Genomic DNA, 144,179 nt, shown 5'->3' with positions numbered 1-144,179 from the left:
GAATGTGAGAGTAGCTGTATGGGTGAGTGTGTGCTCATGCCAGTATCTGTTTAGGTGAGTGAGTACATGTTAGTATCTGTATGAGTAAGTGTGTGTGTGTAGCTCTATGGGAGAGTAAGTGGCTGTCCGATTATATTGGTGAGTGAGTGCGTGTGTGGGTTGCTTCATGGGTGACTGACTCAGTGTGTGAATAGCTGTTTGGGTGTATGAGTAGATATATATAAGTGACGGCATTCATGAGTGGGTGTATGAGTGGCTGCATGGGTGAGTGAGTGGATGTGTGTGTGTAGATCTATGAATCAGTGAGTTGGTGTGTAAGTACTGGTTTGGGTCTGTGGATGTGTTTGTGAAAGGTTGTGTGGGAGTGGGAGTGGGTGTATGAAAGGTTCTATGGGGTTTGAGTGTGTACATTATTGATTTTGTATATGATGTCATTAGTGATGTCATCAGTGAGGTCACTGACCAAGTTATGATTGATGTAATATGTGAGGTCTTAAGCAGTGCATTGTGGGGGGGTGCGAGTGATAGCTCAGCTAACTATAACTGCTAAATTTCACTGGTTTCATACGAGTAAAACCTGACCCTAACTATACTGTCCCTGTAACATTTGTTTTTTGAGTGAAATTCTATGTTTTTTTAAAAATTCTTTTTGCTAATTATAACATCCCAGTAACCTTTGGTTTTTCCAATGAAATTTCAAGGTTTTTCAAATGCTAATCACTAGCTATACAATCCCTGTAACCTTTGTTTTTTTTAATGAATTTGTTTGGGTTTTTTTCAATAGTAATGCTGTTAACAGAGTGGTGGAGAGAGGGGTGGGAGCTCTGACCAGCTCTCAGGAAACCCACTGTGTAGGACTTACAGGAGGTACCACGAGCACTTCTTGGCCCTAAAGGTTCCTCAGGAGTAAAGTGGACTTCATTCCCCAACCAGTAGTGAGACAGGAGGTACGTTTGCAGACTGGTGGAGAAAAGGGGCATGGCCTCCAAAGACCTCTTAGCAATCCTGCTGTGTGGGACTTACTAGAGGTAACAGGAGGGGTAGTTGGCCCCTAAGGACCCTGAACATGCATCTCCCTCTGTCCAAAAGCAATTCTTCTCTGCTTCAAGTAAGTGAGAGGATTTTACATGCTCCTTCTTACTCGAAGCAGAGCAGAGTTTGCTATGGCAGACGTGGTTCTCACTCCAAGCCATACCGAACTGCTATGTCCGAGTGGTCAGCACTCTGGGACATTGCTGGAGCCGGCCCACAGGAATGGCAGTCCCCAGGTCTAACTAGGGCTCCAGATGGGAGTTGTGCGGCTCTCTTCCATTTCAGGATACAGCCCTAGGGAGGTAGTGGACCCCAGGGCTGTGGCGGAGCCTGTGGCCCGACTTAAATGTTTACCATTTGCCACAGGGAGGCAGCGGTCTCTGGGGTTTCAGTGTTTGACATATCCTCCCCTGCATTAAAAGGTAAATTTAGCCCCAGAGAGGTGGTGGTCCTTGGGGCAGCTGGGGGGCCGCACAGCTTCCCTGCATTAATGTCATGTTTTACCCCGGGAAGGTGGCGGTCCCTGGGGTTACAGGTGGCGGTGCGGTCCCCCTGTATTATCAAAACATTTGTCCTGGGGATGTGGTGGTGCGCAGGGCACAAGGGTTGCCGTAAACGGAATCCCGACATCAATTGTGAAAAAGGTGGTCCCCATGCACCCGCTCTTACTTATGTGGACATGCCCCCAGGGTCTGACTCACCTGGGAGCTGATTAGAAACAAAGCCCTGATGACTGGCCTTCATTTAAAAAAAAAAATTGGTAGGACTCCCGCCCAAACTTAAAAACAAATACATGATTTTCTGGCCTTGCGGGGTCCCCGTGGAACCCCTCAAAAGGCCTAGGGGCAGGGTAGAACACCCTGTCCCCTTTTAATTTTTTTTTTTTTCTGTGACTCGGCTCAGCTAAGTCACAAGATGGCTGCCAATGCTTCCTGGTTTGAAGTGTTGGCAGCTAATCAGAACTCAAAACGAGATCGGGAGGGGTCGCATATCCACTGCATCCTTATATGTACAACTGGAAATTTCTTTGAATAACTCAACAACTACTGAACAGCTTATCTTTCTGCCAAATTTGATGTCATTATGTTCAAGGCCACAGTTCGGGCTGTAGCCACAATTGTCCAGATAAACACAAGTCAGGAGCTTGTCTAAGAACAAAAGAGGTGTCTGTGTTGGATACTTTGATTTGCTGGCAAATGTCACATTTAACGACATAGTCTTTGGCTTGTTTGTAAAGGAATGGCCACCAATAGCGTTGCTGCAATAGTGAAATTGTAGCCACCACCCCTGCATGAGGTGATGCTAGACCCTCATGTGGTGCTAGGATCAAACTTAACCTGTGATCTGAATCAGGTATTATTTTATCCTCCACTCCAGAGATATGTAATAATGACAGCCATCATGATGTCTCTATATATCCTCATACAGGAACCAGTTATTGATGCAACTGCAGCACTTTGTATTGTTTCTTTTTTACTGCTTTGTCATCCATTGAATCCCTGCAATGTGTATAATGTGTATTCCTACTCATTGGTGGCTCAGTATTGTATATCATGATCCCATATCAAACTAATTTTAAATGTTGACACCTGTTTCCAAAGCATTTTATGCTTCATCGTGTGCCCTTTGGAGATTTTGAATCCACACTTGCTCCAGTAGTGTAAATACTAATTGTAAGACTGGACACAGTAATACAAATCACACACTATAAGTGTGGGGAATATAGGATCTAAGTGTCAGAATTAGAGCTTTCAGTTCAGCCAGCTGTGCAGCGCAATTACCAAGTGACAGCGTGTATGTTTTATGAGAATTGACTGCTCCACCCATCATCTTACCCAACAAATGCCACGCAATCGTAAGAGTATTTGTGTTGTGTCCCTCTTGCAGGCTGGGCAGAACAATCAGTGTAGATAATAAAACCATACTGATTGAGAGGAATGTTTTCATTGGGCAGAGGATATTCGTGTTTATATTGAAGTTATGCTTGTGTTTGTAGTGTCGAGTCAAATATGTAATCTACACCTGTTGCTGTGAGTTGGCCCATTGCATCCACTTTGGATGTAAAGCTTTTGTTTTGGGAAATCTGGGCTTTCTTTAGGAATGGAATTGGAGTCATGACAATTATTTGTTTTCCCTGAGCCTTTGATCTTTCTTTCACTACAGCTGTCTATACCGCTATCAGGATCTTTTCTGTTGGTGCAAAATGCTTTTCCGCATTGGAATGTAAATGCGATTTATATACAATTGGTACAGTGCCTACTTCGCTGAATGTAAAGAGTGTATCCTTATGTACCTGCAATTATACCGATCACTAGAGTTGTCATGTTTAGAAGTGTGTATGCATGTTTGGAAGCTAAGATGTCAGCTTGTACTGAACATAAAATCTGTGTGTGTTCAGATATCCAATGTGTGCTCCAAAAGTCTGTATGAATAAAGTCACAAATCGATTTTACCCGTTTTGCATAATATGATATGTAGGTTCTGCCAAAATTTAGAAAACCCAGTATTGATTAGAGTTTTATCAACGTGCTTGAAGCTGGTAGAAGTGAATAATACTTTAAGAAATGTATTGCCAGGCTTTTGCCTTCACTTGACTGCTCTTATCTCAAGAACAGGACACTAAGATAGGTAATCTTAGAATTTTTTTAATTCAATTTGCAGTCTATTGGTCAAATCACACAACTATGCAATCTACCCTGGTCAAGTGTGTTGTTAAGTCATCATCCACTAAGTATTTGTCATCAACATAACAAAATTTGATTGTAATATTCTTGCAAAAGTTCAATCATCTGGGCTGAAAACGGCCTGGGACAATGCTCATACTCCTGGGGCAATTGACAGAATTGTCTCTGAGAACCGAGTTCGCTAAATGCAGTCAAGTTCCTGCTTTCCGGCACTATGTTTTGGCAAAAAACCTATTTGAAATGTCTAATGTGGTTTTGTATCTTTACGGACTGTATGGTTCTTTAGTGCCGTGCTAGGCACATTTCGTACTGCAAATGTCAGTGTAGCAACGTTCAAGTGTCTGTAATCTAGACTAAATGATATGAATGGTCTGGTTTCATTACTATAAACAAGGGATTATTCATTGGTGAGGTGCAACTTTTTATTTCACCTTATTATTCAGATTGTGTATCTCTTTAACATGTCTTTTAGCCCTATGTTTAATGAAGATTTGTCTTGTGGCTGTGGGTTGGACCTTACTGGGATGTTGTGGTAAGAAGATCCTTCATCTCAACCCACATGGTTGTTGTTTAATTCCTGAACGGTTGATATTCTCGGCTCCATGGTTTATGTGTATTTAACAGATTCTGGAATGAGGTTAGAAAAAGCTGGAAAAAGTACTGTTTCACCTTGTGGGCAATCCCTAACAAAGACTGGTGGCCAAGAGAACCTTGTAGCCAAATGACAAGTTCTCTCAAAAGAGAACATTGATAGCATGTGTGTATTCTCCTCCATCTGGAGTTGCAATTCATAAAATTGGGACACTAAGGGCATCATTAGGATGGCGGGCAGACTTCTGTCTGCCCACCAGCCCGGCCGCCAGTGGTGCAGCGGTCTCGCACCGGTGATTAGGAGGCGACCGTGGTGGTGGCATCCTCCATTCTCCAATAACACCACTGGGTTTGGGCTCCAAACAGTAAGGCCAAGCCTCTGGACAATATTTAACTAAACAACTGCCAGTACTGCTTTTCTTCTTCTGTCTTAATTTGTACTACCAAATTGAACATCCAAAAACATGTGTACTAGACGCCTGATTCAACAATCAGTTGATAAATATATTTAGAAGGACATCCTTGAGGAGAGGAGCACCATCCCAAGACGCGCCTTTGGCAGCTAGAATGTTGTCATCAATTTTAGTCATAGAACGTGTAATTGGGGCTTCTCTAGTTGTGGCAACTGCAGATTTGGCTGCTTCATTAGCCGTTAAATTCCCAACAGTGTGCGCTCCCACACGTTTATTGGCCAATGTATGTACAACATGTATAAGCAGAAGGCGTTCTTTAAGATTAGCCACCTAAACCCAAAGTGATTTAAGCTTTAATTTTCTACTTTTAGATTCCTGGAAGTCATTTTGTTTCTAAAGATGTAAATTGTCATTAAAGGGTTGTACACAATAAAAAGAATAACACACCATGAGGGTGAGTGACTCAGGATAAGATTGCTTGAGAGCCCAAAGCAAAGCTCTAAACTGGGCCAACTGGGCCATACAGTCACCAAGGGACTGAGTATGAATCAAAGTGCAGTGGAAAAGTTCATTGTTCATAGTGTTTACAATAGTGCAAGCAGAAGAATATATCTGCTTAGAACCGAAGGTCAGTTTTGCCAAACCATCAGTGTAAATGATAGTTTTATAGTTTATTGAGGGTAGAAGAGGGCTGGCATTGTGCACATTTATAAAAAAAATGGGCAGCAAAGCCCCTACCCTCATTGGTTAATGCATGACCAAGAAAAATTACATCAAGAAACACAATGTGTAACTTAGCAAAATTAAACTTGTAACCAAGTTTAGCGAATCGCGTAGTAATGAGATCCACTCTTGCTAAATGAGGATTTACTTCATCATTGGTAAGGTATATGCCATTGACGTAGGACAATGCATCAGGATCAATGTCATGTAGAATGGACAAAATATGTGCAGCAAAAACACCAGGGCCATTCTCATACCCTATGGGTAAACAGGAATTTTGCCTCTGGGAACCAAGGGCAGTAAACGCACACCAATCATGGCTCTCAGGAGCCAGGTATTGACAGAAAAAATCATTAGAAATACCAAGTGTAGTTTTAACATTTTTACGGATTAAATTAATAATCAGCGCCGTACTATGCATGTTCTGTACCGCAAAAGTGCGTGCATGACTATTCAAATGTTTGTAATCCAACACGATATGATAAGAACTGTCAGGTTTCAAAATTCGGAAAAGAGGATTATTCATAAGAGAGACTCAGGGCTCAATTACACCCTGATATTCTAGCTGCATAAGGATGCCTTTAATGAAGTCTTTATATTTACAACAAGGGGTGGTGAGGGACAGAGTCTCTGAATTAAGCAGAAAGCTCTCACCCAGTCAAGTGATCAGGGCTAGATCCAACACCGTTTTTTAGCTCACTGCATCATCCCAGCTCAGAAACTGGCTATATGCTTAATTCAGACACTCTGTTCATCACCACCCCCTTTTGTGAATCGTTTAATGAAGTCTTTAGCATCACATTTATTCGGATATTGAGTTTGCAGCTGCAGGGTGGCATGTATTGAAATAACATGATGTGGAGGATCCTTATACCAACTAGCTTGGTTGCGGTATAAGGCAGGGGCCAAAGCAAGGGCCCATTCAGAAGAATATGCATGCTTCGTTTCATCAGGGATGAGATGCAAAAAAGAAGAGAGGATTACATCTTTGCCATGAGGAGAAGCAAGAACAAAGACTGGAGGACAATCAACCTGCGCCAGTAAAATGTCATAAGAGGTCAAATTTTCTCAGAAAATAGCATATATGGTGCATTTAATATCACCATAAATCTGAATGTCTAAATGATAAAGTCAATCAGGGGGTGCAACACGGGTATCTGCGGTCACAACTGGTATAAAGCAGTCAGTATGGTGACTTTCGCTGCACTGTCAAGGAGAGTCACTGCCCAACTACTGTCCGGGTGAATGGTTCTCACCGCCTGGGGCATATTTCACTGTTAAATCAGCTACTTCCTTCTTATGGAAGGTGACTCTATTTGGAGGTAGTTCCTCCCTCTTCACTTTGACATCAAAAGAGTATTGCATGTCCCATTCGGGCTGCACGGACTCGCCTTGTCTGAGATCTTGTCGCCCGCCTCTTATGTACTGTCAATCAGATGACTCCTGAAAGGAATGAGGATCAGGAACCTTAAAACGCTCCTGAGTTTTAATTTTTGTGTGATCGCGCCTTGAGACCTAGGCTTCTGTGGTTGTTATGTAGACTTATCCCATGACCTTTTAGGAAAGACTGGACGCTCATTTTTTTTCAGGAGGAGGTTTGCCCAGAGATTACGCAGATGGTCTAGTGCCAAAATTATTACAACCTAATAAAGTATAGACTTCAGAAATAATAACAGGCAACTCAAGCTTGCGGTCATCAGCGGCCATGGCAGAAAGTCACTGGTGTAAAATTAAGGATGCTGCCTCACCTTTAACATTAGAAAGAATCATTTTGGAGACTACAGGAAAATTACCTACTAGCTTTATCTCCAAATCTAGGGCAGGACCTGGCCCATGTTCTTACTGTATATGTTTGAGAATGTTCGAAGAACGCTCATCAAGCGGGTGCCATGAAAAAGTGTATACACTGTAGCAAACACTGTCCCCCAAGTGTTGCAGTTGGCCAAAGGGGGAAGCAAACCGCTAGGAAAACTCATGGTAAGGATCCGATGCTTTTCTAGAGGGCCCGTATGGGGGAAAAAACAGCATCAAGCTGATCAATTGTTTTAGCTATCAGAAAGGAAAATTCTTCATGGTTGAGTGAACGTTTTGCAAAAACCACAGTTGATGGACAGAATGCAGAACAATGTCATACATTCACCCCAGTACAGAGATCTGGGCCTAAATCCATCGTTTTTTTGCACTCCACACCACCCCAGTTCAGACATGGCCATATGCAAATCAGTCTGACCCTGTGCCTCATGGGAACAGTCCAGCCCGTACTGCCAAGCCATGCCTTCCCTGGACCGGAAACAAGCTTCCGAGGACCGGTTTCTGGCATTCCAGCCATCTTTAGCCTGGCTTGCTTGAATCCAGTGGTGTGGAGTGCATGGGACTCACGTCTTTTCCTTTTGTTGATATATTTATTTTTATTTCAAGGACAGGGCGAGCAGCCCTACTCCAGGGTCAGATTTGGCCCCATCCCCTGGGGTCCAGCCTGTAGTGTGGTACCCTGGTCCCACACAGGGCACCCACTTTTTCAATGCTGGGGACCGTGGAGTAACCGTGAAAGCCCTGCAGTTCTTGACGGCTCCCTGCCTCTAGCTACATGTGTGTAAAAGCAACACTGCTCCACTTTTAGTTTACTAGAAGCGTAGCAGTGTTTGTTATGGCTTGGTGGGAGCATTGCTCCTGCCAAGCCATAGCAACAGCAATGTCCTGGTGTGGGCACCCTGGGATATTGCAGGAGCTGGCCCTGGGGGTGTCAGTACCCAGGGCTATCTTAGGTTCCAGGAGGGGATACTGTGGTCATGTTCAAAAATGAAAAATACCCATAGACATAACATGGCGAAAGCACATTTCGGGACCTCCTTTTTTCTCGGGCCATGCTTGGCGGATCATCCCAAAACCTTCAAAACAGCAGCTAAACCAAAGAGGGGAAGCTATGTGAAAAGTTTGTGATGATTTGTCAAGCAGCACCAAATTTATTGGCAAAACAAAAAGCACTTTTCCTATGGAAATTTTGGTCATAACTATAACTGGTGACTACCATTAGGTGTTATAGATATATATATATCCAAGCTCACCTGTAAAAAACACACTGCAATCTCGGGGTTTTCAGTCCATCGGTTTTATTTTCACGAGGACGCGTTTCGGCGTGTCTGCCTTTCCAGCTCGATTGATAATGCAGACAAGCCAGCGAAGAGGTGCTTTAACTACGGGGAAGCATTCCCATTGGTTAGCGCAATCGCAGGGAAAAGTTAATGTCTTGATTGTTACCAATGGTACAGGAAATCCCCACACTCTCGGGCGGTTCATTTCTGCAATTGTTTGGTCTGGATGATAATGACTGCCTTGCTAGAGACCCTCTGATTTTCCCTTCATTGCACAATTGTTCACAAAAGCACCTTTCAATCCGTTGGCTTGCCTGCCGGACACCCCATCGTCATACCATGCAGCATCACGGTTCATGGAGCAGGGTACGGCACATATCCGCTGTCCCTTCAATCTGGATACATATATATTTATACCATTAAAATCGGCAACTATACAAGTTTTGTGTGCGGCTCAAACTTCTTTCCAGCAGGGGAGAAATGAGAATTTATATATCTCGGCTGGGTTCTTCCGAAGAGCAATGCACCACCACAAGAGCGCCATCACTCTCCGACCCTGAACCCATTGTGTAGATCGTGAAAATGGACAAGGAGAATGCGGTGCCGCCGAGGACCGGCCTCGGTATTGGACCCCAGCCAGCTTTAATAGTGAGCTGACACGGGGAAAATTTTGCCTGCAAAAGTAAAAAACATCAATAGAACTGAGCCAGATTCAGGGCAGTATGCAAATTACAACGCCCACTGGAGGGAAAGAAATGTGACTGCCGTTTAAACCACAGGCTCCATAATGCAATCCATCATTAAAGGAAGTGAATTCCAAATGAGAACGTCATCAGAGGAAATGGATTTAAATTGTGAAACATCGGACTTTGGAGACAAACGGCGTGTTCAGGTGTAAGGCTTACCTTTGAAAAACTTCCACGGAGAACGAAACGCGTCAGGACAATGCCACATGCTGTTCTGAATCACCATTAAAATCGGCAAATATACAAGTTTCGTGTGCGGCTCAAACTTCTTTCCAGCAGGGGAGAAATGAGAATTTTCTATATATCGGCTGGGTTCTGCTGAAGAGCAACGCACCACCACAAGAGCGCCATCACTCTCCGACCCTGAACCCACTGTGTAGATCGTGAAAACGGACAAGGAGTATGCGGTGCCGCCGAGGACTGGCCTCGGTATTGGACCCAAGTCAGCTTTAAAAGTGAGCTGACACAGGAAAACTTTTGCTTGCAAACGTAAAAAACATCAATGGAAGTGAGCCAGATTCAGGACAGTATGCAAATTACTCCGCCCACTGGAGGGAAAGAAACGTGATTGCCGTTTAAACCACAGGCTCCATAATGCTATCCATCATTAAAGGAAGTGAATTCCAAATGAGAACGTCATCAGAAGAAATAGATTTAAATTGTGAAACATCAGACTGAGGAGACAAACGGCGTGTTCAGGTGTAAGGCTTACCTCTGAAAAAGTTTCACGGAGAACGAAACGCGTCAGTACAATGCCACATGCTGTTCTAATTCACCATTAAAAGCTGCAAATATACAAGTTTCGTGTGCGGCTCAAACTTCTTTCCAGCAGGGAAGAAATGAGAATTTATATATATTGGCTTGGTTCTGCCGAAGAGCAACGCACCACCACAAGAGCGCCATCACTCTCCGATCCTGAACCCACTGTGTAGATCGTGAAAACAGACAAAGAGAATGCAGTGCCGCCGAGGACTGGCCTCCGTATTGGACCCGAGTCAGCTTTAAAAGTGAGCTGGCACGGGGAAACATTTGCCTGCAAACGTAAAAAACATCAATGGAAGGGAGCCAGATTCAGGACAGTATGCAAATTACAATGCCCACTGGAGGGAAAGAAACGTGTCTGCCGTTTAAACCACAGCCTCCATAATGCTATCCATCATTAAAGGAAGTGAATTCCAAATGAGAACGTCATCAGAGGAAATGGATTTAAATTGTGAAACATCGGACTGAGGAGACAAACGGCGTGTTCAGGTGTAAGGCTTACCTCTGAAAAAGTTCCACAGAGAACGAAATACGTCAGTACAATGCCACATGCTGTTCTAATTCACCATTAAAATCAGCAAATATACAAGTTTCGTGTGCGGCTCAAACTTCTTTCCAGCAGGGGAGAAATGAGAATTTATATATATCGTCTGGGTTCTGCCGAAGAGCAACGCACCACCACAAGAGAACCATCACTCTCCGACCCTGAACCCACTGTGTAGATCGTGAAAACGGACAAGGAGAATGCGGTGCCGCCGAGGACTGGCCTCGGTATTGGACCCGAGTCATCTTTAAAAGTGAGCTGACACGGGGAAACTTTTACCTGCATATGTAAAAAACATCAATGGAAGTGAGCCAGATTCAGGACAGTATGCAAATTACACCGCCCACTGGAGGGAAAAAAACGTGACTACCGTTTAAACCACAGGCTCCATAATGCTATCCATCATCAAAGGAAGTGAATTCCAAATGAGAAAGTCATCAGAGGAAATGGATTTAAATTGTGAAACATCGGACTGTGGAGACAAACGGCATGTTCAGCTGTAAGTCATATGTTTGAAAAAGTTCCACTGAGAACGAAACGCATCAGGACAATGCCACATGCTGTTCTAATTCACCATTAAAATCGGCAAATATATATATTACCTACTGGCGGTCGCCAGTAGGTAGCTATAGTTAGGGCCAAGTTTCAATAGGAAATCCGCAACATTCTATTGGGAATAACTTTGGCTCCGGTTGATGAATCTTCGTGAATTTCTCAAAGAAGTTGGCCCGCTCTGCTTCGCTCCTTCCCTGAAAGTTTTGGGGGTATTTATCAAGTGGGGGCCAAGAAAAAAGTGGGGGTCCCAAAACATGTTTTCCCCATGTTATTTTCCATAGGACGATGAGACACGGCTACAGCCCGAACTACTAAACGAATTTAAAAGAAATTTGGCAAAATGGTAGAGTCTGATGTGCAGATCACGCTTTTGCTTAAATGGTGTAAATCCCTTCAGCAGTTCCTGATAAAATCAAAAGAAAACAAATATATATATCTAGGCGCGCGCACGGTGCGCTCACGTGTGCGCGCACTGTGCGCGTATCGGGTGTGCGCAAGCAGAATTCTGATTTGCTGTTAGACATTTGTCAACATTCCAATCGGTGGAAACCAGGAAGTGTTGGCCGCCATTTTGTCATTCCGAGGCAGAAGAGAGTCAAAAACAGAAGTGGAGAACAAGAAAGGGGGGCAGGGTAGAGACGTCCTAACCCCCTAGGCCTTCTCAGGGGGTCCCTGAAGGACCCCAAAAGCCCCCCCCAAATTTTTTGGGGGGGAAAAATCACAGGGTGCGCGCATGGTGCAAGCACCCATTGGCCACCTTTTTGTCACTCCGAGGCAGAAGAGAGCCAAAAACAAATGTGGAGAACGTGAAAAGGGGGCAGGGTAGAGACTCCCTGACCCCCTAGGCCTTCTCAGGGGTCCCTGGAGGACCCCGAAGGCCAAAAAAAACATGTTTGTTTTTTCAAATTTTGGGGTGCGCGCAAGTTGCACGCACCCATTGGCCGCCATTTTGTCACTCCGAGGCAGAAGAGAGCCATGAGAGCCAAAAACAAAAGTGGAGAAAGTGAAAAGGAGGCAGGGTAGAGACTCCCAAGGGTTTTTGCCAGTTCGCAAGGGTTTTTTACAAGTTCTGGAATGCAAACTTACTTGTGTGGTCGCAATGGTCGCGACCATGTTGTTTCTACGTGTCCAGCATGTTTGCGACCCTGTGGTTCATCGCGCCCACCCTCCGGTTCATCACTGCCACCCTCTGGTTCACCAGTGCCACCTTCTGGTTCATCACTATCACCCTCTGGTTCATCACTGACACCATCTGGTTCATCACAGCACCTTCTGGTTCACCACTGCCACTCTCTGGTTCACCACTACCACCCTCTGGTTCACCACTGACACCCTCTGGTTCATCACAGCACCCTCTGGTTCACCACTGCCACCCTCTGGTTCAAGACTGCCACCCTCTGATTCATCACTGCTATCCTCTGGTTTATCACCCTCCGGTTAACCACTGCCACCCTCTGGTTCATCACTGCCACCCTCTGGTTCATTACTGCCACCCTCTGGTTTGCCACTGCCACCCGCTGGATCATCACTGCCACCCTCTGGTTCATCACTGCCACTCTCTGGTGTGCCACTGCCACCCTCTGGATCGTCACTGTCCCCCTCTGGTTCATCACAGCACCCTCTGGTTCACCAGGTCCACCTTCTGGTTCATCACTGCCACCCTCTGGTTCACCACTGCCACCCTCTGGTTCATCACTGCCACCCTCTGGTTCATCACAGCCCCCTCTGGATCACCACTGCCACCCTCTGGTTCAAGACTGCCACCCTCTGGTTCATCACTGCTATCCTCTGGTTCATCACCCTCTGGTTCACCACTACCACCCTCTGGTTCATCACTGCCACCCTTTGGTTCATTACTGCTACCCTTTGGTTTGCCACTGCCACCCTCTTGATCATCACTTCCACCCTCTGGTTCATCACTGCCACCCTCTGGTTTGCCACTGCCACCCTCTGGATCATCACTGCTACCCTCTGGTTCACCACTGCCACCCTCTGGTTCATCACAGCACCCTCTGGTTCACCAGTGCCACCCTCTGGTTCATCACTGCCACCCTCTGGTTGATCAGTGCCACCCTCTGGTTCAAGACTGCCACCCTCTGGTTGATCACTGCCATCCTCTGGTTCATCACAGCACCCTCTGGTTCACCACTGCCACCCTCTGGCTCATCCCTGCCACCCTCTGGTTCATCACTGCCACCCTCTGGTTCAGCACTGCCACCCTCTGGTTCAGCACTGCCACCCTCTGGTTCATCGCAGCACCCTTTGGTTCACCACTGTAGATTATGGGGGGAAAGCACACCTGCCCAGCCTCAACTGAGATGAATTCATTTGGGGCTGGTTAATGTGTCACTGAATTTGAGCTTCAAGTTTGGCACCTGCTTCCTGTTGCAGTTTAAATTTTTTTACATGAGCATTGGGCCATACTTGTAACTATTCTCTGACTCTGCTTTGAGGGTCAGAGCAGGGTCAGAGAATTGTTGCAAGTAGGCAACTGAACTTTGGAGGGGCCCCTCAGGAAGCACTACAGGGAATGGTTACAAATTAGCTTGAACTTTTGCACCTGCTAAGTGCTTTCAGTTTTGCAAAATTCTTTTTTTTGCAAATTCGCGAGATTCGCGGGGCGCAAATTTGTGCTAAATCGAACTGGCAATCCGCGCATTCGTGCAAATTAGCGGATTTTTTTGCGTGTTCGCAGGGTTTTTTGCATCTTCGCAAGCCGCTTGCAGCGCACCGACCGCGAAGTTACCCATGCGGTCGTACATGGGCGTGGCCATCGTGTGCGCGTTGCGTATTTCCAGTTCCGGGCGCTATTGGCAATCTTGCGTTGTGTGCGGCGCGCTATTACGAGTTCGCCTGTGTTTTTGCGTGCTCGCGGTGAAAATATTGCGTGCACTTACCCACGCGGTCCTCTATGGGCACGGCCATCTTGTTTTTCATTCATTGCTATGGTTTTTGGGCATGCTACCTTTCTATCCACCTTACATCTTTGTAATCCTATGTTTTTCTGAACTTTTTTTTCTTTTTTTTGCTTATTATCTATCTCTACAATTTCCTACATCTATATTTTGTGTTTTTTTTTACTCTTTGTTACTTTATTACCTACTTTATTTCTTTTGCTCTCTCTCCTATTTTTTTTCACACCTATTCTTCTTTCCTTTTTCTTGTGCCCAGGACCATGGTAAAGGGAGCCGACAAGGGCCAGGGAGATCTTCTCTGTTGTGGAGGTGGCCGCCTTGATGGTTTTTGCCCAAGTCCACCTCCCTTGACCGTGGCAGCAGTTGGGTGGATTGCTTCCAGTTACGGCCTCCGGGAACATCGCCAGCTGTGGGAGAAGGTGGGCCGGCGCATGTGGAAGGAGTCTGGGGTCCGGCGCACCTACCAGCAAGCGACACACCTGTGGACTGTCATCCTGGACCGGGAGCATGACATGCTCGACCTGCTAGGATTGGAGATCCCTGGCCTTGGTAAGTAGTTATTTAATAACTACTTTTTTTTCTTTTGCTCTGTTATATTGCTAATCTATTTTTTTCCTGAAGAGTACGAATGCTGCTGATTCAATTACATTGCAGGTAAATTAATGTTTAAATAGCTTCTGTCATTGCAGGTGCTCGCCTGGTTATTGGCGTTCCTACTATGCTTACTTTTTTGCAACTTTTTACTCATTTGAAAGCATTACTGCATAATGGTAGAGACAGTAGACTCAAGTCTAGTCCTTCTTTGTACTCCTGCTGCTGCCACTTTGAAGAGATAGTGGTGGATTGATACGTTGAGTATATTATTTATTACTTGTTATAGGACATTTGTTAGTGGTCTGCAATCATGATGACGGACTGCGTCTGTCACGCAACGTCTCGTGCTGCTGAGTGATGGCAGTCGTAGTAGAACCTTTTTGTTGTTGGTGTAGTTAGTGAATTACATAACTTTCCTATTAGACGGTCTGCGAATCCTGCAATACTGTACTACTATCCTCCTAGTTGACCAGATCAGATGCAACTGTTGTTAATTTGTTTCCCCAACATAATTTTAAATTGTGTTCAAAGAAATCAAAATTTTCCCAAAAAACAATCATCCATGTTGTGTTTCTTTATTTCATGTTCACCAGAACCTCCCAGGGGCAAGGCGGCGGCAGCGACTGAGACTCCGGTGGAAGAAGGTGGACAGGATCAGTCCCTTGCATGCTTTTCTGCTGGCCCCAGGAAGTTGTTCTATTGTTATATTAATTCTTATACTTCCCTAACTTTTACAGCTCCTATTCATTACAAACTGTTTCCTAATAATTCTATGTTTTACAAAATAGTCTTTGATCTTCTTCTAATGTAGACTACTTTCTACATTCTTATCCTGCCTCTACCATCACTCTCTGTGCTACTACTATTTACGATTATGAGTCGGTCTGTGTAGGTAGCTAAGCTTGCCCAGTCGGCAAACGGTGTGAAACAAAACTCCAATCCAGCAATAGTTCTAGGCACTGAGTGCAGTTCTCTGGGTTGCCCTTGCTGTCTATTCCAGTCTTCTTAATGTAAGTGCTTTGACAATTTCCAACAACAAAATGTCATTGTTTACACCAAGTAAAAGGTAGCAGTTGCCTTTTTGATTTGAGAGGAGCACATCCCATACCGCTAGTGTTTCAGGGACTATTCTGCACACAAAGAAGTAAGGACAAGAGAAATAGTTGATGATAGGTGCAGTTCGAATTTCGACATAGCTCAGTCCGAACAGAAGTTGAACCCCCAATCCCCTGACCGACTATCTAGTGTGTCTGACCAATGATTTTACAACCCAGAAGAACAGAAGAAGACTACCACCGAGTCCCGGCCTATCGGAGTCACTGAAACATGACTGCCAAGTGCAGTAGTTCAAACCCTTCCGCTCACTCACTCGTGAACAAAAACCACACAGTGTTTGTTAGTTTTAAAGTTTTATTTTCAATTAAGAAATGAAAACATTATTTCTTTATTTTTAATAGTGTAGTATTCGGAGCGAGCAATGGTGATGGATGAAGATGACGTTAAAGTTTAAACAACATTCCCATGAATGAAATTAGTATGACTCCAACTTAATATTAGTTAACAGACACATGGAATTTTAGAATAACTGTGCAGGAGCCCCCACCTTCTTTAAAATACTTAAAGTACTGCTGGTGATGACTTACTAGTAGTTGGTGAATCGTCTGGCAGAAGGGCAATGGAATCTTCTTTCTGTAATGAGAAAAATGGTGCACGTATCCATCAGTTGTCATAAGAAGAAGTGTAGCATTTAATGGAATAAGCATATAAAAGGTTAACACTTCCTCCCCAAAAACGTTACTTTTTTTCAATCCCAGTAATAAAAAATGTGTTATGTAACATTTTCTTCCATTACTAGACAAAATAGGGGGTTGTGTATGGCATCTGAAAATATGACATGTTTTTCCTAGACGTCACAACATCTGATGCGGGACAGATGACCACCAGTGCCGGGGCCAGCAGTGCAGAGTGGTCCACTCTGGATGTGGAGGTGCCAACAGGAGGAGCTGGGGGGGACGACTCAGCGGCGGTGGATGGTGGTAAGTTATTATACTCCTTACTCATTGAAATGTTTTTGAGTAGGCTCGCAAAGGAGTGTATGATGTACTGTACAGTAGTACACAGTACACTAGTATAAGTAGACTGTACTGTTAAGAACAGTTACTAATTTGGAACTACTTTTTGGGCAACTATCATGGAGAAGACAGTCAACCTTGACTTGTAAAAGCATTAGCTGCTGTACTTCTCGGGTAACCAATGGCCCCCTCTATTTTACTTCAACTCAGCTGGCAAATTTTTATTGTGAAGCCAAGTCATATCAGATGTAGTTTTGGGATGTGAAGAACGAAAAGTTAAAGAAGGGTGAAACGAAGGACGAGCGAGTCTTAATATTTATGACTGTAAAGAATGGTTTTGGTGAATGCAATTCAAGATAAGAAGACGGCTGTTTCCAAAATATAATGAAACGGGTGTTAGTTGGTTGTTGCCAAAAAGAAATTTTGGTACATTTGAGACATTAAGAAGAATCATAGATGTACTTTGGAAGCCTGGATGTTATCTTCTTTATCCTCATCGATAGCAGAGGTGTATGATGTAGTAGAGCAGACGCTGAGTGGATGAAGTATGGCCAGTGGCAGTGCCACCCCTATAGAAAAGTAAGACATTCCTATCCCCACCTGCATGTACTGCTTAAAGTACTGCGAGTCTGCATCATCATGGCCTGTGTCTGTATTTCTTGGGTGAAAGCTGAGTGAGCTGCTATTATGGCGGCTACCACAAGTTCACATACCAGTAATTTCTTTTGCAACACAAGGGAAAAAAAGTAAAATAGGCCTTTTTTTAGTACTCTCTGACTATGTATGTAGTAGTGAGTCCACCCATAGTGCTGCTAGTGGAATTCCTGAAACTCCCAGTAATGTCACAGGCTTACAAAGACGGCGGAAAGATACATGCCAAAATGTTATACTGTGTTTGCTACTTGCTGGTGTTACTGAGTGTCAACTTTCTGTTGAATTATTTTGACTTTATGTTAAAGACTATTGCTACAGTATTTTTCTATCTTTCTTCATAGATGCTACTCCAAAAAAGCTCACCCGCAAGGAGATGGCTGTCCGGGCCAGGGCCCGTAAGCTGGAGGCTATTTGTGCCGAGTATCGGCGGTTGTGGGCTCGGGAGCTTGAGGACACATCAACCAGTACATCCTCCTCCACTGCCCCAGGGTCCACCAGCCACAAGCCTCCAGCCAAATGGAGCCGTGGCCCGACAGCCTCCCGCCGCTGCCACACAGTAGCAAAAACAACAGGTGCCCCCCCCCAGAGCCTGGATGGCACGTGTGCGCCACCTCTGAAAGCGAGTGGACTAACTGGAGCGGTTGGGCGAAAAACATCAGCGCAAGCTCCGGGACCTCCACAAAGAGTTGTGGGAAGTGCAGCACCAGCTGTCCATACTATGCCACCGTAGGAAGTGACTGTCCCTTGCCACTTTTTTAAAGACTGTTGGGGGGGTGGGAATTGGGTTTTTGGGAAAGGGGACTTTTTGATTTTTGGACATTGGTTTGGTTAGTGAGGGGGGGTGAGTTGGGGTACTGTATGTTATTTTTGTGACAACAACATCAATAATGTATATTTCTTAATAATTATATTTTTCATACCAAAACACAGTATACGCGCTCATATTATTTTGTGTGGGGGTTGGCGGTGGGTACTGGACGTTTGGTTTTTCAAACTTACCAGCATGAATGAAACATCTATTCCTGAAATGTACCAAAATGCAAGTAACCGAGTTAGTCAATTCAGTAGCCCTACTACTGTACTCTACTAGTAGTACTCTCAGTCTCTGCTCTCCTCCCAACTTAGTCCTAGCCCATTATTCTACTACCTCTCTAATATGCTTATCTTACCTGTGATTTGTGAATCACGGTTGGTGAATAAGGTTGGTTGTGTTGACTTGAAACCTCGACGGATGCAATATCATTGTTGTGCTGGTAGCAGTAGTGGTACACACTGGCAGTATCACCATATGAAAAAAAAGGAAATGAAACATTGAGTGGGCTGAGCGTAGCATTAGAAACAGTACATTAGATAGTACGGTAGAGAACAGTGCCCTAAATTGTAGCCTAAGCAGTGCTAAATTAATGTAAATATAAGTAGTAGTTGCGTGGAGTTTGACTGCTATAAGAAATTAAGGCAAAGGACACGTCATCAACGTAACGTAAGCATTAAGCATTTGGTTGTTCATGTCGTGTAGGAGGAGGATGTTCTTATCAATCCACGATGGCGCACATGAACTTCTGATTGTAATGATTTTGGTTGCTTTGACCTTATCCTCCCCAGCAAGTGTGTGGAATTTATTGTTGTTGTCAGTCACAACACAATAAAATACCAAACAGCCAGGGGGAAGAGGGTTAGGGTTTGAAAATTGGATGGGAATGTTTTTTTTTGGGAAAGTTTAGTAGAGAGGAAAAAAACACAGCATGGACAGTCAAACAACAAATGAAGAGAAACACATCTTTGGATTTGAAGATATTGATAAATCTTTAAAGGGACATAAAGGATGTGCACTACTGCATGACAGAAGTTGTTTACTAAATGGATGTTTAGGTTACTGCAAAGTAGCACTACTACTTACTGCAACTTACTAGTAACTACGAAGAAACAAGTTGAGAGAACAGGGCTGCAGTCATTACGCAATTTCACTTGCCTCTCTGCCCTCAGAGAGAATAAACACTTAGAACATTAAATTACTGTTAAACATAGCAAAAACATAGCAAATTTAGAAGCAGAGAGCAAAGAAATGCAGAGTCACACTCATAGAAGTTCACAGCAATAACATTACTTAAAAGAGAAGTAGAAAGAAATGGATACTGTTACTGTATGTTGTTGTACTTGTCCTGTTGAATTTGGGAAGTTGCATGCATCCAGCCATTCCTCTTATTTGCGGTACTCCTCCGTCCCATCTGACGATCGGTCGATCAATGTTGGATTACCAGAAGACACCCTGTCCACTGCCTGCCTGGCGGATGCTGAATTGCGGCTCGCTAATGTGAAGCCTGACTTCATCCTTTTTTCCATTGCGCAGGGTGAAAGCCGCCCTGTAAATGTTGATGGAAAAAACCGGAAGTGATATTAAAACACCACTGAGAAAAAAATATAAGGTACGTACGCTGTGTAGTGCAAAAAGTCACACTTTCAGTTTCAGAATAGACAGTACAATAGTTTTGAAAGGGCGTACTTTGAGCGTCCTTTTGAAGGATAAATAAGTATGGGCGAATTTTGCTGATCTTTCCTCTCAAGCTAGGTGTACTGTAAACTACAATTTTAGAACAAAATGAAACCTTCCCAGCAGTGCTCCCAGACCCTTAAACCCAGACGCTAAAATGTAGAATACCTAAGCATGGGCGAATTTTGCGAATCTCGCGTTCGCGAATTTTGCGGATTTGCGAACTCGCAATCCGCAAAATCCGCGAATTCTCGCGAATTTGCGGATTTTTTTTTTTTTGTGTTTGCGCGGGTTTCTGCCAGTTCGCGAGGGTTTTGTACACTTTCGCAAATTGCGAACTTACCTGTCGGGTCGCAAGTTTCGCGAACTTGTTGTTTCTACGTGTCCAGCCTGTTTGGGACACTCTTCTTCATCACTGCCACTCTCTGTCACCACTGCCACTCTCTGACTACTCATGCCACCCTCTGGCCCACCCATGCCACCCTCTGTTTCATCACAGCACCCTCTGGTTGTCCAGTCAGTGTACATTATTGTGGCAACGCAAGCACACCTTCCCTGCCTCAAGTGACCTGAATTAATTTGGGGCTGATTAATGTGTCACAGAATATTTTTTTAGCTGGCACCTGCTTCCTTAGTGCTTCCTGATTAGTGATCTTTTGTACTTGCTAAGTGCTTTCATTGTTGCAAAATTAGTTACAACACCTGCCCTGCCCCAACTGACAATAATGAATTAGGGGCTGATTAATGGATTTGAACTTCCAGCCTGGCTCCTGCTTGTCTCCCTTAGCTGTAATTCAGGACCTTTGTGGCATATGTGTAACTATTCTGAGGTTCAGAGCAGGGTTACATAATAGTTGCAACTGGCAACTGAACTCTGGAGGGGCCCCTCAGGAAGCACTACAGGAAATGGCTACTAATGATGAGCCTGAACTTTTGAACCTGGTAAGTAGTTTCAGTTTTGCTAAGATCGTATTTCTGCAATTTTGCACTTATTCGCGGGGCGCGAAGTTGTACTGGGAAGCCGCGAACTCACGCGAACAGTGCGAGCAGTGCGAGCAAAATCCGCTGCTCGCGGATTTGCGGATTTTGCGGGAGATTCGCGAATCTCGCGGATTGCGAATTTACCGAAAATCCGCAAAATCCGCGAGCGAAACGGATTTTCCGCCCATGCTTAAGAATACCCCCAATCAGACCCCTAAAAATGTGCGATACTGCTACCTATCTGAGGCCTAGTGGAAAATGGTGAAAAAACGTACTTTGAAAGTAAAGTAGGCCCAAATCCCCCCTTTCCCACCATGGATTTTCTTCAAACCACTTGCAACCAAAATTAGACATTTCTCGACAAGTGCTCCAAGAGTAGACCCCAGAACCCAGTTGCCAAAATCTCAAACACCCCCAAACACATGCAATACTGCTAACCCTAACGAGCCCTAAGTTAAAAATAGTGTCAAACGCTTTCTTCAACTAGGCCCTAACTCCCCTTTGCCACCATGGATTTTCTCCAAACCACTTGCAATCAAAAGTATCCATACCCAGCTTTGCTCCACGTCTACAAAACCCCCCACAAACACCAGGAACTCCCCCAAGCAGGCCCCCGAAAACACAAAAGTGAGCGAAAACTCAGAAAAGTTAAAAAAAATTTCACCATGGATTTTATCCAAAATACTTTTATCCAGTATTAGACCTTCCTAGCAATGCCCCCAAACCCGTCAACCCAGGCGAAAACAAGTTTACACCCCCCCCAAACAGCCAAAGAGCAAAAATGGAAAAATGGGGACTTTGACACATTTCTGCATAGTTCCCAGATCACTCTGTGCGCGCTCTGCAGCTAGGCCCTAACTCCCCTTTGCCACCAAGGATTTTCTTCAAACCTCTTGCAATCAAAAGTATCCATACCCAGCGTTGCTCCAAGACCCCAACCCCCCCCCCCACAAACACCAGGAACCCCCCAAACAGCCCCCCAAAAATGCTAAAGTGAGCAAAATGCCTGAAAATGGAAAAACGTTTTCACCTCCGATTTTCTCCAAACCACTTTTATCCGGTATTAGACCTTCCTAGCAATTCCCAAAGACCCGTCAACCCAGGTGAAAACAAGTTTAACCCCCCCAAACAGCCAGAAAGTAAAAATGGAAAAATGGGGACTTTGACAAATTTCTGCATAGTTCCCAGATCACTTTGTGCGCCCTCTGCAGCTAGGCCCTAACTCCCCTTTGCCACCATGGATTTTCTTCAAACCTCTTGCAATCAAAAGTATCCATACCCAGCGTTGCTCCAAAACACTTCAAAACCCACCCACAAATACCAGGAAGCCCCCAAACAGCCCCCGGAAAACGCTCAAGTGAGCGAAATGCCTGAAAATGGAAAAACTTTTTCACCTCCTATTTTCTCCAAACCACTTTTATCCGGTATTAGACCTTCACAGCAATGCCCCCAGACCCGTCAACTCAGGCGGAAACAAGTTTAACTCCCCCAAACAGCCAAAAAGCAAAACCTCAAAAAGTGAGACTTAGCAAATTTCGGGCCTACCTGGAATGCAGTCCAAATGCACTGTGCAGCTGGGCCCTAACTCCCCCTTTCCACCATGGATTTCCTGAAAAACAAATGCAATCAACATTAGACTGTGCCAGCAGTGCTCCCAGACCCCAAAACCCACCCACAAAAACCTAGAAGCCCCCCAAACAGCACCCCAAAGACAGGCAAGTGAGCAAAAAAGCAAACACTTTTTCGCCATGGATTTGGTCCAAAACACTTGGTTCCGATATTAGACCTTCCGAGCCATGCTCCCAGACCCCTGCAGCCACCCGCTAAAAAGCAGAACACCCCCAAACAGGCAAAAAGGCAAAAAGCAAAAGTGGGCCTACCTTCAATTCAGTCCAAATACTCTCTGCAGCTCGGCCCTAACTCCCCTTTTCCACCATGGATTTTCTGAAAAAAACCTGCAATCAAAATTAGACTGTGCTAGCAGTGCTCCCAGACCCCAAAACCCACCCCCAATAACCTAGAAGCCCCCCAAACAGCACCCCAAAAACAGGCAAGTGAGCAAAAACGGAAAAACTTTTTCACCATGGATTTGGTCAAAAACACTTGATTCCAATATTAGACCTTCCGAGCTATGCCCCCAGACCCCTACAGCCACCCACAAAAAAGCAGAACACCCCTAAACAGGCATAAAGCAAAAATGCAAAAACTCATACTTAGAAAATTTTCAGTCAACCAGTCAACATCGGTCCAAACGCGCTCTGCAGCTAGGCCCTAACTCCTCTTTCCCACCATGGATTTTCTTCAAATCACTTCCTATAAAAATTATGCTATCCCAGACCCCCACACCCTCCCCCACAAACCTAGAACACCCCCGAACTGCCCCCTAAAAACATGCAATACTTTTATATTCAAAACATGGCAAATTGCGCTGTTCACAAAACATTGCTGTTTTCAGCACTTCCACTACTTCGATCCTCTTGAAACTCACCTGGACAGTCACTTGTTCCAGCGATTCACAAGAATCTCAGCAAGGCAGAACAAAATCGAACCACTGCGCTCTTTGAAGAAGAAGAAGAAGAAGAAGAAGGTCTATGACTAGTTTTCACTTAGTTTTCACCCAAACACACGCGCCTGCAAAACACCCAAAAAGGCCAACATTCTGCCAATTCTGGACCAAAGAGCACCAAACCCCCCTAAAACATTGCCAACATCATTATGAACGAGCCTGCATCGGGCCCGAGCCCTAGAATCAGCATGAACCATGCCAACTTAAACCCAAAAACCCTAGTAAATCGCACTGAACCCTAAACCGTAGATATGCTTTGTCTGTCTGTGTCAAAGAGCCTAGGTATGCTACATCAGGAGGATGCTTCACTCAGTGGTGCCTGCCTTGACCATCTGCATGGCCCTGCTGCAAGCATGGGCCAAAAATCCGATCCGCTCAAGAATTTGCGATTTTTCGGTATTTTTGCGAGATTTGCGAAATACCGAAAAACAGCAAATTTTGCAAACCTAACGGATGTTTGGCCCAAGCTTGAGGCAGTGCCATGCAGAGGGTCAAGGCAGGCACCACTGAGTCAAGCAACCTGATGTAGCATACCTAGGCTCTTTGTCAGACAGACAAAGCATATCTAATTGTATGCAGCAAGCCACATAACCCCAATTTTACATGAACTGTTGTCTGGAGTGGACTCTGCCTGGCATAACAACAACAGTACACTGCCTCGCCCTCGACCAATACATACCACGAATAGACAGACATGTAGTACTGCTGTACTAGTTGTTATAGACTGGTTTACCTGTTTGCCACTCACGAATTGGCCATAGTTCTTCTGTAAACCGACGCTGATGATCCATCCATCCCAGTGAGTGACTGTAAAGAAAAAAGATATATTATTTAATCAATCATCATGGTATATTGGCAAGTGAGTCCACTCCAAGGACATTTTGCATATTTTGTGAAATGCAATATAGTGGCCCCTGAATTTGAAGTACAATTTTAATTAAACAAGGTTAAAAAAACAGAGTTGTTGACATGAGTTACAATTACTGTATGAAAGATTAAATAATAACTAAGACAAGACATATGAATCATCATTTCATGCACAAAAAACAAACAGCAATTGGTTTCATCAGAGCCAGACAGCCATTGCTGTCCACTGCATGCCATCTTCTCAATTATTTTTACCTGTTCTACTTTTTGTCTGCATCTTCTTCGGAAAGTGAGGGCCCACAGGGCAGCCTCTCCTGTCAATATCAGAAGTAACTCTGTCAGCAATCAGCAAGCATGTAGTCAGTCAGTAATTTCAGTCCCACTTGAGGGGACTCATCGTAATCCATCCATCTGCCTTGAGGGAAATTGATAGGGGGAGTCTGGAGGAGGAGTATAAAAGAGCATGATTGAGTTGTGAACTTGTGAACCTCAGGAATGCAGACTGCGGCACCTTTAAATAAGGAATATAAGATGAAGACAGTGCTGCTGATGGACCTGTTGTGATTAGGTGATTAGAGTTTTGTTGTGGTAAAAGTTGCAAAACAAAGAAAGACACACAGGAATAAAAGTGAATAAGGACGAAAAAAAGGAAGTCATTTTCAGGGCTCGATGTCAGGGAAGTAGAGCTGGTCCTCAAACTCCAAATAATTTATAGCCAGGTTGGTGATCAGTGGCCATAGAGCCATTTTCCTGTACCAATACAGCAATGGGTTTGACAAAGACCTGTGTTGGGTCATCCAGATAGGCCTGCACCATCAACTCAAGGTTCTCCACAGTTGCTCCACTTTGCGTACCCTCTGTGGCCTTCTCAGCACTGGAACGAGCAAACCCTTGATGAGTTAGCCAATCCGCTTCCGACAATATTATGGCTGGGCCTGCTGCAGGTGCGGATGATGATACGGTTGCTGCTGGTGTCATTAACGGCTGTGAGGGAAAGTGACTCCCTTCGCCCACAGATTCAGAAGTGGAACTTGACGCTGGATCGCCTGCTGATTCAGTTGGATTTCTGATGGCTCCTTGAATTTTCTGCCGATCTTTTTCGAACCGACTGGCTGATACAGCTAGCCAATGTTTGTACTTTGAAACATCTGCTTCATCAAAAGGAATGAATGCTTTGCTAGCCACTGCCTTTTTGTACCGTGGATCCAGAATAGTGGCACAAATCTAATGTTGTTCTGTATGTATCTTTTGACGCCTTTTATTGGCAACTAGGCGGCTTAATAAGTTCTCCACCAACCGATATGCATCTTGCTTTCCAACATCATCTCTGAATGGTCAAGACACCGCCTTCAGTTGGTACTCTAGCATGACCAACAATGGGATAGCTTTGCTCAAAGAACAGCTCCCTGCTGACTTCACGCGTGAAGACCTCAAAAGGATGAAGCATGTCTGTTCGGCTTTTAACTAGCTGCCATTCCTCCAACTCTAGCCTCATGTCTTTCATAGCAGAACCTAGTGAAAAGATATAGTCATTGATTACCATGTATTTTAAACTCACCAGCCTCTCTGCTGCTCAGATAGGGACTGAGTCTGTCACGCTGGTACACCGCGCTGCGGATCTTATCGCAGCCACGGCCCTCCTGCAAAGCCCTTCAGCTGCCGAATCACCGGCGTGCACACAGGCCACGCCCCCCTCGAGGCCACACCCCCTTCACCTCACCTCCTTCAATAAATCATGTGTATGTGGAGGAAGCGCAGCGGACGAGCGCAGCGGGCGTGACGATTGCGTGCCGAAGGCGTGCTTAAGGCAAGCTCGTCTGCGCTCGTCCACGCCGAGACCGGGCCTAGGGCCACCCCCCCCTACACCCCAAGCCGCAAAACCCAGGCAGTACAGTGCCACAACTCTCCGGGAACTAAGGCCCCATCAAAAGAAATGCAGCCAGCATCTGCTTCACGTAGAAAAACTCCCACAAACTTGCCCTATCTGCAAATCAAGCCTCAAACCCAAGCTGGCCTTAGACCAGTCCCACGAGTACCGCATGTTCATGCTAAATTGTAGATCCCTACCTAAACATAGGGAGGAATTTGCACTCCTGATGGAAGAACGTATGCCTGACATTGTCTTCCTGACGGAAACTTGGCTTACCTCAGACTCGGACCCGGCCCTGGTCACAGCCCTTCCACCCGGCTTCCAAATCACTCGTCAGGACCTGCCTGAGGGTAGAGGAAGAGGCTTAGTCTAGAGGAGGTAAAGAGCTGGATGTCCTCCTCATTACTCAAAATGAATGGGGACAAGACAGAGCTGATGCTTCTGGGCCCTGCTGACCCTAGCTCATTCAATGGTCTATGGCCACCCTGTCTGGGCACCCCCCCGGCACCCAAGGACAACATCAAGAGCCTCGGGGTATGGCTGGACAGATCCCTTTCTTTTGGCATTCAAGCCACCAAACTCGCGGCTACCTGTTTTGGCCTCCTTAGGATGCTAAAGAAAGTTCTCCATCTTTTACCCATGGAAGCCAAACAGGTAGCCATCCAGGGTCTGATCCAGTCCTGCCTGGACTTCAACAATGCCCTCTAATTTGCTGCCCCGGATTATACACTGCGGAGACTTCAAACTGTGCAGAATTGTGCGGCCCGCACACTACTTCAGCTCCCTCGTCGACAATCTGTCAGAGCCGGTTTCATCAAACTACACTGGTTGCCAGTTCGCCAAAGAATCCACTTCAAAGCCATGTGTATCGCGCACCAGGCCTTCTGGAACACAGGTCCCCTAATCACCCGTGACCTAGTCTCCCATTGCCAACCAAGCATAAACCTTCAATCAAACCAAGCCTTCATGGCCACAGCACCCAGAATAAAAAAAGCCAGATCTGGCGGTAGGACCTTCACCCATAATGCCTCCAAGACGTGGAACACCCTACCCCTTCATCTGGGAGCCAACCCCAACCTCTCCTCATTCCGGAAACAGCTCAAAACATTCCTCTTCAACTCCCCACAGTAATGCTTTGCCAGTCCCCCTGCTCCATCTCTCCCCTCTGTTGGTTCCTAGCGCTTGGACGCCCCCGGGCAGCAATCGTGCTCTATAAATCCACATACAAATACAAATACAAATACAAATGCACTGCTCAAACAGACGCTCAAGCATGTAAAAGGTTGAGTTCCAATGTGTTGCCACCTCCTGGATGAGTCCTTTGACTGGCACTTTACGTTCATGTTAAATGCTCCTCAGCTACTTTCGGGCCTTAAAAGAATGGCTGAAATGTGTGCAGATTCTTTGGCAGGTGGTCAGTAACTTCTTGACTGGGTTTTCATTTTTCAAGAAATCTTGAACAACCAGGTTTATACAGTGCGCAAACACCGCACTCTGAAATATTCACCTTCCTGCATGGCCTTAACTATATTACTGCCATTATCCGTGGAAACATAACCAACTATGCAATTTCTTGGTTGCAGCCATTCAGAGACCTTACTGTTAAACTCCTCCAAAATGTTTTTTGCAGTATGAGTTTTCTCCATGGCAAACATGGCTAATTTTGCATGTTTCTAAGTAGCTTGAAAAACTGTGTCCAGGTCAACAACTGCACATGACTTGTCTCTAACCCCTGCAAAAGACCCTGCAAAAGAGACCCAGTGTGCAGTGATGCACATGTAATCAAGGGCTTGGCAACTGGTCCACATGTCTGTTGTAAAGTGGATAGTGTGAACAGCACTCTTCTGGAAAGCTGCCCCGATCACCTCCAGCACATCTTGATGTAGTGCTGGACCGGTAACTCTGGCAAAATAGGACGGGCTAGGAACCTTCCATTTAGGGCAGACTGTTGCCACTAATTCTAGAAACCCCACCCCTTCCACGAAAGAAAAAGGGAGAAGGTCCAGCGCTAGCATTTTAGCCAGCTTTGCGTTATACAGACGTACCGTTGGGTGGTTGCGTTCAAATGGCGCCTCCGACCACAACATTCCGCGAATGGTGGGCTGGATCATTTTACGTGATGATGATGATGATGACGTCTTCAAACCAGTTAGGCCCAGTGATGTAGTTTTTCGCATTGGTGTCTCTTTAACACTCTTAGTGTGCCTCATAGATGTTGCAGGGGTAGAGGGTGTGGGCGATACCACTGTAGTGCCACTGCCAGCAGAACTGGGTGTACCAGAAAAAATGTCTGTCGCTTCTTCACTTCCCCCCTGCACGATCAGCCCCTCGTCATCATCAGATGCAATATCAATGGATACATTTGGATTTGTTTTTCTTTTGCCTTCCTCGATCTTCCTCATGTGTGCTTCCCAAATGATAGTGTGGTGTTGCTTGAGATGACCTCTCTGGCCTCCGGTACCATAGTTGTTACCAAGCTTACCCCGACTAACGCATGCTTTACAAATAGAACAAACGACCATGTTTTCTGCCTTTGCGCTAACAGTAAAGAAGTCCCAAACCGGGGACTGGTGATGTCTGCTGAAGGTGGAGGTGCTACTTTGACTTTCAATGCCAGATGAAGTGGAGGATGGGCGTGGCTGAATTCGTTTCTGTTGTTCACTTACAGCACCACTACTTGAGGTCAAGCTGGATGGAGGTCCATGTCGGCCCTTCTGACTAAAAAAGATGGAAGCTGTAGGTCGTGTTGGTGTTGTAGTTAACGGTGGTGGTACCAGTGCCACGCCGCCCATATCCCGCTCAGCAGCCATTCGGGATAGGGTCAAAATGTGTGTCTGCTGCATGCCCGCTGGGGCTGGAGTGACGACTGTGATGACTGGGTCGTCGTCAGATTGTTCATCAGCAGCAGAAGACACCACTTCTTGTTAGTCGTCATCACCCATAAGTCGAAGCTTTGGGGGAGCCTTCCTTTTAGGCTCAGCTACCTTTGCGGCTCATGGCGTGACTCAATCTCAGACTGCATGGCTGGGTTCCAATCATGATCAAGGTCATCAGAAGGAAGGGGGCTTGAAGAAGAACTTGTAGTAGTAGTAGAATCCCTCCTTGACCTTTTTCTTGCTGGGGATCTGGAAGACAATGATTAATCATCATCAGGAGGAGTGGCTTCCTCGGATGATACCTCCCCTTGAATATCAATTTCCTGATGTGCCCCTAATTCTGGAAGAGCAAGCGTTGTAGGCAGTTGTGCCGCTCCATGAACCTCTAGTTACACCTCTCCATGCACCTGTCCATGCGCCTCTCCTTGCGGCTCTACTTGCGCCTCTCCTTGTGGCTCTACTTGCTCCTCTCCTTGCCGCTCTACTTGCGCCTCTCCATGCCCAAGTACTTGCGCTTGTACTAGTTGCACCTGAGTTTGTGGCTGTGGTTGTTGAACACTCGTCAGCTGAGTTACACCCGGCATTGATTGGATGGTGCTTTCTTGTGATGAGCCAAGATCACTGGTCGATGGTGATTGAACAACCAAAGTGGCTGTCACAGCAGCACTCATGTTCTTGGACCTAAGGTGGCGTGGTGGCACTGAGCCCAATGAAGTGGAGGTGCTGCTTCCGGCTTTGTCCCCTGCGGACACCGCAGAAGTAATAGATTTTTTTCCCAAAAAAGCTGTCGGTGGGCACACCAGTCTCCTTGGTAGGTGGTGCCACTTGCTTCTTCTGCTCCTTTTTACTGGCAATTGGACTGGAAACTTTTTTTGCTGAGGAGCTACGGCCAACATTCTTTGGGGCCATCTTCTTGAGATGTCAGAACAGCAGGCCGCAGTTGCACGAGTTGCAGAGTTGTCTTGTCTGTGGCCACACGTGACGTCACATGACCAGTGCTTTAAATGGAAAATAATAAGTTCAGGTACTCATTAATATGTGTTAGGGGCGTGGTTAGTGGGCGGGGCTAGGGGCGGGGCTTATGGCGACATATGATGATACATAATGACTTCTATATCAATTGCAGCAACTAGCTGATGGAATAAAGTTTACTTATTTCAGAAATGCCTTCACAGGTAGCTGGCGAGATATATGGTAAGGCTTGTATAGGTACATGCTGACTGACTGTCACATCCCGGCATCATATAATTAAATGCAACAAGCTCTTTGCTGAACAGCACCAATCAAAGAATAAATGCCAATAGAATAAATGCCAATAAGAAACAGGAGGTAACAAACCCTTTTCCCTCTGTATGGGAAGAAATGTTTAAAATACACATCAATGCATATTCTCAAGCAATGTACACCACTTAAGCCGGTCCTCGGTTTAAAATGTCAGTATTTTGATACGTTTTATGGAACCACATCTTAGAGCAAAGTTTTATTACTATACGAAACGCTTGAGTAGAGCTGCTTTATTGGTCTCAACTAGGAAGAAGAGTGTACAACGAATATTTAAATTCTGTTGAGAAACGTACTTCTCTCTACATGTACCAAGACTTCAAGGTATCGCCACAGTAAATAGAATACCAAATCAGCGATCAGGACCTTCAAGACTACGGCCCTTTCCGCCATACTACACATTCACAAAACATTTGGAAATATGAGCTCCTTTGCAAAGACCGCGCTCTGTCGGACAGCATCCCTAGCAACAATCTCCTTCTGATCCTTCAAACTGTGAATTATCGAAAAGAGCACTCTCGCTATCTAACTACAGACAAATCCATTGACCCCAAGTGCTGCCTTATCCAGCTAGAGGACCAAAGAGGCAGAAGCGCCCCGGTATCTTGCGCACAATACTTTCCTTGTAACCTTGGCAACTCCTAAATATGCTAAGACTGATCGCAATCCTACGGACTTAATTAGTACTAAACACCAAACACTACCCAAAGTCTTGGACGAAATAAAGCAGCGACATGTGCCAAAACACCACGACCTTCTAGTTTATACACAACTCGCTCTAGTCCGCTTGTAACCGTACATTTTCCAAGGCACAGCTCTACAAGTTTTCTCACTTTAAACTCTGATCTTGCCTAAATCAGGGCCGTGAAATGACCGTCTCTGTTTCTATAAATGCACAGCTAAGTTGTAGATCACCCAGTGCCATCTTTACTTCCTCCTCACGTCTTACCTGAACTTCCCTCAGTTCCGGTCCCAACCATGTTTCCGGGAGACTACGCATCCTCAACAGTGCCATGCTATACACGACCCTTCCCACTTGTGTTTTTGCTCAGACAATATCTAGTCCTGTTCGTATCCCTTTCTAAGATGACACACACATACACTGCCATGATACATGGACACCATCTATAACGTGCAATTGTGGCGACCACCATCGCTATGCCCACGCCCCCAACTTGTAAATAAGGAAGATGTTATCACGAGAGGGTCTCCAGGGGTCTGTCACGCCTTATATTTCTTTAAAGCATATGCTCGGAAGAATCTTCTGATGATCTCTCACACTTTCACCTCCCTCCCTGTTTGCTGCCCTTCTGATCGATTAATGGGTTCAACTTCCCTCACACCCGTTAATACACCTTGGCTGCTAGGGAGATTTTCCTCCTGTGCGGCATTCCCTGATTTACCATTGTTCATGACGAGCTCAGCTCGTCATAAGCACACGACCAGTGTACTGCATGACGAGCTGAGCTCGTCATGAGCAGCAAAGGGGTTAAATTCATTTTAAACAATTGCCAGGATCTTAAAGGAAACTGCCTTAACTGCATGTTCAGTTCCAGTTAAAGTAATGCAAAGTACTTGCTCTGCAGCCCGAATTTTTGATGTGGGTTTTAGTCACTTAAGCCAATTATCGACCTAGTGGAAAGATAAACACTTGCACTGTTAAGCACAGCGTGAGGCACAGCAGGCCCTCTTAGACCCCTGCAGTCTGGGGCCATTCACATGGACGCTGCTGAAATCTCCAACAGCGACTGCAGGAGGCTTGGCATCCTTACAAGTAAGTTCCTGGGAGGCAGAGCGGCATCTGACCTGTGTTACAGGAGATAAACAATCGGAGCCTGCAGTGCAACTATTAGGGTACCGGTACTCTCCCTTGGCTAATGAGAAGTGCCGGTACTGAGGGCCCGAAAATTTAGAAGTGCCGGTACTCAGTACCGGTGAGTACCGGCCCATTTAAAGCACTGCACATGACGTTGTGCTGCACACACCGCTGCAGGACTTCTTCCTGGCAATGGTCGTTCTCTTGTGCACCTAAAAGCAATGGAAGCCAGAGGAACATCAGTTATACACTCCAAAAAGTTGAAAAACACTCAAAAATCACCACAATCCCGTGCCATCCATGCCCTCAATGATGTTTAAATTCAAGACACCCCACAGAAATACTAGGCCCATGCACCAATGAGTACCCCTGGGCATAATGGTTAAAAGCAAAGCAAACTGGGTGCAGGCCTGAGCACACTGCCTGGCTTCAAAATGGCCCCTTGACCCCCACCACATGGCCAGGCCCTGCCTGTACCAGGCCTCAAAATGGCCCCCACCCACATGGCCAGGCCCCAACAACACCCCAAAAAGGTCAAAAAACACACAAAAATCACCACAATCCCATGCCATCCATGCCCTCAATGATGTTTAAATTCAAGACACCCCACAGAAAGACTAGGCCCATGCACCACTGAGTACCCCTGGGCATAATGGTTGAAAGCAAGGCAAACTGGGTGCAGGCCTGGGCACACTGCCTGGCTTCAAAATGGCCTCTTGACCCCCACCACATGACCAGGCCCTGCCTGTACCAGGCCTCAAAATGGCCCCCACCCACATGGCCAGGCCCAAACAACACCCCAAAAAGTCGAAAAACACAAACAAATCACCACAATCCCATGCCATCCATGCCCTCAATGATGTTTAAATCCAAGACACCCCACAGAAAGACTAGGCCCATGCACCACTGAGTACCCCTGGGCATAATGGTTGAAATCAAGGCAAACTGGATGCAGGCCTGAGCACACTGCCTGGCTTCAAAATGGCCCCTTGACCCCCACCACATGGCCAGGCCCTGCCTGTTCCAGGCCTCAAAATGGCCCCCACCCACATGGCCAGGCCCCAACAACACCCCAAAAAGGTAAAAAAACACACAAAAATCACCACAATCCCATGCCATCCATGCCCTCAATGATGTTTAAATTCAAGACACCCCACAGAAAGACTAGGCCCATGCACCACTGAGTACCCATGGGCATAATGGTTGAAAGCAAGGCAAACTGGGTGCAGGCCTGGGCACACTGCCTGGCTTCAAAATGGCCTCTTGACCCCCACCACATGGCCAGGCCCTGCCTGTACCAGGCCTCAAAATGGCCCCCACCCACATGTCCAGGCCCAAACAACACCCCAAAAAGTCGAAAAACACAAACAAATCACCACAATCCCATGCCATCCATGCCCTCAATGATGTTTAAATCCAAGACACCCCACAGAAAGACTAGGCCCATGCACCACTGAGTACCCCTGGGCATAATGGTTGAAAGCAAGGCAAACTGGATGCAGGCCTGAGCACACTGCCTGGCTTCAAAATGGCCCCTTGACCCCCACCACATGGCCAGGCCCTGCCTGTTCCAGGCCTCAAAATGGCCCTCACCCAAATGGCCAGGCCCCAACAACACCCCAAAAAGTAAAAAAACACAAAACAATCACCACAATCCCATGCCATCCATTCCCTCAATGATGTTTAAATTCAAGACACCCCACAGAAATACTAGGCCCATGCACCAATGAGTACTCCTGGGCATAATGGTTAAAAGCAAGGCAAACTGGGTGCAGGCCTGAGCACACTGCCTGGCTTCAAAATGGCCCCTTGACCCCCACCACATGGCCAGGCCCTGCCTGTACCAGGCCTCAAAATGGCCCCCACCCACATGGCCAGGCCCCAACAACACCCCAAAAAGGTTAAAAAAAACACACAAAAATCACCACAATCCCATGCCATCCATGCCCTCAATGATGTTTAAATTCAAGACACCCCACAGAAAGACTAGGCCCATGCAACACTGAGTACCCCTGGGCATAATGGTTGAAAGCAAGGCAAACTGGGTGCAGGCCTGGGCACACTGCCTGGCTTCAAAATGGCCTCTTGACCCCCGCCACATGGCCAGGCCCTGCCTGTACCAGGCCCAAAATGGCCCCCACCCACATGGCCAGGCCCAAACAACACCCCAAAAAGTTGAAAAACACAAACAAATCACCACAATCCCATGCCATCCATGCCCTCAATGATGTTTAAATCCAAGACACCCCACAGAAAGACTAGGCCCATGCACCACTGAGTACCCCTGGGAATAATGGTTGAAAGCAAGGCAAACTGGATGCAGGCCTGAGCACACTGCCTGGCTTCAAAATGGCCCCTTGACCCCCACCACATGGCCAGGCCCTGCCTGTTCTAGGCCTCAAAATGGCCCCCACCCACATGGCCAGGCCCCAACAACACCCCAAAAAGTCAAAAAACACAAAACAATCACCACAATCCCATGCCATCCATTCCCTCAATGATGTTTAAATTCAAGACACCCCACAGAAATACTAGGCCCATGCACCAGTGAGTACCCCTGGGCATAATGGTTAAAAGCAAGGCAAACTGGGTGCAGGCCTGAGCACACTGCCTGGCTTCAAAATGGCCCCTTGACCCCCACCACATGGCCAGGCCCTGCCTGTACCAGGCCTCAAAATGGCCCCCACCCACATGGCCAGGCCCCAACAACACCCCAAAAAGGTCAAAAAACACACAAAAATCACCACAATCCCATGCCATCCATGCCCTCAATGATGTTTAAATTCAAGACACCCCACAGAAAGACTAGGCCCATGCACCACTGAGTACCCCTGGGCATAATGGTTGAAAGCAAGGCAAACTGGGTGCAGGCCTGGGCACACTGCCTGGCTTCAAAATGGCCTCTTGACCCCCACCACATGACCAGGCCCTGCCTGTACCAGGCCTCAAAATGGCCCCCACCCACATGGCCAGGCCCAAACAACACCCCAAAAAGTCGAAAAACACAAACAAATCACCACAATCCCATGCCATCCATGCCCTCAATGATGTTTAAATCCAAGACACCCCACAGAAAGACTAGGCCCATGCACCACTGAGTACCCCTGGGCATAATGGTTGAAAGCAAGGCAAACTGGATGCAGGCCTGAGCACACTGCCTGGCTTCAAAATGGCCCCTTGACCCCCACCACATGGCCAGGCCCTGCCTGTTCCAGGCCTCAAAATGGCCCCCACCCACATGGCCAGGCCCCAACAACACCCCAAAAAGGTAAAAAAACACACAAAAATCACCACAATCCCATGCCATCCATGCCCTCAATGATGTTTAAATTCAAGACACCCCACAGAAAGACTAGGCCCATGCACCACTGAGTACCCATGGGCATAATGGTTGAAAGCAAGGCAAACTGGGTGCAGGCCTGGGCACACTGCCTGGCTTCAAAATGGCCTCTTGACCCCCACCACATGGCCAGGCCCTGCCTGTACCAGGCCTCAAAATGGCCCCCACCCACATGGCCAGGCCCAAACAACACCCCAAAAAGTCGAAAAACACAAACAAATCACCACAATCCCATGCCATCCATGCCCTCAATGATGTTTAAATCCAAGACACCCCACAGAAAGACTAGGCCCATGCACCACTGAGTACCCCTGAGCATAATGGTTGAAAGCAAGGCAAACTGGGTGCAGGCCTGGGCACACTGCCTGGCTTCAAAATGGCCTCTTGACCCCCACCACATGGCCAGGCCCTGCCTGTACCAGGCCTCAAAATGGCCCCCACCCACATGGCCAGGCCCAAACAACACCCCAAAAAGTCGAAAAACACAAACAAATCACCACAATCCCATGCCATCCATGCCCTCAATGATGTTTAAATCCAAGACACCCCACAGAAAGACTAGGCCCATGCACCACTGAGTACCCCTGGGCATAATGGTTGAAAGCAAGGCAAACTGGATGCAGGCCTGAGCACACTGCCTGGCTTCAAAATGGCCCCTTGACCCCCACCACATGGCCAGGCCCTGCCTGTTCCAGGCCTCAAAATGGCCCTCACCCACATGGCCAGGCCCCAACAACACCCCAAAAAGTCGAAAAACACACACAAATCACCACAATCCCATGCCATCCACGCGCTCAATGATGTTTAAATTCAAGACACCCCACAGAAAGACTAGGCCCATGCACCACTGAGTATCCCTGGGCATAATGATTGAAAGCAATGCAAACTGGGTGCCGGCCTGAGCACACTGCCTGGCTTCAAAATGACCCCTTGACCCCCACCACATGGACAAGCCACGCCGGTACCAGGCCTCAAAATGGCCCCCACCCACATGGCAAGGCCCCAATAACACCCCAAAATGTCGAAAAACACACTCAAATCACCACAATCCCATGCCATCAATGCCCTCAATGATGTTTAAATTCAAGACACCACATAGAAAGACTTGGTCCATGCACCCCAAAATTAAAAAAAACAACAACATATAACAGTGAGCTAAAATTCCATGACATAAATGAGAATTAAGTTAAAAAAGAAATCACAGAAACAGTTGTATAATGCACCCATGACTAACTCTGGGCCTACTGGATACTGTGGCTACCCACCACAACATATATTTTGTTAAAGTTTTGAAAAAAGTTTTCGAACTGTAGTTGCCTCAACTGCAATGCCCCAAACAAACAACACCAACTTACTTGTTTAATCTCAAGTCCAAAAGCGATCCAAAAAGTCCTCAAATACAAATATCCAGCAGCAGTCACAAAAAGTAATCCTTCCAGCTCCACAGCCAAATGAAAAGTGACCAGGACATGGACAAAGCACTGGGAGGAGCCTGCTGGACAGGAACAGGAAGTTGGAGACTCTGGGGCACTTCCTTCCTCCCACCCCACCCCACCCCAAAAAATGGACTCCTGCACCAAAAAGTGCAGCCAAATGTCAATCTGAGGAGTTATTCTGATCAAAATCATCATTTTCACAAGGTTTATGCTTCCTGCGGTGGATTTCTTGTGCAGAATTGCAATTTTTGCAATTTCGGGGACGCGAGCTGTTCAAATCTCCCGCCGGAAGTCAGGTGCGCGCTGCATCTACGTGTTCGGCATTGTTTACTCCAGCAATGCGTGATCGCAGGCCTTTATGACGTACTTGCGTTGTCAAACTCTCGCTGTGCAAGATGGCAAGCCGCGATAACGTAATTGCATTCGAAAAACTCTCATACGATCACTTAGCAAGATCGAAAATGGCGCAGCACACGTAAAACCGGGAGAAAAACAGCTTGGCGGACTCAGAATCACAGTAAGTCAACGCTGCGCATGCGATATTGTATTTTTCAAGCGCGACCAAGCAAAATAATTAGTAGCTTGCGAATTTGCGGATTATTGGGTAAATTTGCACGATTCGAGGATCGCAAAATCATCAAAAATCCGCAAATTTGCCCGCAAAAAGGATTCTACACCTACGTTTACTTCTCAGGGGGTCCCTGAAGGACCCCGAAGGGCAAACAAAAAAAACATTTTTATTTTTTTTTTAAATCGCGATATGCGCGCACGATGCACGCACCCGTACGCGCACAGTGCGCGAACGTCGGCAAAAAAAAAGACAAAAATACAGTCAAATCACAAGTTTGAGTGTTTAGATGTTGTTTGGCTCTAAAAAGAGCTGTTGTGTTCATTGAGGGTTTTTTGTACCTACAAGTAAGTGCCCATGCAGAGTCTAAAGTTCAAGAGAAAGACTCTGTTCTCCTCATCTGTGAAATGTACACGTCTCCTCTATAAATGCCTTGCATGTTGTAAAGCAAGTTGTTGTGGTATATAGAACCCATACCATAGTCTCTGAGGAAAGCAGAAACAGACTTATTCACATGTTTCCTTGCTTTCTCAATCTGTGGACAATATTGGTTGGACCAGTTCCATTTTTGCCTTTGGCATATATTAGAACATACAAAGGCAGTTTGTGGAAAAAGTGACATCAATTGCCCAAAGGTGTCCTTTAAAAGCATTTCCAGACCTACCCCAGTCAAAGTGCCCAGGTCATTGCCACCACAGTGCACAATTATGAGGTCAGGGCGTGGGAGATGCAAAAAGGATTTTACCAATGGCATCAATTGGTGACGTCTCGATCCTCTCTGGCCAATCCACATAATATCCACATTTGGTAAATCAATGTTGAGAAAGCATTTATTTGCTGCCTACCTTTCAGTCCAGACAATATAGCTGTGTCCTACAATCCACACTCTAAGCATTTTGAAGGTAGATCTGGTTTTATTCAGATGTGCTCTGGAAATTAATTGGCAGTTTGAAAAGTAGGAGTTTAGAATTAAATGCAGATGAGATTAAGTGCACTTGAAAAAAAGAAAGGATTGGTGGTTTCTGAAAATTCAACATTGAAAACTAGGGTGCATGGTACTGTTTTTTAAAAGGAGAAATGCGAATGGTTGAGAAAAAGTCATTGAAAGATAAGCTGGTATATTGAGAAGTCAAACACCCTTGCTGCTTTGGTTTGCAACATTTTGTGATGAAATGTTCACCTGTGTGTTCAGTTAGGTGTTCTATGGAGTATTACCATGGTAACAGGCAGAGAGAGAAGTGGGGGAAGGTTGAACATTATGTGATTTTGAAAGTGTAGAAATGGATAACCAATTAAAATGTTAGTTTGGTTTTGAATTTGTGTGGGAAGAAATTTCATTGGTTATCTACATGAATATGTGTGGAAAATGAGAGCTAAGCAATGCCATTCTATGGTTGCAGTGACTGGTGCACAATTCAGAGATTCTGCTTAAGAAAATCTGGTGTGTGATTGACACTGTTCTAAATCTACAAAAGAATTTTTAAAGGTGAGTTGTACATTTGTAAGGGGATCTATGTTGTGCACTTTAAGTTAATATGAAAAATATGTTATAATGTAGAAGCAGGAGTTTATTTGAATAGAGTCTGATTCTGAATGTGTCTGCTTTGGGAAAAACATTGTGATAGGAGCATTTGGTATATTAATGTGTTTGAGGATATATTTTTTTGCAGTACAGTGCTGTTGTTAAAAATGTAGAGTGTGTACATGAAGTGGTCTAACCACTTACACACTTGTATATCAGGGTTAGAATTCTCATATAATTTCCTTGCAGTCTAGTAAACATTTTGGGTGTGCTGCACAAAAGCCATAAAAAATCTTTCAGTAGCATGTGGCAGAATAATTTGCTTAGTTGATGTGCTTGCAGACATGGGAATACATGTGTTCATGGAGTGAGTTAGGCTTTAAGACATGCCGTGTTTTCTAGTCCTACCCCTTGCATGATACCATACACTGCCCAAACACAACTGCATTGCTCTAAACTCAGAAATATCAGTCCCACCTTGATCTCCTACACTGCCTGAACACCACTGCACTGACCTAAACCCTGAAACATCATCCCTAGCAAAACCTGCTAAACTCTTTCAACACTTCTGCACTGCTCTAATCCCAGACCGATAAAAATACCATTCTCCACTACCGCAGTTTTCACCCACAGAGTCTAAAAGAAATTTTGCTGTACAGTCAGCTGTTGAGAATTAGACGAAATTGCTCCAGAAAAGAAGATTATTTTACACATACAGAAATCATCTGGGAACAGTTGAGAGCAAGAGGCTATCCTAAGAAAATGCTAAAACATGCAACTAAACGCGCATGGTTTACTCCCAGAGAAGCATTATTAACCAAAAGAGATAAAAAACCACTTGAACAACTTGTTTATGTCTCTACTTATGGCCCACATACAAACAGATTTAAATCAATTGTTTTGAAAAATTGGCATCTATTGTCAAATCTCGAAATTCCTTTTGCTAAACCTATGTTTGCACTTAAGAAAAACAAGAACATAGGACAACAAATAATCAGGGCAGACTTAGGTACCTCTAAGTCAAAAGCGATTTACGAACTTTATGGAATCTGAACCCAGTGCAAGGCCATCACAAATGCGGCACCTGGGTATCATGTACAAGTACCATTGTGGGTACAATGTTTGAACACAACACCATCAAATGGATCCACAATGAATTCACTAATTGCAAAAGCAAAAATATTGTTTATGTAATAATTTGTCTGTGTGACAAACTTTACATTGGGAAAACCAACCAACAGATTACACAGAGATTGGCACAACATCGTTCTAGGATAAAACAGAAAGTTTTGACTGCACCTATGGTGCAACATTGCATAGACCATAACCACACAGAAAAAGATTTAAGATGGTCTGTACTCTCAGGAATAAAAAGTCCACCGCGTGGAGGGAATGTGAAAACTCTCTTACTCAGGAGAGAAGCATATCTAATCATGAAATATAACTGCGTGAGTGCAGGGCTAAATGAACAATCTGAATGTTGAATTCACACCTGTGTCCCCAGTAAACGACCGCACAAGAAATGAGCATCAGAATTAAAAATTCATGACTGAGTCCTCCGTAAAATGATCGCATAGGAAATGAACATTAGGACTACATGCCCCACAATTACTGAATCACATGACAAAAGTGGTTTTGAAATAATCATGTGACCAGAACACCAAACACTCATTCAACACGGGAGTTGGCAGGAACAACTTGAACTATAAAGAACCTAAAGGTAATGGCTCATACGAGGGGGGGAATGAACGCATTCTTCTTCTTCTTTTTTAAAAATATGCCCTAAAAATCCACCATTTTCAATCTTGCAGGGAATGCAGTTAAACTAAAGACTTAAGAAAAAAGGCGACGCCCCAAAAACGAAAGTTCGGCGGTTAGCCTCCGTGCTGAAATCCCAAGTAAGTAACAACCGGCAAAGGAGAAACTCCCCGTAGATTTCTTTAAACGATCGTGTAAATATACTGAAAACCTCCCTGTTTTAACATTTCAGAGTTCCGGCTGCCGCTCCCCTAAAATCTGTATAACAAAGGACAAAGGGCAATTAGCGACAGCATCCATGATTAAGGAAAACCGATAAACGTAAGTCCTGATGCGGTTACAGTAATAAGAACTCAGTGACATAATGTCCCCCATGAGAAGTAGATACATTATGTGCTCTTTACCTCTACAGAACAATTCAACTGCCAATCAAGAGTCCTAACCAACCTGAACAGACCTGTACATAAATTCAGGAAAGGTAATAAACGAGTGTAAATGACTCGTAATACTTTTGACGACATAAATAAAGGTCCCACACTAAATCGTGTCCCCTATTGTTTTGATCCAGGTACCCAACCAATAGCCCTAAAGAAAAGCCAGACGAATAAAAATCGGGCTTGGAAACGTGTCGGCTTAGTTTTTTTTGTCGTATTCACGAACACTTACCTCGCAAAGGGCCACTAAAACGCTGTGTATTCAGCAAACAAAATAACGTTTATCAAATTGTATGCCCTTGCGTGACCAGTCCTAGATCTGATATAAATCACATAGCGTAGGTCTGGTGTCTAAATTAGTTAGTAGGGTACAACCTAGAATAGGTTTGTAAAAAGTGTATTGTAAAAAGTGTAATTTGAAATTGTAATGCGAAATGTCTATGTATATTTGTATCCCAATTGTTGTTTTGGTGTGAAAAGTGTATATATTATATGTATGTAGTGAATTTATGTTTCTGTACGGCAACAAGTAAAACCTCAGACCACTTGAGAAGTTCACAAAGTGATGTAACTTGTACTCGATAAAAATACATATAACACCCAAGGATTAAAACTTTAGGGTGTACAAATCTGCTCAAAATAAAAAATTGCAAAAAACACAGTTGATGGACAGAATGTAGAACTATGTCATACATTCACCCCAGTACAAGGATCTGGACCTAAATCCATCGTTTTTTTGCACTCCACACCACCCTGGGTTAGACACTGGCTATATGCAAATCAGCTCTGACCCTGTGCCTCATGGGAACAGTCCAGTTCGAACTACCAAGCCATGTCTTTCCCAGACCGGAATCAAGCATCCAAGGACCGGTTTCTGGCTATTGTTCTACATTCTGTCCATCAACTGTGATTTTTGCAATTTTCACCCCGAGTGGGCTGGGTATGCTCAGACGTGAGTCCCAGGCTCTCCACATCACTGGAGTCAAGCTATCCAGGCTGAAGAAGGCTGAGAGCCAGAAACCGGTCCTTGGATGCTTGATTCCGGTCTAGGAAAGACATGGCTTGAGGCACAGGGTCAAGGCTGATTTGCATATGGCTATGTCTGAACTGGGGTGGCTTGGTGAGCAAAATAGTGATGGATTAAACCCAGATCTGTGACTGGGGGTGAATGTTTTGCCATTGTGCAACATTTCGTCCATCATCTTGTGTGTCCGTCACCTCCACTCCCACTCGGAAGCCGGCCAGAGGTAGCGATGGACAGGTAGGCCCTTGCACACCTCTAAACATCTGCGTTCTAACCAAATTATGCTCCAGTTTTGGCATACACTCGAACTTTTGGTACATTGATAGTCACCATCTCTGAGCTAACATACGAGAGCTCCTAAAAAATATTAAATAAATCATCCTATCCTGACTAGCATTTTTTAGCCATTGTTTTGGTGGGGATTTGCCTTGTTTTAGAGACAACTGAGTTATGTTGAATGTTTGGATACAAACAAAATAGCTAGATACTGCAATGAAGTCTTGACTAGCGGTAGTCCACATATTATTATAGCTATTTCTTCCATCCTAACAGAGCGGGCCTCATTTTTATCCCGAGCGGGTGCCGGGTGAGGTGAGGTTATTTCCCACATAACGCTGGGTGAGTACATTATAATTTTTGAATTGAATTTCCCGACATTATTGTCTTGGATCAGGAGGATAATTGCCTCTTGATAAGTGAGGAGACTTTTTGCCCCTTACTATTTGTGTGTTGTCTGTTCTGTCCTCGTTGTGACTTAGGGATCATAGTGGATACTTGTCCTGACAGTACACATTTGTCTGCACTATCTTCCTTTCTTTTAGGAAAAGGACGATTTATCTTACTATCCGCCAGCTAACATTGGGGCTCCAAGTTCCAGGTAGGAGTATGTATATTGTTTGAATTTACACTGTATAAATTATTTACTTTGCAGTCAGGTTTTCAGGTTTTAAAGTCTTTTTTTCGATGATAAAATCATAAAAGACAAAGGTTTAAAAACATTTAGGGCATTTTAGCCACTTAAACAATTGATTGGATAAACAATAACCATATTGTTATATTACATTTCAATTACACTAGATTCACAATTAAAATAATTATTAAACATCCAGAAATTACAAAGACAAAGATAAACCTGACCTTAAAAAAGCTAAAATATACAGATTACGATTTACAAAATTAATAAGGTCATACACAGTACAACTAATGTGAGTTCCTTCTGGCCCTTATTGCCCAAGCCCAGCCTAAAAATTTAGCCAAGCAAACCGCAAATACTTCAGAGGTATTAGTTTTTAGGACCCAGATCGCCTCAGAAGACCTTCTACATGAGAGGCGCTGAAACAGGGGTTTCATCCATTTAGTGCGAGGCTCTGAATACAGCGGGCAGGCAAACAGGAGATGACCCTCGGTTTCCTTTTGGCCTGGACACCAACAACAACAGGAGCTTGATGTTCCTTTAACCCAAGATGATGTAAAGGAATTCAACGGTAGGGCACCTACTCGAAACTGGTGATAAAGTTTCTTATCCAGTGGTCTGGTGATGGTATCCCAATAAGTCTCACGGGAGGGGTCCAGCTTAAAGCTTAGGAATCTTCCCGTAAGACTGAGAGCTGGAAGCAGTTACCAAGGATTTGCGAACCGAGGCCCAAAATAATTCTTTGAATTCCTTTTTTGATGGAAAGGTGTTGGTACCAGGAGAAGCCCACAGGTGTTCTAATCCCATATCTTGTAAGCTCTTTTTTACAGAGCGAAGCCAAGGGATTCTTTCAGAGCCCCCATCGACCTCACTTCTGCTAACTCCTTTGCAAAAAGAGTAAGATCCGAGGAAGTCCACAAACGCCTCCAGAGAGCCACTACTCTAAATCTTGCCATATCGTTAATTGGAAGGCATCCCAGATCTTGGCAGAGAGGTATCGATGGAGAGGATTGAGGTAACCCTACCAAGTTCCGAAGGAATTTACACTGGGTTTTGTAGAGACTTGAGAGATCCATGAATCCCCATAGGTCAGCGCCATAGAGTATGGCAGCATTTATTTTGGTGTCATAAATTTTCATAGCAGGGATAACCCGTTTTGTTATGGATCTCTTCTGCTCTCGCAAGAGACAGCCAGTGAGTTGGGCAAATTTTAGCTGTTGAGCAGCAATTTGCTCTTTCCATAGCAAACGGCGGTCCAAAGTGACCCCTAAATAGGTCATGGTTTCAACTTGTTCCAAGTTGACCCCACTCATTGTTACATTGCTGCAGACAAAATTATTCCTAGTTAGAACCATGAACTTGGTTTTCCCCACATTTACCTGGAGGTCATTTTTCACACAAAACTCCTCAAAACAGTTCAAGGCCCGCTGTAAGCCTTTCCGTGTTTTGGATAGGAGTAGAGTGTCGTCAGCGAAGATAAGCATGGGGAATCTTGTCCCTGCCAACGATAGAGCATCGGTATGGGTAGTTGAGAAAAATTTAACTACCTGATCAATGAAGAGCAGGAAGAGTGTGGGCGCAAGGACACACCCCTGACGCACTCCACGAGTGACTGGGAAAGAATCTGTATGTTGTCCTTGGCCTCCCCACCTCACCCTCGCATAGTTCTCTTCATGCATTTTAATGATTAGCTCGAGAAGATCTCCTGGTAACCCCAGATCCCTCAGTACCTGCCACAGTTTGCCCCAAGGCACTAAATCGAAGGCCGACTTCAGGTCTATAAATGCGGCAAAAATAGTGCCACCGCCGGCATGACCACCTTCCAGAAAATCAAACAGAATCGAAACACCTGGTCAATAGTGCTCGTCCCAGATCTAAAGCCTGCCTGCATAGGTGACAATATATTTTCCGATTCCATCCACCCTTGCACTCTAGCCAAGATCATTCGAGCAATGACCTTTTGGAGGCAGTCAATTAAACTAATCGGGCAATAATTGCCCGGATTTGACCTGTCTCCTTTTTTGTATATTGGAAGGATCTCTGCCCCCTTCCATGATTTGGGGATGCTTGCACCTTTTGCTATTGCATTGGCTATGTTTGTTATGTATGGCACCCAGAGGTCGGTATTTGCTTTGAACAGGTCTGCAGGTATAAGATCCAACCCCGGTGCTTTCCCCCGCTGCGCTGAGTCAAACCGAGGGCAGACTCCGCCTCAGTGTTAGTAAAGGTCAATTTTTCTCCACATGTGGGCGTTATGTACAACTTATCCAGCGTAGGCGGAGGATCTGAGCCCACCATACTGAATTGGGTCGAATAGTGTTTTATCCAATCTTCCGGGGACACATGATTGGTTGGAGTACGGGAATCAGCGTCCTTTCCCCATTTTACTATATCCCAGAATTTAGGGGGTCATTAGGATGGCGGACGGAAGTGCCTCCGCAGACCCAGAGTATGCGGAACAAGCCTATTTTCCGTGCGCCCGTCGCGGACACTCCGTCCGCCAAATCAGGATACGAAATACGTGCCAAATTCCGTCCGCGGCGGTAGAACACGGTCCGCCGCACCACCACACCCAACCACGCGGCAGACGTAACCTTTCCAGAGACGCCGCCGTACGGACTGACGACTAGGACCGTCCTCCAAATCAAGATGGCGGAAAACACACATAAAAGCACGGCGGAAAAACAACCTGCCTGAACACGGAGGATGCTCCACAGCGACCATACCCACCACAAACCGCAGGCCGACATGGACCCTGCACTACAGGCTTACCCGATACTCTACGCGATCCAGTACGTCCTCGTCTTGGCCCACCATCGACGACGACGCAGGTAGGCAACAAACCATTCGCTGTCTGGAGAGGAGTACCGGCAAGGGCGGTGACGTAGGGAGGGGGGAGTGACATGTCCCGAAATGCACATATGCCTGTGTACGGCAACGCCTCCAAGGGTCGTGACCCAGGTAGGGGAGAGTGACATGTACCAGAACCCACCGCTCCCAAGAAAATACTAATCCACACCAGCATCACACACGCAAGAATGACTCTGACAAACCACGACACATTAATCCCAATTTAATTTACGCAGATTCGGAGCAAAGTCACAGTCTAGGATGGAGCATGGCCATAGTGGACACCAGAGCAGGAACATCAGAGGCAGTACATCAGTATGAGAACAGCAACAGGGCAGCAACAGGGCAGTGTGGACACCAGAGCAGGTACATCAGAGGCAGTACATCAGTATGAGGATAGCAACAGGGCATTGTGGACACCAGAGCAGGTACATCAGAGGCAGTACATCAGTATGAGGATAGCAACAGGCCATTGTGGACACCAGAGCAGGTACATCAGAGGCAGTACATCAGTATGAGGATAGCAACAGGGCAGTGTGGACACCAGAGCAGGTACATCAGAGGCAGTACATGAGAGGGGCCAAGTGCTCCAACAGTCCATTGCACTGAAAACGTCCATCAGAGGCAGTACATGAGAGGGGCTAAGGGCACCAACAGTCCATTGCACTGAAAACGTCCATCAGAGGCAGCACATGAGAGGGCACAATGCAGTATCAGAACAGCAACAGGGCAGTGTGGACACCAGAGCAGGTACATCAGAGGCAGTACATGAGAGGGGCCAAGTGCTCCAACAGTCCATTGCACTGAAAACGTCCATCAGAGGCAGTACATGAGAGGGGCTAAGGGCACCAACAGTCCATTGCACTGAAAACGTCCATCAGAGGCAGCACATGAAAGGGCACAATGCAGTATCAGAACAGCAACAGGGCAGTGTGGACACCAGAGCAGGTACATCAGAGGCAGTACATGAGAGGGGCCAAGTGCTCCAACAGTCCATTGCACTGAAAACGTCCATCAGAGGCAGCACATGAAAGGGCATTTTACTATATCCCAGAATTTAGGGGGTCATTAGGATGGCGGACGGAAGTGCCTCCGCAGACCCAGAGTATGCGGAACAAGCCTATTTTCCGTGCGCCCGTCGCGGACACTCCGTCCGCCAAATCAGGATACGAAATACGTGCCAAATTCCGTCCGCGGCGGTAGAACACGGTCCGCCGCACCACCACACCCAACCACGCGGCGGACGTAACCTTTCCAGAGACGCCGCCGTACGGACTGACGACTAGGACCGTCCTCCAAATCAAGATGGCGGAAAACACACATAAAAGCACGGCGGAAAAACAACCTGCCTGAACACGGCGGATGCTCCACAGCGACCATACCCACCACGAGCCGCAGGCCGACATGGACCCTGCACTACAGGCTTACCCGATACTCTACGCAATCCAGTACGTCCTCGTCTTGGCCCACCATCGACGACGACGCAGGTAGGCAACAAACCATTCGCTGTCTGGAGAGGAGTACCGGCAAGGGCGGTGACGTAGGGAGGGGGGAGTGACATGTCCCGAAATGCACATATGCCTGTGTACGGCAACGCCTCCAAGGGTCGTGACCCAGGTAGGGGAGAGTGACATGTACCAGAACCCACCGCTCCCAAGAAAATACTAATCCACACCAGCATCACACATGCAAGAATGACTCTGACAAACCACGACACATTAATCCCAATTTAATTTACGCAGATTCGGAGCAAAGTCACAGTCTAGGATGGAGCATGGCCATAGTGGACACCAGAGCAGGAACATCAGAGGCAGTACATCAGTATGAGAACAGCAAATGGGCAGCAACAGGGCAGTGTCGACACCAGAGCAGGTACATCAGAGGCAGTACATCTGTATGAGGATAGCAACAGGGCATTGTGGACACCAGAGCAGGTACATCAGAGGCAGTACATCAGTATGAGGATAGCAACAGGCCATTGTGGACACCAGAGCAGGTACATCAGAGGCAGTACATCAGTATGAGGATAGCAACAGGGCAGTGTGGACACCAGAGCAGGTACATCAGAGGCAGTACATGAGAGGGGCCAAGTGCTCCAACAGTCCATTGCACTGAAAACGTCCATCAGAGGCAGCACATGAGAGGGCACAATGCAGTATCAGAACAGCAACAGGGCAGTGTGGACACCATAGCAGGTACATCAGAGGCAGTACATGAGAGGGGCCAAGTGCTCCAACAGTCCATTGCACTGAAAACGTCCATCAGAGGCAGTACATGAGAGGGGCTAAGGGCACCAACAGTCCATTGCACTGAAAACGTCCATCAGAGGCAGCACATGAGAGGGCACAATGCAGTATCAGAACAGCAACAGGGCAGTGTGGACACCAGAGCAGGTACATCAGAGGCAGTACATGAGAGGGGCCAAGTGCTCCAACAGTCCATTGCACCGAAAACGTCCATCAGAGGCAGTACATGAGAGGGGCTAAGGGCACCAACAGTCCATTGCACTGAAAACGTCCATCAGAGGCAGCACATGAGAGGGCACAATGCAGTATCAGAACAGCAACAGGGCAGTGTGGACACCAGAGTAGGTACCTCAGAGGCAGTACATGAGAGGGGCCAAGTGCTCCAACAGTCCATTGCACTGAAAACGTCCATCAGAGGCAGCACATGAGAGGGCACAATGCAGTATCAGAACAGCAACAGGGCAGTGTGGACACCAGAGCAGGTACATCAGAGGCAGTACATGAGAGGGGCCAAGTGCTCCAACAGTCCATTGCACTGAAAACGTCCATCAGAGGCAGTACATGAGAGGGGCTAAGGGCACCAACAGTCCATTGCACTGAAAACGTCCATCAGAGGCAGCACATGAGAGGGCACAATGCAGTATCAGAACAGCAACAGGGCAGTGTGGACACCAGAGCAGGTACATCAGAGGCAGTACATCAGTATGAGAACAGTAACAGGGCAGCAACAGGGCAGTGTGGACACCAGAGCAGGTACATGAGAGGCAGTACATCAGTATGAGGATAGCAACAGGGCATTGTGGACACCAGAGCAGGTACATCAGAGGCAGTACATCAGTATGAGGATAGCAACAGGGCATTGTGGACACCAGAGCAGGTACATCAGAGGCAGTACATCAGTATGAGAACAGCAACAGGGCAGTGTGGACACCAGAGCAGGTACATCAGAGGCAGTACATCAGTATGAGGATAGCAACAGGGCATTGTGGACACCAGAGCAGGTACATCAGAGGCAGTACATCAGTATGAAAACAGCAACAGGGCAGCAACAGGGCAGTGTGGACACCAGAGCAGGTACATCAGAGGCAGTACATCAGTATGAGAACAGCAACAGGGCAGCAACAGGGCAGTGTGGACACCAGAGCAGGTACATCAGAGGCAGTACATCAGTATGAGGATAGCAACAGGCCATTGTGGACACCAGAGCAGGTACATCAGAGGCAGTACATCAGTATGAGAACAGCAACAGGGCAGTGTGGACACCAGAGCAGGTACATCAGAGGCAGTACATCAGTATGAGGATGGCAACAGGGCATTGTGGACACCAGAGCAGGTACATCAGAGGCAGTACATCTATATGAGGATAGCAACAGGGCATTGTGGACACCAGAGCAGGTACATCAGAGGCAGTACATCAGTATGAGAACAGCAACAGGGCAGTGTGGACACCAGAGCAGGTACATCAGAGGCAGTACATCAGTATGAGGATAGCAACAGGGCATTGTGGACACCAGAGCAGGTACATCAGAGGCAGTACATCAGTATGAGAACAGCAACAGGGCAGCAACAGGGCAGTGTGGACACCAGAGCAGGTACATCAGAGGCAGTACATCAGTATGAGAACAGCAACATGGCAGCAACAGGGCAGTGTGGACACCAGAGCAGGTACATCAGAGGCAGTACATCAGTATGAGGATAGCAACAGGCCATTGTGGACACCAGAGCAGGTTCATCAGAGGCAGTACATCAGTATGAGAACAGCAACAGGGCAGCAACAGGGCAGTGTGGACACCAGAGCAGGTACATCAGAGGCAGTACATCAGTATGAGGATAGCAACAGGGCATTGTGGACACCAGAGCAGGTACATCAGAGGCAGTACATCAGTATGAGAACAGCAACAGGGCAGTGTGGACACCAGAGCAGGTACATCAGAGGCAGTACATCAGAGGGCACACTACAGCAACTTACAGCACACTATCAGGTGGATTGCGTGAAGTACCCGCATCGGACACACTGACAGCACCAGAAACCGGAGTGTGACACACAGCCACAGATGTAGTGACTGACACGTGAGCCACAGACCCAGATACACTGCCAGCACCTGATACATGAGTTTGAGACACAGCCACAGCCGAGTGACTGACACATGGCCCATAGACCCAGATACACTGCCAGCACCTGATACAGGAGTGTGAGACACAGCCACAGACCGAGTGACTGACACATGGCCCATAGACCCAGATACACTGCCAGCACCTGATACAGGAGTGTGAGACACAGCCACAGACCGAGTGACTGACACATGGCCCATAGACCCAGATACACTACCAGCACCTGATACAGGATATGTCTCGACTGATACCCTGCCACTAACAGACACATGCGACTCAACTGCACCTGCGCCACTGTGACCACTGAAATGATGAGCCACCGGGCTGTATGGTCCAGGAGGCAGGGTGGCTCTGGGAGCGGGGGATAGTTGCAATTGGCCGACATCGGATTGGGCATGTGTCAATGCTGTGTGTCTACGCTTCTTTTGGACATGTGCCTGCACCCTGGACAGGGCAGGACTCACAAGTGGACCGGACTGAAAAGCAATTTCACCCACCATGGGAGGTGCATGTGCTGGGGGGGGAATGCTCTCTGGGGACGTGCTGGAGCCTGCTTGTCGTTTGCTGTGTGGCTGCCTTGTGGCCTCTGCAACATGTGTCATGGGGGATGCCACTACAGGGTCCACCTGCATCCGGCCCTGACGGGCCCTGATGGGAGTGGAGGTAAGGGGTGACTCCACTGCGGAGTCTTCTGTATTCTGTTTCCCAGAAAACAGCTGCCTCAGTGCAACAATGGGTGATGTATGCCTGTCCCTGACAGCGCCACTGTTCATGGGAGAGTCCTTGGGCCTTGGATGTTCCATTTCTGTAGGAGTACTGTAGTGTGCGGACTTTCCCTGTTCCCTGGATGGTGCCCTCTTCCAGGCAGCAGACTTGTCGTCTGTGGTGTACATATCCCCAGGACACCCCTTCTGCCCGTGTGTGTCCCTGCCCCCGGGAGTGTCCGTGCTCCTCTTAGGTGCATTTGTCTTGTGACTGTCCTTGGCCCTGCCCTTGGGAGTGGCTCCTTCCTTCGTAGTTTCCCTGCCCTTGGGAGTGGCTCCTTCCTTCCTGGTTTCCCAGCCCTTGGGAGTGCCTACATCCTTCCTGCTTTCCCTGCCCTTGGGAGTGGCTCCTTCCTGCCTAGTCTCCCTGCCCTTGGGAGTGCCTACTTCCTTCCTGCTTTCCCTGCCCTTGGGACTGGCTCCTACCTGCCTAGTCTCCCTGCCCTTGGGAGTGCCTACTTCCTTCCTGGATTCCCTGCCCTTGGGAGTGCCTACTTCCTTCCTGGTTTCCCTGCCCTTGGGAGTGCCTACTTCCTTCCTCGTTTCCCTGCCCTTGGAAGTGGCTCCTTCCTTCCTAGTGTCCCTGGCACTGGGAGTATGCGAGCCCTCAAGAGATGTATTCGTCTTCTCACTGTCCTCGTACAAGGTAGTGTCAATGGAAGCAGGAGTGAGTCTTGGCCTGGTAGTACCTTGTGTGTGGGATGGCTGTGCAGCATGTGTAGCCATTACACCCAACCCCTCTTTTGCTTCACGTGTGTGTACTCCACTATATCTGACGTTGTCCTTGTGAACAGATTTACCTGACCTAGGGGATGGGGTCTGAGGCCTCCGTGCTTTGACGTGCTGGCTGACGCTGCTTCTAGTGCAATAACCTGTATTAGAGTCCAGGTCAGAAAAATCACTCCCCCCTGACACATCCAGAGTTGTAGATGGTGGAACAGAAGTACCACCCAGTCCATGCGACTGTGCAATGGCAGACGACACACTGTTAGACAATGACTGCAGTGTCCTGTGTACACCAGCCAGATCACCATGCATACCTTCCATGAATGCCACCACCTGCCCCAACTTCCTATCGTGGTCTTGGAAAGCATTAATCATATTGGTCTGCCCCACACACAGCTGTCGCAGCAGATCAACAGCCTCTGCACAAAGTGCATTTTGGCTCACCGAGGCTGGGGCAGCGGTGCCGACACCGAACGCCACTCTGCTCCCCCTACTCCTGCGTGCACGAACAGTACATGGTGCAGTTGGCGGCAGGGTGGGCCCTGTGTGCTGTGTCCCGACCGAAGGTGTTGGTTGCCCACTCCCAGTCTGTGACAACAGTGCTGACTCACCAACACTGTCGGAAGATGATGACGATGTTGTCTCCACATGCGAGTCCTCCGGGACGGTCCTGTCCCCCTCTCCGGCGCTGGCCCCTTCGGTGTCAGTCTGCGTGTGCGCGACGTCTGATCCGGATGCATTGCCTTCTGTCATCTCCGCCGTCTGTGGCTGAGTGCCCTCTGCCAAAGCTGAAATGCACAGGAAATGGGTGTAAGTAATGGGCACACACACGTACAGTACTGCTGCGGAATCCCTAAAGCCACTGATGACAATGTCCATCGATCCCCCAACCTGCACACGGCCCACCCCAACCAGTCATCCTCACAGGAAATCTGTGGCATTGGCCGTAATACATGTACAGCATGCACACTGGGCATGAGGAACTACATCAGCACACAAGTGTTGCCAAGGGGTGACGGAGCACTACAGCATGTGCATGACAACTGAACCGCTTAGCAGGTGGCGTCTCAACATGCCACATCTGGAAGTGAAATTTTACTGTGGCAATGTCACCAACATGCCATTGGAAAGAGCCTCACGATCGACGGAAGACCCTAATGTGTGTGGGCAACCATACATGCATTGCACTCACAAGCAACATACACTGACAGTATGCTTACTGCCACGTTGCTGTTCATCCACACGCAACCGCTCGGACAGGTCAGGATGCGTCACAGCTATGATACGGTGCATGACAGGGGTCATTGAGCGTCGGGCCAGACGTGCCGTCCTTGGAATCATCCCTAGTGTCACTTCCGCTACATTCTTGCTCAGTCTGGAGATGTCGTCCCAGCGTTTGTGGCAGTGTGTATGGCGTCTATTGGACACCCCCGCTGCTCGTACTTCACGTGCAATGCTCCTCCACACGTCCTTGCGAAGGTGCAGTTTCACCTACCATGATGGGAGACAAAAGGGTGGAAGTCAGTGGACAGTTGGCCAGTCACACAGATAGGAGCAAAACATTACTCTCAGCAGCCATGCACATATCGATTCTTTAGTTGGTCACACATCACACCGCCAAGTTTCCAGAGCCCAGGTGCCATATGACACCTCATGCACTACAACTTATCCCCCACTGCACTTACCGCCTGTCCGGGTGCGCCGTACAGGTGTCCGTAGTTGCGGAGCACAGCGTCCACGAGGACATCCAGCTCCGCGGCGGTGAAGGGACGAGACCGGACCTCTTTGACTCTCGACATGGCAAGGTCACGGAGTATGGCACTAGAGCGGCAGTCGGTGGTCAGCTCCGCAGCAGCAGGTGGAGGTGATGGTCACAGGCAGCAGTCGGTGGTCAGCTCCGCAGCAGCAGGTGTAGGTGATGGTCAGGAGCAGCAGTCGGTGGTCAGCTCCGCAGCAGCAGGTGTAGGTGATGGTCACAGGCAGCAGTCGGTGGTCAGCTCCGCAGCAGCAGGTGGAGGTGATGGTCACAGGCAGCAGTCGGTGGTCAGCTCCGCAGCAGCAGGTGAAGGTGATGGTCACAGGCAGCAGTCGGTGGTCATCGTAGAAAGTATGCTTTTGCACATCACACATATATAGGGCCCTGTGGGCATGTCAGTGGCATACGGCGCCATCCATTGGTCCACCGTGAGAGCGTGTTTGGAATTGGGCCAATGATTGGCCCTGGTGTTGCGGTGAACAGCATACGGTACTTGCTATTGGCCAACCGTGGCCCATGTCCACACCTCCCATTGGCTGCACGTGCACAGACCATCACGCTCACACACCGGCAAGTGCACGTGCTAGACACCGGGACGGATGCATCATTTGCAACAAAGTTGTAACAGTGGCGCCACCATGGCGGGGCACGTATTCGGCGGGGGAGGTGGAGGCCAAAACATCCATAAGCTGATGTCCATGCACATGGCAGTTCATGACCCCCCTTACAGTGACATTGCATCAGCCAGCCTACACCGGCCGGCCCAGCTCTACCCACTACCGCCGTGCCAGGCCCAGCCCATGACCGCCGTTCCGGCCATGCCAACTACCGCCGCTTCAGGCCCCCTCCACTACCGCCGTGCCAGGCCCAGCCCATGACCGCCGTGCCAGGGCCACCAGGGCACGGCGGTAGTGGAGGGGACCTGAAGCGGCGATAGTTGGCATGGCCGGAACGGCGGTCATGGGCTGGGCCTGGCACGGCGGTAGTGGAGGGGGCTTGAAGCGGCGGTAGTTGGCATGGCCGGAACGGCGGTCATGGGCTGTGCCTGGCACGGCGGTAGTGGAGGGGGCCTGAAGCGGAGGTAGTTGGCATGGCCGGAACGGCGGTCATGGGCTGGGCCTGGCACGGCGGTAGTGGAGGGGGCCTGAAGCGGCGGTGGTGGGTAGGGCTGGGCCGGCGGGTGTAGGCTGGCTGATGCAATGTCACTGTAAGGGGGGTCATGAACTGCCATGTGCATGGACATCAGCTTATGGATGTTTTGGCCTCCACCTCCCCCGCCGAATACGTGCCCCGCCATGGTGGCGCCACTGTTACAACTTTGTTGCAAATGATGCATCCGTCCCGGTGTCTAGCACATGCACTAGCCGGTGTGTGAGCGTGACGGTCTGTGCACGTGCAGACAATGGGAATGTTGAACGCGGGCCGCGTATGGCCAGACGTAAACAGCGGAAGCAGTGCACCGCCATGGCGGCGTCAATGAGTGCATGTCAGCTGACGATGCACCTTGTTTAATTGTCTGCAGCTGCATGATGAGGGTTGTGTGCGTGATTGCGTGACTCCACACTTCATGCTCTATCCCATGTTTTTCCATACCATGCCCATCGGTGTGCCACTAATGACCGTCACTTTTGGGTCATGTCACATGTCTTGTTGGCAGTGATGTTGAGGTGAGACAGAGTGCATTGGACATGTTGCAACACATCATGTAGCTGGTGGGTGCACATTGCTACGTCAATCCATGTTGTTGTGACAATCAGAGATGTCACACATATGCAAATTGTACACTGCCTATTACATGTTGGATAGAGTGCGGTGTCATGTGAGTGAGTTGCACAGACATGCGTTGTATGTGAATTGACTTCCATTCCATTTACTCCCACACAGGAGGGCTCAAAATGTCCATCGCCCATACACTGTGCTGGAGGATATGGTGGACGAGGAGGTGATCCGGAAATTCAGGCTTGATCGACGTCGATTGCTGGAGCTTGTGAACCAGTTGTCTCCTCACCTGCAGCCTCGGAGAACTTATCCAGGCTCAATTTCACCCACCCACTCCATTTTTTGCAACAGGCACATTCCAGTACACTATAGGACATGCCGGGGGAATGTCACAGGCCATGTTCAGCACGGTACTTAGGGATGTACTGACAGCCATGATGCTGTACAAGAATGACTACATACATTTTCCACAGGCGGCAGAGTTGGCAGCGGTCAAAGCAGACTTTTATGCACTGGGTCGCATACCACACGTTGTGGGTTCAATTGATGGCACGCATATTGCGATCATTCCGCCACGGGCACGTGAGCAGGTGTTTCGGAATCGGAAGCACTTCCACTCCCTTAACGTGCAGGTGGTGTGCCAGGCCGACAACATTATCTCACATGTGTGTGCAAGATTTCCTGGCTCTGCACATGACGCCCACATCATGCGGAGCAGCATTGTCCCCCAACTGATGGCAAATCTGCGTCCGGCACAAGCCTGGCTTGTTGGTGAGTATGCTGTGGTGACTGGAGTGATATCTGGGTGGCTTGGTGTGGCCACATGTTCAGGTAGTGATGTTTCTCTCTCTCTCTAATTTCCACATACACAGGCGACTCGGCTTACCCAAACAGGCCTTGGCTTCTAAGTCCAATTCGCAATCCCACCACAGCAGGAGAAATGCGATACAACGATGCCCATGGTAGGACACGTCGAGTGGTGGAATGAACATTTGGCCTGCTTAAGTCTAGGTTTCGGTGCCTGGATAAGACTGGAGGGGCCCTGCCTTACGCACCAGGCAAAGTATGCAAGATTGTGATTGCCTGCTGCATGCTCCACAACCTGGCTGTGCGAAATAACATTGAACTGATCTTGGACCCAGATGAACAGCAAGTTCCTCGCCCTCCCGACCCACCCATGTCGACTGATGAGGATAGTGGTGAGGAGGAAGGTGTGGACCAGAGGCGCCAGCTCATTCAACGCTACTTCCCTTGATTGTGAGTGTGCCCCTCTTGTGCTGCTTGTGTATGCCCTGTGTAGGTTTGCTGCTCTTGTGTCATTGTGTTGTGCATCATCTATGTGTTTTGTTATGTGATGTATGCATGTGTGTGTGTCTTCATTTATGAGTACATGCACTTCTCCATGATGTGTGTAGTGTCATCCATTCGTGTAGTGATGTATGTGGTTTGTTGTAAGTTGCACTGCAGTGAGTTGCGATGAGTGTGATGCTGTTTCCTAACGGCTGTTTGCGATTTCTATGTTTCCCTAGGTCACTCCCTTGCGGCATGATTCTATACCTGTTGGATCCCTGAACCTGGTTACGTCTGTTTCTGATGCAATCATGTGAATAAACATGGAGGCAACACATCATTGAGTGAGTAAGTGGTATTTATTTACAGATTGTGCATAGGTGTAGGTGCATATTTACAAAGGAGTGAAGGGGTGGGGGAGTGACAGTCCAAGGTAATGGAAGATGAGATGTCCGTGCAGACACCACATAGGGTGGTGTGTGCCTAGTGCAGCAGGCCTGGGCCAGGTGGGACCGGATAGTTGCCAGGATGGATGGCAGGCTCAGGTACTCCAATGAGTCAATGTCGGCTCCTCTTGGAGCGTGTGGCATGAGCTCCGACACTGCTCTCGCCCACTTCCTGCCTCGGACGGCCCCTCCGTCTTTGTGTCGGGACGGAGTCAGCTGGGGGCGCAGGCTGATCCGGTACCACATCCGCCGCCAGGGGCGCAGGTGGCGGTGCAGTGTTGTGGCCGGTGCCGTTGTTTGAGGGGGGGTGTGGTGGGTGGTGTTGGCGGATGCCTTCGTGCTGAAAATGTCCACGAGTTGGCCAAGCCGCCTCTCGATGGCCCCCAACATCGCTGTGTTGTCCACAAAGTCCTGGTGGGCCCGGTCTGCATGTGCCTGGCTACGTGCATAGCCCGCCTCCACCCGGACTAGTGCTTCAAGACACTGTTGCACAGCATTGAGTGTAGTGTCATCAGGCCTTCTTTCCGCCGTGCTCCTGCCTGCAGGATCTGCCCTTGCATTGGTGGTTTGCCTCACTCTCTCCCTGCGTGGCTGGGATGGCGCTGCCCCAGCGTTGGCCGGTGGGTTGGGCAGGGTGGCAGGGGCAGAAGTGGTGGTAGTAGTGGTGGTGGAGGTGGTGCTGGAGGCAGCTGTGCAGGTCACAGTAGCCGGTGTTGTCGTGATGCCAGAGCCCGTTGTTGTTGTTGGTGCAGGTGTGACCTGCGTGCCAGAGGTCCCTGGCTGGCTGCTTGATCCGGCACCATCCTCTGCCCTGGAGGTGGCTGGACAATCGTCCCCTGAAAGTTCAGAGTGTGGGGATGCTGGAGGCCTGGTGTCAATTGCAGCAGTCAGATTAGGATCGCCTGCAAAACAATAATGTGAGGATGAGTCATGTTGCCTAAACGTGTACATTTATTTATGTTTGACATTCAGTGGGCATTGGCACACACCCCACCCACCACCACCACCACCCTCTCTATGGACATGGGGGCCTGTTGGAAGTAGGACTAGTGACCCCTCACACACCCCACCCAGCCACCACCACCACCCTCTCTGTGGACATGGGGGCCTGTTGGAAGTAGGACTAGTGACCCCTCACACACCCCACCCACCACCACCACCACCCTCTCTGTGGAAATGGGGGCCTGTTGGGTGTTGTAGTTCCGTCCCCTCACACACCCCACCCACCACCACCATCACCCTCTCTGTGGACATGGGGGCCTGTTAGAAGTAGGACTAGTGACCCCTCACACACCCCACCCACCACCACCACCACCCTCTCTGTGGAAATGGGGGCCTGTTGGGAGTTGTAGTTCCGTCCCCTCACACACCCCACCCAGCCACCACCACCCTCTCTATGGACATGGGGGCCTGTTGGAAGTAGGACTAGTGACCCCTCACACACCCCACCCACCCACCACCACCCTCTTTATGGACATGGGGGCCTGTAGGAGTGCTTTAGAGGTTGGTGAGTATGTGGACTGCATGCAAGGCTGGGGTATGTGGGATGTGTCTTCAGAGTTGTGTGAGGCACACCGTGTTGTTGTGTTTGTGGTGCTTGGTTGGTACTTACCAGCCTCTTCTCCATCAGCAAGTCCATCGATGGTCTCAGGGTGCAGGATGGTCAGCACCTTCTCCTCCCACTCGGTGTATGGTAGGGGCTCCGGGGGGGTTCCACCACCTGTGTGGATGGCCCGGAGGAAGTTCCTGGCTCTAATGGACTTCACCCGGGTCTTAAGGTCGTGCCACCGCCTCTGGATGTCATGCTTGGTCCTCGGGACGGTCCCGGAGGCATTGACCCTGGTGACGATCCGGTCCCACAGGCTGTTCTTCCGAGCTATGCTCGTCTGCTGCACTAGGGATCCAAAGATGTGGGGTTCCACACGAATAATCTCATCGACCATTACCCTGAGCTCGGTGTCTGTGAATTTCGGATTCTTCTTGGGTGCCATGGTGCTCGGGGTGTGTGTTTGTGTGGATTTCGGAGGTGCTGGTGTGTGGTGTTTGGGTATGGTGTGGTGGGTGTTTGTGTGCAGGGTGTGTTTGGGTGTGGGTTATGTGTATGAATTAAATTGTTTGCTGTTGGCCAAGTGTTGTCTCCTGCTAGCAGCTATGCTGTGATGCAGAGGATTTCGGGAGTGGGTGGGAGTTAATTTATAGTCTGTGTGTTGGCCCTGTGTGAATGTTGATTGGCAGTCAGGTGATAGGTGGGTGTGTTTTCAGGTGTGGTTTATGCAGTTCTTGGGGGTGGGTCATTGTGTCTTGTGTTTGGTTTAGATGTGTCAGGTGGGTGGTCGTCCATTTTCCTGTGTTTGGTGATGGATTCTGTCGGTATGTATGCCATTGGATTGACTGTAGGGATGTTGGACTTCCGCTGTGGTGCACCGTTTCTCATAGCATTGCTACCGCCGCTGACGTGGATCGCGGTGGCTACCGGGGTACTTGCGGAGTTATCCTAATTGCGGACATGGACAGTACGCAGGTATCGCGGGGGAGGTTGTTGTTCTCCTGGTCATGTGCGTACGCGGCGGTCGGTGTTTTGTAGGTTCGGTCCGCATGCCGCGGCCTCAGGTGTACTTCGACCGCCGCGGACGGAGATTGTTGTGCTCCGTCCGCCGCGGTCGGCGTTTCGGTCACATTTGATCCTAATCGCTATTGCGGTTTTTCCGCGGCCACGTCCGGAGTATCTTGCCACCTTCCTCGGCGGACGGAACACGTTTCCGTCCGCGATCCTAATCGACCCCCTAGTCTGGTTGTTCATCTTGGAAGCATCCAAGAGATCGGCCCAATAACCATCCTCCCACTCCCTTTTAGCTTCCCACTGTGCTCTTTTATACCGGGCCCTAGCCACCTTTACAACCCACATATTTCTAGATTTGACAGTGTTAACCAGATTACTGTAAGCCTCCCTGCATTTTTTGTTGTACCACTTTTCCCGAGTACCGTATGGTCGTACTGTACCCTTCTGGCATGGTTTAGAGAGAAAAAGCTTGAGCTGGTCAAAGCAGTGTTCATGCAGGTACATGATGGTGTTAGGTTCTAAAGTGTCCCTCCCAGTGTCCTCCAACATCATTTCATTTAATGCATTCATAACCACAATCTCAATATTGGACTGTAGGGTCTTGTCTCCTGATAGCATTGACCATTTCAGCCTCCTGCGATCATTAGACAGGATAGCGACCCCTGGCTCTGTGGATACTGGGTCTTCCAGTCTTTCCATACCATGCAACCTTAGTTTCAATGACAGGGGATTATGGTCACTTTCTGGGCGAGGCACAACTTCCATATCGACCATCAGTGACCAGAATTCCATTTTCAAGAGGAAGTAGTCTATACGACTCTTCCTCAGTCCATTATCAAAGGTAAAGTTGGCACCACGATCTGAGAGAGAGCGTCCATTTACTGCCCTTAACCCCCAAGTGAGGCATAGTGCAGTCCAGTTCAAGGCAGCCTCCGTTGCTTTGACAGTTTTACTGGTCAATAAGTCCGGTACGTTCCATGTTGTATCCTCTGCGGACCCCCAACTATCCCCTGCAACATAGAGCGGCTCAATTGTACAGTTCAAATCACCAGCTAAAAGGATTAAGGTGTCTTTGCTCAGTCCGGCTAGATGTCTATCCAGGACATCCACAATGGGAGGACACCGACCACCAGGGAGGCCACGTGAATAAATGTTGATAATGATCATATCCTGTCCACCTCCCTTGCTCAATTTGATAGCCAGTAGGTCAGGATTATCCTCATAAAGTTCGGTGGTGTTATATCCCGATGCCTGTTTTACCCACGTTATCAGGTCGCCTGATGCCCGCCCTTTTCTACTCTTAATTGCGGGTTTAAAGAAGTTTATAAAGCCTGCCTTATGAATTGGTTCGGGTGCCCAGGTCTCTTGTAATATCACAACATCATATTTATCAACAAACTCAAGCCAATCCTCAGAATCCATGCAACCCTTCACTCCCGCAACATTCCAGGACACTATATTAAGTGTCACTGGTGGGGGTTCTGTTGTATTATTTCCGAAAGTAGCGGGGGCAGGGGAGTCATTGAGGTAGACCGTGTGGGCATGTTTCCCTCCCCTATTTCTTCTATGTCGATATTATGCAGACTTTCCCCCTCTACCATAGCCTCCGTTTTTTCCACTGCTTCTGGTATAAACTGATCGCTGGATTCAAGTGCCATTGGGGCTTGATGTAATGCATGTGCCTCATTCCCACTATCAGCAATAAGTTTATTCTTCATTCTTGGTGTATGCAGTCAGTCTATCTGCTCCAGGTCAGACAGGGGCCCAAAGTGATTAAAGAGTAGGGGGTACTGCTGTATGTGAGGTGTTCTTGGCCCTTGATACCTCCCATCTCTTATTCTCAACTGGGTTGGGCCTAGAGGGAAATTGCTATGTCTATGTGGATAAAAATACGCAAGATCCAAAGATTGTACATCACCCTGGCGAGCAAATCTGGCTTTCCGTCGTATAAAATTAACCACCCATGGATCTTTAAATGAGATTAAGATACAGTCCCCTTCCAGGTCTTTGGTACCATTACCCACCCAATCGACTCTCCTTACATAGAGGATTTCTGTTGGAGATGATGGTGGTAAGGGGCGGTTCTTATTTAGCCAATATATCGCCTTATTACGCAGTTCCCCCTGTGTCTCCTTAATACCATCTCTTAAGGGAGCAACACCAGTTAAAACTATAGTGTATTGGGTCGCCTCCGGGGGTAGATTTACTCGGGGAGCTAAGCGCATGCTTTGTTTGCCCACAAATGGCGTCCTGGTAGGCTGATGGTTAATTTTTTGTCTACTAGGTGTCTGAGCTGGAGTACTATGGGATGATTTTGTCATGCCATCTGACGTGGATGGTTTCGCTTTATCTGAGTTAGGTTTAGTTGAGTCTTTTTTCTTGGGAGCGTGTATCAGGGAGCCTCCACTTACAGTGCTAGATGTATCAACTGACCTTGCCCCTGCTAAAAGTTTATTAATAGCTACCCCTGTTGGTGCTGACTTAGTTACCTGATTAGCTGGAAAATTGCTAGCTGGTTTGGTTTTGCATAGTGTCTGATTACGGGCCCCTGCAACAAAACTAGGGGTGGATAATTTTTGCAATAAGCCCAGATTTGTGTTAACTACAGTTTCCAGAGCATCGATTTTGGAGGTCAAAACCGTGTTCGCTCCAGAACTGGAAGCAGAATAGTTTTAAGCATGGCCTCAATTTTGACCAAGAGAATGTCATCACTACTGAGGCATGTTGGACAAGGATTAGATGACCCCAAGGGAGTGAAAGAGGGACAATACACATTAGGAAAAGCCAAGGGTGGGTGTGGGGCTGGTAAAAGAACACTACGTGTATCATTCAATTTAGGCTGCATTAAATCTTTAGCCCCCTGGGGACTCGAATCGTGCTTCCTCTTGCGAGATATCAATCTCGGACTCGAAGAATCGACCTCAGGCGGGTTAGATGAGGTAGAATCAATGGATTGGGAGGAGTTGTCCAAATTATGTTCATTGTCCCCGTTATGCTGGGTTTCATCCCCCTCCCTTGGCTGACTAACGTTTGATTTCGAGACATCGGTGGCTGGAGATGTAAGTAGGGCCACCCCCTCTCCATCCACATGGACTATTGCCTCAGTCTTCATAGTATAAATGCAGTTAGATGCTGCATGGGGAACGGGACTTTTGGCTAGTGCCAACCCACCCATCGAAGAGCGCTTACCAGTAACCAAATCTAGGGACAACCTTTTTCAACCATTTCTATTTCTTTCTCCAAAATCCCTGTGGCTCTAGTGATAAAAGCGTCCAGCGGGCCAGAAACAACTCCCTTTGATGTTTGTAACTGGACTAGTCATTCTTTCCCTGATCTCAAAGGCATGATGATTTCCAACTTATTTAACCTTCTACCCTTAAAATACAGTATAACACCCTCCCTTTCAAAGACAGACTATCTCAATATACCTTTGTGTCCCGAACAATACGGATTAAGCACCAATTGCTTGGGAAAAGATTTTGCCAGGGGTTCTGGCCCAACCCAACCTTGTCTGACCACGGACGGCCACAGACGGTCCCGCCCTTGTCCCGGGCTTCTCCCGGCGCGCTCCTGCGCGCTCCCGCGCAGCGGGTACACAACGTTCTTATTATAACAAGGGGCCTGATTGGCGGGTGGGCGGGGCCGGCAGGGAGAGCAGCCCAGCTGGTGGAGATAGGGCGCGCAGGGACTCCTAGTCCACGGAGTCCCTGCCTAGTGCTCGCAGCCCTGCCGGTCGGGAAACAGCAGCCCCTTCAAACACAGCGACTCCTGCGGTTAGACCCGCGCTGCGGGACCCGCGAAGCGGGTCCGGCGAGTTGCTGTTGCAGCCTCCGGTGTCTGTTTAGCCAGGAACTGTAGCTGCTGATGGCTTGTCAGCGTGGAGCGTCAGGATAAGGAACCCGCTTGTAGTCCGTTCATACAACCCTTTATCTCCGTGGGCGGGTGGGCGGGGCCGGCAGGGAGAGCAGCCCAGCTGGTGGAGAGAGGGCGCGCAGGGACTCCTGGTCCACGGAGTCCCTGCCTAGTGCTCGCAGCCCTGCCAGTCGGGAAACAACGGCCCCTTCAAACACAGCGACTCCCGCGGTTAGACCCGCGCTGAGGGACCCGCGAAGCGGGTCCGGCGAGTTGCTGTTGCAGCCTCCGGTGTCTGTTTAGCCAGGAACTGTAGCTGCTGATGGCTTGTCAGCGTGGAGCGTCGGGATAAGGAACCCGCTTGTAGTCCGTTCATACACCCCTTTATCTCCAGGGGCGGGTGGGTGGGGCCGGCAGGGAGAGCAGCCCAGCTGGTGGAGATAGGGCTCGCAGGGACTCCTGGTCCACGGAGTCCCTGCCTAGTGCTCGCAGCCCTGCCGGTCGGGAAACAGCAGCCCCTTCAAACACAGCGACTTCCGCGGTTAGACCCGCGCTGCGGGACCCGCGAAGCGGGTCCGGCGAGTTGCTGTTGCAGCCTCCGGTGTCTGTTTAGCCAGGAACTGTAGCTGCTGATGGCTTGTCAGCGTGGAGCGTCAGGTTTTTCCATCACGGTCCTGAAGAAAGCTGGATACTTTACTACTAACAGCTGAAACATGTTGACCACACTGCACTGCACCAACATATAGTTATATTTTCAAACTATTAGTCGCTTTTTTAATCTTAACACTAGAATAGTGCCCATTAAACATATTTTCTGTCCTAGTAGTTATTTTTAATTTCACATTTTTTCACTGAGAACTGCACATCTATCAGCACCACTTGAAATACACTGTGGCTAGAAGGTTACCTCGGTCATCCATCTCTGCTCCATCATTAGATGGGTTGGGCGAGATTTGGATCAACCATCCGTATCCCACGTAATGAAATTCCGCCACAATGGTGGGCTGATGGGAGTTTCTTCAGCCGAGTGTAATTTCTCTTACCCACGATCTTGAATGTTACTTGATTTCAGAACAGCACACATTTTTCCTGACTATACACCTCTTATCAATTATTGTTGTTAGGATTGGGTTGTGAGGTGTTATGGTCAATAAACTAACCCATTCAGACCCCGCTATCTTTCTGTGTCTTTGATTTGCATATAGCCAGTGTCTGACCTAGGGTGGTGTGGAGTGCAAGAAAATCGATAAATTTAGGCCCAGGTCTTTGTACTGGGGTGAATGTAAGACATTGTTCTGCATTCTGTCCATTAACTGTGTTTTTTGCAATTTTCACCCCGAGTGGGCTGGGTATGCTCAGACGTGAGCCCCAGGCTCTCCACATCACTGGAGTCAAGCTATCCAGGCTAAAGAAGGCTGATAGCCAGAAACCGGTCATTGGATGCTTGATTCCGGTCTAGGAAAGACATGGCTTGGTAGTTCTGGCTGGACTGTTCCCATGAGGCACAGGGTCAAGCCTGATTTGCATATAGCCAGTGTCTGACCTAGGGTGGTGTGGAGTGCAAAAAAACGATGGATTTAGGCCCAGATCTTTGTACTGGGGTGAATGTAAGACATTGTTCTGCATTCTGTCCATCAACTGTGTTTTTTGCAAAAAAAATAAAGTGGCAGAATTCAAAAGTGACCGGGTTCCCTTATTTGTTAAATATTGTTACATTGTCCAACCCGGCCCTAGTAAGGACACAACCCCACTCTTTTCACAACTAATCCCTGAAACAACACTCCCATCAAGACCCCATTTCACTGTAGTAATCATTTTACTGAATTGCAGGGGATACTGTCATGTGTCTAAGATCACAGTGTGAGTCAGTATTCATTTCTGAAAAAAGTGGGAGAATAATTTGCTTAGTTGATGTGTTTAAAAATTACGGAATACATGCACTCATGAAGTAAGTCAGGCTTTAGGACATGTAGTGCTAGAAAGTCCTATGCAGTATGTGTATCAGGCCTCTTAATTCCCAAAATGTCTCCATGCTGTGTAATAGAGATCCTGGGTGTGCTGTAGAAATGCCATAGCAAATCACTATGTAGCAAGTAGTAATCTTTTGAGTGATTTGCAAGGGATATATTTATTTGTAAAGAATCACAATGTGAGTAAGTGTGTTTTTGGGAATATTGTGACAGAATCTCATGCACGGTGCGTGTGTTTGCAGACATGGGAATACATGTGTTCATGGAGTGAGTTAGGCTTTAGGGCATGCAGTGCTTTACAGTCCTAGCCCTTGCATGATGCCATACACTGCCCAAACACAACTGTATTGCTCTAAACTCAGACATATCAGTCCCACCTTGAACTCCCACCCGGCCTGAACACCACTGCACTGACCTAAACTCTGAAACACCATCCCTAGCAAAACATGCTAAACTCTTTCAACACTACTGCACTGTTCTAAACCCTGAAACAGCACTCCCAGCAAGACCCCCTTTCACTGTAGTAATCATTTTACTGAATTGCAAGGGATACTGTCATGTGTCTAAGATAACAGTGTGAGTCAGTATTCATTTCAGAAAAATGTGGCAAAATAATTTGCTTAGTTGATGTGTTTAAAAATATGGGAATACATGTACTCATGAAATGAGTCAGGCTTTAGGACATGTAGTGCTAGAAAGTCCTATGCAGTATGTGTGTCAGGCCTCTTAATTCCCAAATAGTCTCCATGCTGTGTAATAGAGATCCTGGGTGTGCTGTAGAAATGCCATAGCAACTCACTCTGTAGCATGTAGTAATCATTTGAGTGAATTGCAAGGGACATATTTATTTGTAAAGAACCACAATGTGAGTCAGTGTGTTTTTTTGGAATATTGTGACAGAATCCCATGCACGGTGCATGTGTTTGCAGACATGGTAATACATGTGTTCAATGAGTGAGTTAGGCTTTAGAACATACTGTGCTTTATGTTCCTAGCCCTTGCATAATACCATACACTGCCCGAACGCAACTGCATTGCTCTAAACTCAAACATATCAATCCCACTGTCGTAATTGGCCCGGCCGCGTTAGCGATTAGCTGAACCTACACGTTGTCCTCCTTAACTTGGCTATATTTGAAAACGCCATTTTGAATGTTGCAGCGGCCATCTTAGATCATGAGCGGCCTCGTGGCCAGCGTGCCCTTTAGTCCGTTGTCCGTACCACTGACCATTCCAATTTGCCCAGCAACAGGCTATTTTTAGTACTGGTCAAGCCGCACAGGCACAGTTCCCACTGACCCGTAAACCTTCAGGAATGTGCACCAAACTGACCAGCGGAGTTGTGCCCCCTCCAATGAGCTGGCAGTATTCCAAAACATGACCATATATGTCCTTGAAATGTGCCTTAACTTGTGCCGCCTATCTTTTATTGCCCCAAAACTGTATATAAACGGGGTCACACCGGTGTTCGGTGTGATACCTCTTGCATTACCAAAGGGTGCTGTTTGAGTGTACCACCACCCCATGGGGTCTTAATAAACTTGTTCTTTGCCTTTTACAGTTTCCGTGCCAACAGTTCTTGAGTGTAAGTGGGTAATCTCCGGAGCGTGTAGGCCTTGGGAACCCCGATTTTACTTCAATTGGCGACCACGAAGGGACTCATCGGCGACTCGGATGCCCGAAGGAGAGGTCGTGACGAAGGCTTGGAAACCCGCCATGGGCGCGCGCTGCCACGAGTGACCCGAGTCTTGGCTGCCACGGTGTCTTTTCCTTCCCTTCCGATCTGACCTTCCAGGTGGCGCCGGTCTCCGACTGAGTTTTCGAAGTGTCTGCATCGCTGAGAAAGTGCCGTTTGGCTGATTTGGCTTACAAGACCTTGGCAGTTGGAATCTGGACATTTGGGAATTTGGGTAAGCTTTGTGATCGGTAAGGTAGTCTTTGGACGCTTACAGAGGTCCTATGATTTGTGTTCGGTAAGGTAGTCTTCGGACGCTTACTGAAATTCTGTGATTTGTGATCGGTAAGGTAGTCCTCGGGCGCTTGCCGAAGTCCTACGATCTACGTCTTTGATTTGAGTTAGCTAACATTGTGAATTTGTGATCTTTGAACTTATATGTGTAGTGCACTTCACATAGGCAGGCATGTAGAGATTTTTCTCTAACTTTGTTTTTTTTTTCCTCTGAGCGGCACAATCGTGTGAAGAACTGTAAGTGCCATTTTGTTTGGTGTCACGCTTTCGTGATACTTTTCGAACATGCCTGTTTTTAGCACACTCCGAGGAATGTGTTGTCTTGGAGAAGGTACCTCAATTAGGTTAGCAGAAGCACAGCCGGCTCCCCCAGAGGGAACACCAAATAGGGAAATGTATATCAAATTTGGCCTTCCCTCTATTATGTACAGTAAATTATGGCATAAGTACACCAAGGCCAATCCTGAATTGCAATGGCCTCTACACGGGTCGTTTGATTTAAGCAAAATACAATTTGTAGAGCAATGTTTGTTTCAACGCAGGTCTAGACAAAATATGTTTGATTGCGTGCGAATGTGGGAGAAAGTGGCGCGTGAGCGAATGAAGCGTGAGATTGCCTTGGCGGACAAAGAGCAGCGCAAGGCTGCTCGGGATAAGGCTTTACAGCTTGAGGAAAAGGAGGCTCAGGAGAAGAAAGAAAGGGAGGAACGGGAACGTAAATTGCAAACGACTGGTCAATTTCCTATTCGCCGACCACTTTATCCTGTCCTTAATAATGAAATTGATGATTTTTCTTTGTTAGATCGGTCACCGCCTCCGTACGTTTCGCCGACGGCCCCGGCTGCGGATTCAGAGGACGATGGACAGGATCAGTTGGCCCGGAGGGGGGTATCGGCTCTCAGGTTTACTGCGGAGAGGTCCGCTCATTTACGCAGTTGGGCTCGTAAAGTGAATAAGCATTGTGTTACCCAGGAGCAGTTGTTAACAGAAAAGAAAGGGTGGTCGGATCTTGAATTAATGTATTTTCTGTCCACTTTGGCGGATGAAGTTGTGAACGCATATCGTGAACTTTCTGATACGTTAGAACCTAAAGTGTTGTCAGTATATCGTGAGAATTTGGTTAAAGGTGATTTTGATCTTTCAGATGTTGACGACCTGTTCAAGCAATTGATCAAGCTGCGGGATGAGACAACCCGATTGCGGGACGAACGGAAAAGGAGGCAAAAGGAGTCCGAATTGGAGAATAACGGGCAGGCTAAAGAGTGTTCTCTCCGTGGTTCAGATAAGAGTTCTGCGTTGCATGTTATGCCTATGCGTGAAGCCGCGCCTTTGTATGTTCCACCAAAAGGGGAAGGTACGGATGATGATAAATTGTCGAAGGATGCGAAAGGGTATTTTGTGTATAATTGGGTATATACGCCGTGGAATAGAGCAGATGTCATGGCATTGAAAAATTCTTTACCTGATCTTCGGAAGAATCCGGCGGCATTCTATGAGGGGGTGGAGGGGGCTATATCGTCTTGTGTGATGACTCTTGTAGATATAGATTTGTTTTTTGGGCTAATTTTACCACCTGATATGTGGAGGCAAATTTGTAAAAATAATGATGAAACGATATTGGGGGGAACATGGAAAGAAATAAATGCTGCAGATTTAGATAGAGAACCAGCATGTAAGCCTTGCCAGCTAATTCTAGACCTTCCGGCAGCTATCTTGACCAAATTAAAAACGCTTGTTCCCTCTAAAAAGATTGATTGGACCATGCTAACGTCGTGCAAACAGAAACCCGATGAAACGGTCTCAGATTTCTTTACACGCTTCGAGGAGGCATTTCATGATTATAGTGGTCAATCTTTAACTGACGATACGGGTCGGCATTTGTTTGTAGATAAGTATGTAGCTAATCTCCTACCAGAGATTGCAAAGCAATTGAAGTCGAGTGAAAGTTCCTGGGCCACGGCGACCCCTGCGTCCTTGTTAACTATGGCTCAGTATTATGAGCGGCAGGAAGTGGAGGCTAAAGAAAGTGTAGAGAAAAAAGCGAAGGAATTGAAAACGAAGGTGATGTTGGCGCAGGTTCGGGGAACACAGGGTAGAGGGAATGATAGAGGTAGACGAGGTGGAGGAAACGCATCGTATGGTCGTACGGACATTGCGGAGGATCAGTGTGCTTATTGTAAGGAGTTTGGGCATTGGGCCGAAGATTGTCCTGTACTTCGTGAACAGCGTAGTCAGCGTGGTCGAGGAAGTGGAAGGTCAAGAGGAGGTTATACTGGAGCGAGAGGTGGTGGAGCTGATCGTAGACAGGTTGAGGAGAGGGGCCGTGGCCAGGACGAACGAAATACGTTTGATAGACGGAATCAATATCAGATTTCGGAAGGAGAGAATGTGGAACACCAGGATTATGTGCATGCATAGGATTGCGTAGGATGGGGTAAGGAATCAGTTGAAGTGCCGGTAGATCAGCAAGGTCCATATGTAACAGCGGGCATTCTGGGTTCTACTGATCAATTTCTAGTCGACACAGGAGCTACTCGTAGCGCTTTGTCGAAAAACTTGGTTCCGAGGGCTCCCCTGTCTGGCGAAATGATTACGTGTGTAGGGTTTGATGGCACACCCTCCCCCAGCCCATTGTCCAAGCCCCTTGCACTATGCATTGACAAATACTTTAGTTTTGGCCAATTTCTGTTATCACCCCAGACAATATCCTGGGCATTGATTTGCTTAAATATTTTCGAGCGACAATACGTTGTGCTCCAGAGGGAGTTCGGGTTATCCTGAATGACAATTACCCTGACCCTGATAGATTTTATGCTATTTTAGACATTCCAGCTTTGGCCTCTCTACCGCACACGTTGTGGGCGACCTCGGATACGGATGTGGGAGAGATGCGTATTCCACCAATACACATTACTGTTAAGGAGGGGGCCCCTCTACCACGAGTGCCACAGTATAAGATTGCGAGAGAAGGTAAATTGCATTGACACATATTGTTCAGGATTTGATTTCTGCAGGGGTTGCGGAGGAGGTCCCTTATAATGTTTGTAACAGCCCTATTCTCCCGATTCTTAAGAGAGACACTGACGGCAAAATCTATCGCTTTATTATTGATTTGCGAGAGATCAACAAAATTGTCATTCCCCAATACCCGGTGGTGTCTGATATTACGACCTTGCTTACCTTGGTTCCACCGACAGCCACCACTTTTAGTGTTATTGACTTAAAGAATGCGTTCTTCTCCATCCCTGTTCATCCTGATAGCAGATATCTGTTCGGCTTTACACTCAATAATAAATCGTATAGATTTTGTCATGTTCCCCAAGGTTATACTGAAAGTCCTAGCATCTACAGCCAGGCTCTGAAAAGGCAGCTAGATTCTTTTAAGTTACAGTCTGGCGTTGCGCTCATCCAGTACGTGGATGACCTTCTGCTTGCCGCTGACTCCTATGCACAATGTGAACAGAGCACACTTGCGTTGCTTTCCTTTTTGGCACAAAACAATCACAAGGTTTCCAAGAAAAAGCTTCAATACTGTAGACCCCAGGTGACCTACCTCGGTCATCTGTTGTCTAAGGAGGGGCGTGCATTAACATCTGATCGAATTCAAGCAATTTTAGACACACCAGTCCCCCGCACGCAGAGAGATGTACGTGCCTTCATAGGGTTGACGTCCTTCTGTAGACAATGGATCATGGGTTTTTCACATATCATAAAACCTTTGCTAGCATTACTGTCTAAAGCTACACCAATGCCTCTTGAATGGACAGATGAATGTCAGAAGGCTTTTGAGCAGTTGAGACAGGCCCTTTGTTTCGCACCCGTGTTAGGTACGCCAGACTACACGAAACTTTTCACATTGTACGTGCACGAGAATGATGGGTGCGCGTTGTCAGTGTTAGTGCAATTACACGGGGATAAGCAGAGACCATGTGCATACTTCTCTGCCATTTTGGATCCTGTATCTCGAGGGTTGCCTGGGTGTTTCCGAGCGGTAGCAGCAACAGCGGTGGCCATACGACAGAGTGAGGGAATAGTGTTATCACACAAATTGTTGGTGTTAGTTCCTCACGCAGTAGATGCTCTGCTAAACCAAACAAAGACCCAATACCTTACGAGTGCACGGCTAACAGGATATGAGCTGACACTCTTGGCGCCACATATTACATTGAAAAGATGCGCTACTTTGAACCCTGCCACTTTATTGCCCTATCCGGCCGAGGAGGGTCAGGAAGAAAAACATCACGATTGTGTTTTCCTGACCGAGGAACAGACAAAGGGTCGTGTCGACTTACAGGATGTGCCACTTCCAGAGGTGGATGGGGAACTGTGGGTTGATGGGTCGTGTCTAAGGCTGCCAGATGGTACGACTTCCGCAGCATATGCGATCACGACGCTTAAGACAGTGGTAGAAACAGCCAGGATACCACAAAAGTCGGCTCAGGCAGCAGAGTTGATAGCCTTAACAAGAGCTTGCGAATTGAGTGCCGGATTATGTGTGAACATATACACGGACAGCCGGTATGCCTTCGGAGTGGCCCATGACTTTGGGCTACTTTGGAGGGAACGTGGGTTCCTGACATCACACGGAGAGCACATTATGCACGGAGAGCTAGTGCGTGATCTCCTAAATGCGTTGCTTGGCCCTAAGAAAGTAGCGATAGTGAAGTGCAGTGCCCATAAAAAGATTACGGACAAAGTGGGCCAAGGAAATGCCTTTGCAGACAGCATAGCAAGACAAACGGCTATGTCCCGAACTAGCTCCCCCATGTACGTGGTACAATCACAGGCTGAGCGATGGAGTGATGCTAGAGCAGAAATACAGGATATTCAAAAATCAGCCACTGAATCTGAACTCGCGGCTTGGGCAGCAGATGGGGTACTAGATGACGAGGGTTGTTGGAGAAGCAAAGACATGGAGAAGTGGAAATTGCCTGCGGCTTACTTACAGGCGATGGTCCAGATGACACATGGACTGGCTCATGTCGGGGCTCTTGCAATCACTCGGCTTTTAACACGAGTTTGGGAACATCCCGAGATTGCTAATACTGCAAAGAGAGTAGTGCAGACCTGTCTGGTATGTTTGCAACACAATCCTGGAAAGGGGACCCATACTCCGAAAGGAGGGTTCGTTCCACCTTCAGCACCATTTGAGGTGCTTCAAATGGATTACATCCAACTCGAGCGCTGCAATAACCTGAAGTACGTCCTAGTGGTGGTATGTGCTTTTAGCAAATGGGTTGAGGCCTACCCCACGAAAGACAATACGGCTTTGACAACAGCTAAGGTGTTGCTTAAGGAATTCTTTCCTCGCTTTGGAGTTTGTAAATTTTTGTGGAGCGATAATGGGCCCCATTTTGTTGGAAAGATCGTGGAATATGTACTGAAGGGGTTAGGGATTCAGCAGAAGTTCCACGCTGTGTTCCACCCTCAGTCAGCAGGTTTGGTCGAGCGGTACAATGCTACGTTGAAGCTTAAGCTGGCCAAAATTGTGGCGTCTACATCGTTGAAGTGGCCAGACGCTTTGCCGCTAGCACTACTCTCTCTTAGATCAGTACCCCATTCACGAACTGGCCTTACGCCCTATGAGGTGGTGTTTGGCCGCCCTATGAATATCTGGGGGGTGCCCAAGCCGCGATTAATACATGATGTGCCTTGTGTTATGATGAATGATTATTTGGCACGATTAACAAATGATTTGCTCTCTATTCATCAACAGGTTCGAGAAGCGCTCCCTGACAACTCTACTGGAGAGGGCCATGATCTTCGTCCTGGGGACCATGTCATGATACGCTCGTTTGAGAGAGCAAGCAGTCTGGAGCCCAGGTGGAAGGGCCCCGAGCAGGTCCTCCTTGCGACCCACACCGCAGTACGAGTGACAAACAGGAAGCGGTGGGTGCATTCGACACATTGTCGCCGTGTCTCTCCGGATCTGGTGACTCCTGCTGTGTTGACTGATTATAAGGAGATCTTGGAGAAAGAAAAGAGCCCAGCTGTGACGTCGGCCGAAGTTGAGGGAGCCTTCCCGGACCAATCTGCTACCGGAAGAGAGCGCTATAACTTGCGTCCACGATAAGAAGATTTTTGCCCTTTTTAATGACTGGTTGGTTACCGCTCCAGGTTTGTGAAACGGAAACCTGGAATTCCAAGGGGGGGGGATCAGTTCTGCCAGAGTAGCGACACCAGTCTTGGCCCGGAGAAGAAAACAACGGCTACCTCGGAGTTCAGCACCGTATTTTTCTTTTTTTTTTAGGTATACACGCACGTGTATCTGAGACTTTGTGAACAATTTGTGCCATTTGAGACTTTGCACGAACATTTTTGAACTATGGCATCAACGGCATCAGGAGATAAAAAAATATTGGGTGCCTTTCTCTTTGTTTTGACTATTGTGGTGATAGCTGTTATAGCCTGGGTAGTCGAACTTGTGGTGCCTGTACGTGAACATTTGCTGCCGACTACCCCGGCACCGTCTGAACATTTTCATTTTACACTGCCCTTTCATGAAGAGCGCCACCGCCAAACGTACTTAAATAACAGCTTCATTCAGATTCTTCACCACACACATAACATGACCAATGCCTCAAATTGTTGGGTGTGTGGGATGTTGCCAGGGCACCAGAAGAGAGGGGGCACCCCACTTATTCCACTCCCGTTTTCGCATAATGGGTCATGCAACGCTTGGTACACCCTTCTCTTTACTCTGAGATGGCCAACAAAAGGGGGGGTGCTTTTCCGTTTGAATAAAGTATGTTCCCATGACAAGGATGGGTTTCCCCGGGCTGAGGGCACTCGTTTCGAATGGGAAGAGTACAGGCCTGATAATGTGTCTGCCCCACGTGTATACAGCAATCAGCGGAACATCAATGTCTCTAGTGCCCATGTTATAAATGTCATTGCTACAAAAGCCGATTTATGCATTAGGAACAAGGGCTCGATTGCAGTGGGGAAAAGTGAATGTAATACCACTCTTACGTTTGATAGCCCGAATGGCATTTCATTTGTTGCATCACGAAATACATATTTTATCTGTGGAACAAAAGGCTACCATCAGCTTCCATTGGGGTGGTTGGGCACGTGCTACGTATCGTTTGTGTTACCTCCTGTGTTCATTGCCCCTCCCATATATCACAATGACTATACCCTGTATCACGATTTCGTCTTGAATAGGGTTAAACGAACTGTTGTCCTGGAGGACATTGACTAAACAGACACTGCACTGCAACAGTATGTGGACTTTAATCTGGGACTATTCTCCTTTGTGGGGGCTGCACTGAACAGCCGGAAAATCAGACGACTGACACGTGTTGTCGAGGCTGTTGCGAATGACACTGCTATTGCCCTGGGGAATATTACCGAGGAACTACAGATTTCCAGGATTGTCACCCTCCAAAATAGGATGGTATTGGATGTTGTTTTGGCTGATCGTGGGGGGGCATGTAGAATTATCGGAAGCAGCTGTTGTGTCTATATCCCGGACAATTCTCCATCCGTGTATGATGCCATCTCCAAGCTTCATAAAATTGCAGCTGAAATACACCCGGACAATGGAACTTGGACACTTTCGGGATGGTTCTGGTCCATGCTTGCAACTTGGGGCTGGAAACTGTTGACGATTCTTTGTATACTTGCGGGAGCCATGTTTTTCATATGTCTGTGTATCCAATGTGGCCCAGCTTTATGTTCAATGTGTTTATCAGCTTGCATACCATCAAGGTGAGCTCTTGCCCATGACAAAATGATGCTGCACAAAGAGGTAACACAAATCATGTTAATAGACATCGAGGACGAACATCCTGATTATGTTCACTATGAGGTAGATTCAGCTAAACGCTAAAAGGGTCGTCTGTCGTAATTGGCCCGGCCGCGTTAGCGGTTAGCTGAACCTACACGTTGTCCTCCTTAACTTGGCTATATATGAAAATGCCATTTTGAATGTTGCAGCGGCCATCTTAGATCATGAGCAGCCTCGTGGCCAGCGTGCCCTTTAGTCCGTTGTCCGTACCACTGACCATTCCAATTTGCCCAGCAACAGGCTATTTTTAGTACTGGTCAAGCCGCACATGCGCAGTTCCCACTGACCCGTAAACCTTCAGGAATGTGCACCAAACTGACCAGCGGAGTTGTGCCCCCTCCAATGAGCTGGCAGTATTCCAAAACATGACCATATATGTCCTTGAAATGTGCCTTAACTTGTGCCGCCTATCTTTTATTGCCCCAAAACTGTATATAAACGGGGTCACACCGGTGTTCGGTGTGATACCTCTTGCATTACCGAAGGGTGCTGTTTGAGTGTACCACCACCCCATGGGGTCTTAATAAACTTGTTCTTTGCCTTTTACAGTTTCCGTGCCAACAGTTCTTGAGTGTAAGTGGGTAATCTCCGGAGAGTGTAGGCCTTGGGAACCCCGATTTTACTTCACCACCATGACCCCCTACTCTGCCTGAACACCACTGCGCTATCCTAAACCCTGAAACACCATTCCTAGCAAAACCTGCTAAACTGCTTGAACACTACTGCACTGCTCTAAACCCTGAAACACCATTCTCAGCAAATGCCCCTATAATGTTGAAACACCACTGCAGTGCCCTAAACCCTGAAACAGCACTCCCTGCATGATCTTCTACACTGTCAGAACACTGCTGCTGTGCATTAAACTCTGAAAAAACACTCCCTGCTATAACCGCTACACTGGGTGAATAGTACTGTAGTTTTCTGAACCCTGAAACAGCACTTCCAGCAAGACCCCCTTTCACTGTAGTAATGATTTTACTGAATTGCAAGGGATACTGTTATGTGTCTAAGATCACATTGTGAGTCAGTATTCATATCAGAAAAATGTGGCAGAATAATTTGCTTAGTTGATGTGTTTAAAAAATGGGAATACATTTACTCATGAAGTAAGTCAGGCTTTAGGACATGTAGTGCTAGAAAGTCCCATGCAGTATGTGTGTCAGGCCTCTTACTTCCCAGATAGTCTCCATGCTGTGTAATAGAGATCTTGGGTGTGCTGTAGAAATGCCATAGCAACTCACCCTGTAGCATATAGTAATCATTTGAGTGAATTTCAAGAGATATATTTATTTGTAAAGAATCTCAATGTGAGTCAGTGTATGTTTGGGAATATTGTGACAGAATCACTTGTTCGGTGCATGTGTTTGCAGACATGGGAATACATGTACTCATGGAGTGAGTTAGGCTTTAGGACATACTGTGCTTTATGTTCCTAGCTCCTGCATGATACCATACACTGCCCAAATATAACTACAGTGCTCTAAACTCAGAAATACCAGTCCCACCATGACCCCATACACTACCCTAACACCACTGCACTGACCTAAACCCTGAAATACCATCCCAAGCTAAACCTGCTAACCTCTTTCAACACTACTGCACTGCTCTAAACCCTGAAACACCATTCTCATTGAATGCTCCTATAATGTTGAAACACCACTGCACTGCCCTAAACTCTGAAACATCACTCCCAGCAAGATCCTCTTTCGCTGCAGTAATAATTTTAGTGAATTGCAAAGGATACTGTCATTTGTCTAAAATCACAGTGTGAGTCAGTAGTTGATGTGTTTAAAAATATGGGAATACATGTTTTTTAGTACTGCATTTTATTATAATACCCTTAGTTTATTTTTAAAATGATACACGATGACTGGTTTGAAAATGTAAGGACATTTTATAAGTATAAATTCTTATAAACAAATGTATTGATATAATCATATAAAGCACTTGAGAAAGGTTTCTGCATAATAGTTTTTATAGGACAAAATAGTTGAGAAAGCTAGTTTTGTATTATCTACTAGTGAAAGTGATACAATTAGGTGTTTATATTTTTCTGCAAGGTACAGCAACTTAATAAAATTTATTATGGATCAAAATCAGAAGAACATTGAAGTCACTTTTGAAATTTCTAACACTCTGATAAAGGACTTAAATGTACCTTTTGTGGACAGCAGCAATGAAGAACAACCTATTGGTGCAGGAGATATAACATGTGATTTTTGGGGTGAAAGTTTGGACAATGACTTCATTGAATCATTAGATGATATTGAGTTTAATGTCACAAGTTTTGAAGTTGATGAAGAAGCTAATGAAATTCCTGATGTAATCCTGATAGATGTTCTATTACATTATGAAATGTTACAGGAATAAATTTATGATTAAAAATTAAAAAAGATTTGAGAGAGTCTTCTTGTACAATTGTAATTGAGCTAGTAGCTAAGTTATAGTGGTATAAACTGAGTCCAACAGCATAGAGTGCGACATATTTGTGTTTTATAGTTTTTATTTCCAGGTGTCTATCCTTTGACTTTTAGCAAAATCTCTGTGATTGTTGATTTTATATTGTACAGAGCTACTCAACCGAATGTCTTTTTGTATGCACTGTGGTAAAAAATTACGCTATTTAAAATTCAGTAGGCACTCTTCTTGCAGTAATTTTATCAATCAGTTTGTTGTGATTGTATCTAGGACCCTAATTAAATAATCCCGATGTATGCCCTTATGTGGTTATAACAGATCATACCCTTATAAAGGCATAAGAATCAAATCCATATTTAGTAACAGCCAATTCAAACCAAATACGGCAAGGCTACTTCCTTAGACTCCTAGAAAGCACAACGAGTTCGTTCAACAAACCAAACCTCCAGCAACCTGGGAATTCCCCATGCCTTTGTTTTGATTTGTCCTAGAACTCCTGCGAGCACTGAAAGAAAGGCCAGTTCTTAGTGACATCTTTTATTAACGTCTTATGTCCAACCTTACGTCAAACACGGCACCTTCCAGGTATAAATATACCAGCGTTTGCCTTAAGCAACAAACGGTGGTTTGGAGCAGAGCGTCTATCTACTTATCCGAAGCGCAGCTGATGCGAGTGCCTCCCATTTCACGCACTTAGGAAGACGCTGTCTTTTTCTCCTGTCGAGAAAATCCAGCTCCGGTGTTTCCAGTCACCCTTGCGGGTTACTGGGAGATCGAGTCCTGAGAGCGAGATACAAGACCTCCTTCATTCTAAAACCAAGGTACGGAGCTGATTAGATCCTTAGAGAATTCTTGAGTCAGATTCTTGGCAAAAACTAGGCTCCGAAACCATATCAATGCTTTTACAGTATTATTTCATAATACTTCTTTTATCCTTTTACTGTATGGACTTTACTTTATAACAAGTATTGCAATTGTGGCAATTCACTTCTCTTGCATGAGAAAGAAGACTGCTCAATAAATAACACCTTTTATTGAAAACGCCGGTCTCTCTATTTCTCTGCACTCTGGTGAAACTAAGTATGCACAGTTGACTGAGTGAAATAACTATCTATTGTTTTCACACGACTCTGGAGATATACTCCTTATTCTGGGGGAGCAAAGTTGTCATGTTTATGCGGTTGTCAGAAGCTGAATCCCTTCTTGTCTAATCAGGAAAGTTCACTCCTCCCTATTCATTCGAGAACGTTTCTAGTGACCTCTGAGCTAGCTGGCAAACCTAAATTAAGTCTAACATATTCAATAGAGACCTAGTCGACCTCAGTCCCACGTCTAAACTACTGTTTAAGTTATTCCAATGTGCAGAGCCTACTGGGAAAATAAGAACTACACTACATGGCGCTCAACGTTTGGTAAGGCGATAATCTAACGCAAGATACTAGAGTAACTCAGTCATGCCTTTTCACACAGACTTCTTTTTCCCGTAAAAACTCCAATAGACGTCTGGAGTGGGTGAAAGGTTAGTATCCGCCAAAACTTAGTAAGATGAGAATCCTATGTATTAGTTTACGGTATAGTCAACGTTGAAGGATACAGGGTTCCAAAATATTGTGCACCGAATCTTTGTTTTCTCAAAAACTTGCTCTGAAAGAAACTTTCATTAAACAATGTCAAATCATGGCGACAACAACAAAACCGGTGGAGCCGCAGTAAATGCGAATCAACCGGGTGCAGACCTTACAGGGTTTAATGAAGTCGACCATGATGCAATACTCATCCCGGTCAATATAAGCAAAACCATAACTATAAAACTTATAGAAAATGGGGTATCATCAAGAGGTGGTACAGTCATATTTGTGGTAGAGGCACATGAATTCCGGGATAAATTTTCCGGCAGCACATGCTGTAACACATGAGTCCCACTACTACAAAATATCGGATTTTACAGAGGAATACTCTCCTCTCGAGGAAGTTGAAATTCCACTAACATACCAAGAGCACCTGCTCTTGTTTAATGGCGCCCTAAAACATCAAAATCACATTACCAGGCTTGGTACACTAGGTAGACCAGGAGCCACATGGCCGATTCTAGCCAGCTACACACCAATTCCTGACATTGATAGAATGTCAAATGAAGAACTCTTAGTTAAAATAAAAGAATTAACAAAAGCATACAGGGATTTAGTTCAATTAACATTAGACGGTACAACATACCGACTAAAACCCCAACTAATTGAAAATCCTGAAAAAACATTTATTACAAATAATCTCAACTCTCAAAAGAAGAAATGGGAGGGTAATAACCAAGCCACTCCCAGAGAAAAACAATTTCTGTCCAGAGGAAGGTCTCCCCAACGGAGAAATAGATCTCCAGAGGGGGGGCCAAGTCTCCCCAAAGCGAGCCCTCTGAAAAAGATACAACCTTAGAAATAGGGACAATTTGAGAAAACCTGACAGATATCAAGATATTAATACACGTCCCTCTCGATCTTTTCAGACTTCATCAAAGAAATCGGAAAGAAGTGGACGGTCACAACATAAAGAAGAGCACGTCAAGTCCAAAGACAAGGAACCTGCTCATCAAAGTAATAAATTACAATTTCCCAGAAAGAAGGTAGCCAGTATAAAAATAAAACATGCTGAGAATCCTGAGGACACAACTGAAAAACGGAGAGTGGGCCCAGACAATGCTAGACATCACAGCAGAAGTGAGCATAGCTCGCAAGATCCTGATGAATCTTCTGTAGACAGTGGACACGAATGAATACATTCAAGTGGAAACTGCAACACCCGAGTGAGCGTGCCCCATAACTTATATGAAATAACATTATGCATAGAGGGAGATAAAACTTGGAAAATAAAGGGTCTCTTTTGGGAGAATCGATCTAAAGGCTATGATATCCTTCTATCAGAAAAAGACTGCCCACCAGAGTTTGTCAGGGAGTGCCCACATGGCAAAGAAATGATTATGCCTGCCTTCTCAAATCACATTCCAATTCATAAAAAATACACACTTGCTAGAAAATGGGCAGTGGCCAAAGCCCCTGCATTATATAAAAATTATGTAGGATGGGATGAGGATTGTCCTCACCATAAAATCCAGTTAAAAAATCAACCTACTGCACAGAGGCAGTAACCTGTTAAGCAAGAAGGTAAAAAACAAGTAAAAGAAATTTTAGATCAACTTGAATATCAGGGGGTGATTGAAACATGCACCTCACTAATGAACAATCCTTTGTTTACTGTCTCCAAGCCAGACGATTCATATCGTCCAGTTTAGGACTACAGACATCTAAACTCCTGCTGTAAAACTTTTGCAGTACAAAACTCACACAGTGCAGCACTAATGAATAACATTGTGCGCAAAAAAAAGGTAACACAACATTAGATATTTCCAACGGTTTCTTCTGTCAAACCATAGCACCTGAAAGCAGATATTTAACTGCTTTCTCCAGCATGGGGACCCAAAAACAATTTTGTCGTCTCCCACAGGGATTCATGAACAGCCCAGGATTATTTTCAGCCAGGGTAACAGAGTTACTACAAATGTATGATGGTGAGGCATTATCCTATGTCGATGACATCTATCTTACAGATGATGACCTGGAGACTCACTTAAAAAGAGTGAACACCATAATACTTGCGTTCGCAGCTGAAGGGTTCAAATTTAACTTAAAAATATCATTAATTGCCCATCTAACTGTCCTATTTTTAGGATATGAATAACCAAGTGAAGGCAAAAGCCTGGCAGACAACTTCTTAGAGAAGTGTGCAGTACTCCAAGCTCCAAAAACGCTGAAAAGCTTACAATCAATACTAGGGGCCTTATTTATGAAGGCCTTGCGTCCGTTTTGCGCTGCCGGTGCGTCACTTTTTGTGACGCACCAGCAGTGTAAAAAATGCGCCTCGTTGCGCCATATTTAAAAAGTGACGCATCTAGGTAGATGCGTCACTTTTTAAACCCCTGCGCCACATTATACCTGCGTCGGGTATAATGTATGCAGAGGGGGCGTTCCCCCGCAAAAAGCCTCGTAATAGTGACGCAGTGAAATCTATGAGATTTCACTGCGTCACTTTTAGGACGCTGTTGCGTCAAAATCTTGCGCCTGCCTCACAGCAGGCGTAAGACTGACGCAAGCCCTTTCACATGGGGCTTTCCCTATGTGAAAGGACGCATTGCTGGAGTTGCGTCACTTTTGTGACACACTCTAGCAATGCGTCACTTTTGCGCTTACAGATACGTCAGAAATACTGACGTATCTGTAACTCCTTGCGACATGATGCGTCATACATTAAATATGACGCATCAGGAATGTCGTAAGGAGTGCGCAGTGAAAAGTGACGCATCGCTGTTTTCACGCAGCGATGCGTCACTTTTCATAAATGAGGCCCCTGGTTTCCTGAATTTCGGAAGAACATACATCCTAAATTATGCAGAGAGGGTTAAACCTCTCTACGAAGTAATAAAACCTGATTTTAAACCAATTAATTGGACTCAAAAACACACAGAAATTTTAAGATCATTACAGACAGATATGTTAACTAAAACAAAACTGCAAACACGCGCAAATGAACGCAACCTTGTAATCCGAGTCATCCCAGGAAGATGCGGATTCACATACCTGACCTCTAATGAGGGAGAAACGGTACCAATAGCTTACAAATCACATTTGTATACACAAGCTGAAATGAAATTCAGTTCTACTGAAAAAATTCTAACTGCGCTTCAAACTGCTGTAGCAAAAGAAAGAGCCATATCCCAAGGATATCCGTTTTAACAGCAGTATCATCCCTTGAGACGGTAACAATACCAGGCAATCTTAATGCTAAAGCTCTACATCAAAAATGGATAAAATGGGAAAATTATCTTGCTACAGAAGACGTGACACACACATTTGATCCGAAAATGAAAAAAACTAGAGAATATGGAATATGAAAATGAATGTCCTCTGCCGATCGAAATTCTGCCTCTCCAACAGTACACCTGTGTGATCTATACGGACAGATTTGCACAACACTACATTGTGGAAAAACAGATTTACAATGCAGCATGCGCGATTGTTAAAGGTCACTGGCACTCAGGTAAATTCAGACCGATGGTCACTAAAACTGAATCACTCAGAAACTGTACAGCTCAGCGAGCTGAAATAAGATCTCTAAAGATGGCGCTTGAAAATGCTGATCGCGAATTCCCCACACTGATAGTGTGCGATTCGCATTACTGCGTCCATTCTTATAATAATTCCATGCAGACCGGGATTAAAAACGGTTACAAAGATGAGACAGGTGCCACAATAAAGCATAAAAGATTATGGGAACAAGTAGTTCTTTTACAGAAAGAACTACAAATGACTCACGTGATTCATACACTGAGTCATCAACGTGATGGCGTTCACGTTGCAGGGAATTCATTGGCTGACAGAGCCACAGCGGCAGCTGATTACTCGGCTTCCGTAGCTACAAAAAAGCATAGGAAAAAACAAGTAGTTGGCGAAACGCTGCTTGCAGTAAAAGCCTCAATGGAAGGCAATTATGCGGCGTTACCTCTAAACTATCCACTCGTCAATACATACATAATTGATGTGAACTCCGTTCCGTTTGCTCAAATCCCTGGAGTGGGGGATAGAGTAATTCCAAACACGAACCTGAGAGTCTTCTTGATACAAGAAACACACATGGGATTGGGTCTGAGGCACCAAGAGATCATGAAATCTCTAGTAGAATTACAATCACAATACTGGTGGCCGGGGATGAGCGTAGAAATGTATAAATTTGCAATAAATTGTGAGGACTGCAACAGAGATCGCAGTCGTGAACCGGACCAGACACAAGCCCAGACACCACTAGCATCAGGCTATCTATGCGCAGATGTCCGACCGGACAAATGCGGTCCCATAAAAATTAAGACGAGATTCATTTGGATGTGGCCCCAGCGCTCAGCTGATGCCAGAACTGTTATAAAAGATTTGCGAGTCTTTATCGGCACATACGCAATTGGCATGCTACATTCTGACCAGGGTCCTGCGATTAGCTCTCGGGCTTACAAGGAGGCCATGGCCAGCATGCGCATTGCATTGCGGTATTCTAGTCCATTCTATCCCAAGGGAAATGCGGTAGTGGAGAAAAAAAAGCGGGACATAAAGCAATGTATAACAGCGAGGGTATTAGGTTCGGGTGATTGTTGGGTCAAACATCTAAAAAAGTGTCCAACGTAGTCTTAATATTATGCCAAGAAATTCTCTAGGAGGTATCAGTCCGTATGAACTTGTATTTAGTACCAGAACGATGATTCAGGACTTGGATTGTCAGACTTCAGTGGTGTAACAAAAAGCCTTTGAAATAAAAGATCGTTTGGCTGTTTTACAGGAATTAAATGAAACAAGAAAAAGTCTGAGTAACGAAAAGTTAAAGCCAACTACCACTGAAGAAAAACCACCTGTCCCTGCAAGGCCTGTCTGGATTCCAAAGATTGGGGATCTGGTCAGAGAAAAGATCGCAGTGAAGAAGGAATTTGGGCCTTCTTACAGAAAAGCAGTACCTGTCTTAGCTGTCAGCGGAACAAGATCAGTTGTACCAAAGGCCCTGGCTGGAAAAAAGGAGAACCGAGTTGTATCAATCGACCTGGTGAAACCACAATCATGTGGCCAATAATAAGTAGTAGGCCCAGTGGACTCCCAAGAAATAGCAGAAGACCAAATCTTGCTACAATCCAAGAGATTCAAACTGAGAGACTAATCACATTTGATAAACCTGCAGTGATTAAAAAAGGACTATGCAACAAAGCCATGGAACTAGTGCCTCTTGAAACCCAAATTGCAACAGTTCAACAAGAAACACCAGTCTACAACGATGCAGCCTCGGACTATACAAATGTAACAAAAGAAAATGCAAATATCAATGGAAATCCGGAAGCAATCCCACCAATTGACAGAACTGCATCTGGCTACTTTATCAACTTTGATGACTTTTCTGATGATCCAAGTGAACATGGAGATAAGCCAGCAATAAAAACATTCAAAGAAAAATTCACAGAACTCTTTCATCAACTCAGAGAAACATATCTAAACTCACAATGGATTGAATTATGGATTGTGTTAGGCGCACTTTTCCTCCTTCTATGGCTCATCTTGGTTTTAAGTTTGGGTACATTTATTGATGGAAAATATAGTACAATGGACACAGCAAGCCAGAACATCAACTTGGTCCTGAAACCACACAGATCATCACACATCGAAAAAAGAGAATTGTCATCAGTGAACATCACAGCCATCCCTATACCTGGTGGTATAGCAAGGGACAAAACTGACTATTACATTTACGGCCCGGTTGAGCTCTTGAAATATCCACACCAATTTAAGATTTCTTTAAGTGACTTTGTATCACCTAGTACTTTCTCTGATGATTGGGACTTCGAAAACATTAATAATATGATGTCAGATTTAGAAATGTCGGTACAAAAGGGGGTGGTGATCGACGGAGCATTTGAATCAATCAAACACTCACACCCAGTCAAAAGATCTGGGTTTAATCCATCACCGTTCTTTAGCCCACTCTGCCACCCCAGTTGGGACATGACTATATGCAAATCAGTCTGACCCTGTGCCTCATGGGAACAGTCCAGCCCGAAGTGCCAAGCCATGTCTTCCCTGGACCAGAAACAAGCTTCCGAGGACCGGTTTCTGGCATTCCAGCCGTCTTCAGCCTGGCTTGCTTGAATCCAGTGACAAAGTGAAGACGGCTGGAATGCCAGAAACCGTTCCTCGGATACCGAGACTGTATCACTAAGGTCCTCGGATTGGCCCGGCTAAGAGATCTGAATACTACCTGGTTTCTTTCATTCAGACCAATCTGGCAAAATTGCATCTTACCTGTGCTTCGATGTCTGCTATGCGGGGGAGAATGCGTGTTGGACGTCTGTCTTACACTACCATCAACAGTACCAATGGATATCGATGCTTTGCTTTGTCCGGTAACGACTCATGTAACGTGTTGTCCCCAGCGGCTACCGATTCTGATGACGGCATTCGTTGAGACTTCACCATTACGCTTAGGTGCGGTGAAGTACGAGATGAAAGCGGCAGCACACAGATACAACCCTCTGTGAACATTGCTGATCTAGACACCGATGATGGCAATGCATCTCATATATGCACTATTTCTACTTTTTCAGAGCTGGCCCAACTTTCACCTACTATGGTAGACGCGTTTTCTGCTAGTCTATCTGAGGTAATGTTCTCTCCTAACAACGAGAATAACAATTGAAATAGCAAGCACACAGCGTTCCCTGAACTCTGAATTCGGCCTTCAGTTTTTAATAACAACACTGCTGAAAACACTTGGAACTATTTTTTCCCCTGAAAGAAATTTTTTTTTCGCAACTTCCAAAATAGTTACCTTTTTTTTTGGCACAAGGTACTTTGCTTAAAGTAGAACTATTCTTAGAGAACAGACTTTCTATTCCTAGAGACAGTAGAGACAATATTTTGAATCAGCCTCTAGCACACTTACAATCTTGTATAAATATGTGATGAAATGGTCTCGACCTTCTCTTCTGTATTAAGAGCAATTTCATAAATGTAATTTTTGCAATTCATTCAGCTGATATTTATATTTGCATTATCTAAATGATACCACTGCTTGAATGCGTACAGTATTATACTCATTTCGTGTATCTATACCATTTCGAATGCATTTGATGGATATTGGGGTGGGCAGGAAAACACATGCATATCTATATGTTTATATATTACTTAGTATTTAGTCATGATGGACATTACATGTGGAGTGGGTGTTGTGATCGTATCTAGGACCCTAATTAAACAATCCTGATTTATGCCCTTATGTGGTTATAACAGATCATACCCTTATAAAGGCATAATAACCAAATCCATATTTAGTAATAGCCAATGCAAACCAAATACAGCAAGGCTACTTCCTTAGACTCCTAGAAAGCACAACGAGTTCTTTCAACAAACCAAACCTTGCCTTTGTTTTGATTTGTCCTAGAACTCCTGCAAGCACTGAAAGAACAGCCAGTTCTTAGTGACATCTTTTATTGACGTCTTATGTCCAACCTTACGTCAAACATGGCACCTTCCAGGTATAAATATACCAGTGTTTGCCTTAAGCAACACACAGTGGTTTGGAGCAGAGCAGCTATCTACTTATCCGAAGCCCAGCTGATGCGAGTGCCGAAGGAAGCCGTCCCTCCCATTTGACGCACTGAGGAAGACGCTGTCTTTTTCTCCTGCCGAGAAAATCCAGCGCCGGTGTTTCCAGTCACCCTTGCGGGTTACTGGGAGATCGAGTCCTGAGAGCGAGATACAAGACCTCCTTCATTCTAAAACCAAGATACGGAGCTGATTAGATCCTTAGAGAATTCTTGAGTCAGATTCTTTGCAAAAACTAACTTAACTTAAACTGCAGCTCATTTACTCCTTCCCATGTACTAGGCTTAGGTTAGGTACACCGGGGTAGGCGTAATTTAGAAGCACCAGTTGAGTACGTTTAGTCAACTTTTATCATTGTATGTAACTGTATATATTTTATACCTTTTAAGTATCGTATGGCTCAGAAACCATATCAATGCTTTTACAGTATTATTTGATAATACTCCTTTTACTGTACGCACTTTACTTTATAACAAGTATTGCAATTGTGGCAATTCACTTCTCTTGCATGAGAAAGAAGACTGCTCAATAAATAACACCTTTTATTGAAAACGCCTGTCTCTCTATTTCTCTGCACTCTGGTGAAACTAAGTATGCACAGTTGACTCTGGAGATATACTCCTTATTCTGGGGAGCAAAGTTGTCGTGTTTATGCAGTTGTTAGAAGCTGAATCCCTTCTTGTCTAATCAGGGAAGTTCACTCCTCCCTGTTCATTCAAGAAAGTTTCTAGTGACCTCTGAGTTAGCTGGCAAACCTAAATTAAGTCTAACATATTCAATAGAGATCAAGTCGACCTCAGTCCTACGTCTAAACTATTGTTTATGTTATTCCAATGCGCAGAGCCTATTGGGAAAATAGGAACTACACTACAAGTTAGTATCCAAGTACTCATGCAGTGACCCAGGCCTTAACACATAGACTGCTACAAACCCCTCTCCATTTCTCATGCAGTCCTCTACCACCTACACACTTGTGTTTCACACGTTTAATTCCCCAGTCAGTATCTAAACACTCCAGCAAACATCATGTCACTCCTCTTGTACTCCTTTAGTTCATTTTACTGAATTGCAAGGGATACTGTCATTTGTCTAAAATCACAGTGTGAGTCAGTATTGATTTCAGAAAATTGCGGCAGAATAATTAGCCTAGTTGATGTGTTTAAAAATATGGGAATACATGTACTCTTGAAGTGAGTCAGGCTTTAGGACATGTAGTGCTAGAAAGTCCTATGCAGTATGTGTGTCAGGCCTCTTAATTCTCAAATAGTCTCCATGCTGTGTAATAAAGATCCTGGATGTGCTGTAGAAATGCCATAGCAACTCACTCTGTAGCATGCAGTAATCATTTGAGTGAATTGCAAGGGATATATTTATTTGTAAAAAATCACAATGTGAGTCAGTGTGGTTTTTGGAATATTGTGACAGAATCCCATGCACAGTGCATGTGTTTGCAGACATGGGAATACATGTGTTCATGGAGTGGGTTAGGCTTTAGGACATGCAGTGCTTTATAGTCCTAGCCTTTGCATGATACCATAGAATGCCCAAACACAACTGCATTGCTCTAAACTCAGAAATATGAGTCCCACCTTGACCCCCTACACTGCCTGAACACCACTGCACTGTCCTAAACCTTGAAACACAATCCCTAGCAAAACCTGCTAAACTCTTTTAACACTACTGCACTGCTCTAAACCCAGAATCACCATCCTCAGTGAATGCCCCTATAATGTTGAAACACCACTGCTCTTCCCTAAACCCTGAAACAGCACTCCCTGCATGAACTCCTACACTGCCCGTACACTGCTGCTGTGCCTTAAACTTACTTATGGAGTGAACCACACTTTACAACATATAGTGCTTCTAATTGCTATGTAGTATGCTAGTAGTGGTTTATAATTGTAAAAAAAAACCAACAGATTTTAGTTATCAACAGAAAGAAAAACCATTATGCCTTCGAAGAGTGAGAAAAGAAAAAGATATAAACAGGCTTACTTTTCCAAGAAAAAACGAGATTTATCTAAACAACAATGTGTGGAAAAAACAAGAAAGCTCCTGGCAAGACAACAAAGGATTTTATAAGGAAAATAACACAAACTAAAATAAGTGTGGAGAATCAGGGAAAAAAATATATCTGTAACTACTAAGAAAAAACAGACAAAAAAGAAAAATGATGGAAAACTATGTGGTAAAGATATTGTGTATAGTAATAGCCGAAAAAATCAGTTTATTGAAATTCGGAAGCAAATGTTTTATAACAGTTGTTTTAAATTTATTAAAAAATATAAAGAATTGTAAAAGAAAAACAGCTTTTTATAAGAAAATGAAACATATTGAAACAATTGTTGAGAAGGCTTTTGAATTAAAAAAGAAGGTATTTATTTTAGTAATCAATAGAATTCGAACACTAGATAAGCCAATCAATGTTATGAAGGCCAAATGTAAGTTTAAAAGACTAATTAATAGAACACATTTTTGTCATGTTTTTTCTGGAGAATGGAAATATAGTTCAAGTTGTGAGCCGTTTTTTAATGAAGAGAGTTACCTTCAGAGTAATGATTTGTTACATGCAGTTGACACCAGTGGTCGAGCTTATGAGGTTAAGAATGGTTGTCCGATTGAAAAAGAGAAAATTGCCCCTAGAAATGCAAAAGAGGTGTTAGCTGATGAAGTTTTAGGGAGACGTCCTAAGGGTACAGTGTACACTTGGAATTGAAGTAGTATTTGTAATGTACGACAGGATTCAATTGATCTTTTTCGCAATTTCTTACGTAAATATACTAAGAAAAGTGTTAAACAAAAGATTAAGATGTTGCAAGAATTAGACCCTTGCAGAATGAGAGAAAAAACGGGTTTGCAAGGTCATTCTCTGGCTTGTCTTTCTAAAAAGTTTTTCACCAGGTCAGGCTGTTAGTAGTACATCATACTGAAATGAGGAAATTAGTGAGAAGGTTGTATTATGCAAAAAGTCCAGCACTAATGTTAAAAAAGTTAAACAGTGCTCTTTTGCATGGTTCTGTATTAGATGTAATCAACATTTGTGAACAAATTGAGGTTAGTTACTTTGGTCCTGTAGAAGACAGTGCGGAAACTGATACATTAATAGAAGGAAATGTGGAAGAAAATATACAGAATTTTAGTGCAGAAAATTTTGAGCAAGAAATTACAAGGTTTAAGGTCACTTCAGGTGAAAGGCCAAACTTGTATTTGTTGTAGACAAATTCATTATAAAAGTCAGACCAGGTTAGTTGATCTATATCTAAAAAGTGAGAAGGAGAATAATAATCAGTGAAAGGAATTTGAAACTTATTTGTTGGTAGAGAATTGTTTTGATTTGGGTTCTGATCAACTTATTTGTTATAATAAATTAAATGAAAACAAAATGCCTACTAGAGCTGTACATAATAATCTTGAATTGGTAAATATTCCTTCTGAATTGATGGATTTCAATACTTATGAGTCCATTCTTATTCAATATGTGCATCCATTTCAGGCTATTGTTTGTATGGAGCCTAAGACAGGGAAATTGCCTCCTTCAGATTTACAGAGAGTATTAAAAGGAAGAGTTGTATATTTGCCTCTAGATTTAAAGAAAAATATTGAAACAATTGGTATAAAAATTGTGGAAGAGGAACCTCTAGTTATTCTAGTTAATGGCGTTCCTACGAAGAGTAAGAAAATCTGGCAAGAATTAGTGGATGTTAGGAAAGTGAAAATTTGGTAAAAAATAATCAATGCTATAAAAATGTATATGTACGAGAAGAGGAAACAACTGTGGAAGAGGACAGTGATTTGTCAACTGGACAAATTGAAAAAGTGGATGTGTCCAGAACTGAAGAAGTTTATGAACATTACAGTGTTCATCCATTGCATTCCAAAGAAGTGATGGGGAATACTATTGAGTTATTCCAAATGTAAGAAGCAAAAGAAAGTCCCATTAGTGTATGGGAAGAAAGCTTGGAAGCTCATTGTTTCCCTCAGTTATTTCCAACAGGCAAAGGTGGTCGATATGATGAACGACCTGTGCAGATTCCTGCATCTGAATACCGGACATCAAGATTATATGCAGAAGATCCAAGGTTTCGCCAACGTATTCCATTTTTTGATTCATCTTCTGTTTGAGAGTGACTTGTCTGGACTTTCTTATGCAGTGAACCATATAGTAAAAAGTGAAGTCCAACAGCTAAATGTTTCGGCAAAGGACTTTATGGATAAAGTCCAACAGAAAGATACTGTTTTGGAATCTCACCTAATTAATCTTATGGCATGTCAGCGTGGTACTAATTAGTATTGGTACCGTCGTCATGGGGAATTGAGATGTATGCTAAGAAACTTAGGAACTCCTACATGATTCCTTAATCCAAGCTGTGCAAAGTATGCTTGGGAAGATTTACTTCAATTTCTTTGAGAGGCAAATGCAAAAATAGAAAATATAGAATACAAGACACCTGGAGAACTGTGCTCTTTGGATCTAGTTAATGTATCTAGGTATTTCAATCATAGATTTGAAGCTATGATGTCTTTTATCACAAACAAACAAAAATACTCCTCTTGGAGAGGTTCTGGATTTCTTTTGGAGAAAGGAGTATCAAGCAAGAGGTGCTCCTCACAGACATATGCTGCTATGGATCAAAGATGCCCTCAAATTTGGAACAGATTCAGATGACAGAGTGATGAGTTTTATTGAACAATATTCTACATGTGCTGTACCAAAAAGTACAGAACAAAAGAATTTAAGACATCAAGTCTTACAGTTTCAAACCCATCATTGTTGAAAATACTGTTGTCAAAAGTACAAATCTAAGGATAAGTTCTACTCAAAATGTCGATTTGGATTTCCACATCCAGTAATATCAAAAGGAAGAGTGAACAATTTTATGTCATCTTTGCGACATACTGTCACAGAAAAATCACCGAAAAATACCTACTACTTAAGAAGAAATGAAGAGTCAAAATACATAAATGACTATAACCCATTCGTTTTGTCCATGTGGAATGCTAAGATGGCTATTCAATATGTTGCAGACAACTCCATTGCTGTGGCTCGATTTGTAACTTCTTACATTACTAAATCGGAAAAGACTGAACTAAAGGAAATGTGGGAAGAAATTTCCCATGAAAAGAGCCTAAGTAAGAAATTGTACAGCTACAGTTTGAAGATGTTGTCTCATCGAGAAATCGGAGCATATAAATGTTCAAATCACTTATCATCTGCAAGTCTATACTCCAAATCTAGAACAATCATTTGGGTGAGTTTAGGTCTTGCAAGAACACGAAACCGAGTTTTGAAATCTGTACAAGTAATTGAGTATTTAGCAGAGAGAGAACCAGACAGTACAGATATTTAGAAGACAAATATGTTGGATACATACTATCCAAATAGAAGTAATCATCTTGAGAACGTTTGTCTCTATGAAGTACTGCAAAGCTATACTTTTAAGAGGAATATTACAGAAGATATCAATAAAGGAGTATATGCTGTGATTGGATCTGAAGGATGTTAAGTGAAACAAAGAAAAGGACATTTGATTAGTCACCGAAAACTGAGTTGCGAAACTCCTGACAAAAGGGAATTTTACTATTTAGCTCTTTTGCAACTCTTTAAGCCATGGCGTACAGAAGATTCATTCAACGCAACTAAAAATACGATAGAATGTCCTGTTTTTACTAATTATCTGAAAATGTTGAACGACGAAATACAGCAAGAAGATACAATTGCAGCAGAGATTGCTAGAGACAGTTCTCAAGACAGTCAAAGTTCTGCTTCGTTGAGTCAGGGTCCACCAGGAGAACCGGTTATCCAAAATGAAGCAGAAACTGCCATGGATGAGGTAGAAAGAGCAATGCAACAAGCTCAAGAGGATGTAATAAACTTAGAAGAATTGGAAAAAGTACTAAATGTTGAGCAAAAACAAATATATGATCAAGTGACAGAACAGATTGAGCATGGTTTATATCATGAGAAAAAAGAGTGCTCATTTACGTCATTTAAACCTGTCCGACTGTACGTGAGTGGAGAAACAGGAACTGGAAAAAGTTTTCTAATTAAAGGAATTGCAACTTATCTCCAAAAAAAAAACAGAGTCATCACTCTCTTGTGTTTTTACTGCTCCAACTGGGTTGGCAGCTCATAACATTAAAGGGATTACTTTACATCATTTATTGATGCTGCCAGTAGAGCATGAAATAAATTAGAATATCACAAGCAATCTGGAGAAGCTTGTTGTGAAGTTTCTAGAGTCTTGAAACAAATGAAACTTCTCATTATTGATGAGGTAAGCATGGTATCAAATTTAATGCTTGCCTTTGCGCATTTAAGAATGCAACAAATCCTTAAAACAGAGCATGATGTGTTATTTGGAGGAAAAATGTCATAGTTTTTGGAGATCTACTACAACTAACTCCTGTGAAAGGACAGCCAGTATTTAAAACAGTTACACATGAAGACACCAGAAAGTGCCTGGGAAGCATTGGAAATGTTAATATTTGGTCATATTTCGAATATACAGAACTCATTACAAATATGCGACAGGCAAAGGATGCTGATTATAAAAGTATTCTTGAATATATAAGAATTGGAAAGGTGAGTGAACATGGGAAAGAAGCTTTACAGGCACGATTACTTTCAAATTTGTTTCCAAACGAAAATATTGTTCCAGAGAATATATATAGAAAAATTGCAGAAAAGAAATCAGTGATATGCTTGATGCCAACTCTGCAAGAATGTTCAATATTCAATGAAAACATTTTAAAGTTAGAAAATCAAGAAATAATAAAACTGGAAGCTATTGATAGAATAGAGCATGTAGGAGCTACTATTATTTTGTCATAAAAGTTTAAGTCAAAATTGGATTCTTTAGAGAAATCAATATCTAAAACTGCTGGTTTAGTTAAGAATGTATATACATGTATAAATTGTCGGATAATTTTACAACGTAATTTACATGTGGAAAGAGGTTTAGTAAATGGAGCAATGGGTAATGTTGTTGATTTTGTTAATTATTCAAATAGAGATGACATTGAATTTTGGAAAATCAAATTTGATGAAATTGAAGAAGTACAACAATTAAGTCGTTGTTCAGCTCGATTTTCGCTTGTAAAACATTTATATGTTTGCCGAAAACAGTTTTCTGTTTGTTTGTCATATGCAGTGACTATTCATAAATCTCAAGGTTTAAGTGTAGATTGTGCTTTGGTGAATATTGGAAGTACTGTGTTTAAAGAGGGTATGGCATATGTTGCTTTATCTCAAGTCAGAACTTTATCTGGATTATACCTGATTGATTTTGATGAAACAAAGATTAGTGCTGATGTAAATTGTGTAAAAGAGTATAATAGGTTATGAAGAGAACATGCTCCCAATTTACCTCAATATCCTTTATTTGAAAAGCGTGTGGTAGGTCGAAAAAGAGGATATGAGACAAATTGTAGCCATGTTGTAGAGAAAAGAAAAAAACTAGATGAGCCAGTGATAGTAAGCAAAAAGAAAAAGGTTACTATTGAAGAGACTGTTGGTTTTCAGTTTGAAAACAGTTCTGGTGTCTACTGCTATGCTAATGTAGTGGCTAATGTTTTTTTTTTTCTTGAAACTTTACAACAACAAATTGTTGAAAATCAGGACAAAAGATTTTGTTGTTTGTTGAATTCTGTGTTTGAGAAATATAGTAGTGATAAAACTAAAATAGAAAGTGTTTCTGATATTCTAAATGTTTTAGACATTTGTTCTGGTTTAAATCAATGTTCTCAGAATATTCAGCAAGATTGTCAGGAATTTCTAATATACATGCTTGTTGTATTGCAAGATGAAGGTATAGATATTGAAAATCTTTTTGGCCTTTCTTATAAATGGCAACATGACTGTGACAATTGTTTGTTTTCAAGTAGTACTAATATAGACACTGAAAGATTGATATATTTGACTTTACCAGACAGCAAATCAGTGTCTTTTAATAATCTAGTTAGAGAAGCAAATCAAAACATGGTCTGTAGCCAATGTAACTCACAAATGTTATCCACATTATTTATACAAAGATATGGACAGTATGTAATTTTTATGCTGCAACGATGCAGACCTGATGGAAGAAAACTGACAACTTTAACAAAAAAATGTGTGGCTTCTCAACTATCAATATCAGGAAGATCTTTTGTAACTGTAGCAATTATTTTCCATGATGGTCCTTCTACAACATCAGGACATTACACAGCTTATTTAAAATGTACAAAAGGCTGGACTCATTGTAATGATACTCAATTGATTTTTAAACAACGTTTGCCTTATGACTTATCAAATTCTTACCTAGTGTTTTTACAACCAAAATTTTAGGGAAAATAATTGTCCTTGGAATATTACTGCTGTTAAGAAAGGGTAGTTTGGTGTTGAAAAGTGCTTTGTGAGTGAGGGTGATCAGGTTCAAAAAATTCTTGTAATTGACGTAGAGGTAGTGTAAGTGTATCAGATAGTGGGTGATGTGGATATCACAGGAGATGTTGATCATCAGTGAGGCAGAGGTGTTTTAGATTTGTTGTAGTTGTTGTAGATGTTGGTGACATTTTTATTCCCTTGTAGAGGTTTCTATTAATGGTATACAGCTCCTTGCTAAGATAAATGATGAGCAGAGTGTCATCGGCATACCAGATGATGTTGAGATTCTGATAGCATGCTAGTTGTTTAAGGTTCTATGTACATGGTAAATATCATTGGGTGGAAGTATAACCATTGTTAGATGGTACAAAAGATGTTGGTGCTTTTGATTTAGAAGGTTGGGAAAAAGAAGCTTAAAAGTACTATTAAGTAACTTCCAAACTGAGGATTTTACATATACTGGCCATGCGGAAAAGTATCAGAAACAAAAAATGACTATTTCGAGTAAATGTTGTTAGCATATGTTTGTACATACCTTTGTTTAGAGTGTATAAAAAAGAATTGATAATGTTTTGTTACTTTGTGATTGTTGGGAGATGTCCCATATTTACGTAAAAAATGGCTGTTTGAAAAAAAACATTTAAGATATGTTTTTTCTAATTTCTAAATTATTAATGAAAATGTTGAATGTTTTTTTTTTAAGACAATCCTATTGGTTGTCTTTTTTTTGCCCGCTGTTATATGATGAGTACTATTGAACTCACTGTTTTCAGTGAAATTCAATATTTTCTGAGAACAGCAAAATAAGATACATATTGTACAAATTATTTTGTATTGTGAATTATATATTATAACTCAATTTTTTCTTCTCTTCCACGGATACTATATTTATAAAAAAAATATTATTAACTTGTCATTACTTATAAGGTAAGTATGTCAATCAAAAAATACTTTTTCATCACTCTCTTACTTCTCTTTCCCTCTTTCCATTTCTCTTTGCTCACTCTCTTACTCCCCTTCCTTTACTCATCTTACTCCCCTTCTCTCACTCTTCTTACTCTCCTTCATTCACCTTTACACTCCTTCTCTCACCATCAGTACCCTTCCCTCACCTTCACTCACCTTCTCCGGTTCTCTCTTTCCCATCTGTGTCCCTCACTTCCCTTTCCTTTCTTCCTCCATCCCTAACCTTCTCTTGCTGTATCCCTCACTCTCTTCTCACTCCCCCTCACTCTCTTCCCTTCACACCATACCTCACTCACTATCACTCACTCACCTTCTCTCACTCCCTCACTCCCTTTTGCTCACTCCCCTTCCTTTATTCCCTCCCTCACTCTCCTTTCCTCCATCCATCTCTAAGTCTCTTCCTCTGTCTCAGTCACTATAACTGCCTCACTCCCTCACAGTCCCTCACTCTCCCACTCTTTCTGTCTCTCACTGTCTCCCTCTCTTTCCACCACTCTTCCTTTTCTTTCCTCTCTCTTTCCATAAATCCTTCTCTCTCACTCACTACTTTTTCCTCTCTATTAATATGCTTCTTTTTCCCTCACTCCCCTTCCCTTACCCTCATATCCCTTCCCTCACTGTCACTGCCCTTCACTCAATCTCACTCCTCTTTCTTTACTTCATGTTCTCCTCTCTTTGTATCTCTCCCATTCCCTTTCTTCTTTTCCCATTCCCTCACTCCGCCTCACTCTCTTTCCCTAACTCCATCCGTCACTACCCTTCCCTCACTCCCCTTTCCTCACTCCCTTTTGCTAACTCCCATTCCTTTAGACCCCACTCCCCTTCACTCTATTTCTCTCTCTCTCTCTCCCTCTGTCTGACTCAGTCTTACCGCCTCACTCCCTCTCAGTCACTCGCTCTCCCTCTCTTTCTATCTCACTCTCTCCCTCTCTCTCTCTTTCTCACCCTTCCAATCTTTCCCTTTCTGTTTCCTTCACTTCTACTTTATCCCTCAGTCCCCTTTCCTCTCTCTTAATCTCCTTCCTTCTCTCTCATTCCCCTTTCGTCACCCTCATACCCCTTCTCTCACTGTTACTGCCTTTCACTCACCCTCAGTACTTTTCCCTCACTCCCCTTCCCTCTCTCCCCTTTCTTCACTCCTCTTTCCTCACCCCCTCACTTTATCTCACTTACTCCCCTTCGTTTACTCCCTCCCTCACTTTTTTTCATCCATGTTTCTTTACCTGTCTCCCTCTGTCTCACTCACTCTAACTACCTCACTCCTTCTCAGTTCCTTGCTCTCCCTTTCTCTCCCTCTCTCCCTCTCTCTCCCTTACCCTTAATCTCCTTTCCTCTCTATTTCTATCACTCCTCCTCTCTTCCTCACTCACTTTACCTCTCTCTTAATTTTCTTCCTTGTCCCGCATTCACCTTCCCTCACCCTCATACCCCTTCCCTAACTGTCACTGCCCTTCACTCAGTGACCTCTGTCCCTCCGGGCAGGTCACCCTCCGAGCACACTCCCCCTGAGTGAGCCCGTCCTCTGGTGCCGCCTCTGCCCTGAGCTGTGCCCTCTGCCAGATCCGCTTCCACGGATCTCCTGTGCCCCCTGCCGCCTGATTGCCTCGCCCCCGTTGTGCTTCTTCTTTTCCCCGCCCTTTTTTTTTGCTAGCCCCCAGTGCTCCCCCCTCCTCGCCCAGCCCCGGCCGCATTTCCCGCCACCTCCTCGCCGCTGCCCCCCAGCGGCTCGCCCCCTTCCCTCGCTCGCCATCCCCATTCGCCACCCCGCTCCCCCTCCCAGCGGCCCCTCCCTCGCTCCGCCCCCCCCCCTCCTCATATGGCAGAGTGGCCAACGTGCAGCGTGCATGCGCAGCGGGCGCGCCGATTGTGCGCTGAAGGCGCGCCAAAGGTAAGCCCGTCTGCGCCCGTCCGCGCCTGGACCGCGCCTGGACCGCGCCCAGCGCCGGAACCCCTGGCCCCCGAGGACCCCAGCCCACTCGCCGGACGTACACCGCTGCCACCCTCGAAGCGCTCAACACCGGCCGAGTCCCGGGATGCTACCGAGCCACCCAGAGACGCACCCACGGACCCTTCAGCTGCCACGCCTGCAAGTTCACCTGCATCCGGACCTGCATCGCACCAGCACCCGCCAAGCCGAACACCAGCAGCAACCACCTCAAGTGCATCCTGCTCAACACCCGCTCCGTCCACAGACACGCCATCGAACTCTGGAACCTCCTCGACACCACAGCTCCTGACGTTGCCTTCCTCACGGAAACCTGGATGAACGACTCCTCAGCGCCCGACATCGCCATCGCCATCCCAGAGGGATACAAAATCACCCGGAGAGATCGCGACATCCAGACTGGAGGAGGCATCGCCATCATCCACAGGGACACCATCCACATCACGACCAACACCGACGACACCCTGACTACTGCCGAACACCTACACTTCCAGATCCGCACCGACCCGATGACCACCCTCAGAGGCACCCTGATCTACCGACCCCCGGGACCACTCACACAATTCAGCTAGGACATCGCCGACTTCGTCAGCCCGCATGCCCTCCACTCCGCTGACTACATCCTCCTGGGGGACATCAACTTCCACCTGGAGAACAACAACGACTGCAACACCATCACCCTGCTCGACAACCTCGCCAACCTCGGACTCAAGCAGCTGGTGTCCACCCCCACCCACCTCGCCGGACACACACTCGACGCCGTCTTCTCATCCAGCAAAGACATCGCCTTCAGCCACGCCACTACACTCCACTGGACGGACCACAGCTGCGTCCACTTCACCTTCAGAAGAACGACGATCCACCACCACCAGCAACAGGTTGCTCGAAGAAGCTGGAACAAGATCACAGCCGACCAGCTCGCCGCTTCCCTGAGCCAGCACCCTCCCGCCAGCTCAGCGAACCCCAGCCAGGCCGCCGACAAACTCACGAAGTGGATCAGCAACTGTGCGGACGAACTCGCCCCACTGAGGACCCCGCCCAGCAGACCCAGCAGCAAGAAGGCCCCATGGTTCACCGACGAACTCAAGAGCTCCAAGAAGAACTGCCGAGCCCTCGAGAAAGCCTGGAGAAGAGAACCAACACCGGACAACATGACCACCCTCAAGCTTGCCACCCGGAAGCACCACCAACTGATCTGCGCCACCAAGAAAACTGCATTCAAGGACCGGCTGGACAACAATGCACACAACTGCAAGGAACTCTTCAACATCGTGAAAGAGCTCTCCAACCCCAACGCCGGAAACAACGACATCACCCCATCGCAAGACCTCTGCAACTCCCTCGCCTCCTACTTCCACAAAAAGATCGCGGACATACACAACAGCTTCAGCACTCAACCGACGCACGTCACGACCGAACCACTGCCCCCCACCACCACCCTCCGTGCCTGGACTCCGATCAGCACCGTAGACACCGTCCGCATGATGAACTCCATCCACTCCGGATATCCGACCGACCCCTGCCCTCACCACGTCTTCAACAAGGCCGACGCTGTCATTGCACCCCACCTGCGGGACATCATCAACACCTCCTTCGACACCGCCACCTTCCCGGAGAGCTGGAAGCACGCCGAACTCAGCGCTCTACTAAAGAAACCTATAGCGGACCCCACCGAACTCAAGAATTACCGCCCCATCTCGCTCCTCCCGTTTCCAGCCAAAGTCATCGAGAAGACCGTCAACAAACAGCTGACCGCCTTCCTCGAGACGAATGGATCCCTCGACCCCTCACAGTCTGGCTTCCGAGCCAACCACAGCACCGAGACCGCCCTCATCGCTGCCACCTATGACATCCGAGCCCTGATGGACAACGGAGAAACAGCGGCCCTCATCCTCCTAGACCTTTCCGCGGCATTCGACACTGTCTGCCACCGCACCCTAGTGCAGCGCCTCAGCAACGTCGGAATCCAGGAGAAGGCACTGGAATGGATCATCTCCTTCCTCGACGGAAGAACACAGAGAGTCCGTCTACCACCGTACAAGTCAGAGGCCACCGAAGTCATCTGCGGCGTCCCTCAAGGATCCTTGCTGAGCCCCACCCTCTTCAACGTCTACATGAGCCCCCTCGCGGCCATCGCACGCCAACACAACCTCAATATCATCTCCTATGCTGACGACACCCTGGATTCGCGCCGTCATTTCGAATACTGATGGGCATGCGCGGGCGCCCGCGCATGCGCATTAGTATTTGGAATGGCAGCGCGAATCCAGGGACGGCGAGAGGGAGCCCCGGGGACGCGGCGGACAAGGTAAGTGTTTTTAAAAGCTTTTTAGCGGTTTATTGAAGTATTTAGGGAGGGCGGGAGGGAGGCGGGTGGCAGCCGGCTACGCACCGTCTGCGGAGCGTGCGTAGTGCCGCCTGGCTACGCCCGCTACGCAAAATGCGGAGTAGACGGCACTAAGCACACTCCGTGCACGGAGCGTATCTGGCCGCCCACCCCTACTATTTTTACAGTTATGTCACAGAATGTCTTGGATTATTATGTACATTACATTTACAGAAATAACTTTTTGGAATGAAATTTTTTTCGCGGGGTGCGAACACCAAGCGCGAATTACACCAAATTTGGCAAAAAGGTAGAGTTTGGTTCACAGATCACGCTTTTTGTTAAATGGTGTAAATCTGTGCAGTAGTCAAAAGTAAAATCATAGATATATCTGTGGACAAAGTAGGGTAAACGTATCCTCTGAGGATCATGCGCGTAGCTTTACGGGCACGAGCTGCATGCTAATTGGCTGTCAACAGTCTGTCCACACTCCAGCCATCTTGTGTTTCAGTAGAACCGAGGCACAAGGGAAAAAAAAGAAAGGTGCAAAACGCAAAAAGGGGGCAAGGTAGAAATACCCTGGTGCCCTAGGCCTGCTCAGGGGTTCCTACAAGGACCCCCAAGACCCCAATTTAAAAAAAAATGAAATTGTGGGATGCGCATAGGATACGCGAATCCCATAAATAAAAAAAATAACTGAAGCCCGCTTTAGTGCTAATTAGCCCCCGGGGGGCCAAGTCACAGGGCAATGTGCTTTATTATAATGGGGGTCCAGAGGGGCCCCCCAGCCACAGGGACCGCCACCCCAGGGCTGTTTTTTTTAATATATGTGGGCGGGCTCACGGTGCTCATGGCCCCCCCGCAGCAAATGTAAATGTGTGGGGGGATGAAAGTTCCCCTCCCCAAGCCCCGGGGTTCGCCACCTCCCCGGGGCACTAAATATTTAAATTAAAGGCAGAATAGTATTTTATATTTTACTGTAAAATTAGGATACACATTCCCAGCGCGGCGCTCAGCGAGACCTCTGGTGTGCACGCATTGGGTACGCGTATCCTACCACGTATGCTGCCCGTATCTAAGTCAGAAAAAAATAATTCAGATATCTATCAAGCTGATGTTAGGTGGCTCTAAAAAGAGCCCTCGTGTTTATTGAGAGATTTTAGTACCTACAAGTAAGCACCGATGCAGAGTCTAAAGTTCAAGAGGAAGCCTCTGTCCCTTCATCTGTAAAATGTACACATCTCTCCTATAGATGCCTTGCATATTGAAACACAGATTGTTGTGGTAGATGGACCCCATTCTATAGTCTCGGAGAAAGGCAGAAACAGATTTATTTACGTTTCCTAGCTTTTTCAATCTGTGGATAATAGTGGTTGGACCAGTTCCATTTCTGCCTTTGGCATATATTAGAAAAGACAAAGGCAGTTTTGGGGAAAAGTGTCATCAATTGTTCAAAGGTGTCCTTCATAATCATTTCCGGATCTACCCCAGTCAAAGTGCCTAGGTCATCGCCACCACAGTGCACAATTATGAGGTCAGGGTGTTTGAGATGCAAAAAGGATTTCATCAATGGCATCAATTGGTGCCACTTTAACCCTCTCTGTCCAATCCATTCAATGTCTACATTTGGTAAACCTAGGTCTTTGTGATTACCTTTGTGTTCTGCGTACCTTTAGCTCCAGAAAATATGAGATGTCATCAGTGATGTCATCAGTGATGTCACCGACCATGTCATGAATGATGTAATATGTGACATCATCACCAGTGAATTGCGGGCGCAAGAGATACAGTTAGTACAACTAACTATAACAGAGGAATTTCAATGGTTTTGTATGAGTGAAATGTCCAGCTAACTATAACACCCCTAAAACCTGTTTTTTTCAGTGAATTTCTAGTTTTTTTTAAATGCTAATTCCTAACTATAGACTGCTTGAAACCTATGTTTTTTTCAGTGAATTTCAAAGGTTTTTTAAAGGATAATTCCTAACTATAACCTGCCTGAAACCTATGGTTTTTTCAGGGAATATATATACATATTAAGTGCTTGTGGGGAAAGTCATCTGACTATTGTGGGCGCTGACGAAGGCCGTAATGGCCGAAATGCATTCACCTCTGCAACATGTGAATAAAAGGTGTTCTCCACCCGTCCCCCATTGTGGCCTCTGCGGTTTGGTAAAAAGGAGGTTGGTGTCATAATTTACGGCAAGCCAGAGGCGTGTTATTGAGGCCCCCGCACTACAAGCTGGCCTGGGAGTTTTTGGCAACTGCTTCGGCAACTTTGTATTCCGAGGGATCGGATCTACCCAGGCCCACCTGCAAGGCACAGAGAGAGATGGAGCGGTGAGGAGGTCACATGGCCTCACGCTGGGCGGAAAAGGACTGCCGTTTCTGCCCCTGCTGTAAGGATCACCGGACCTGCGGGTTGGTGCAGTTGGGGACCAAGGAGAGTGCCAAGGTTCATTTTGCATATCAGGAATTTGGCCAAACTTACATCACGCAGTGTCCTGCTGCAGCAACGACAACAACAAGATATTACATACTCGCCCGCATCACCTACCTGAAGCTGCACTGCACCCTGGGACTTTGAATTCACAAGGACGATGTGAGCTCTATGTGGTGAGCGAAAACAACATGGGGTGGAGCCTACCATGACCAATTAGCATGGGGCAGGACACATATTAAGTGATTGTGGGGAAAGTCACATGACTATTGTGGGCGCTGACGAAGGCTGTAATGGCCGAAATGTATTCGCCTCTGCAACATGTGAATAAAGGTGTTCTCCAGCCATCCCTCATTGTGGCCTCAGCTCTTTTGTAAAAAGGAGGTTGGTGTCATAATTTACGCGGAAGCCAGAGGCGCGTTATTGAGACCGCCGCATTACAAGCTGGCCTGGGAGTTTTTGGCAACTGCTTTGGCAACTTTGTATTCCAAGGGATCGGATCTACCCAGGCCCACCTTCAAGGCACGAAGAGAGATGGAGCGGTGAGGAGGTCACATGGCCTCACGCTGGGCGGAAAAGGACTGCAGTTTCTGTACCGCTGTAAGGATCACCGGACTTGCGGGTTGGTGCGGTCGGGGACCAAGGAGAGTGCCAAGGTTCATTTTGCATATCAGGAATTTGGCCAAACTTACATCACGCAGTGTCCTGATGCAGCTCCGACAACAACAAGATATTACATACTCCCCGCATCACCTACCTGAAGCTACAGTGCACTCTGGGACTTTGAGTTCACAAGGACGATGTGAGCTCTATGTGGTGAGCGAAGACAACATGGGGTGGAGCCTACCATGATCAATTAGCACGGGGCAGGACACATATTAAGTGCTTGTGGTGAAAGTCACCTGACTATTGTGGGCGCTGACGAAGGCCTTAATGGATGAGATTCATTTGCCTCTGCAACATGTGAACAAAGGTGTTCTCCAGTCGTCCCCCATTGTGGCCTCTGCTCTTTTGTAAAAAGGTGGTTGGTGTCATAATTTACGCGCAAGCCAAAGGCACGTTATTGAGGCCCCGCACTACAAGCTGGCCTGTGAGTTTTTGGCAACTGCTTCAGCAACTATGTATTCTGAGGGACCGGAACTATCCAGGCCCACCTGCAAGGCACGGAGAGAGATGGAGCGGTGAGGAGGTCACATGGCCTCACACTCGGCGGATAAGGACTGCCGTTTCTGCCCCCACTGTAAGGATCATCGGACCTGCGGGTTGGTGCGGTAGGGGACCAAGGAGAGTGCCAAGGTTCATTTTGCATATCAGGAATTTGGCCAAACTTACATCACACAGTGTCCTGCTGCAGCTCCGACAATAACAAGATATTGCATACTCCCCTGCATCACTTACTTGAAGCTGCAGTGCACTCTGGGACTTTGAGTTATTATTATTATTAATGACATTTGTTAAGCGCATGGTTGCACAAGGAACAGTGCGTCCCCGCGCTGAAAATCTCACTCATCATCGCATCAGCTTAGTTCAGGGAGGAGGATCCCTAGGGCCGGAGGGAAAACTAAACTAATTATGCCTTGGGGAAGAGAAGGGTTTTCAACCTCTGTCTGAACCTTGCTTCAGACGGTTCCATCCTCAGTTCGATGGGCAAGTCATTCCAATCTTTACTGGCCAGGTGACTAAAGGACCGTCCTCCCATCCTTGCTCTGTGGATCAGGGGAACCACTAATAGCATGCTGCCCATCGACCTAAGAAGGCGCGAAGGACGATAGATTGGAAGCAAATTCTGGAGATATGAAGGTGCTTTTCTGTGAGCTATGCGATGGGTAATGCACATGGTTTTAAACGATGTGAGCTCTATTTGGTGAGCAAAGACAACATGGGGTGGAGCCCACCATGACCAATTAGCATGGTGTAGGACACATATTAAGTGCTTGTGGGAAAATCCACCTGACTATTGTGGGCGCTGACAAAGGCCGTAATGGCCGAAATGCATTCACCTCTGAAACATGTGAATAAAGGTGTTCTCCCGCCATCCCCCATTGTGACTCTGCTCTTTTGTAAAAAGGAGGTTGATGTCATAATTTACGCCCAAGCCAGAGGCGCGTTATTGAGGCACCGCACTACAAGCTGGCCTGGGAGTTTTTGACAACTGCTTCGGCAACTTTGTATTCCGAGGGATCGGATCTACCCAGGCCCACCTGCAAGGCACGGAGAGGGATGGAGCGGTGAGGAGGTCACATGGCCTCACGCTGGGCGGAAAAGGACTGCCGTTTCTGCCCCCGCTGTAAGGGTCACCGGACCTGCGGGTTGGTGCGGTCGGGGACCAAGGAGAGTGCCAAGGTTCATTTTGCATATCAGGAATTTGGCCAAACTTACATCATGCAGTGTCCTGCTGCAGCTCCAACAACAACAAGATATTGCATACTCCCCCGCATCACCTACCTGAAGCTGCAGTGCACTCTGGGACTTTGAATTCACAAGGACAATGTGAGCTCTATGTGGTGAGCGAAGACAACATGGGGTGGATCCTACCATGACCAATTAGCATGGGGCAGGACACATATTAAGTGCTTGTGGGGAAAGTCACCTGACTATTGTGGGCGCTGGCGAAGGCCGGAATGGCCGGAATGCATTCGCCTCCGCAACATGTGAATAAAGGTGTTCTCCAGCCGTCCCCCATTGTGGCCACTGCTCTTTTGTAAAAAGGAGGTTGGTGTCATATATTTATATATATATATATATATATATATATATATATATATATATATATATATATATATATATATATATATATATATATATATATATATATATATATATATATATATATATATATATATATATATATATATATATAATATATATATATATATATATTCACTGAAAGAAAACATAGGTTTCAGGTCACATATAGTTAGGAATTAGCATTTAAAAACCATTGAAATTGCTCCTATATAGTTAGTTGTACTAACTATATTTCGCGCACCCGCAATCCACTGCTGATGATGTCACATATTACATCATTCATTACATGGTCAGTGACATCACTGATGACATCACTGATGACATCTCAAATGACATCACTGATGACATCATCCAGTGACTGTGTGTTTCTGTAAAGTTTAAATATGTTTTACATATTGAAGAATGAGTGGATGTATAAGTGTCTGGATGAAAGATTTAGTAGGTACATGACTGAATGTATGAGTGAGTGATTAAATGTGTCTTACTGAATGCATGGGTTAGTGACTAAACTGTCTGAATGTGTGCATCAGTATGTCTGTTGTTGTGTAAGCTACTGCTTGTGTTGATCAGTAGCTATATGAGTGGCTATATGTGTTATTGATTGGTTGCCTGAGTATTTGTATGGGAGACTGAGTGTGTGTGTGGGTAGCTGGCATATATAAATGACTTTACATAAGAGCCACTGATTGTGCGAGTGGCTGTATGGATCATTGTGTACTTGTATCAGTAATTGTATAACAAAGTAAGTATGTGTTAGTATATGTTTGAATAAGTAAGGTGTTGTGTGTATAACTGTATAGTTGAGGAAATGAAAGGGTGATTGATTCTTTGCATGACTGACTAGATGTGTGAGTAACTCCATGGGTGAGTGGTAGAGTGTATAGGTGTTTGAGTGCAGATGATAGTGTTGTATTGATGAGTGACTGTATGTATGAGTGATTCTATGGGTAAATGATTGGATGTGTGTATAGACCTAGCAATCAGTGTGTGCATATGTAGTAACTGGTATTGGTGTGTCAATAGTTTCAAGAATGGTAGTCTGTGTTTAACACTGGGTGTATCAAAGGTTATATTAGAGTGTGAAGAGGTGCATCGTATTATCACATGAATGATATCATCAGTGATGTGATCACTGTTGTCAATTGAGATGTCATCAGTGATGTCATTTGAGATATCATCAGTAATGTCATCAGTGATTTCACTGACCATGTCATGAATGATGTGATATGTGACATCATCAGCAGTGGATTGCGGGTGCGCGAAATATAGTTAGTACAACTAACTATATTTGAGCAATTTCAATGGTTTTTTAAATGCGAATTTCTAACTATATATGACCTGAAACCTATGGTTTTTTCAGTGAATTTGCATGTTTTTTTAAATGCTAATACCTAACTATATATGACCTGAAACCTATGGTTTTTTAAGTGAATTTGCAAGGTTTTTTAAATTCTAACACCTAACTATATATGACCTGAAACCTATGGTTTTTTCAGTGAATTTGCAAGGTTTTTTAATTGCTAATACCTAACTATGTAAGGCTTGAAACTTATGGTTTTTTCAGTGAATATATATATTTAATACAATATATATATAATTTTTATTTTCAAGTTTTTTTTATATGATTACAGGGTCCACGCACCGTAACCGTTCCGTAAGCACACCGTAAACGCTCTGAGCTCTTACCCCGACAAATTTTTAAAATTTCTAAAACATAATATCTACGTTTTTAAAGTAGATTTTAAAGGTAGAGAATATCTGCTTTATTGTAGAAAATGTTTTTTAAAACTTTTAACAACAGTATATTACTTTTTGAAGTAGTAACAAATCTCGCGAGTGTACGTCCCACGTGCACGCAACCTAAGAGCTCCGTCCGCGCACCGTAAAAGCTTCGAGCTCTTACCCCCAAAAGTTTTATAAACTTTAAATCATTATATCTACGTATTCATTGCACAATATAAAGGTACACATTATCTGGGATAATAAAGAACATGTTAATTTAAACTTTTAAAGACCATATATAACTTTATTTAAGCAATTATAAATCTCGCGAGGGTGCGTACTACGTAAGCGCATCGTAAGATGACGTAAGCGCTCCGTAAATAATACGTAAACGCACCGTAAGATTACGTAAGCGCTCCGTAAACGCTCCGTGAGCTTACGTCCAACCATGTGACCTCATAACAAAAGATTATAATACTTCCTACTCCAATTCTTGAAAGACCCTTCCCATCTTCATCATTCTTCTTTGGCTTTCAAGGAAGAAACACCTTTTTTCATCAACACTTTGCTCCTGAAAAATCTATTGAAATGTCTGAAAAGCAGGAATCTGAGCATACAGAACAAGAGGAACCTGAGCATTCAGAACATGAGGAACCTGAGCATTCTGAACATGAGGAACTTGAAGATTCCCATCCGCTTTTATGATTTTACTCACATAATGCAGCAACGTGTTGTTGAGATCCAAATACATATCCTTGGACCCTGACACAAAAAACTCTGTAGGGGCCAGAGGTGTCAATGTGGCTAAAGGCGATACTTCCATGAAGAAGCTGTTTTCGATGCTTGTCTGTGTGGGTTTTAGAGTGAACAAGTCTAACTCAGATTTGGCGCACTCTCCAGATGCACAATGTACAAAGGACATGGTTTAGTTTACGCTGCTTTAAAAAATATTTACTTTAGAGCTGTTTCTCTCCTTCGCAGCTTTCTTCCGTCTTGGATCTCTTCTTTTCTGAGTGGTTTTGAAGAGCTCCTCATTTTTTTATAGGTGGCCGGTGGACTCCTGCGTCTCGAAGCACGCTGCTTCCTTTTAACAGTCGCGAGCAGTGTGTACACCAACCCCGATCCTTCTTGCGGGTGTTTGTTCATGCACTCTGCAACAGCCAAAGTAACAGACCCAACCACATCTTGGGCAATCCTTAACATGCGGTTTTGCAATTTCATAGCCTCTTCTCAAGAATAGCATAGCTCCTCTAAACAGATTCCTGAAGAAGCCCCCTAAACCCACCCCGTACATACCCGGCAACCCTTGAAAGTACGTAGGACCTCCATATAAGTTTCTGTAATAGTCCCTGTACATAGCAGGCTCCCCGTATGTTTTCACGACCACCATGATGCCTGCTAAATAACCAATGTTGCATCTCGGTTTTAAATGAAGCTTAACAATAACTTTCCCGTATTTAAAGGCCACCGGCTCAGACTGATCATCATAGATCATAATTAAAATAGTGTCAAAATGTTTTTTTAGAAACAGTGACGTAGTTGGGTTTATTAAACTGAATATTGACCTTCGTATTGTTTTCACCCTGTACATGGACCCATCTTAACAGCAGCGAGTAACTATCGCCAATCCTCTGGACCACTACTATATTGCAATACACATAGAGCGTATAGAACCCCCTGTTAATATTGGGACAGGTGGGATCCTGTTCCACCAGACTTTTCGCATGCCAGTCAGTCAAAGTACTTTATTTAGTTAATGTTAAAACCATAAAAGCATGCTAAAACATTTTATACCAAAGAGTTATAAAACCATGAATTAGATTAAAAATATATTCTCAAAATACAAAACTTTAAATATACGATACACATAATCAATTCATTTTGGGCAGATTACATAAGACCACATTTAGGGACTGAGGCATCCAAACATTCAATTAATTCAGATTGGTGCGTTAGGACAGGTTATACGTAACTTATTTTTACTCTTAATTCTAACGGCCGCCGTAAGGAAACTAGCAACATTAAAAATTTCCCACATATTTGATAATAGCTGCAAATAAAGAAGAGCTGGCTTAACTTGCAAAGCCTTTGTTAGCTAGAATTGGGAGGATAAAACGCTTCCGGATTTCGATAAGGTGCTCACAAAAGAAAATGCGTTGTGTCCTGTACAGTGAAATCATCACATGAACATACCCCCAGATCTTCCGCCCTCTTCCAGCCAGGTGACTCTGCAAGAATTAAATGAAATTGGCTCAGTCTGAATCTAGTCAGTAAGAATCGATGATTGGGGTTAGTGACAATAACCAAACATGGTTCAATAGTCAGCGTGGTCTTCCGCAATTGGTGAGCCCTTACCGTCTGCTATGCCAGCTCCCTTTCTTCTCTAGCCATGTCAGCCATTAATAAATATGAGTCCTTGACCCACTTGATGTCCCCCTTCAACAGTTTATCAGGCGAATTGTATATCTCGGGTCGGCCCAATTTAACGGACAAGTTACAAACATATCTGAGCCAGGGGATGCGATGTCCATGGTCGAAAGCTAAACAGTCTTTTAGGATTTCCCGATTTAGCTCTAGTTCCGGGTTCAACCAGGTCAGGATCCATTTTAAAAGAGGTACCATGGCTATTAAGTCCTCCACAAAACCAGCTATACACTCCTGTAGAACAATATAGCCAGCTGTTGGTTGTGGAACCGATAAAGTGTTTCTAAAAAACTTATCTTCAACTACCTGAATAGCCTTCACATTCCTAATTCCCCAAATGTCAGCACCATACATAGCGGGTGAGACGCATTTAGCCCGGTATATTTTCAAAAGGGCTTGCATTGGTCTGGCCCCCAATATATGTGCAAAGCCCAAAACAGCAGATGTTGATCTGGCCAGGTCATTTCTTTTAGCTTCAATTTGTGGTGTCCAAGAGCCTTGATTGTCAAATCTGATTCCTAAATACGGGAAGGTGGATACCCCAGACAATATGTTCCCCTAGCAATAAAAGGTTTTAGCCCTTTTGGTTGTACAACCAATTGTCATTATGTGGGACTTGGAGAAGTTGACGCTAAGGTCTAGGGATTTCATGAAGGCCGCAAAGGAATTTAAAAGTAGTTGTAACCCCACCGCAGTTCATGCTAAAAGAGCATCATCATCAGCATAGAGGAGTACTGGGATCAGGCGGTTCCCCACATGCGGGATATCTCTACAAGCTTCACATAAAACAGAATCCAAAATATTGATATAAAGGGTAAAAAGTAAGGGGGCCAAAATGCACCCCTGCCTGACACCATTGGCAATACGTATTCCTCCAGTACAATTGCCCATCTTGTCATACCTCACTGTGGCAGAAAGGTCCCTATGCAGGTCTGCAAGGAAATAAACAATGTTTTTATCGAATCCTAATTTCTGGAGCATAACCCATAATTTGGACCTATTCACTCGGTCAAAGGCCTAGGAAAGGTTTGTGAATGCCAGAAAGAGTGCACCCTTCTTGGCAACCGTGTATTTCCCGATCATTAGATGTAAGTTGAGGCATTGATCTGACGTGCCCCTAGGCTTCCTGAAGCCATATTGCAGATCTGAAAGTGTTTTTGTTTCCACACGCCATCCCGTAAGTTGACTCAACACCACCCTTCCAAGTACCTTAACTGCTGAATCAATGAGGGAGATCGGGCGTTAACAACAAGGGTCCCTGTAGTAAAGACACACTACACGTAGATTAAATTATGTAGACTTTATTCCGTCAAAATCATCAGGTGCTCCCAGCTGGGTGGCAGAACGTATCACAACATTCCAAAGCTGCCTCCAGGCTGACAGCTCGGGCAGAACCATTGTAGGGATAAGAGGAGGGGGGAACGCGAGGGAGGGAGAAACCATTTCCTAGTTACAACAGTCCCCTCTATTGCCTTTTTAAAAAATTGGTACTATTACAGACTTCGACCACGTGTTAGGTAAACCCGCTTGACAGGCCTTGTTAAAAACATTACACAATATCTTAGACCATGTCTTGATATCAGATTTAAAGAGATTAGCGGGCGCGCCATCCGGTCCCGGGGTCTTATTACTCATCATCTTATTTATTGCCTCTGACGCCCCTAGCTCCGAAAAAAATAAAACATATGCCTCAAACCTGAAATTAGGATGTACACAAATGTCCTTCCCATCATATACTTGTTTAAAAAGATTGTGCCAGGCCTGCACCTGGATACCACAGTCAAGCTGACTTTTTAAGGATTTCTGGAAGAAGGGTTTATTGACCACATTCCAGAATTTGGCACTACTATTGATGACATCCGTGGACAATTACTCATTCCAGGCCTTCTTTCTAATCTCCTTTTTACGGTTCAATTGGGCCAATTTATACGTTTTCCTTAATGCAGCTATGGTTGACTTGTCCAATGGGTTAGATTTTAGAGCAGCCAACCGATTCCGGTGGGCTGCTTTACAATTAAGGTCAAACCATCTCTTCCCCACCATGTCTTGACTTTTACCTGGCCATTTAAGATCAGAGGCAATCTGTGCACAGATTTTGGTATAAGCCACCAAGACGTCATCGTCCCCATATCCTTCATTCATGCAGATGGACATCTCATGACCAATCGTGGCCAGCAAGTTGGCATGGAAATCCTGGGGTACCACCCGACACCATTTTAGTCTACGTGCTTGGTCTGTGGACAGAATGTCTAATTTACCCATGGTACCATTAGTATTTTATAGTTTCTTTAAATTATCCGCCAGGATTAGTGTAACAGGATTATGGTCACTAAACGTAGACCAAGATACAGTATTCCCACTTACCCTATTGGCCAATACTGCACTAATAAAGATGTAGTCAATAATTGACCCAGTGCTACTGCCCTTAAAGGTTGGAACTGTCGAACCCCCATCAGATGACTTTGGATAAATAAGATCATTATCTCTCACAAGTTCCTCCAAATAGAGTCCCTGCGATGAATGTTCAAAATGGGTATTTTCTTGGTCAGCCGGTCCTAAACTATCCCACACATAACAATTTTCATCACAACAGTGTACATTAAAATCACCCAAAACAATAACCGAATAAGATTTAGTAATTTTCTCGCTATATGATTAGAGAAAATGATATAGAGTGACTAAATGTTCATTAATAAATAATCTTTCAAAAGAATTATAGAAATTTACAATGAGCCAAATACCCGCAACAATGGTCACAATTTGTACTGCCAGATAATAGGGTGAGCCTGTCTCCAGTTTGGTAATGTGTGCCAGCAATTTTCAAGGAAATCAGGGTCAGTAACCCACCCTTAGCCCTCCCCATAGGTGAAGCTTTTTTCGGTGACCAGTAAGTTGTGTACCCATCCAAACAAAACAAATTATTGGTATCCCAGGTTTCCTGTAAGCCAATGATGTCACACTCAGTTAGACAAGCCCTCCACCTAGCATCTTCAGACTTATTCTTTAGACCTGCAATGTTCCAGCTAAGTATCTTCGTCCCTGCTTGAGTTTTTCTTGTGGGAATACCTGTCACTGATATTTCCTTATTAATGGCTGACCCACTATCTGTAATAATATGTGTTGGTGCTGAAGGGCCCAGTCAATCTATCTCCTCTAGGCTTGCGAGTGTCTCAAATCTGTTGGGGGTAGGAACAGTAAACTCATAGATACCCTGGGTTTGTATTCTGTCTATTGACTCGACCCTGTTTCCTGCAGTTGTTAATGTATTTCGGTAGAAGAACCCTAAGGGCAAAATACTAATGCCAGCCCCACTTAAATTCCTGGTTCCATCCCTCTCTAGGATCAATTTCACAATTTATGGGGATCCAAAATTTTGTATCACACAGTCGCCTCTAATAGTTTTGACAGAATCCCCTATCCAGGCAATTCTACGCGTCATTTTAAAATCTCTGAATAAGCAACTACCAAGCCCTGTTAACCCCTTCGATGCTTGTGACGGAACGGTTCCGTCACGAGCGCCGGTTGGGCTGTGCTTATGACGGAACCGTTCCGTCACGGCCACGCCCATTATTTAGAACCTTCAGCCCAGCGCGAAAATTCACGCCATGCAGAAGGTGTTAAATTATCCAAGTGATGGAGGGCTTTGTTCCTAAGGGAGGTCCAATGTTCCTCCATTCCAGATTACAGTGGGGGAACATTTGACAGAATGACAGTGTAGGGATTGGCCTCTGGGGGTAAATTAAACCGATTAGCTCTATTTTGTCGATGGTGTACTCCCCGGTCCACACTTAGATTCGGATCCTCACTTAAATTAGACCTTCCCCTCCCGTTGACCTGTGGGACACACATACTGCCTCTCACTACTGGAGAGGCTTGAATGACAGTATTGCAGCCTCTACCAGGTGCCCCAGATGGCTCACTTGGCGCAATAACTAATTCCCTAGTCTCATCAGTGGACCCATTTAACCCCCCACCAACCGAAATACTTTGAGAGTAGGTAGTTTTCAATTTTACTCAATCTACAATCTATTTCCTCAAGTTTAATGGAAATAGGTTTCAGTAGAGACAATAATTTTTCTTCAAGTTTTGCTATTATTTGGTCTTCCAGGTCTTCCAGGTCACATTGCAACTGCCCAAGGGAACCCTGAGGATTAACACTTCTTGGGCTAGGTACACTTGGAGCAGCAGCCTCTTGCACACAACCTTTCCGCCCACGAGTGCCTCTGGTATTTGACACCTTACTAGGCTGATGTGAGGTAACTGGGATGCCACCTGCCTTCATTTTGTTCAATATGGCACCAACGGTGACAGTATCCCCCCTTTTCCTGTATGAACTAATCGTTGCTGGTGAGTTAGAATTTTTGAAGGAGAGGGTTGACTAAGGACAGATGTCTCTACCACATAGGATGAGTCGTCTAGCAATGTGACCGATGATACAATTGCCAATTGCCAGTTGATGTATCTGGACCTCATGCACACTCGATATTTCTCTAGTTCCCACTGTGTCTGTTGTCAACAAAGGGCCAATTTGAGGAACTCTAACGACAGTCTCTTTTGGGTCAACTCTATTTCGTGAATTAGTACCGATTTGGCCCTAATAAGAAAGGCATCGAAAGTGCTCACCACCCCAGGTCCCCCCACCCCCTTAGGATGGCCCTTGTTCATTATTGACAATTATTCTAATCACAAATATTCAAGGAAAACACAAGTATTTAGAGTTCATATTCAAATACACTGACCCAAGTTCTTTGGCCGCGTGATGATCGTGATGAAATGGGGTGGCCCAGCCCAGCCTCTTCCAGCTGCTGACGGGCGCGGATGGGCCCGTCCTTGGTCCGGGCAGCGCCCAGGCACGCCCGCGCACGTCCCGCACAGCCAGAGTCTGAGCGGCCTTTTGAGCGCCTCCTGGAGCACTAGAATGACGTCACGGCTTGCACAATGCGAGGGACGCTGAAAGATGTAGTTTGCCTCCTCCTCCGGCATCCACTGGGGCTGGAAATGACCCCTGGTGACTCTCGGCTTTGCCGGCAGCTTCCACAGTGATCCCCCCGAGGTAGGCTTTCAGCTATCTGACTCTTTGCAGTGTCGGCAGAGATGATAAAGAACGAGCTCCCGCGCCGCGAGAACCCAAGCAGCCTTTTGTGAGCCTCCTGGCGCACTAGAATGATGTCACGGGTTGCGCGACGCGATGGACGCTGGCAGGTGTAGTTTGCCTTCTCCTCCGGCATCCATTTGGGCTGGAAATGGCCCCCGGTGACTCTCGGCATTGGCGGCAGCTTCCACAGTGATCCCCCGAGGTAGGCTTTCAGCTATCTGACTCTTTGCAGTGTCGGCAGAGAAGATAAAGAACGAACTCCCGCGCCGCGGAGCCCGAGCAGCCTTTTGTGCGCCTCCTGGTGCACTAGAATGATGTCACGGCTTGCACGATGCGATGGACGCTGGGAGGTGTAGTTTGCCTTCTCCTCCGGCATCCATTTGGGCTGGAAATGGCCCCCGGTGACTCTCGGGGTTGGCGGCAGCTTCCACAGTGATCCCCCTGAGGTAGGCTTTCAGCTATCTGACTCTTTGCAGTGTCGGCAGAGATGATCAAGAACGAGCTCCCGCACCATGGGAGCCTGAGCAGCCTTTTGTGCGCCTCCTGACGCACTAGAATGATGTCACGGCTTGCTCGATGCAAGGGACATTGGGAGGTGTAGTTTGCCTCCTCCTCCGGCGTCCACTCGCGCTGGAAATGGCCGCCAGCGACTCTCGGCGGTGGCGGTAGCTTCCACAGTGATCCCCCCGAGGTAGGCTTTCAGCTATCTGACTCTTGGCAGTGTCAGCAGAGATGATCAAGAATGAGCTCCCGCGCCGCGGGAGCTCGAGCAGCCTTTCGTGCACCTCCTGGCGGACTAGAATGCCGTCACAGCTTGCGCGATGCGAGGGACGCTGGGAGGCGTAGTTTGCCTCCTCCGGCGTCCACTCGCTCTGGAAATGGCCCCCGGTGACTCTTGGCGGTGGTGGCAGCTTCCATAGTGATCCCCTGAGGTAGGCTTTCACCTATCTGACTCTTGGCAGTGTCAGCAGAGATGATCAAGAACGAGCTCCCGCGCCGCGGGAGCCTGAGCAGCCTTTCTTGCACCTCCTGGCAGACTAGAATGACATCACGGCTTTCGCGATGCGAGGGACGCTGGGAGGCATAGTTTGCCTCCTCCGGCGTCCACTCGTGCTCGAAATGGCCCTCGGTGACTCTCGGCGGTGGTGGCAGCTTCCACAGTGATACCCAGAGGTACGCTTTCAGCTATCTGGCCCTTGGCAGTGTCGGCAGAGATGATCAAGAATGAGCTCCCAGTGCCTAAAACCCTTCTACATTTACTGGAGCTGTTAAACGTTGTGGCACGACTCGGGGCTTTAAGAAACACCTTCCTTCTGAAGTTATCTAGCAACAGATGAAAATTTGCATATGTTTCGATGCTGGCAATGGATTTGTTGATAGCGTCGACAACACCTGAAATCATTGGGTAGTAACAGTATGGGATGCCTACGTGTATGTTCACATTGTCCTGATCACGCTTTATGTAAAACTTTGCTTCACTCGGTGTAAATGTATTCCAAGTTCTAGGGTATTGGATTTCTGTTAGGGCTACCTCCCAATCGCCTTTTAGTACGACCGGTTTAGCCAATTTCATGGTGTAGTTACAAATCTGATAGTTGGGGAACATGTCCTTAAAAGCGTTGGATGGTAAGGTAATATAAAAGGGCGTTGTTTCCATCTTATCAGTGGTTTTTAGACAGTCCTTAGCTCACACACCCTTCAGGTAGCTGGTCAACACCCAACTGTTAAATTTCTCCGGCCAGCCCCTCCATGTGATATATGCCTGGCTATTAACCCCTCTACCTTTCCTTTTCAGAACCTTTTCAACCCTATACACACGATTTGGATCATCAGGTACCATTTGTAACTCTTCCTTGTGAAAGACCCCCGACACCTCCTCCCCATCATAGTCCTTTAACCTATAAATATACAGCCCTTCTTTAAGCTCCACACTTTCCACTATACATATTGTGTCGCTAAAAGTCTGTTGGAAGCCCTTCGTAAAGACACCTTTCAATTTTGAAATCCTTACATGATCACCTTTTTAAAAAATATGCTTCTTTACCTTTCTAGCAAAATTACGCCTGTCCACTGTTCTCCATACAGATAAAGAATTACTCGGAGTCAGCTCTACGGGGAATATTTTGATGGTCCGGTGATAACTGGCATTATATACATTTAAAAAAGCCTGTAGAACATCCATTCATCTGTAGGTGTTGATGGTCGTAAAATACCATTATGGAGGAATGGTACGTGATAAAGATATCACAACCCTACCTGGCGCACAGCTTTTTATATAGTATTTCCACCTATTCAGATTATAAATATGTATCTACTTCACACTGATTACGAGTTTCATTTGATGATTACTTTTATTTTGAATCATTTTTTTAAATTACCCTTAGATTGTGGATAATCATTTTTACATATGCTGAGTATTTCATTTTGACTTTTCAGTTGCTTTCAAAAATACATTGGTTGTATTAAACATCATATGTTTGGAACCCTGCCGTTCACCTGTTTTTCAAGAGAACTCCCTTCGTGTAAACTTCGACGATACGTCATTGTTCAACAAGAAGTGCAGATTATATATTCGGACGAGCCCGTACCCACAGAGGCATACACACCCAAACTACAGCATACTCAAGGCCCCTGAGGAAGGGACGAGGGTCCCGAAATGCATCGGGCCAATCTTTTCAACGATCGTCGAAATTTAATGAGTTGTTTGTATGATGCTTAATACAACCAATGTATGAAATACTCAGCATATGTAAAAATGATTATCCACAATCTAAGGGTAATTTAAAAAAATGATTCAAAATAAAAGTAAGCATCAAATGAAACTCGTAATCAGTGTGAAGTAGATACATATTTATAATCTGAATAGGTGGAAATAATATATAAAAAGCTGTGCGCCAGGTAGGGTCGTGATATCTTTATCACGTACCATTCCTCCATAATAATCTTTATAATCTCAGGGACAGGCAGCCCTCAGTTACCTAGCAGCACGCCACAGAAGGACTAAAAGAACGATTCAAAAAGGTAAAATTGTTTAAAGGAGTGCCGCAGGCCAACTTCCGCCCCAGTTCATTGGTAGTAAAATACCACTACATCTTAGACTTTAAAGTTCTGTTAAACTGTTTTATAACCGCTGCTTTTACCTCCGTATGTGTTACAAAATGTTGAACACCGTGGTGATTTATTAATTTCTGAAATGCCTTGTTCAAGAATTCTTTACCGGCGTCTGTTTGTAATTTTTGAGGAATTCAACCCTTCTCGAAGATGGCTTTAAAAGTAGCCGTGACGCTAGCCCCACTTTTATCGCTTATCGCTTCTGCGTAGACATACTTGGACAACACGTCTATGACGGTTAATATATAACAAGTGTCATTGGTATGTTTTGTTATATCTTGAATGCTGATTATGTCCGCTTGCCACTGATAATCTGTTTGCGCATAAACGATTGTAGGGCGTCTCTTAAAATGTCTTCTGGCCGGTTTATGGAGTGAATACGCCTCCTCTCCTGCTAGCCATGTCTTGACCAGGTCTCTGCTCACCGGCTCATTTTCATCTGCCGCCCTTCTGTACAGAGCTTCGATGCTTCCAAAGATGCCAACCCCGCTTGTATCATAATAAACTTTTCTTAACCTGGCCCTCGCCATGATATCATCCGTTACAGCAAATGAAATGAAAGAGGCTTGTTTTGTGTAGGATCATTTTATTAAAAAATAAACAATACTAGCAAGACCTTAGCAAAAGATGCTTTACATTTTCACAATAAGTGTCAGAAGTACAAATTAACACATAGCCACCTTACGGTGTAACATTTCACTATTTTTGTTCTAAATATACGTTAACCTGTAACGTTACATAAGACCTTAGTTAAATAGTCTTCGGGGGGCCAAAGCCCCTATTTTTCTTTTTTTTATACATATTACACATACGTCTTTCTACGAGTCTTTCCACCAGCTTTCTATCAAAAGTCGTGCACATCTCCTGCATACCAGGTAGTTTTAAGCTTGGGTCATAGGCGTATCGGATGTCATTCAGTGCAGCTGTCAAGATTCTCAAAATATCAGGGTGGACATTTTTCTTTTCAGCATGCAACCCGTACACCACCATTAGCAGTTTATATACCTTGTACGTGTCTAACAAACCACAAATATAGCGTATTCTTCTTGTTCTGTATGTTTTGCACAAACATTTGTGAGCCGTCTTCCGTGGATTGTTTATTTGGTGGCCGTGACAAAGGCTGGAATAGTCACAATTGACACAGTTTAGTACCACAGCCGAGGAGAAACCCTTAACTTCTTGCCTCTCATAGTAGGACAATTCTTCATCTTCCTTTTTACATGCGCCACTCTTAGAGCCGCATACACACTTATCACAGCCTTCCCGGTTTTGGCATGTGGAGCTTTCAGCTTGTTTTGAACACCACAGACAATTGAAGAATACATTGCTTGCTTTTGCAGGCCGCCACTCTCCCGCATACCTTTATGGGGCTTCTCTTTAGGGTTCAAAAGAAGAAAGATTGACAGGGCCTTAGTTGAAGAAATAAAATACATAATTATAAAGCTGACTGCACATAACATTTTCCTACTAACCTCCACATTTTCACTGCCCTCTGCGGTGGCTCTGAAATCTTGAGAGTCGCTAATGTCATGAAATGTCCCATCATCTCGAAGCTTGTACCTGGCTGTTGTTCAACGACCTTCTCAGGCACTGTATCCTCCTGAAGATCCATGTCTTCATAGACTGGTGTGTTAGGAGGTGCTGCAGCTTCTTCATCTTCCTCCAAGTCCACAAAACTGAGGCCAGCAAACACGCTGCCACTACACAAGCCCTCACTTTCGCTGCTGGCATCCTTAATCAGAGATAGCATGCATACGCGTTCCTTGACATTGAGTTTTTGCACCCTCCGGCAAAGGCTATTACCGTAATCAGTAACGTCCCAGTCCATATCCTTAGGGGTTTCTTGTTGAGCATTCTCGTCCATTACCTGGGATGTTAAGCTCTGGTAATATCTATTGATAGTGGGACTGGAGCCACCCAACCAGGGTCTTTTCACAAGCGGGCTGTATCTCTTCATTTTGCTATGGGAACCTTTTTTATTCAGGTGTCTGGTTGCTTAAGGATGCCTTATATGTATCCTAAACAGATCCTAAAAAGGGTGCTTGCCCCTCTACACCACAACAAGGACATACAGGCGTCATAGGGCTCTGGTTCTCTGCAGTCTCCAAAAGCAGCCCCTCCCTATGCCCGCCCCTTGGACCAGATGGTCACCTACGTACAACTTGTGGATTTGGGACCTGCCACTTTTAAGGACACACAGACATGTCACTTTTGCAGCCAGACCTGTCACTTTTAAGGACACAGAGAAGGGGCCAGGGACTGCGGGGGGGCCTGTCACTTTTGGAGACACGAATGGTGATGAATGGTATCTGCATATACTACTCTCTCTCTTGTACCCAGTTAAAGACGTAAGATCCAACGGTCAGCTGTATAGCCAACTGTTAAGGCTACAGGAACACCACAAGCTCAAAGAAGCAATTCCTTGCAACTGTTCAGCTGACAAGTGGCAAGTGGACCTGGACTGGACCCTCCAATTGGCTTCTGCCTGCCACCCTGCGAGTCTCTAAATGCCTCCCCTGAGGTCCTGAACAGCTTTAGAAGTGTACTCCTAAAGTAGATTTGGGCTTAGTGAATTAAGTCAGAAAGCAAAATCTTTGGCCAGGACAATTCTAGTTAGTGTATCTGACCAGTGCTCCATCACAGTCAGCGTTAAATTGCACCTAAGTCCTCTTCTACCACAACCATTACTGTCACTGGAGCTTTGTGGTTCTTGACACAATTTAGGACTATCTATTTATGTGCCTAGCTCTCCATCCTGATTGCGTGTCAGTGCAGTCGTAAATATATTTTTTAACTTGTAGTGTGTGAATTGCACACAAATAGTAAACTTACACAAAAGTGTATGTTTACCTTTGTGAATCAGGCCCTTAAAGAGCATGTCAGCATGATGTAATCATATCTGGCTGTGTGCTGATGAAGAAATGAAGACCAACCATAAGAAAAGTTATTAGATAAAGTCATACTGGTATGTATTAACAGAAAAGTAGCCAAAACCAAAAAAAGGGACTTCGATTGACTAGATATAGTATTATTATAAAGGTGACAAGGATATTAAGAACTTATCAGGACGTTTTTTTTCTCTTTCTAAATTTGCAAACATAAAGGAGTATTGTTTCTTCTTTGCACGCATTCCTTTCTTTTGCACAAGAGCTTTTACCAATCCGCAATCAAAAAAAGATATTGAAGCAATTCAATTTAGCATATACTAATTTGTTGAATGGAGCATGCTTAATGGCAATAAAAAAGAGGCAGCATTCTGTAGAGAACAGGCATCTAAATTTGTTGAACGGAACATCAAATATAGAAATCAGCTCGAGTTTCCTCAAATTGTTATCTTAATGTTCCACTGCTAGAGTAACTAATAGTACTTTGAGTTGAATTTTTTTTATGATCCAAGAGAATAAATACAAATATGTTAGATCAGATGTTAAACTATTTTGCAATGGGTGCCAATATTGGAAGAAATATCAGTAATAACACAAGTGGACCACTGGCATGCTTTTATGTAGCTTACTCTCGATTTGTGAGTGACAAACAATGACTCCCAAAGCTTACAGTACTAAGCCGTAATTTTGAAGTAAAAGCATGGGTGCTTTTCGAGAGAATCAAAAGGTGAAGAGGTGTGTGGCCTGCCTTCAGAACACACTGTTCCTTTGCAAACCAAGGGAGATTCAAGGGAATGTAACTAAAGTCTGACATTAAAAACAGTAGGTAGTCAAAGTCGAGAGATTTAATGGAACATTAACCAGAAGAAACGACAATGTACATTTTTATCACATACTTCAAGGCACTAAAGCTTGTAATTAAAAATATAAAAGGAAAGTAATAGGATCACATCTTTAAAGGAAAAGTTAATTATTCCAGGATACTTTCAAAACAATAGCAAGGAACAGCTCAGAAACACAATTCAGGAAAATAGCAGCCGGAGCACATCCTTTGACTTTAATCGAAGCAATTAATGATATGTCGTCTGGGGAATTTAAAAAGTAGATGCGAATGAGGAACAACTGTAATAAAACCTGCCTCTACGGACTTAATCAGTTCCACAGGCAAAAAAAAATACGTATTAAAATATCTCGAAGTGAGCTTTCTTTCAAATTCCATCAAAGAAAAGTATCCTCTGAAAATAAAATGTTTCAAAATGTATTGTTTTGAATATGATAAAGCAAAGTATTTGTTAATTCTCTTTCTTCCACTTGTCAATGCAGCGTTTTTTATTTTCGTTAATAAATAAAAAAAGTCGGTTTAAATTATTTGATTTTATGAGTGTAAATGTCCATTCTGCATACCTGCATTTCGAGCAGCGACTTTATTTCTCAGTTCATCCTTTAGCTCCACCGTACTTTTGCGTACAGTTTTTAAACACATACTATATTGCATTTTAATTATATGGGGCACATTCATTACACATTGCATTTAATCATGACATTGTACATAGGCTTGCTAAGTGATGCAATTCTTTCCCATCAAGTTGAGCCCTGACAATTATTGGTGCATAGGAGTAATGTGCAATTCAAACAATCTTGCCCTTCCCTTCCCACCCCCTTTCATCTAAACATAGTCACCTAATTAATGTGAACATTAATGGGTTGTGAGTGTGAAAAATAGTATGTGCACTTCAGTGAAAGAGCTTATCATTATAGGGAGCTCCATGCAGGGCCCACTGTAGTTATCCCCTATGTTAGTCTAACTCCACACATTTGCACACATTACATGCAGCACATATTTGTTTTTGTCCCAAAACATTTTGTTTGAAAGAAGCTGCACATGTTTTTGTTATACAGTACTTCTTCCTGGGACTCAGTCTGGACATGTAGTACAAGGTCAATCAACATTATACCCTGTTTTCCTTGGTGGTCGGTCACTAATATACTGTAACATATACACATAACAGAGAGACTCGGATGCTGTTTTCTAACATGGCAATTCTTATCATATAAGCTGAGATTGGATTTGGTCCTGATGTAGTATTTGGTGTAGCATCTGGCACTGGCTCCACCCTCACTTCCAACCCTGTAACCCCCCCTGCTGCTGCTCCGGCGCACCTGAGACTAATCTGGTGGAACGTGGCCAGCCTAGCTAATAAGCTGGTCACTCAAGACTGGGTAACTTACATTGAGTCCGGGGATGTTTGCATGTTCCAGGAGACCTGGGCAAGGGAAAAACATAGGCACCAGGGCTACCTGTCATTTTCCATCCCGGCCAGGTGGGAGGGCAAGGGTCGCCCTTCAGGTGGACTCACAACCTGGGTGGCATCCCACCTAGGCTGCCAGGCATCACGCTTACCGGTACCATCAGATGATATCCTGGTGGTTCTATTGGCCTGGCCGAACCAAGCGAAACTTGCCTTGATAAACATCTACTCCAGGACAGTGGGAGCTTCTAGGGAATCTTCCACCATAGATGAGCTTTCAGTTTATTTAGCTGAAATGCCAAGAGATCTACCCTATGTAATGGGAGGGGATTTAAATTCCCATTTCGAGCCGCTGCCTGGCCTCCTAGAGGGATTCCCCATGGAAGAAGAGTCCAGGTGGTCAGTACCTTCGGTAGTAGCTCCTCCCCCGAAGGCATGGACTCCTGTAGCACTGCAGATCACTGCCCTCACCCTAAAACATGGAATCAGAGCCTGCAATGCGCGTATCAAGTCTGATGTACCAAGCAAAACCACCTATAATAGAGTGGGAAGAGAGTCCCGCTTGGATTACGCCCTTGTACAGATAGTGAATTGGCCATCTATCCTGGACTTTAGGGTAACTGAGAGACTAGATAGTGATCACAACACCCTTGAACTTGATCTCATCCACCCCGGCCTTCAAGCCTCTATAACAACCAAGGAGGAGAACAAACCTGAACTTCTACTGGGTAACAACAGGAGAAGAATCAGGTGGGAAAAACTAGCCACGAGCCAAGTGAAACTCCCGAGGCTCTATGCAGGACTAATCCCTATTTTGGAAAGAGTGGGAGATTTAGCTAATGACATGGGCAACAAAGATTCCCATGATAAAATATACCAGGCCCACGAGGACCTCATAAAGGGAGCGGCCTCCAACCTCTTTAGTAAGGTACAGAATTCGAGGAGGGGGCAGCAACACAAAGCCTCATGGTATAACACAGCCTGCAGGAAGGCAAAGGGAGAACTTCTCAGAAGCATCAAGGAGGGACTAGGTGGAGAGAAGCTACGAGAAAGTAGACGGGCATACAAAAAACTAGTTGCCCATGCTAAAACTGAATGGGAGGAGAACCAATGGGAGGAGCTAACTAATTCCCTCGCAACAAGAGACCACCAAATGTTTTGGAGAGTAGTTAACGGGGGGGTCGGGGAGCCTCCACTCGGCAATAGAGCCTAATATTGCAGCAGGGGTGTGGCAGGCACACTTCCAGTCTCTCTATAGTTCTGAGCTGGGAGAAACCATGAATGACATTGGTAATGGATTGGCTGAGTACGACGGGGATCTGATAACAGTGGGGGAGGTCAAGGCAGCAATAGCAGGACTGACATCTGGAAAGGCGCCAGGATTGGATGGCCTACCAGGGGACCTGTTCAAGCAGGAGCCCAATGTTTGGGTCCCCTACCTTGCCGTTCTGTTTAATGGAGGTCTGCACGGCATGGAAATCCCAAGTACTTGGCTGGGGGCAGAGGTGGTTCCCATATTTATAAAGGGCTCGCCTCTGCTCCCAGCCAATTACAGACCAATCAGTTTAATTGATGTGCCACAGAAGCTGTTTGGTAGGATACTGTTGAACCGGCTTCAGGACTGGGCAGAAGAGACAGGTGCCCTTAGTCCGTATCAGGCGGGCTTCAGAAAGGGAGTCTCTACAGTGGACCAGGTTTTTCGTTTGAACATTATTTACTGGAGGGCAGCGATATTCGAAGGCGGCAGCTTATACACAATATTTGTGGATCTGAGGGCCGCCTTCGACCTGGTGCCCAGAGGGAAACTTTGGAGTGTTTTGGCCGAGATGGGGGTCCCCCCGGATATCCTGATAATTTTACAGAGACTGCATCATAACAACTATGCCCGGGTCAGGTGCGGGAAACTTGGGGAACTGACGGACAGATTCCCCGTTGACAGGGGGGTTAGACAGGGTTGTGTATTGGCACCGACTGTTCTGCCTCTTTGTCAACGGGGTAATCGCCCACCTAAATGACACTGAATACACTGACGCCCCAAGGTTGAATGGCAGCAGGGTGCCTGCAATCATGTTTGCAGATGACACCCTGCTGCTGTCCAAAACCCCCATGGGGATACAGAGGATCCTTGACTCATTTTTGGCCTTTTGCACAGATAGGGGCTTAGAAATCAATGCTGCAAAAACTAAGTTTATGGTCCTGAACCCAACCCAAAAATTGCGCCTGAATCCCCTATTGGGATCTTCACGGCTAGAGAGAGTCTCCACCTTTGAATATCTTGGTGTAACGTTGAATGAAACCATGTCCTGGGGATCACACCAGACTAGGGCTAATCTTAAATTAGTACAGACCACTGGGGGCATTGCTCGGATGATGAAAAGTTCCACATACCGTCCGCTGGGGCCGCTCATCCAAATCTACAAGGCACAGGCCAGGGGTGCTATTATGTATGGGGCGGAACTGTGGGGTCACACATCTTCCCGCAGTCTGTCTATAACCGAGAACAACTTTATCAGACAGATAGTTGCACTTCCGCCTAGCAACCCGCTCCTTCCCCTGAGGATGGATCTGGGACTGAAACCAATAGCAGATGAACTAGGTCTCAGACCCATAGTCTTCTGGCGAAGGCTATGGAGTAGCGAAGAACTTTCTACTTATAGGGCGGAACTGAGGGAGTTTCTAACCCACCCCAAAGCTTTACGGATCCTCTGGATAAAATATATACAAAAGTCCTGTGTGAGACTGGGGCTCCCCGACCTCTGGTCCGATCCAGCTAATGCCTCACTAAAGATCCCACAGAGAGCTCTGGTCAATGTTTACCATGAGCAGAAATTAGCCATGGCCTTGGACTGTCAGGGTGAGGGGTCATTAACATCTGTATTTGTGCAAAGCAAGGACTCATACAGGCTGGAGAGGGTCCTGGACGCCATGTCCCCCATGCTGGCCAGGAAGCTATTTCTCCAATGGAGATATGGCACACTGCCTCTGCGATCCTATACTAGCTCCTGGTCAACACCGCCCTCTACCAAGCAATGCCCGGCATGTACTTGTGATGAGGAAAGCGATTTACATGTGGTCTTGTTTTGTCCAACTTACAAGGCAGCTAGGAAATACTGGCTCCTCCCACTTATTAGAAACCTTGGTTGCAGGGAGTATCTCCCGATGTATAGAATTTTAAAAACTGATGTTTCGAGTCCAATTGTGTTTGCACTAGCTAAATTCCTTACTAATGTCTGGCATACTCGCACCCTTATTCTAAAGTCGCAGGCTCCCACCTAATTTTAAGTTTAACACATTTTAAATGTATGGTCTTTTATCTGTTCTCACTCTAGTAGTACTTAATTCTTAGAATGGAACGATTTTACATTGTACAATATGTATTTGTTGTTTATTCTTGATGATTTTATAATGTTTGTAATGTGTTCTTATTGTATATCTTTGATGGTCAAATCGGCCGAAATAAAGATTGAAATAATAAGCTGAGATTTGCCATTTTGAAAACAGAGAGGAGGATTTGTTGCATATGGTATGGTGACTCAGTGGTTACAAACTGACGGTCCGTGATCCAAGGCAAAGTTCTATTTCCAAACAAAATCCCTGCAACATGGCACCACCAACATTTATTCTGGTGCTTATTCACTGGTCTCCTGAGTAGTACTTGTATGTGTTCATAATAAACTTACACCTACCATTGGGGACATCCGTGGTGTTTGGGATTAATCCTCCACAGTGTTTAGGAAGCACCTAATTCTGTTGGTTTTTCAAGCTTGAAAGTGTTAAAAGGATAATCCATTTTAGTCTTGCACTTTGTTCCTTCTGACCATGGTGAAGCCACAACGTATGCAATTACTGCTAATCGCAGACCCACTGTCCATGTAGATGTTTCTGCACATGGCTGTACTAATGCAGGTGGTTACTTTATTTTCGTGGTTAGAGCCCACATTGGCTACCACTTTTAAGTCTTATTCTTGGGTCATGGAATGTGGATGCTAATACAAGCACATTTCATGAATACATGGTTACTCCACCACCAGGAGTCTATGGAGCATACATGCTCTTGGACATACCACTTTCTCGTTGGAAATACACCACTTGATTCCGTGGTGCCCCTCCACATTTACTTGCACCAGTATGTATGGGACCCCTAAGTAATGCAGGGGTGACCTGGCCAGCTTTAGCTGGATACACACAATACCCTGGTTATGCAAATATCACTGCACAGCAGCAACAACTATTGTATGCTGATTTAGTAAGACTTCATAGACGCTTAACTCAGTATGTTCCACGCACCTTGTTCGCTGTCTCAACAAGGGCTGGCCTGCCAGGGCAAGCCCAGTTGCCTACAGTGCCTACAATAAGTCTTGTAATTGTTTGTTAAGTTATGGGCAAAGTCCCTAGTAACCGTGAGGAAATTCCATTTTGGATCACTTATAAAATCGACCAAATTGAAGCTGTGTTTCCCCTTATGGGGCCACAAGACAAGCACAGAATATTGGCTATGCCCTATAGACTGCGGTAACACTTGGGGAACAGTCTTTTCCCCTGTATATACCATCAGTCATGGCACTCCATCCATGTCAGTCTTGCCAGATGTGTTAAAACAAATACAGAATGGACACAGGGCCGCTGCTGCCCTGGATTTGGGGATGAAATTAATAGGACATTGTACTGTGGTGTCTGCAATGATTCTGCCAAACATTAAAGGTGAAGAAGTATCTCTGGCTATACGCCAGCTGCTCTCTGGGGTTGCACAAGCGGAATGTGAATGTTAGCTGCCTATTATTATTACTGAGTTGCACACATCCTTAAGGTGCAATAATTTGGAAACCAGGCATACTAAATCGCAAGTTGTCAAACCTGGATCATACAAGGAAGTCGAGCAGAACCCTCAGTTTCTTAAAACACCATGGGACATATCAAAACAAAATAACAAAAAGGTAAATATCATGGAGGTTCTTCACTCTCAGAGTCTACTGAAAGGCTCTGCAATTTTCGTGATCACTCTAAACTAAAGGCCCCAGCCAGATATCAGGTTTCTGATATACGTTCTCTGCATTCCTTTCAGGAACTGACTGGCAAGCAATACAACAGAGGTGGGCAATGTGATTGCAGACAAGAATAGTATATGAAACCAAAGAAAGAGACAAAACGCTTGTCTGACATAAAGATAAAAAAGGAGGAAAAACCTCTTTAGTATACTGCCCCTTTTCTGAAAAAGAAAGCTTTGGCTATAAATCCAAAATATTCTACTGATACTGAGAACTCTCCTCCTGAACAGGAGTTGGGCGGTGACTCTTCTTGACAGCATGGAAGAAGACACTATAATTCTCCGGAATTTCCAGGAGTGACTGACAGTGAGAGTAATTGATAACTTTGTTAAAGTTGATACCCAAGACAGCCGTATGGCCCCTCTGGATAGATTATATGATCTACACATTCAAATTGAGGGTGAGATGCGGCGCACCATCCAAGTAATAATCTGGGAGAATTCAACTTTGCCTTAAGGCATCCTTTTGGTGGCGGTTGATTGGCTCCCTACTCTTTTTACATATGTCTCCACAGGTGAGGATGCAATAATCCCTTCATTTTCTGCTCTTGTCTCTAATGAAGTCAAACATGCTTATGCAACAGAATGGGCAATCCACGGCTTTACTCATCAATCATGTTCGTTGTGATCAGGTGTCTCCTTATCATATCATACCCATAAGGTCCAACCCGTAAGTGCAGCCACAATACCCTATTAAAAGTGATGCAAAAGCACCTGTTAGAGACATAGGGGGTCCATTAGGATGACGGGCAGTGGCGCCACCGCGGTGGTGGCGGGGCGGAAAAACAGCATTTACCGCCCGCGAGCAGCGGAACTTACGTCCGCAACATTAGGATAGGTAAACACAGGTCATTTCCCGTCCGCCGCGGAGTGCCGCGCACCGCCATCAAAGTGCGCCCACCACAGCGGCGGAGGGAGCCAATCGAGACCCTCCGCCGCGCCCGATAACGTCCGCCCCGCCCGACAAATCAGGATGGCGCAAACAAGCAGACGCACCTCAGTGGACACACCACACAGCTGAAGCAGGCGGAAAGTCGACAGCGGAGCACGAACGCCGAGACCCGACATGAACCACATCGACCCAGCCCTCCATATGCATCCGGTAATGTACCTGCTGCAACACTATCGCCAGATGGGCCGCCGCGGACGCCGCCGCAGGTACGCCACTACACATATGCACCACACAACACACATGCCGACACAGGGCCCAAGCACCACACAGGCAACCTTCTGTGGGGCACAACACATCCGCATGGGCACCCACACATCACCCACCTCACAACAAGGCACCCCACAGCATCCGGAACACACAACGTCCGCCAACCAGCAGCAACGTCACGGTCACGGTCACGGTCACGTCACCGCCGCGGTCAACACATGCACACCATGCAGAAGGCAGGGCCACACCAAGGCTTGGGCAGGGCACAAACATCACAGGGACAGACCACCCACAACCACACTGCACCCCACCCGAGCTACTGACAGGCCAGGTGCTCATCTCGTGCACCCCCATGCACATTAACAAGCACTGTAACAACAAGCACAATAGACACACACAGCAACACACAACACACAGCCAGGGACACAGGCACTGCAGGATTGGCTCACAAGGAACACACAACACCAGTGCACTTCCACAGCCCACACAATTGCATACAACCATCCACACAGGGCAAGACAAAACAAACAACAGGCATACAACTCCTGGCTGACACATGTGTGTCTCACACTATACAGGGGCACACATGCATACACTAAAAACTTACCCCCTTCACACTGCACACCTCTGCTACACCCAACACCACACGTGACATGTAAGCCATGCCACCAGGACTAATGTCCAACACAAGATGACTATACACATACACGCCTGGGCATACAGAAAGGAAAACACACACATACCTCATGACAGCACAGCCAGCAACAAACCCACTGAAGCGCAGCACACCCTGTGCTGCCAGTGTCCCCCAACATGACCTGTGAACAGTGCATGCAACAATAGCAAATCACCAACAAGAGAACTGCAGTCCTGTAAAATAGCCATCACAGAGTACAACATCAGTAGTTCCAGAATGGACTGAAGACCCTGTCACCCCTGTTTACAAATCAGATGGCTACACAGAGCCTTGCAATGTTGAAATGATAAATAGAGCATGGTACACAGTCAAGCTAATGCAAACAAGAAAATGACTTTAATCAGCAAGGAGACTGATAAAACACACACCCGAAGTAACTGTATTTATTCACAAATTGCACAGATGTAGCAATACAATATTAGTAGACAACAGTAAGCCACAAAATCATGTACAAATGGCAGAGACTATGCACAGGTGAAACACAAAGAAGAAGGCCAGAATCAATGGCAGGGGAGACAGCAAGTACATGAGAGGCTGCACAGGGGAGAGTACAGCACAGCAGAACAACAGGCTCAGAGTCCATGGCAGGGGAGAGTACAGCACATCAGAGCAACAGGCCCAGAGTCCATGGCAGGGGAGACAGCAAGTACATGAGAGGCTGCACAGGGGAGAGTACAGCACAGCAGAGCAACAGGCTCAGAGTCCATGGCAGGGGAGAGTACACCACATCAGAGCAACAGGCCCAGAGTTCATGGCAGGTGAGAGTACAGCACATCAGAGCAACAGGCCCAGAGTCCATGGCAGGTGAGAGTACAGCACATCAGAGCAACAGGACCAGCAACACACACAGGTCGCAAACAATTGTCTTCACTAGCACACTTGTGTGGGGCACAGGCGCATGAGTGTGTTGACAACTCACTCCTGGCTGTCATGCGGACTAGGACCTTGCTGTGTTTTGTGGACAGCAGGCCCACTTGACTGGGCTGAAAGAGGCCCAAGTGATGTGGTAATAACAGAGGGCTTGCAAGGTGGAGGGCTGTGTGGACCAGGTGGCACAGTGTCACGTGGAGGTGGAGTCATGCACACCCCTGACACAGTGTGGATGGGAGAGGTTGGAGGGGTGCCCTTCCACTTTTTTGGTACATGAAATGGCTTCCCTGTCTTGGGGGTGATGGGAAGTGGTGATGACACAATAGGCACACACACCAACTGTCCCACATCAGGGGCAGACACTGGCACTCCCTCTGGTTATGTGCTTGATCCTGCAGAACCCTTTGGCTTTCTACGCCTCCGGACCACCTTACCCTCTCCGGAAGGTGTACCCCTACAGTGCCTACCTTCCCACTTCCCCCAGGGGTGGTGTCTACAGTGCCTTACTGTCCCTTCTTGCCAGGGCTGGTCACAACACTGCCCTCCTTTCCCTTGATTACTGGCCTGGACCCAACACTGGCCTCCTTTCCCTTGATCACTGTCCTGGAACCAACACTGCCCTCCTTTCCCTTGATCATTGGCCTGGACCCAACACTGGCCTCCTTTCCCTTGATCACCGGCCTGGACCCAACACTGCCCTCCTTTCCCTTGATCACTGGTCTGGACCCAACACTGGCCTCCTTTCCCTTGATCACTGGCCTGGACCCAACACTGGCCTCCTTTCCCTTGATCACTGGCCTGGACCCAACACTGGCCTCCTTTCCCTTAATCACTGGGCTGGTCACAACAGGGCTCTCCTCTGCCTCAATGACTGGGCTGGTCACAAAAGGGCTCTCCTCTTTCTCAATGACTGGGCTGGTCACAACTGGGCTCTCCTCTGCCTCAATGACTGGCCTGGTCACAACAGGGATCACCTCTGCCTCAATGACTGGGCTGGTCACAACAGGGCTATACTCCACCTTCCTCGATGTACTGTGTTTTGGGGTTGATGTGGTGGGTGGTTGTGTCCCTCTGCTCCCCCCAGGTGTACTCAAACATGCCACACATCCTCAGTGGGCATAGGAGAGTCAATTAGGGGAGATGCCTCTGCATCAAATGAGCCTAATGTCTGCCACAATGCTCTTCTGTGATTTTTCCTTGTCTGTGCATATTTGGGGGGCCCTGCTCTTCTTCGGGGATGGAGTCTGTGGACGTGATTGTTTTGTTTGGTTCTGACGTGTGCTCCTAGTGTTGTATCTTGTAGGTGATGTAGGTGCCAAGTGGTGACTGTGATCTGATGGGGCCACTGAATGGCTGGTCGTCACAGGCACATGGCATTCAATGGGAGCATGTGCCTGTTGGAGGGCTGACGTGACTGTGGCTGACAATGCCTGGACGGTACGGTGTAGCCGACCCACGTCAGAGTGTATGCCCTCCATGAATGCAATCCCCTGGCCTAATTTGTTATCGTGTGCACTGAAGGCATTGAGCAGGACGGTCTGGCCCGCGCAAATTTAGCGCAGGACCTCGACGCACTCTGCACTGAGGGCAGCGGGGGGACAGGTGCAGGGGCAGCAGTGCCATGTGTGAATGTCACTCTTCCCCTCTTAGTAACACGGATACGGCCAGCACCAGAGGAAGTGGATGGGAGGCTGGGCACTGGCCGCTGGTTGTCAGATGCAGCAGCAGACTTCCCATCCCCTGTGCCTGCTAACATGGATGCATCACCGCTGGCATCAGATGAAGTGGTAATCTGTCTCTCAGCCACGGATTACTCCTGCATACTCCTGTCACCCTCAGAAGCGACGTTTTGCTCACTGTCACTTGGCTCAGTCTCACTAGGCTCTGCTGCCACTGTCGTGCTGGTCTCGCCACCACTCGTCTCTGGCTCATGTTCCGCCGCGGTGTCTTGCGATTCTGCATTAGTGAGATAAACAGTGTCATGTAAGTGTCATCATCTGGTCACACGATTACAGATCAATGCAGCACTGAACAGGCCTTGGGCTACATGGTAATAATCACACCCTGCAATCACTATGCAGCTACACACCATGTAGTCCACAACAGTGCCTGTCATGCAGACAAACTGCCTGGAGTGTGGCATGTCGATGCCACACAGCACAACACCCTGCCAGTGGATGGAGTGCCCCCACCCCACATAGACCTGCCCCATGGACATGATGTGGCCACAACAGTCATCACCACTGACAGCCATACATGGAACCAGAGGGGACCACACACACCTGTACTCACTACACATGCCACAATGCCAACCAGGCCACAGCAAGCACCATGTGCCAACCTGGGTTCACATTGTCGTCGGATGTGTGGTCCTCAAACATAATGGTGCATGCAAAGTAGACAGACATGGAGCCACACTCATGAAGTGGACACTGCAGTTCGGCACAATATGGACTCCCCACACCATCCCAATGAAGAGTGACCATGTGGCCACAAAAAATCTGTCACGGATTGAGGACTGCAGGCAGGAGCAACACAGTAAGGCCATGGTGGGCCAATGCCTCATACAGGCACACATCACAGTTGCCACTCACATCACACATCACAGCATGGCAACACACGCACATCACATGTGTCACCGCTGCCACAGGCCCTGTACACATGCATCCACTCCCAGACACACTATCCCACCCCAGCCAGGTCTGGATTGGTCACTGCCAGTATGTGTCCCATCTGCGGAGTCATGGTGCGCCGTGCCAAACGCCCTGTGCGTGGTAGCATCCCCAAGGTCATCTCTGCCACTTGCTTAGCCAGCTGGCTGATGTTGTCCCACCTCTTGTGACAGTGTGTGTGTCGTCTGTTTGATACCCCCAGGGCTCGCACCTTTTTTGCTAAGGCCCTCCACACGGCCTTACGTTGGTGTGCCTTGAGCTGCAGATATGAGAGTTAAGAAGGGCAAAAGAACATTTAGGAAATGTGAAAAGTCAGCATCTATCAGTACAGCAGCCAGACACTGACTCAGGACTCACAGTAACCTCCCTTCCTCCCTAACTGGGGGTACCCTCACGAGGGCACTCAGCTTGACATAAACATTAGTGAATGCATGCACACATTGTGGTTCCTTGTCTCAATGACATTCACACAAATGCATGATGCCTCAACACAAATGCATCGGCAGCAGTGTGTAAATCAGTAATTGTAGAGGGCACTGATGGGACATATCTAATATTCAGTGTGCAGCTACTGTAGCAGGTGAGTCTGTTGATGTACATCGTTTGGCAGTGCTGCCACTGAACCTACTCTGTGGGTCACACTGACTCTGACTACAGGGGCACCCACAAATGTCCTCACAAGCATTCACTGTCCTGCCGTCTAAAAGGACAACAACCATTGGTTCTGTATGGGCGACAATGTAACACACCCCACTCACACATACGAGTACAGGGCTAGGAAAGAGTTACATAGCAACACACACACTCCCTCGAGGTGGAGACAGCTTGTCTGTCAGTGTCTGTCATCACCCCACATCCCCAATCATATAATGCAGCATCACCACTACACGTCTCACACCACCCTGCCCTACAGCTCCCTTCATGGTGACTTACCACAACATTGGGCCCACCGAACAGCCATGGGTACTGTGCCAGCACCTCGCCCACAAGGACATCAACCTCCTCACTCGTGAATGGACTGGCACGGATCTTATCTGTTCTTGACATCTCTGTGGATATGGCAGACCTGTGGCGGAAGTGAGTTGTGAGGGGTCCGAGACAGCAGGCTCTTGGGGCAGCAGCAGGACAGGGTCCCAGGCAGCAGGCTCTTGGGGCAGCAGCAGGACAGGGTCCCAGGCAGCAGGCTCTGTGAGAAGTGGAAATGTGAGGCTCACACCCACAGATTTATAGCCCCCTGGGGTCGTTTGGAAGGTCAAAAGCTGCTACAATTGGTTGTACGGGTCTGCATTGTTCAAGAGCAACCAATGACCACCTCCGCGGAAGCGGAGCACACCTTCCGCGATTTTCAAATATGCATCATGCCACCGCCATCATCGCTGCCATTGGCGCATGCAATGCTCCAAGGCTGTGACGCACCGCGGGTGCCTGGGAAGCGCTACAGCAATGGTGCATCATTCAAAAGAATCCAATGACCGCCTCCGCGGTAGCGGAGCACACCTTCCGCGATTTTCAAATATGCATCAAGCCACCGCCATCATCGCTGCCATTGGCTGCATGCAATGCCCCATTGCGGTGATGCACCGCCGGGGCCCGACGGTATGTACCGCAACTCATGTGGCGGAGCATACCCACTGCCATATACACATGCCCTCATGCCAATGGCTACCTTGTCTGGGGAGAGCGTGGTGCTGGGGTCACAACGCTGGGGCCCGGCGGTAGGTACCGCAACTCATGTGGTGGAGCATACCCACCGCCATATACACATGTCCTCATGTCAATGGCTACCTTGTCTGGGGAGATGGTGGTGCTGGGGTCACACCGCCGGGGCCCGGCTGTAGGTACTCCCATTTTCATACCCATTGGTGTGTATGTCAATCATGTACATTGTAGCAGCACCCTGCAGCAATATGGAGAAGGGGACATCATTGTACACACAATGCCACACAGCCATGTTATCCAGAGGTGGACGCACGTTCAGTGTGAGTCACTTTGGCCTGTGGTTCAGCCATTTTAGTGACACATTTGATGGCTGATGTTGATTGACAGACTTCAGCTGTTGTAAATTATGTCATTACGTAGAATGAGTTGATGGTCAATACAGACCTTGACCTGGCTGGTGGCACCACATTGTATCGGACCAGACTTCTGCTATCAGAACTGCTCATGCACACAACCGGAAGTGTTCCTGCTACTGTGATCATTGTGTTGATGAATGTGTACTGACTTTACATGATGCCTTGAGGTGTGGCAGGTACAGCAGATGTGTATGATAGACATAGTAAGTCACAATGCCTTGGCGGGTCTTGCTGCACCTTGTCTGTACATGTGAATTGTTCATCCATTATATCCACATTCACAGTCCCAGATGTGTGTGTGGCACTTGTGTATTGTCACTGGAGAGGTGTGCCGTCTGTGTGTAGCTATTGGCCAGCCATGTAACCTGAAGTGCCATGCATCTCTCTGGCACTCATTGTTTTCCCATGACATCATTGGTGTTTTGTGCTATGCCCATCTCATGATGCTTGTCACTGACATTTTCTTTTCAATCCTCAACTAGGAGGAGGCCGGATCTCCTTTGTCAACTAACAGTGCTGGAAGACATGGAGAATGAGGCAATCATCAGGAAATTCAGGCTGGACAGACAAACATTGAAGATCTTGTGTGATCTATTGGAGCCCCACCTGCTGCCTCGCAGTCACTATCCTACGGCATTCACAATTTCACACCCACCTACAAGGTGATGGCAGCACTCCACTATTTTGCAACTGGTTCCTTCCAGGAGACCGTGGCTAACGCTGGGGGGATGTCGCAGCCCATGTTCAGCATGATGCTGCGGGATGTTCTTGCGGCCATGATGCTATATCGCAATCGCTACAAACATATCCCCAGGGGACGTGAATTGGCTGCCGTGAAGGGTGACTTCTATCCCTTAGGGCGCATCCCACATGTAGTTGGTGCAATCGATTGTACCCATGTGGGTCTGTTGCCACCGCTGGCGACGGAGCACATTTATCAGAACCGCAAACACTACCACTCCATGAATATGCAGGTGGTGTGCCTTGTAGACATGATTATATCACATGTGTGTGCAAAGTATCCAGGTTCGGCACATGATTCGTACATCATGAGGAACAGCATGGTGCCACGGATGATGGAGAATCTGCATCCCGAACGTGCCTGGATTGTGGGTGAGTATCACTACTGCTATGGCGTGCTGTGTGTCACTTGCTGCACTCTGGCTGTACAACATTGCAATGTGTGATTGTCATTCACAGGTGACTCAGCATATCCCAGTCGCACATGGCTGTTGAGCCCACTCCGGAATCCCCAGACACCAGCAGACATCCGCTACAATGAGGCCCATGGCAGGACACGACGGGTGATCGAGCGGAATTTCGGCCTGCTGAAGTCAAGGTTCAGGTGCCTTGACAGGACCGGAGGCGCACTGGCATACTCGCCTGGGAAGGTGTGCAACATCTTTGCGGCATGCTGTATGCTGCACAACCTGGCAATCCACAGGGGTGTCCCCCTGCTCCTGGACGATGGTGATGAACCAGGGCCACCACAAGCTCAGGGACCTCAATCCAGTGATGAGGACAGTGGAGAGGAGGAAGGAGTTGACCTGCGCCAACAGCTCATTGAACGCTACTTCACTTGAAGGTGGCTGAAGAGGTACAATGTGTACATTGTCTGGTGTTGCTGCTCTTGTTATAAATGGCTATGCGCAGATGTAACCGATAGGCACATGTTCTGTCACCCATGTGTGTTATTTGTGAAATTGACGTTCAGTGCCGAGATGTATATTGGACTGTATTTTTGCCTATGTGCTAGACATTGTGTAATATACCTGTGATGTCTTGGATATTTTTTGTGCAGTGATCTGTGTGTTGCCACAATGAGACCAGTGACTGTTAGTCTGTTGTGTCTCCCTAGGTGCTACAGAGGGTTCCTGCCCTGCATACTGTACATCATTTGTACACATCATGGACATTATCAACAATGTAAATACTGCACTAGATAAATCACTATACAAAATCTTGTGCTTCAGATATTTTATTTTGGGAGTGGACATGTGAATGGTGCGGTAATATTTACATGAAGGTGTGGAATGAGCAGTGAGTTGACAGTCCTGTTCAATGAGATGCATGAGTAGACACCACATGGATGTGGTGACCCAGTCCAACAGAGAGGTGCCATTGCCAGGGCAATGTGGGGAAAGATAGTCCAAACAGTGAATGCAGTTGGGAAGAGGGTTGTCTTCACGGCTGGCTCCGTGACTGGCGTGTGGTAGGTGCTTTGCCTCCGGAGACTCCCAGTCTCTTCTTTGGACGCTCCCTAGATCTTTTGGGCAGTGGGGGTCCTGCTGAATGGCCAGCGGCATCAGGGGACTTGTCTCTCTCTGTTGGCCCAGGGGAGGATGGTGCACTGTCATCCTGCGGTGCAACAGAAGGCGACGGAGGTGGTGGTTGGAACACAGGCCTGTCCCTTTGCAACGCCACTTGCTGGCCCATGAGGTTTACCATCTGTCCCAGGCGGTTATCGATGGACCTCATCAGCAGGATGAGTTCCCTCAAAAGTTCATCAGACCGGCCACTTTGTGCCTGGACCTCTTGGTAGGCCTCCACAACTCTGTGAAGTGGTCCAGGGATGGTGTCCACTCCTCCCGAGGTCTGGTGGTGACCCTGGCCCTCCCACGTGCTCTGCTGCCACAGACCTCTTCCCTCGCCACTGGGGTGCCACTCACTCTATCCCTGCCCTCCACAGCTGTTGGTGTGGGATGGTCATGCCTAGGGACAGGGAGGGTGCTGCAGGCGGTACTGGTGGTCCCGGTGGTGTTGGTGGCAGTGGCGGTGGTGGCTGTGGTGATTGCGGTGGTAGAGGCTGTGCCTGCAGGGGTCTGCTGCGTTGTAGTAGCAGCAGAGGTGGTGGTGGTGAGGATGGGGGCCTGGGACCTCTGGGTCTGTGGCACACCAGATGGGCCAGGCTGGAGCTCATCATCCAAACTGTCCTGCGAGTCCACATCTGAGAGTCCATGTGCCAGGGGTGGAGACAGGCTCTGCTGGTCGTTGGTGTAGTCCTCAGCAGTGAGTTCTTTGTCACCTGTGGAGTAGATGGGGAGTGGTCAGTGTTTGTGTCATCTGCGTATCATTATCTGTCTGTACACTACTTACATATGCATTCATCAGTAGTACACATCATGGCAACACTGTGTAACATTTCATAGTCCTTATTGACATAATGGAGTCATACATGTTGATTGTCAATGCTTTGGGTTCTATTGTTGCAGGTTTTCTGGATGCAGGTCACACACACACACTTCATGCGGATTTACTGTAGATACGTGCCTATTAGGTGACTGTGCAGGATGCAATGGCTGAGACATGCTCCTGGGTGGGGGAGGCCTCTATACTGCTGGGGTGTGGGACAGGGGGAATGGTGGGAGTAATGATACAGGCCTCCCACCCCAAAAAAGAGCTCCAATACAAGATGGCTACCAATCTGTAAGTCTGTTTGTTATACTGTGCAATGGCTGAGACATGCTCCTGGGTGGGGGAGGCCTCCATGCTGCTGGGATGTGGAACAGGGGGAATGATGGGAGTTGTAGTGCAGGCCTCCCTCCCTCCCACACACACCCTCTCAGTGAAGATGGCTACCAACCAGTAAGTCTGTTTGTTAAACTGTGCAATGGCTGACACATGCTCCTGGGTGGGGGAGGCCTCCATGCTGCTGGGGTGTGGGACAGGGGGAATGGTGGGAGTTGGAGGGCAGGCCTCCCTCCCTCCCACACACACCCTCTCAGTGAAGATGGCTACCAACCTGTGAGTCTGTTTGTTAAACTGTGCAATGGCTGACACATGCTCCTGGGTGGGAGAGGCCTCCATGCTGCTCGGGTGTGGGACAGGGGGAATGGTGGGAGTAGTGATACAGGCTTCCCACCCCAAAAAAGAGCTCCAATACAAGATGGCTACCAACCTGTAAGTCTGTTTGTTATACTGTGCAATGGCTGAGACATGCTCCTGGGTGGGGGAGGCCTCCATGCTGCTGGGGTGTGGGACAGGGGGAATGGTGGGAGTAGTGATACAGGCCTCCCACCCCAAAAAAGAGCTCCAATACAAGATGGCTAACAACCTGTAAGTCTGTTTGTTATACTGTGCAATGGCTGAGACATGCTACTGGGTGGGGGGGGGCTCCATGCTGCTGGGGTGTGGGACAGGGGGAATGGTGGGAGTTGTAGTGCAGGCCTCCCTGCCTCCCTCCCTCCCTCCCACACACACCCTCTCAGTGAAGATGACTACCAACCTGTAAGACTGTTTGTTAAACTGTGCAATGGCTGACACATGCTCCTGGGTGGGGGAGGCCTCCATGCTGATGGGGTGTGGGACAGGGGGAATGGTGGGAGTTGTAGTGGAGGCCTCCCTCTCTCCCTCCCTCCCACTCAAACCCTCTCAGTAAAGATGGCTACCAACATGTGAGTCTGTTTGTTAAACTGTGCAATGGCTGACACATGCTCCTGGGTGGGGGAAGCCTCCATGCTGCTGGGGTGAGGGACAGGGGGAATGGTGGGAGCTGTAGTGCAGGCCTCCGTCCCACACACACCCTCTCAGTGAAGATGGCTACCAACCTGTAAGTCTGTTTGTTAAACTGTGCAATGGCTGAGACATGCTCCTGGGTGGGGGAGGCCTCCATGCTGCTCTGATGTGGGACAGGGGGAATGGTGGGAGTAGTGATACAGGCCTCCCACCCCAAAAAAGAGCTCCAATACAAGATGGCTACCAACCTGTAAGTCTGTTTGTTATACTGTGCAATGGCTGAGACATGCTCCTGGGTGGGGGAGGCCTCCATGCTGCTGGGGTGTGGGACAGGGGGAATGGTGGGAGTAGTGATACAGGCCTCCCACCCCAAAAAAGAGCTCCAATACAAGATGGCTACCAACCTGTAAGTCTGTTTGTTATACTGTGCAATGGCTGCGACATGCTCCTGGGTGGGGGAGGCCTCCATGCTGCTAGGGTGTGGGACAGGGGGGATGGTGGGAATTTTAGTGCAGGCCTCCCTCCCTGCCTCCCTCCCACACACACCCTCTCAGTGAAGATGGCTACCAACCTGTAAGTCTGTTTGTTAAACTTTGCAATGGCTGACACATGCTCCTGGGTGGGGGAGGCCTCCGTGCTTCTGGGGTGTGGGACAGGGGGAATGGTGGGAGTTGTACTGCAGGCCTCCCTCCCTCCCTCCCTCCCTCCCACACACACCCTCTCAGTGAAGATGGCTGCCAACCTGTGAGTCTGTTTGTTAAACTGTGCAATGACTGACACATGCTCCTGGGTGAGGGAGGCCTCCATGCTGCTGGGGTGTGGGACAGGGGGAATGGTGGGAGTTGTAGTGCAGTCCTCCCTCCCACACACACCCTCTCAGTGAAGATGGCTACCATCCTGTAAGTCTGTTTGTTAAACTGTGCAATGGCTGAGACATGCTCCTGGGTGGGGGAGGCCTCCATGCTGCTGGGGTGTGAGACAGGGGGAATGGTGGGAGTAGTGATACAGGCCTCCTACCCCAAAACAGAGCTCCAATACAAGATGGCTACCAACCTGTAACTCTAATTGTTATACTGTGCAATGGCTGAGACATGCTCCTGGGTTGGGGAGGCCTCCATGCTGCTGGGGTGTGGGACAGGGGGAATGGTGGGAGTAGTGATACAGGCCTCACACCCCAAAAAAGAGCTCCAATACAAGAAGGCTACCAACCTGTAAGTCTGTTTGTTATACTGTGCAATGGCGAGACATGCTCCTGGGTGGGGGAGGCCTCCATACTGCTGGGGTGTGGGACAGGGGGAATGGTGGGAGTAATGATAAAGGCCTCCCATCCCAAAAAAGAATTCCAATACAAGATGGCTACCAACCTGTAAGTCTGTTTGCTATACTGTGCAATGGCTGAGACATGCTCCTGGGTGGGGGAGGCCTCCATGCTGCTAGGGTGTGGGACAGGGGGAATGGTGGGAATTGTAGTGCAGGCCTCCCTCCCTCCCACACACCCCCTCTCAGTGAAGATGGCTACCAACCTGTAAGTCTGTTTGTTAAACTGTGCCATGGCTGACACATGCTCCTGGGTGGGGGAGGCCTCCATGCTGCTGGGGTGTGGGACAGGGGCTAAAGTGTGAGTTGTTGTAGAGATCTCCCTCCCCCATACAGGGCTCCTCAGCAGGATGGCTGGCTACATGTTGGGTGGGGATGGACAGTGTAATGGTGTTTGTGTATTGCAAGGTAGGAATTGGCATTGTGGCGGTTGTAATTTGTCTGTACTTACCAGCCTCTGCCTCCCCGGCCACTCCTGTGAGACTCTCAGGTAGCAGTATGGCAAGCACCTTCTCCTCCCATGATGTGAAGGTCTTCCGTGGGATGGGAGGGCCACTGCCAGTCTGGTTAGCCAACGTCCAGTTCTTGCTCCTCTTCTCCTTGACAACCCTCTTCAGATCATGCCACCGCTTCTGGATCTCCTTCTTGGATCTTGGGGTGGCCCCTACTGCATTCACCCTTTGGACTATCCTTTCCCACATTTGTGTCCTGGTGGCTAATGGTGTCTTTTGGACCAGGATACCAAATAGTTGTGGCTCTACTCTCACAATCTCGTTGACCATGACAGTCAACTTACTCTCGGTGAATTTGGGCATTTTTGGTGCTGTCATGGTGTGTGGGGGTTGAGGTGTTTGTGGGTGCAGGGGTGTGTGAGGTGGGTTGTGTGATGGGGGTTTGTTTGTGATGGTGTGATGGTAGTGTTGATGGTGGTGGTGGGTGTGTGTGTGTGCTTTGCTCTATAGTCTCTCCTGTCAGGTGTGGTGTATGGCCTTCTCTTCTGGAGGGATGCAAAGGATTGTGGTCAGTGAAGGGGGTGGCTTTGTACTTAGCTGTGTGGGTGTGTCCAATTGGATTTAGGTTGTCAGGTGTGTTGTGGGAGTTGTTCTGTGGTTTTGTCTTTAATTTTACTAATTTATATTTATGTTTATGTGTGTTGTATATTTTTGGGGCAGTGCTACTTTGTTCATGAGATTTTGGCATCACTGAGGTGTTTTCACATCGACAGCCATATTTTTCATGTTTGTCCGCTGCGGTGGCTTTGCTGCTGCTTGACCGCCATTTCTCCTATTCACTCCTGGGTGCGACCGCGCCGGTCGGTGTCGGCGTTTCCGGCTGCGACACCCTCGGGGATATCGTAATTTACTGTGCGGTGTGTCTGCTTTCCATGCGGTGGGATGTGCCTTTTCCGCTGCCTATCCGACCACCGCGGTCAATTTTTTGCCGTCTCCGCCCACGTCGGGCGGATTTGCTTGGCCCGCTACCGCCGCGGTCGGTCTTTTGTGGCGGTTGATCCTAATTTGGCGGACGGTATTTCCGCTGTCCTGTCGGGCGGTTGTTTTCCGCCTCCATGGCGATCGGGGAGGTTTTCCACCCGCTATCCTAATGGGCCCCATACTCTCCCAAAAAGAGTACCAGGGAGTAATTGAACCCTACTTCTCTCAAATTAATTACTACTCTTTCTTGTTTTGAAACTGGATCATTCCTACAAAGTTGTAGGGCCTTATTATGACTTTGTCGAAGCAGGAGTGGTCCGCCATGCCAGTGCCCCGCTCCTATATCACAAAAGCCATAATTAGATTGCTGGCCGGAATCCGACTGGAATCCAGTGTGGGCGTTTCTGCAGCGGCCGGCCCATGGAGGTGCCTGTTCAAAGGCTCAAATGAGAGCTGTAACAGGCCCTGTACGTAATTAAAATTGTGGTAGAGAGGAAACTTGTAATATGCTTGGCAGGGCCACAGTGGCCTCACCAACCATATTGTGGCCTCTAGACTGCTGCAACACCGTAACTGATCCCTGGCGGTTGCGGTGGTGCCAATGTGGTTTGACCACCCAAGTCGTAATGCCCACTCTGCCACTGTGGCAATGGCAGTGGAGTTATAATAAGGCCCGTAGACTATAGACATTTAAATACTCATACAAGTACTTTTGCAATACAAAACATGCACATGCACATGCACTAATAAACAATATATCCCGAAAAAACAAACAAAACATTGGACATTTCTAATACTTTTATCAGCCACCTGAAAGGGGAGATTGGACAGCCTTCTTGGTTTTTGACTTTCAAATTCGCTGTGCATGACTCCCTGTGGGCTATAAGAATTGCCCAGAGCTGTTTGCTGTCCACATAGTGTCAATTATTCATGATATTGACTCTGATTGATTGTCTTACATAGATGACAACTACCTCATGGACAATGAGTTAAACTCACACTTTGCCAGAGTGGATCGCAAAAGTTTAGGACTCACTGCCTATGGCTAGAAATTCTGATTTAAGAACTTACATATAGCTTTTCTAAGTGTCCTTTTCCAAGGAGTTTAAATTACACATAAGGGTAAAAGGCTTGCTCTCATTTTCTGGAGAATTTGAGCAATCGCAACCTCCAAACACTTTAAAGAGATTACAATCCTTATTAGGATTCCTTAATTTTAGCAACAAATCAATCTTTTTTATGAATTCATTTACCCTGATTTTTTCAGTTCACTATGGTCATAAGAACACACAGACACATTCAGATCTTTACAATCTGACTTGCTTGCAATGCGTCACTTACAAACACAACGAATACCGCAAACCTGGTCATCTGGGTCATCCCCGGTGCAATTGGATTTACCTATATTACCTTTATTAAAAGCTAAA

The sequence above is a fragment of the Lissotriton vulgaris genome, chromosome 4_1 (assembly GCF_964263255.1).
Source record: "Lissotriton vulgaris chromosome 4_1, aLisVul1.2, whole genome shotgun sequence".
Taxonomy (NCBI): Eukaryota; Metazoa; Chordata; class Amphibia; order Caudata; family Salamandridae; genus Lissotriton; species Lissotriton vulgaris.
The sequence above is the reverse complement of the archived record's forward strand: the minus strand, read 5'-3'. Positions refer to the sequence as shown.